The sequence below is a fragment of the Silurus aristotelis genome, assembly GCF_946808225.1.
Source record: "Silurus aristotelis genome assembly, chromosome: 29".
In the NCBI taxonomy this organism is placed as follows: Eukaryota; Metazoa; Chordata; class Actinopteri; order Siluriformes; family Siluridae; genus Silurus; species Silurus aristotelis.
In genome coordinates, this window is record NC_139602.1 from 2,553,636 (window position 1) to 2,657,508 (window position 103,873).

General features: G+C 40.8%; 3 protein-coding genes across 4 annotated transcripts; 1 reads left to right on the forward strand and 2 right to left on the reverse strand.

Annotated features, from left to right (window-relative positions):
- Positions 1 to 230: 230 nt before the first annotated feature.
- On the reverse strand, positions 231 to 7,941 carry LOC310722567 (peptidase M20 domain-containing protein 2-like). The gene is made up of 7 exons (XM_083535142.1): positions 7,199 to 7,941; positions 4,764 to 4,912; positions 4,290 to 4,432; positions 3,534 to 3,688; positions 1,300 to 1,420; positions 1,053 to 1,160; positions 231 to 524 (listed from the first exon to the last, which is right to left on the reverse strand). The coding sequence occupies exons 1-7, from the start codon at positions 7,598 to 7,600 to the stop codon at positions 358 to 360; spliced, it is 1,245 nt and encodes a 414-aa protein (XP_083391268.1). The 5' UTR covers positions 7,601 to 7,941; the 3' UTR covers positions 231 to 357.
- A 1,624-nt stretch (positions 7,942 to 9,565) lies between these two features.
- On the forward strand, positions 9,566 to 15,178 carry arpc5b (actin related protein 2/3 complex, subunit 5B). Its single transcript, XM_083535190.1, has 4 exons — positions 9,566 to 9,834; positions 10,610 to 10,683; positions 11,440 to 11,616; positions 13,384 to 15,178. Exons 1-4 carry the CDS (start codon positions 9,696 to 9,698, stop codon positions 13,444 to 13,446), a joined length of 453 nt encoding a protein of 150 aa, XP_083391316.1. The 5' UTR covers positions 9,566 to 9,695; the 3' UTR covers positions 13,447 to 15,178.
- Positions 15,179 to 15,224: 46 nt separating this feature from the next.
- Positions 15,225 to 100,190, reverse strand: hmcn1 (hemicentin 1). 2 transcript variants are annotated; one of them, XM_083534921.1, is made up of 107 exons: positions 99,711 to 100,190; positions 83,826 to 83,896; positions 79,232 to 79,390; positions 78,854 to 78,976; positions 77,607 to 77,778; positions 77,255 to 77,361; positions 74,266 to 74,386; positions 73,714 to 73,977; positions 73,467 to 73,611; positions 73,229 to 73,350; positions 71,196 to 71,465; positions 67,170 to 67,311; positions 66,957 to 67,084; positions 66,644 to 66,757; positions 66,196 to 66,354; positions 65,907 to 66,101; positions 64,557 to 64,652; positions 62,523 to 62,650; positions 62,298 to 62,442; positions 60,822 to 60,934; positions 59,714 to 59,873; positions 58,769 to 58,943; positions 57,558 to 57,685; positions 55,354 to 55,626; positions 55,092 to 55,187; positions 54,815 to 55,009; positions 54,605 to 54,735; positions 54,143 to 54,290; positions 53,914 to 54,040; positions 53,659 to 53,813; positions 52,962 to 53,240; positions 51,731 to 52,012; positions 51,108 to 51,216; positions 49,899 to 50,068; positions 49,495 to 49,649; positions 48,757 to 48,880; positions 48,571 to 48,672; positions 48,287 to 48,463; positions 47,865 to 48,016; positions 47,645 to 47,768; positions 47,152 to 47,327; positions 46,741 to 46,837; positions 45,964 to 46,086; positions 45,597 to 45,752; positions 45,032 to 45,313; positions 44,439 to 44,606; positions 43,589 to 43,702; positions 43,420 to 43,506; positions 42,553 to 42,744; positions 42,209 to 42,382; positions 41,963 to 42,076; positions 41,735 to 41,880; positions 41,488 to 41,638; positions 40,878 to 41,066; positions 40,303 to 40,416; positions 40,014 to 40,201; positions 39,254 to 39,350; positions 39,001 to 39,162; positions 38,798 to 38,911; positions 37,597 to 37,799; positions 37,426 to 37,507; positions 37,180 to 37,311; positions 36,803 to 36,952; positions 36,564 to 36,723; positions 35,699 to 35,823; positions 35,415 to 35,598; positions 34,386 to 34,483; positions 34,024 to 34,302; positions 33,501 to 33,697; positions 32,116 to 32,197; positions 31,903 to 32,039; positions 31,629 to 31,770; positions 30,900 to 31,044; positions 30,676 to 30,803; positions 30,216 to 30,372; positions 29,980 to 30,101; positions 29,647 to 29,811; positions 29,254 to 29,361; positions 28,946 to 29,083; positions 28,674 to 28,808; positions 28,302 to 28,571; positions 27,176 to 27,366; positions 26,762 to 26,975; positions 26,195 to 26,329; positions 25,784 to 25,974; positions 25,591 to 25,672; positions 25,220 to 25,489; positions 24,955 to 25,125; positions 24,445 to 24,615; positions 24,072 to 24,242; positions 23,809 to 23,979; positions 23,554 to 23,724; positions 23,175 to 23,345; positions 22,875 to 23,021; positions 22,598 to 22,735; positions 21,951 to 22,072; positions 21,601 to 21,838; positions 21,392 to 21,454; positions 20,298 to 20,417; positions 20,030 to 20,164; positions 19,771 to 19,884; positions 18,867 to 18,992; positions 18,635 to 18,763; positions 17,489 to 17,842; positions 16,748 to 16,867; positions 16,502 to 16,628; positions 15,225 to 16,291 (listed from the first exon to the last, which is right to left on the reverse strand). In XM_083534921.1, the coding sequence occupies exons 1-107, from the start codon at positions 99,967 to 99,969 to the stop codon at positions 15,925 to 15,927; spliced, it is 16,887 nt and encodes a 5,628-aa protein (XP_083391047.1). In that variant the 5' UTR covers positions 99,970 to 100,190; the 3' UTR covers positions 15,225 to 15,924. The 2 variants fall into 2 exon arrangements, with proteins under 2 accessions (XP_083391047.1, XP_083391048.1); XM_083534922.1 differs by lacking the exon at positions 17,489 to 17,842.
- Between the last annotated feature and the right edge of the window lie 3,683 nt (positions 100,191 to 103,873).

The window sequence follows — 103,873 nt, forward strand, 5'->3', positions numbered from 1 at the left end:
CGTTACCTCGTGTAACCGATATCGTGGTTGGCAATGGATTCATGAATTACACAATAAATGTTATAATCTTTATATTATCTTGTCTGAGTTACGTTACAGGAAAACAAGTTTGTCATATTTGCAATTGGAAAGAGAACTAGATATTAAATACATAGTTATAGTATAAGTAATTATCATCAGAGTCACAATCTATGTGGTTCTTGATAAAAAATAAATAAATAAATAAAAAAACAATGATCAGGATAAACTCAAAATTCCAGATTTAAATATGCAAAAAAAAAAAAAAAAAAAGAGAGTCACTGATTATTAGACCTTTATAGACCTTTCAGTTGTCTGTATAATGGCGGTTGATGGTCTCTATTTTTCCATGTTTTTTATGATGCAATTTCTCTCCTCTCTAAACCTGGCCTTCCGAAACTCCACTTTGACTTTATCCAGCGTTCCAGGGATGAAGATCAGATCCAGCGCGGTCATGGCCAAAGCTTTGGCGGTACGCAGGGTATAAACCTGAGCTTCATCTGCACCTGCGAGAGCAATACAGTCACAACATTCTTGTGAAATGTGTGCACAGAATCTTTCCTTCACATGAACTGGGAGACCTGGTCCAGCATGATAATGCAACCTGTGGAATATCTTGAATGACCTGCCGTAGAGCTCAAAAAATGAATTTGAGTAAATGTACTTCGTTCCTGTGATTTTTTTTGGCTATTTTCCAGGTTTTACTGATTTGTGCCTCTGCTGAAGAAGTCATTAACACCCTCCTACTTGCATCTGCTGCCTGTGAGCAACTTGAAGTCAGTTTTACAGTAAGGGATCTACACTTTAATGATTTTCAGGTACTTTTTTTTTTTAAATCTCATACGAATTTCCACAGAATCTATTGAAACATCTTCCCAGAAGTTTGGAGGTTCTTATTAAAGCAAATAGGGAACAGCATGTTCAACCAATCACACGCTCAGGTGTCCACAAACTTGTCCATATAGTGTGGATGTGAAACTTTGCGTAGTGTATGAATAACATTATTACACAGAGCTCTTTGTCTTCAGACTCACCGGAAGCAGCTGTATACTCCGCTGTGTGATTCAGTGCCTCGGAGCCGATGTAGAAATAAGGGTGAATCCCTGGAACGGCGTGACTCACGTTCCCGAAATCTGTAGAGCCTGATAGAGGAACCACAAATCGTGATGAACTCGCGTGTTATGTAACCAATTAACGTGTGTATTGGCGTTCTTTTCCACCACAGCTGATCATGCAAAGGGAAGAAAACCCTTTTTTTCTGTTGTGTAGTTATTACTTTACCTGAAAAACCCTCTGTGGTAAACTTCATTCCGAGAGCTTTCCCGTTCTGCTCATACAGGTCTTCCAGGGTGCCGTTCCTCAGGACTTCATAAAACTCGTTCTTATCGAACAGGAGCTCGACCTGCAAGACAAGAGCGGTTTTTCATTTCATGACCGTCCGATCCTGATGCTTTATACACTGTAATTAGACATGCACGATATGGACAAAAGTTTGTGGACACAAGACTAAGATTGGGATGTGCTTCTTATTAAACATCCAATTCCACATTAGCTCCTATAATAATCTCCACTCTTCTGGGAAAATGTTCCACTAGATTTTGTGGAGATTTGTGCTCACTTGGTGACATTAGTAAAGTCGGGTACTGATGTAGGTTCCAAATTTATCCCAAAAATGTTGAATAGGGTTTTATACAGTGAGGAAAATAAGTATTTGAACACGCTGCTATTTTGCAAGTTCTCCCACTTAGAAATCATCGTAGGTGCATGTCCACTGTGAGAGACATAATCTTAAAAAAAAAAATAATCCAGAAATCACAATATATGATTTTTTAACTATTTATTTGTATGATACAGCTGCAAATAAGTATTTGAACACCTGTCTATCAGCTAGAATTCTGACCCTCAAAGACCTGTTAGTCTGCCTTTAAAATGTCCACCTCCACTACATTTATTATCCTAGATTAGATGCACCTGTTTGAGGTCGTTAGCAGCATAAAGACACCTGTCCACCCCATACAATCAGTAAGAATCCAACTACTAACATGGCCAAGACCAAAGAGCTGTCCAAAGACATTAGAGACAAAATTGTACACCTCCACAAGGCTGGAAAGGGCTACGGGGAAATTGCCAAGCAGCTTGGTGAAAAAAGGTCCACTGTTGGAGCAATCATTAGAAAATGGAAGAAGCTAAACATGACTGTCAATCGCCCTCGGACTGGGGCTCCATGCAAGATCTCACCTCGTGGGGTCTCAATGATCCTAAGGAAGGTGAGAAATGAGCCCAGAACTACACGGGAGAGGATGGTCAATGACCTGAAAAGAGCTGGGATCACCGTTTCCAAGGTTACTGTTGGTAATACACTAAGACGTCATGGTTTGAAATCATGCATGGCACGGAAGGTTCCCCTGCTTGAACCAGCACGTGTCCAGGCACGTCTTAAGTTTGCCAATGACCATTTGGATGATCCAGAGGAGTCATGGGAGAAGGTCATGTGGTCAGATGAGACCAAAGTAGAACTTTTGGGTCATAATTCCACTAAACATGTTTGGAGGAAGAAGATTGATGAGTACCATCCCAAGAACACCATCCCTACTGTGAAGCATGGGGGTGGTAGCATCATGCTTTGCGGGTGTTTTTCTGCACATGGGACAGGGCGACTGCACTGTATTAAGAGAGGATGACCGGGGCCATGTATTGCGAGATTTTGGGGAACAACCTCCTTCCCTCAGTTAGAGCATTGAAGATGGGTCGAGGCTGGGTCTTCCAACATGACAATGACCCGAAGCACACAGCCAGGATAACCAAGGAGTGGCTCTGTAAGAAGCATATCAAGGTTCTGGCGTGGCCTAGCCAGTCTCCAGACCTAAACCCAATAGAGAATCTTTGGAGGGAGCTCAAACTCCATGTTTCTCAGCAACAGGCCAGAAACCTGACTGATCTAGAGAAGATCTTTGTGGAGGAGTGGGCCAAAATCCCTCCTGCAGTGTGTTCAAACCTGGTGAAAAACTACAGGAAATGTTTGACCTCTGTAATTGCAAACAAAGGCTCCTGTACCAAATATTGACATTGACTTTCTCAGGTGTTCAAATACTTATTTGCAGCTGTATCATACAAATAAACAGTTAAAAAAATCATACATTGTGATTTTTCGGGTTTTTTTTTTTAGATTATGTCTCTCACAGTGGACATGCACCTACGATGACAATTTCAGACCCCTCCATGATTTCTAAGTGGGAGAACTTGCAAAATATCAGGGTGTTCAAATACTTATTTTCCTCACTGTGTGTGTGTGTGTGTGTGTGTGTGTGTGTGTGTGTGTGTGTATATATATATATATATATATATATATATATATGGAGATTGAAGCTCTGTAGCACTCAGGTATAACAATACTTTGGTCTCTACAGTGTATTCTATATATTTTTACATCAAACACATATGGTCAGGTCATTTTGACTCGAGATCCATTATTTCCCGGACAAGTGTGTGTGGGAGTGAGAACCATCGCAACGAACCTCACATCCCGTGGCCAGAGCGGCGGCGCGAAAACAGGCCTCGGCTTTGTCTCTGATGTCGGGCAGGTCTTGGTGCGACGAGGTGCGCAAGTAATACTCCAGCTCGGTGTAGTCCGGGATGATGTTGGGTTTCACACCTCCATGTTTTATGATACCTGAGTCACACAAGACACGCTGCTTCAGACACTCATCATGACATGGACTGTTGCGTATATAGATGTGTGCTGTATTAAAGATTTTTTTTTAACCAATTGGGATCTTTGCTGATCGTGTTGTATTTCATGATCTACAAACACTAAGGTCACTCCAATGTCACTGGTAATATGTAATATAACTTTCTTCTACCATTGAAGTTTCTCCGTGGGCATCCAAATATCAGAAATTTGAACAGCACCGTCTTAATTAGGTTTATTACAAACTGGATAGGAAATCCATAAACTGGATGTGGGAATGGAAAAATCAAGACTTAAATGTGTTTTCTGAACACTAACACAAAGCACGTACAAAAAAAAAAAAAAAAAAAGTTACCTCAAAGATTGAGGAACACAAAATGTATTAGACGCTTTAGGATGCGGTAGCATGGAATCTTATTGTCAGGTGTCCACAAACTTTTGCCGCTACAATATACACGTTAAAAAAACTCCCAAAAAATCAGCTACAAATAAAGCATGATGCCTGAGCTTCCAATATCCACTTCCCTTTATTAGGCGCGATGAGGAGGACGTACGTTGACGGCGTTTAATAACGCAAACTCACCGTGGATCCTCCAGTCAGGTCTGAGCTGTTGGCGTAGTGACGAGATGTTACTGTAGGCCAGGACGGCTGCATCTAGAGCATTTACTCCTTCCCAGGGATATGCTGATGCATGAGATGCACGCCCGTGGTACTTCACCAGCACGCTGCCAATTTAAAGGAATTAACAATAAATCAGCGCCTGCTGCTTTTACATCACGTCATAAACATCCTCAGGATCACCTAGTCGGGTTTGTTCTTTCTACATCCTGTCTTTCAAGTTAAAGAGGTGCGCCTCGATTGTTTGTGCATCCTCATAATAATATACTGTACATCCTGCAAACTCGCAAAATGGACGTGTTCGCAATAAATATTAATATTAATAAAAATTAATCAAATACCTTTACGTAATTTATCCATTCCCGTCGACGGTATACATTGAGAATTCACGGGGTACCAAAATCAAAAAGCCAAATAAAGACGATGTTTAGAATTTACCCCTGTATAGCCATGGCTGGTAGATAGGCAGCATTCTTCTGAGTGGGATGAGCCATAAACACCACGTGGAGACCCTCGAAAGCTCCTTCTCGCAGCAAATCCACTTTCCCGCCCCCATCCTCTTCTGCTGGAGTGCCCAACACGGTTATCTAAAAAAATAAATCGTTAGCAATCGCTTAATCTATTTGGGACAAAAAACAATGTAATGTGCACTGAAAAGCAAGTTGAGAGTTCAAGCAAGAGCAAAAGGATCTACAAAACTACCACAGTCTGTATACACCGTACAAAGCTTAGATACACGAACTAGAGGTCAACCAATTCATCGGTTTTGCTGATTAATTGTCACCGATAGTTAATTGCTGGAACTATCTGCAAAAATCCATCCCGATAGTTTTTCCGGGTTGCGTTATACAGTGCGAGAGCACCCTCTAGAGGTGAATCACTGACCCTACGTGCTGTTTATTTGAAGTGTCTTTTTGTGGATTTTTTTTTATCATCTTAGATGTAACTGTTTTTATTTATTTGGAGTGTTTTTTTGTTTCAATTTAAATGCATGTATTTACCTTAATATTTTGTAATATATTCATACATTTCCACAACACATTTTTATGATTGTAAGAAAGTGGAAAAATAAATGTGGGAAAAGTACTTTATTTTTGTCATTGTTATGTACTATTTTACATGGAGTGTTTGGGTTTATCCAGTATCCATTTTAAAAACTATTGGATGATGGTTAGGTTATCCGCGAGTACGATCCAACCAAGCCTTCTTTAAAATGCACTATCAGTTGACATCTAATATAAATATGCATGTAATTTTTTATATATTTCTCTTTAGTGGGTTAGAATAAATGCCTGTTTCTTTCTTTGCTATGGGGAAAAACATATCATAGATTTAAATAAATAGCTTGTAAATTGGAATCTTTATTTCAAATTTCCACAAAGTGGAATAAATGATAGAAATAAGTTTGATTATTTTTCCCCATAAATCCCTACTAAGCAAATATTCTTCAGAGATGTTGCTCCATTAGATTTAGTGAGATTTCATTCAGCTACAAGGATGTTAGGAAAGTCAGGTACTTGGGAAGTTTGGGAAAAGACCACATACAACTCGGAAAGTCAGGCGTCCCAACACTTTTGTCCATAAAGTGTATTTAAGTTGAAATACAAAAATAATGTCTCTTGTCGCCCTCTAGTAGCTTTCTGAAGCACAATTTATAAAACTGGAATTTTTCCAGTCACTTTTTTGCTTTTACCTTCACATCAAAAGCGCTTGAAAGTTACAGTAACAGAGTCAGGTGATGTGCTGTAAACTGTTATAACACACCATTTACTGGCAGTTTTTATGTGGTGCAATGCTCATTTTCATGCTTTGTACTAAAAATATTAACTGGAAGTTGTTCTGTAAATCAAGGCAGCCAACACTTACCAGCAATTTTCATGTAAATATATGCTAAAACAGTCTCATAACTTGATTCTGGAAGCACTCACAGTGTGACTATACCAGTGGTGGGCTGTTAATTTCATACTCAGGCCTTTAGTGGTGTCCAACCTGATTTAATACACCTCTTAATACCATCATTATGACAGCATGGCATCAATATTACAGACAAAGTACAGTAAAACAGAGCACAGCATCGCAGACAGGAATCTCATACCGAGAGTGAATGGCTTTACTAAATTAGGAAACCCAGTGAACACAATTCACAAGTCTCCTTTCACTGAAACCACAGCTGCCCTGCCCGCATACAACCTCATAAAATGACCCCGGGCTTTTTTTCCCCCTGCATTATAGTTTTCCGAGGGGATTTGTAACTAAGGCAAATTGTGTGTTTTGGTGCAAATTCTACAGGTAAGCAAACGCAAAAGGATTCACGGTTCTTGAAAAAGCTTAACAACTGTTTTGGCCAAACTTTCTGCGAGATGTCCAGCTTTTTTCTTGAAATGTCCTTGCAAGTTGATTTCTTCTCCTCTGTCGGCCATTGTGGAAAAAAAAAAAAACGTCTATCAAATCCACACGGATATATTTGAGCGTGTGCAGTTTGCTACAGATGAGGGTTGGAGCTCGGACTATTACGCTCTTTGACCATCCAATCAAAGGACGTGCAAAAAGTCTGACGTTATCGGATGCCTTCTAGGCGGCTTCGGAGTGGCCAAATCGCAGTCTGATTGGTTCAAGACTGCTGAAATCTGATTGGGTAGGTTCTCTAACCAAAAATTACACTCCTTGAAGATCTGAGAGAAACGCAATGAAATTAAGGGAATAATTAAACACATATTCAAAGACAAGTCAGTGATACTGATAGTCAACCAAAGAAGGTTTTGAAGGCACTGACCGCCCTCCACTGTAATATACATGCGGATCATTTGAACCAGAACAGTGCAGTGTGTATGGTTTGAATGATAAATGCTGTATAACACGCTTAATTGGCGCACCTTAGTTGGAACAGGACACGCCCCCTCGCTCTCCAGCGCCGCCTTCAGGCCGAGTGCTGCAGCTGCTCCGCTCTCTGCTATCAGGTTGTGACCGCAAGCGTGACCTAAAGCAGGCAGAGCATCATACTCACACAGGAAGCCCACATTCACACCAGAGCCACCGTCTACCCCATCTACACCTCCCCACGTGGCGCGAAAAGCCGTTTCTAGTTTATAGTGTTCCTCCACGGTCCATCCTTTCTCCTGCTTGAAAAAGTGGACCAGAGTTTCATGGGCATGTCTTTCCCCATAAGCCAGCTCGGGGTGACTCCATATCGCGTCTCCAAGCCGATGCAGCTTCTCCTTGCCCTCGTCAATGGAAGAGCAAACATGCTGCTTTAGCGCTTGGAGTTTCTCGGCCATTTTGCAACACAAGACGCTTGCTTATTAATAAGCCTCAAAGTCCAAACACTAATTCCGAGTTTGCTTTGAAATCACAACCTGTAATTCCCATCAGAGAAGTGGAAAAAACAAAAACCACTTCAACTCGGAATTTTAACTCGGAGTCTTTAGTTAGCGAGTGACGTCAAAACAAGATGGCGGCGCACACTGGGCCCGGCAATAAAGTTCACAACTAATTCTGCCTTCGAATTAAATCACACTCCGGCACATGATCTGCTTACATTTTACCCACACAGACCTACAAATAACATTATTCCTTTATTATTTCATTTATGTACTGGTTTAATGTACCATCTCGCCCTGCTAACTCCCGGTTCCGACCTCGAACACGCCGAGGTGGGAAATGACGTCATTGTCAAGCGCCTGGAACCCAGTGTGCTCGCAGCGCCCACGTGATCCTATAAACCTTTCAATACTGTACACCGTTACATAGAGGATCTTTTTATAATGACATATAATGTAAAAAAAAAAAATTGTTTAAATTAAAAATAGTCAAACATACTGCTTTGAAAATCAGCCAATAAATATAAGCTACTTAATTTTACAGATTATTATTATTATTATTATTATTATTATTATATTTTAAAGCTACAGGCCATATCATGATAGTCTTTACGTCAACACTTTAACATACATTGTGCAATTGAATCCGCACTGCAACTAATTCAAACCGATTTCACCTCACAAAATGACAATAAGTCGAAGCCTACAGATTTTAATCGCCTACTTTGGTGCATAGAAACAAAAGGAACATGAATGTGTTGATACCATCATTTTTATGCTATAAAAAGGTGGACTGATTCAGGGAGAACACCAATGAAGGCCTGGGTGTGAATTGCACGGCCTGCCACTGGTATATTCACACTGCGAGTGCTTCCAGGTTTGATAACAAAAATGTGCAAAAAAAAAAAGGCATTTAGTGCACCTAATATCGATTCGCTTCCAAGGCTTTCCATTAATATTGATATGAAATGCTAAAACGCTTTCAAAGTGACTGACTAAAGCCCTTCTCCCCTGATCAAGAATGAGTCCTGGTGGTTCCCATATTTTACAGCTGATGAAGGCCACTGTGCTGATTGTGACCTTCGATGCTGCAGGAATGTTTCTGCACCTTTTTACCTCGATACAATCCTGTCTCGGGGGGGTCTACAGACAATTCTCTGGACTTCATGGCTTGCTTTGTGCTCTGACATGCACTGTTAACTGTGGGACCTTCTATAGACAGGTGTGATCCTTTCCAAATAATGTCCAATCAGAATTTACCACACGTGGACTCTAATCAAGTTGCAGAAACATCTGATGCATTCATTCATTCATTCATTTTCTCCCGCTTATCCGTAATTCGGGTCGCGGGGGCAGCAGTCTAAGCAGGCCCCCGCCTTCGACTGCTGCCCAATCCTCACAGCACCGTCGCTTACGGTCCCTCCTGCAGGTGGTGAGCCCACGGGAAGGCGGCCCCACGTCACTCCGACGTCACGGACCTTGATATTTTCCTCGTAAGGGCCCCCTGGAGCATAGAGGGTTAAGGGCCTTGCTCAAGGGCCCAAGAGTGGCAGCTTGGCGATACCAGGGCTTGAACCCCAGACCTTCCGATCGGCAACCCAGCGCCTTAAACGCTGGAGCCACCACTCCCCCCCTCACCCCTTACAGGTGCTGTAAACATCTGATGCAACCGAACTTAATTTTGAGTGTCATGGCAAAAGCTTTCTTTTCACATTACATTTGAGTAATATACTCTGTATTCCTATTTAATACTCGTTTTGTCTCATATTGTCTGTGTTGTATGTCTAAGCGAATATTATTTATGTCTGTACTTTTGAAAGGGCACCAAACATCTGGTTCCAAATTCCTTGTGTGTGTCAACACACAAACAATAAAACCGTTGCAGTTCGCAGCTCGGTCGCTAGGTGGCTCCCGAATGAGGAAGTGAATGAGCGCAACGCAGCAGCGGATTGAGGAAGCGAGCGCCAGTCCAGCTGTTTTGACGCCTGGGTGTAGCGGGTGAACGTGGATAGAAGGAGAGAGAAGAGAAGGAAAAAATCGTGGATTAGGCATCATGTCGAAGAACACCGTGTCCGACCGATTTCGCAAAGTAGATGTGGATGAATACGACGAGAACAAGTTTGTAGACGAGGAGGATGGAGCAGAGAACCAGCTGGGTCCGGATGAAGCAGAAGTGGACTCCCTGATCAGACAATATCCTTCCTAAGAGCTCTGCATGGTGCTTTTATTGCATTTTATTTGATTCTCAATCGATCCTGGTTATCTGCGTACACTTATTTACTTCATTTCAGGATAGAAATATATATTCTAAGGTTGCAGGATTCATGCATGGGAATCCTTAGAATGGCTTTGGTATTGCAATGCATTTCTGATTTCCAGATTATGTAATACAACCTGGAGAAAAAAATGCAGATAGACAATCACGTTATGTTGTCTATGATATTATACACCAGAAATGTGAATGTGCTTTTGACCACATTGATCCTTCTGATAATGTGTCCATTTCGAAACAACTTCCTATATACAAGGAGTGCACTTAAATATGATGTATGTGCTGAGGTTTATTTAGGGTTTGGAGGTTGGATTTGGCTCCACACCTTCGTCCGTAATCCAGCGTCTCGTCCTCTTAGAGGAGTCTGGTGGATGTCTGGACATGTCTTCCAACCACATTCCTGAGATTGAAGGGTTTTTTTTTTATCATGAGAGCTGCATGCTTTGTAATGGAAGGCCACACCGAGAGGTTTGGAGCTTGAGTTCATATCGAGTGTATGTCGTTGTGCAGCTCTTTCGAGTTGAGGAAGTCGATTTCTTCTCCATATATGACCACTGTGGGTGAGAGTGTAGCTCACTTCCTGTTTCTAGATGACTGCTGTTTGGACTTCATGCAGACTAAATGCAATTGTTTTTCGATGTCATTCTTTTATAATAAATCGCTTTTTTTTTTTACGCCTTAACTCCTGGTCTGTAAAGGGAACCTCACGGAAGCTTTGAAGGCCGTGCTGAAAAACCCGCCGATCAATACCAAGAATCAGAACGTCAAGGTGAGCACTGATTGGTCGGTTGGTTTGGCAGTGAATAACAGTACATGCAGCAAAGATTATGGACACATGACCTTGACATCACTTACTTTTGAAGGTCCCATTCCACATTTAGTACCCGTTTGCTTTCATAACGTCCGCTCTTCCAGGAAGATTTGATAGAGATTTGTACTCATTCAGATACAAAGGTGTTTGTAAATTTAGGTATTGCTGTAGGCCTGGAGTGATGTTCCAATTCCAATTGTTTTGAGGTTAGAGCTCTATACCAGGCCATTCAAAATCTGGGGTCCAAGCGCAGGGTCAGCCATGATACAGCACCCCTGGAGTCAAGAAGGTGAACAGCCTTGCTCAATAACCCTACAGTGGGTGCTTAGTAAACCCCCTGACCTTACGCATAATAACCCAAAACCTTAACCATGGAGTATAGCGCATTTTAACAGCCATTCGGTCATGTAAGGAAGTGACGTCTATAGTCCTTGGACATCTTTGGGTATCGTAATTCGTAATGTTCCATCTGGACCCTGTGTGTATAAGACTGTAGGAAGGACATTACTCATATTACACATACAGATGGAAATGTCAGGTGTCCCAATACTTTTGTCCATATTGCATATCTATATAGGATTGCGCTATATAGATATTCTATCATTGCTGTCTGTTGTATTAAACACACATCTCTGGTTACAATACAAATAAAAGTTATAGAAAAGGGTTGTTGTTGGAACAAAGAGCCACGGCTTGATTCATGAATTCCTCCAGGACCGTGCTGAAGGCCTGGTTCTAAAAGTGCTCAGCGCCTTCAAGGCGAGTGACATCGAGAAAGGAGTGCAGTCTCTGGATAAGAACGGCGTAGACCTGCTGATGAAGTACATCTACAAGGGCTTCGAGCAGCCGTCAGAAAACAGCAGCGCCATCCTGCTCCAGTGGCACGAAAAGGTACTGCAGTGCTAATCTGGTCTCGAGTCTCAGCCCAGCACAGTTTTTCCTGCTATATAGCACTGCGAGCTGGCGTGAAATTGTAGATATTTGTATCTATGCGCTCTAATCAGCTTTCTGTTATTTGATTGTACCACAGACGTAAAGAGGATTTTATTTTTCAGCAATGCTTAATTTTTTTTTTATTTAGGGCGTGGTTAAAGCCAGTCGCTAACAACGTGTGTGTGTTTTTGATGTTGCGATATAGGTCTTGGTCTTAAAATGTCTTAAATTTGACTTGGTGAAACACTTTTTTTTATAAATAACTTTTTTTTTAATATCCCTTGGGGGTTGGTCCGTATATTGTCACGTGCGTCAACCAGCATACTATATTACTATTATTCCCATTATATGATTTAATTATTAATTTAATTACATATATAATGGCAATGCAACTCACAATTATGCAATTAGGGGAAAAAAATGCGACTGAACTGCACTTTATTCTTTAAATAATTCAACATTTATTCTTATTATACGTTAATCTATAATTAGATAATTTAAATATTCATTATTATTATTATTATTATTATTATTATTATATCATTTTGAAAGTTTAACATACAACCCCTATTAAGGAAGGGATGTACGGTAAATATATCGTTTACGATAATATCGTAATTGTTTTAACGATGCCGGTAAAATCGAGAACATCGCAAAACCCAAACACCACACCTAGCAGCGTGCACGCCTACATCACGTGATGAAGTCCAGTTAGGTTACAGCAGTGCGCGTGCGCATTTAGAGTGCGTTCAGAGTGAATCACTGCATGATTTAAAATACATTAAGAATTATAAAAATTTACATATTGGTCTAAAAAATGTGTACATTTCTACCATTTCATAAAGTTAATCAATATCACACAAAAAGTGCCATTTTCACCGAAAAAATAATCATGATTACACAAGTGATACAGATTTTACACAACAGTTGAAATAAACAATATGGTAATATTAGTAGACTTTACGTTTACTCCACATTGCCTGCTTTAGCTGTTTCGCCACCAAAAATAATTCCAAACAAACTTACAGTGATATTTTGCGTCTCTGAGCAGCATGATTGTGTTTGGTTCCTGAATGAATCACCGGTTTAAATGACTCGGTTCAATCGCAATGATTCACTTATTTAGAAACAGTGATGTGCTGCCACCTATTGGCGTTTTTTTTATTTCACATTTAAAATACAGACAGCCCCGAATTACGGTGGTTCGATTTACGATTTTTCGATCTTGCGATGACGATATCGATACGACAAAATTGTAAACATTTTAAAATTTTCGGCTGACATTTTCATTTTCATACAATGCGTTGCGATGAGGCCATGGTGTACACAGGATGTACACAGGATTTGCATTTCACGCAACATTGATGCACCAAAAAAAATAAATTACAGAATCTCCCAGACATTGTTCAATATTTAAAAGTGTGCCACTTACGGATCGTGGAAATTGAAATCTGTCGCAAGGGGGTTGGATTTATTCACGCATGTTAAAAATATCGATGAAAAGCTTCAAATTATTATTTACAGCATTATCATGATCATCTGTATGTTTTCTTATTGGGAGAAAACCGGTAGTTCTATGTGTAATCAGACTTTGAGCACCCCCATATAACCAAAATGGTATGCGCCAAGTTTAATAACATCTCAGCAAATAACTGCGAGATTGGTAGTCGAATCAGGATTCCACTATTCAGGGTATTTCAGATGTTTTTCTTTTTCTTCCCTTAGGCTCTCTCTGCAGGAGGTGTGGGCTGCATCGTCAGAGTACTGACCGCACGGAAAACCGTTTAAACCCCGACCTTTCAATTCCACGCCACAGGAGGGCGACACCTGCCTGTGCATTCAGAACAAAGGCGACATTTTTTACAGGGTGCTGCAAATGACACACGTCTCACATATTCGCTTCGCGATCTTTTCTTTATCGCTCACATAGACAGCTATGTCCATACACACTTCACTCAGGAAGGCATCAAGTCTTACTTTCTCAAGCAGCGTATTATGATTTGCTATTGTTTTTTTTTTTTAATATTACCTATACATTTTTAATGGTTAAGGTGTTATATGGTTACAGTAGCACCAGGCTTTTATCTGTTGTAGCTGTTTAATGTTGTATTCATTTTTTAGACAACCAAAGAGCATTGGGTGCTCGCAACACACACGGATACGTTATATATAACATATAAATGTATGACACGTCTGAACCATGTGACACTTCCTTCTCTGGACAGGGAATGACCACGTTCTTGTATAACGTATTATTATGCCATATTACATTTTCAGAATCTGTAGCGCTGGTATGCATCTACCGGCACTTTAGCGGGATCGCTTTTTGACTCATCATGGGTTATGCAAATCTTATGGAAACATTAATGCTACGGACCTCCTGTGAGTCGGAATGGCAATGGATAAAAAAAAAAAAAAAGGAACATGTTATTTTAATTATTTCTTTTGTTATTAGCTTTTTTTTCATATCAGCTGAAAAATATACCCAGCTGTGCAAAACTATTCTTAAGCTCAAACCTTTTTCGATATCTCATATACTTTATTGTTGTTTTCTCTTGTTCGACAGCCTTAGAAATTTCAAAAAGCCGGTACAATTAGTCCCAGAGTTACGATGTTACGATCTTACCTTAAAAATGGCTAAATAGCTTTAGCTTAGCCTTAGTATGTTATTTGTTCATTTAAATTCGTGCGGACGAACGGCGGTTCGCGATCTTAAGGGCGGAGCCCACGCGCATTCAGTATGCTGTGGTATCAGAAGCGTTTCGAGACTAGTTTTGTAACACGCCAGCAGATGGCAGCACAAGGCTGCTATTCTGACCACGTGCGCACCCTGTCACAGAGCAACAACATGATCTCACTTCAGATTTGGTCCTGCAGACTTCGCTCTTTTCCTGTAGATGAACATCCAGCTCAAAAGGTCACCGTTTTGACACCATTGCAGAGATCCGGTGCGACTCTCAAAAAGAGTTTTGAAAAGAAGACTTTGAGGACACATTACATTACATTTGAAGATGAAAGTTTGTATGTAGATAAGTAAAGTACTTTCTTGTAAACAGAGCGAGTCTCAAAACCTTTCGACTTCGTACGCTGCTACACTTGCCTGCCGAACACAATTTTGTCGTATCGTTATCGTACGATCGGAAAATCCTAAGTCGAACCATCATAACTCGGTGGACTACCTGTACATATTGATACGCCAGAAAAGGCAGGTTTTAAGGTTCGTTTCAGGGGCACAGACCTTCAAAGAAAGATCATGGCGTGTCGTGATAGGTTAAAAAATAGGGATTTAATGGAATGTCTCATCATTACTCGTAAGCACTTACTGGCAATCTGTGATCCAACCTCGATCACCGTTTAAAACAGTGTGGATCTGTCTCCCTCTTGTGGCCAAGTGCAAAACATACTACAAACCAAACTGGTGTACAAACTGCCTTATTGAGTATTCCTTTTTTTGTTGTTGTTTTTTTCTTACATTTGTGCTTTTGAAAATTAATTAATAAAAACATTTATACGTATGACCAACCGAACTTTGTTTTTTTTTTTTACAGCGGTACACCACACATCAGTTGTTGTTTGTACATTTATTGTTTGCGGCAATACGGAAATCAAATGCTTATATACAGATAATAAAAAAAATAATAGATATACATCTTTATTATGCACTTATGAAACTTGTGTATAAACCTGTAATTAAAAGAAGAGGGTTCCAATGTTTTTTTCCTGTACATAGATACGAATAAAAAATAGATACGAAAAGGCTTTATAGGTGGAACGCAGTGCTTACCTGAGACATAGATTCTAGTTTTTGGAGTTCTTCTTGGTACGACACATCAAAAATGCAGCGCACACAAAACGCAATAAACACTTCCTTAAATTCTTGTTTTCAAGCACTTTCCAATAAGTTAATAGGTAGACATAGACGTACTGTATACTTGTCCTTTTTCTCATTTGTCCTTGTACGAAATTTGGCTTGTCGTAACACACGGGACCGAAATCAGAGGCTTCATCCGATCTACACCTTTCAGGCTTCACCATGGAAACCAGCCACAGGTAAAGCGGTCGGTCTTTGGAGTACCCCAGGGGTTAATGCTAAGTTTTCTTCAGCTTGGCTGCTCAATCTATGAGGCCTGATGTGAAGTCTGAAAAACGTTCTTCAAGTGGTGGATCTATAACTGAATACACAGGAATACACACATACACACACACACACACACACACATATTTAAGCACGCTCACACTCGTGCCCGTTCGTGTCGTAAAGTGCTGTCAGTAGGGATAGGCGGAGACGGCGATGTAGACTATGAAGGTGGTCTGGTACTCGATGGCCCCGTCAGTGGAGTACGATAACGCTCGGACCTTCATGCGGTAGGTGTGCGGCTCACGGAGCGGGCGTGTTGTGAACAGCACGCCTTTCAGGTTCTCGTCACGCAGGGCAAAGGGAAGCGTGGTGTCCTCGTCCACCATCAAGAAGCTGGTGCGCGGGTGGACCACACCGTCCTGGGTGTAGGCCACCAGTCGGATCAGGTCCTGGTTGGCGGCGATACCGAAGGGCAGCGAGAGCAGCTTGTACTCGAGAGCGTAGGGGCTCAGGGCACACTCGAGGTCGTTGGAAGGGCAGTTCTTCAGGCAAAAGCTGAGCGGAAAGGGGGAAAAGTGAGCTTCTCGGCTAAGATTTCTAATTTCTTAATTAGGACTAATAATCTTGATTAGAGGTCAACTGTTATTGGTTTATCGGCCCATCCAACTACTATATCCCTTCCAAAATGTATTAAACATTTCCTTACCATATGATATTGACCTTAAGTTCGAATCAATGCCATTCATGAGGATTAACATGTCTTACCCAGAATCCGGCTCTCGCTGGTAGTTAGGTGGACATGGTGTGTCAATGCACTGGTAGCTCCCTCTCATGTTGAAGCACATTCGGTTCGCTCCACACCGAATATTCTGTTCCAAGCACTCATCAATATCTATTCACAGACAGGGCAGGACACATTGGCAGCTTTTAATTAAGCGCCATGTTACCTCATTTTTTCCAAAAAAAGATTACAACGACATCATAGTAGTAGTGACTCTCTTTTTCCTTTACCTTGACATGTTTTGCCGTTGGTCATGAGGCGATAGCCACCGGGACATAAACATTTGTGGCTTCCTGGTGTGTTGACACACTCGTGCTGGCACATGTCCCTTTGTTCACACTCATTGATATCTACACATAAAAAACATACTTAATAATATGATATATTTATCATATTATTTATATAATATATATATATATATTATTTATAAATATATACATATATATTATAGTATATATTTATATACTTTCAGACTTTTTCTAAATAAAAAAATTCCGAAAACATTGGAACATCCTCTCTGGGCAAAAGTTTAGAAATGTAATTTTTGAAAACCATGGACCCCACGTCATCCGGACTAAAGATGAGAGGGACCATCTAGCTTGTTATCTGTGCTCAGTTAAAAAAGCTGCATCTCTGATGGTATAGTGGTGCATTAGTGCCAGTGGAATGGGCAGCTTGCACCTTTGGAAAGGATCCATCAATTCTGAATGGTATATACAGGTTTTAGAGCAACAAATACTTCCATCTAGAAAATGTCTTTCCCAGGGAAGGCCTTGCATATTTGAGCAAGACAAAGTCAGAATTTAACCCGATCACCAAATAATCAAATATCCAGGCCTCTTTTCCCTTTTTATTAATTGGGGTGAGTTCAAAATGCTAGAAATGTATTTCTGATTGCGGTACATGCAAATGAGACTGATAGCACATTTGCCCAGACATTCCAGACATAGAGTAGCATTCAAAACAATTACCTATGCATTTATCTGCTTCTAAAATAAAGCCAGGAGGGCATGTCTTAGTGGCCCTACGTGAGCGTGAAAGACGAGCGCTGAGCCTGTAGTCCCCACTGTCCATAGCGTAGGAGTGGTAGGTCTGAGACGTCAGACTGTGATAGCGACGCTGGGAGGAGCTTCGCTCCGGGTAAGATTGTGAGGCGCGGAAACCATACGAAAGGCTTTCGAATCTGGGTAAGCGCTCCAGCCCGGCGCAGGACTTCCCGTCCCCGAGCAAGTAGCGGCCAGGAGGGCAAGTGCACGTGTAGCTACCGGGGCTGTTCACGCACCGGAAGGCGCAGGGCATCGGCACGCGTTCGCACTCGTTTATGTCTGCTCTCATAGCAAGGCGCAGCAAAGACAGAGAGATATATAAAGAGAGGAAGATAAATAGACAGATAGAGTGAAAGAAAAACAAGGAAATGAAATGCAAACAGGGCAACATAAAGGTGAGTGGAAAGCAGTGAAAAAAAATACAAAGAGGAGAGAGGGGAAAAATGAAAAAGGGCATTAATAACCAACCCAGGACAAGTTCGACAATAAGGGTGGTTCAAGATGAAACATCTTTCTTAATAAATTATTGCTAATTATGCTAGTTTTTGAAATTACTGTTAAAACATGCTATATTTCTTGTATAAAATGTCAGACTCCTGTGTCATTGCTAAGATTTGACCTCAAGCTCTTTAGCTAATCCGTCATCAGCCATGCTGGTTTATAATGTATTATTATTCATAATAAATCGCATTCCATATACACTAGAGCAAAGCAGAGCATTCAAGGGGAAAAGATTCCAAGCAGGAGGGCTAGAGGTGAGAGAAAAAAAGAACAGAGACAGGAAAGAAGCTTGCTGTGAGAGCAAACTTACCTGCCTGACCCTGATTTCCTTTACACTGCGTTCATCCTGAATTAGGAAATTGCAAACCCTGGTACAGTACTCTCATCCAATCATGATCGATTTGAAGCAATGCGTTAATGTGAGCAAACGGGGAGGGTGTGTTTATTAGAAAGTGAAATGCATCTGGGTAAGAAAATAAGATTTGGGGGATGCATATGGACAGAAGGCAGCAGCAGAGCAGCCAGGTGATGCTTTATTCTTAGGGGTTTATGGTCAGGAGATTTACATACCAATGCAGGGCAGACCCACACCCTGAGACCGGTAGCCCCTGGGGCAAGTGCAGTGATAGCTGCCTCTGGTGTTCTCGCAAATCTGGTTGTATCTGCACTTGTGGGTGCCGTCTCGACACTCGTCGATGTCTGTGTGGAGAACATGGCACATGAGCTGGCTCCATAAATCTCCAGGAGATAATCATGAACATTTAGGTGCAGGCGAAAAGGCCTTTTTGGACTATGCACTAACCTATGCATGTGCCGTTGACTTCTTTGGTCATGCCTGTAGGACAGAGGTCGATGCAGGTGTAGCCGCCGCGGGTATTCTTGCACTGCTGGTCTGAACGGCACACTCGTTGCCTGCACTCGTTAATGTCTGAGGAATAAACAAACAATCAGTTCTTTAGATTGCAATGTAGTCAGATCAGGAGGGAAGGATGGACTGCGGTCTGATGTTCTAACCACATTCAACAACAATGAATTCCATCACATAGAACTACTTCAGCCAACAGGTACTCACTATGGAGCTCAGTATCAGGCCGTACATGTCACACCTGGCGTGCTACTTGAATCAGTCCACAATCATACCCATCATCATATGCCAAGGCTATAGAAAGCATCAACATTACACAGAAACGCAGCATAACATTGCACTGTATCACAGACAGGTATCTCATACAGCAAGCAATGAATGGCATTAACCCAATAAATGCAATTCAACAAGTCTCCTTTCACTGTAGCCACAGCTGCACTTCCTGCATACATCATCTCTAGTGTACATCATCTCATTTTTCTGTGCATTACGGCTTTCCTGGGGATTTCAAATAAATGGCAAATTGTAGGTTTTTATGCAGATTCTACAGGAAGGAAAAGTTTTTAAATTATTTTCAACTGTTTTGCCCGATCTTTCTTCACAATGCCCTGCTTCTAATAAAGAAAATATTCAAGAAAGGTTCATTGTTAAATCGAATGAGTATTGTTTTTTTGGACTAGCATAGTTCCAGGTACCCGTATCTTTTGCAAATACCGAGCATCACTTTGAGAATTCTGGCATGGAATATATCCAGGTGATTTTCACTGTGTCTGGAGGTTCTCCCGAGGTTTACCATAAATCAGTTACACATGCGAATACCCTTTTCTAGTGTGTGACTGACCGATGCAGCGGCGGTTCCTGAGTTGGTAGCCTGGCTCGCAGGCACACCGGAAGCTTCCAATGGTGTTGAGACAATGCTGGTGGCATGGGTTGGACTCCTGGCACTCATTTATATCTGTCAAAAACGAGAGAATTCTGAGTAGGCATATCTCCAACAAATCAATCAAAACCTATAAGGGATACATTTGAAAGCATTTATTTTCCTTTATATTGATAACAAGAACATGTAATTATCTGAGAATTATAATAAAAGAAAAAACCTGAACAACTCAAGCTATCTGCTGTCCTCCTGAAACCCCGCCCACAACGCGTCACACAGCGATAGGAGCCAATAGTGTTTTCACAGTCTTGCCCGTCGTGGCAAATGTGTCCCTCCAGCGAGCATTCATCGATATCTGAATCACAGATGTTGGTTTTTAATGAATAGTTGCAACATATGAAAGAAACCTGGCTATAGGGAAGATTTAGAACTGAGCAGATTATGCATATGTATAAAATGCTCTGTGTTTGTATGTGGAAAGCTCATACCCTGGCATGTCCTGCCATCAGCAGATATTGTGAGTCCTCTAGGGCAGGAGCAGTAGTAGGTGCCTATAGCATTATGACAGGTATGGGAGCATGGACTGCCTCCTTCACACTCGTTCTCATCTTTATCACAGCACAAAGAAATAGATTATGCTCTCTCTTGGTCACAAGCAGCACAGTAAGAAGCTTTATATTCTTATTATGCATTTTTTATTCAAACTGAAAATGTAAGATAGATCTCCAGTTCCAAAACCCATATTTTATTCACAGTAGAACAGAAAACAGAGGGAGCATCTTTTTGGTATGAGCCCTCAGTCCAAATAGCTGCATCTCTGATGGTATGGGAGTGCATATTTTCCTGTCAAATGGGCAGCTTGACCTTTTGGAAAGGCTCCATCAATGTGGAACAGTATACAAACTACAGGTTTTAGAGCAACAAATGATTACACCCAGAAAACGTCTTTTTCAGGAAAGGCCTTGCATGTGTGAGCCAAACAATGCTAACTGCATCTATTACAATAGCATGACTTCTTAGTAGAAGAGTCCAGGTGCTAAACTGGCCTGCCTGCAGTCTAGACCTTTCACCATTTCAAAACATTTGCCACATCATGAAAAAAAAAACACAACAAAGAATACCCAGAACTGTTGAGCAGCTAGAATCTTGTATCACGCATATAGGAAAACAGTCCTCACACAAAACTTTAGTATCTGGTCTCCTCAGTTCCCAGATGTAGGAAGAGAAGACATGCTACACTGGGGTAAACACGGCCCTGTCCCAACCTTTTTTGAGACCTGCTACAGCCATCAAATTCAAAATGACCTTTTTTTCCTTTAAATACTATATATTCTCAGTTTAAACATTTTATATGTTTTCTATGTTCTATTTTAAATAAAATATGGGTTTATAAGATTTGCAATTCATTGCATTCTGTTTTTATTTTACACAGTTCCCCAACGTTTTTGGAAATGGGGTTGTGTATTCAAACCCGGAGTCACATCCAGTATCTTCTCTGTTCTTGTTAAAAAGGAAATCTTTAATTTTGCCAGAATAATAAATCTCTTCTTTGAATAAATTACTGTCTATGTGTAAAATGTACCAGCACAGAAGGGTCCAGCCGGGTCCAGCACAAAGCCACTAGGACACTGGTTGCTACGATCACCTGCAATCAAAGAGTATGGCATTCAATAAATGTACAGACACTCACCGCCCAGTGTACAGGTGTATGTTATAAAGTGGCCGTTGAGTGTATACTGTACATTAAGTACAAAGTAATGCAGCTGCATTAAATATACATGTACACCTCACCCTTGGAAATGCTGGCATAGATTGTGAACTCCAGCATCTCCTCCAGAGGGCGGTATTGAGCGCTGATGGAAGATGCATGCAAGGTCTGCACAAGGAAAGGCATCTTTCCTTTGGAGGGCTCGTATAAAATCGTGTGGTTCCAGGAATAGGGCACGCTCACTTTGTCTACACTGAACATACGTGTGGATAGAGCATATATCTGCCCAGGACCTGTCTGAATATAATCCTCTGTATAGTCCTGGTGTGGGAAAAACAGAATTACATAAGTCCCAAAAATGTTTTGGGTGACTGGCATTCATAAACAAAGTATAGTATATTATTTTAAAAAAATTGTTGTGTGGAGCTTCTACCTTGAGGCCAATATTTGCGTTGGAGGGTAGTTGGAGGATGTGTCCATTCACTACGATGTCCAGCAGCAGCGCACCATCTGTGTCCAAGCCCCGTGCTACATGGGTCATCCTGAGGATCTCCCCTTAAACAAGTGCACAAGCATAAATATCTAAAGAAATCTCCAGAGAAACACATTCTTTGCAACAAATTACAAATAATATCTTTTGATCTATAAATCAAACTGTTTTTGTTCAGCTGACTCAAGGTGAATCTACGAGTGCCTTTTGGATACATATCTAATGTAAGGCATTGACAAAAAGACAGGAGGTGGTGCTGGAGGAGGCAGAGTTAAAAATGCTACAATTTTCATGGAGCGTTTTAGAAAGAACAGGATTAGAATTTAGTTTATTAGAGGGACCAGGATGTATTGGAGACAAGGTGAGAGAGGCACAGTTGATATGGTTTGTTCATGCGTAGAGCAGGGACTTGGGGTATATCGGTAGATAAATGTTGAAGTTGAAGCCTCCGGATAGAAGGAAAAAAGGAAGGCCAAGGAAAACATGCAGATGGTTTAAAAGAGGCAAATGTAGAGGACAGAGTTGTATGGAGACGGATGATCCACTGTGGGAAAACCTTACAAGAGCAGCTGTTTGAAATTTGTCTTTACCTGTTGCAAACTCCACTTGAGTCTCTCGCCGGAAGATGCCATCTGTAAGGGTGTGGCCGTTGACGGCCTCGCCGATCTCTTGCGCCGTGGTCCAGTAGATGGGATTTAAAAGAGAGATCAGTTTCCTCATACCAGGACCTGGGTAATAAAAGACAGTTTATCAGATCTAAACAAAAAAATTGATACTCGATACAAACCGCTCAAGAAGACACAAGTGGCATGAGGCATTGTGAGGTCCTCAGATTCTTATTATGCGTATTTATTTTCTTTGACTGACCCAGGCTCCTAGGTATGTTGATGATAGAAGCTTGGACCACTCTCCCCCCTGTCGGACTGTTGAATATCGTCGCGTTGAGGAATGCGATGCCAAACTCCATGCCGTTAATAGTGCCGATAATGCTCCCTCTGGCCTTCTGAGGACCACCTGAGCAACAAAGTAGCATGTATTCCAATGCCATAATGAGGTGTATGTACATGTAAAAACTGATGTCTCACTGATTATGGAAAAAAACTCTAAAAAGTTCTTCAATTTGTAGAAATACAAATGCAACTGGTAAACTAAAAACTTTTAATTTACCTGGACATGGATGGATGCTGCACCTGGACAGTTGGGTGGAGTCTCCTGGGCAAGGGCGGCCCTTGTTGGTAGGAACTGGATTGTTACAAATACGAACCCGTGTGCGTTCCCCTATACCACAGGAGGCTGAACACTCACCCCATGGCTGCCATGGACTCCAGTTACCATCCACTAACATGACCACAAAAAGTTAACAATTATAATAATGGAACATTCTTATATTGTATCACCAAACTACCACCGCTGGTTCCTTGAACAAGGCCCTCGCTCTGGATAAGAGGTTAAATGATAGTCAATTGCTCTGTAACAGACAGTCTAATGCTAACCTCCATATCAACCGCCACCGCTACTTTACTTTCTGAGTGTATAATAGTTTTACCAGGGCAGCTCGACGTGCTGCATTTCTGGATCTCTGTATCAGTTCCAGCACATGCTCTTCCCCCACTGGCTGGTCGGGGATTGTCACATGTTCTGTAACGTCGCATTTGTCCTCCATTGCAAGTCCGGCTGCAGCTGCCCCAGGTGCTCCAGGGGCCCCAGTTACCGTGAACTGTTGGATGTACAGAGGTACCTTTATGTAGTGTTCTATTGATATACACAAACTATGCATATTTTAATTTAAGTGAACTCTCACTAGGGCATGGTTCATTGTTGCAAAAGTCAACGTGGACATCGTTTCCTTCACACTGTCTTCCTCCATGTTTGGGGGCAGGGCTCGCACAGAGGCGTGTCCTTTGTCTGGTTCCACCTCCGCAGGAAACGCTACAGGCTCCCCAGCTCACCCAAGACGACCATTTTCCGTCCACTGCAAACCATTGCAAGGTGCACAATTCTTATAAGTGCACCAGAATTTATGTCTAAAATATTACAATTGTCCCTCTGTAGCTCTGTTCTTACCTGGGCAGTTCCTCTCTGTGCACACTTGAGTTTGTGTGTCTACTCCAATGCATGTCGGTCCACCAAATGATGGTGGGGGGTTGTTGCACAGCCGGATTCTCGTTTGCATGCCTTTACCACATGTTTCACTGCAAGGGCTCCACTGTAGCCAGGACGCCCAGTTCCCAGCCACTATTAAACAGACACAGACAACAAATTAATGTATTCAACACAACAACGCTAACACAAGGCTACCCAGGCCTCAAACCACATTTATATGGTATTGAAAGGGTATAAACCATTTGTCTAGGGAGAAATTCAGCCGAAACTAATTCATCTTTTCCTTAAAACTAGTGAAGTGTAGAAGAAGAAAGATGCACCAAATTTCACTTACCTGGACAGGGTCTGATGCTGCACATGATGACCTCTATGGCTCTGCCCTCACAAGCCCTGCCTCCATGTTGTGCTGGAGGCTTGCTGCAAGTCCGTACCCTTGTCCTGTTGCCTTGACCACAGGAACGAGAACAATCCTCCCACGCGGTCCACTCTGACCACTGACCATCCACTATACACACATACACACACCATGTAAACTCATCAATGTTTTCCAGGACCTGGTTTTATTAAGTATTCTAGTACTAAATCTTAAGTCACAGCAGGGATCGAGTCAAAAACAATATTTCAATCTGTACTTGATTTGTATTTCTTTGCATTAAAAAAGACATATAAACTGGCCTCTTTCTACCTCATGCACTTTAAAGGAGCATGGTCGCAGAAAAAACCAGACTGTGGCCAGACATAAAATCCGATAGCAGCATGTCCTGAAGTCATTATTTACGATACAGAAACTAGACACATAAGTCTAATTGATTCTTGAGATGCGAACTGACACAAAAAGACTAACCTGGACAGGGTTTGCCATGGCAGCTGCGGGTCTCAGAATCGGAGCCCGAGCAGGGCCGGCCACCGTTAGCAGGTTGAGGGTTGTTGCACCATCTTAGCCTCCTTTGAACTCCCAACCCACAAGGCACACTGCAGGCACCCCACTCCATCCACTCAGAGAAACCCCCATGAACTGCCATGTGTAAGAAGTATATCCGAATGTCGAAATGCAATAGAAAAATGGATTTCTAACATCACAATTATAAATATACAATCAGCTATCTTACCACGCACTGTGAGGGCCATGTGCACCAGTGCCGAGCCCATCCGGTTGCGGGCAACACACTCGTAATCAGCCGTGTCCTCTTTCTGAGCACTGCTGAGCCGCAGGGAGCCGTTGGATAGTGTCACAATGCGGTCGTTGGCCAGCACGGGCCGCCCATTGCGGGCCCACTCGATGACTGGTGTGGGCTCCCCCTGTGCCTGGCAGTTTAGCACTATGATGGAGCCTGAATCCACCACTGTATCCACTGGCTCCACAGTAAAGACTGGAGAACCTGAAGTAAACAGCCATTAGAATAATAAAACAAAACATTTTATTGTCATTTACTGCAAATGTGTGCTCTGAAGTGTGGGGTCACTTTGCATGTGTATTTACTCTGTAAGGTGAGTGTGACGGTACGTTCCACAACTCCAGCATCATTTGTAGCTACACACACATAGCTCCCTGCATCCTCACTCTGAGAAAAGAAAAAAAACTCAAATTTATCAATTTTATTTCAATAAAAATTTGTTTATTCTAAATACACAGGGTGCAAAAGATGTTAACGAAAAGTGCCAAGTTACAGTACCACAGTGCCGTAGAGTGCAAGAGAACCGTTATCTAGCTGGCGGATGCGGCTGCTGACGCGGACATTAATGCCTTTCTTGCTCCACTGGATGGTGGGCGGAGGGTCTCCTCGTACCTCGCAGTTCAGAATGGCGTTCCCACCTAGAGGCTCGATATGGTTCGAATGGACGTCTCCATCTATTATAGGAGGCTCTGGATAAATAAAGTATTTTCTTGAGCAAGTCTTGAAACATTTAGATTTTTTGAACAATTTCAAATGTATACCACGAAAACTGCTGTTGTTTCCATTTCCATCTATGAAAATTACAAGATTTTGTAAAGACTGAATGTTTTATGAAGCATATATTGGGCACTACATCTTGTCTAATATGTTTATAGACAAAGAAAGTGACTAAGCACAGTTTTCAGGCACCTTTGACATAGACAAAACCCAAAGATTTGATAGATCCAACTCGGTTCTCTGCAACACAGGAGTAGGTTCCGGCATTGTCCTTGCTCACACGCTCAATCACCAGCTCGCTTAGGCCACTTGCATGGTTGTAATGAGCTAGAAGCAGAAAAAAGCACTATGCTCAATACTTCAGCGAGCTAATCGTGTAATGTTATTACTGTATTAATATTTTACTAAAGTTCAGCATTAGAAAAAACAAATATTACCATTATTATTCATGCATATATTTTCGTATACAGTAAATACAAAAATAGTATAGAGGTAGTTTCCAAGTTATGATGGTTGGAATTTAGCTAAATTATGTCCTGTAGTCTGTTAAATTATTACCAAAAATGACAGTATATGACACCATCCTGATCACCATTCTTTAAAACTCCTGGGTAAGCTCTCGACTTACGATGTTTTCAAGTTATGATGAAGAAATCAGAAAGCATATAACTAACTGGACTAAAAAAAAATTACTATTTTGTTCACCACAGTAATAAATATATCACGTTTGATGAAAGAGGAATATGTGTTTTTTCTCACCAGAAATGATATTATTGTTGAAAGCCCAAGTGATTTTGGGTGGGGGAATGCCTGTGGCTCCACAAGCCAGTAAGAGGCGCTCTCCCTTGTTAAGAGCCATATCTGCAAGGATCTCAGTGAATGCTGGGTGTGTGTGCACATACAGATCGATCGTCTGACTGTGCTGGCCCACAGTGTTGGTGGCCACACACGTGTAACTGCCGGAATCCTTAGGCTGTAGACCAAAAGAAAGCAAGTCAATCACGTCTTAACTAGATGTATTAACAGCCTGAGTGCTTTGAGGAGGTTTATGGGTGTGCCGAGGGAAGACATGCAGGTGGTTGTTTTGAAAAAAGGTTGAGATGGATGATCCGCTGGGGCGACCCTTTATGGAAGCAGCCGAAAGTGTGTTAAAAAGTGCTTGAATTCTCTGACCTGAGCGTTTTCCAGAACCAGTTCTCCAGAGGATAGGATGGTGTAAGCTCCTGTCATGCCAGTCAGAGCAATGCCATCTTTCTCCCAGCTCAGTGTAGGGTGAGGCACTCCTTCAGCTGCACAGGACAACAGTGCCCGAGATTTCTCCACCACTAACAGCTCTGGCTCAATTTTGCGGATTGTGGGAGGTACTGGGAGGGAAGGTGGACATGTTAGTTCTTTTTATTTGAAATAAAAAAAATTATTTATATTTTAAATTAAATTTTGTATTTATTTTAACGGCACTTATTTTGATACCACACAATTAATGCAGCGCATATTTCTTGCTTGACTATTTGTATATAAAATTAAAATAAATAAATATAAAATAGGCAAAATTAAAACCTTCAACGTAACATTTATTCACAACGTCCTTTCATTTCTCAGGTATTTAAAAATAAATAAACTTGTTTTACTGATAAAACCGTCCGTGTGGAAATGTAGCAAAAGTTCCGTCTGGTGTCCTAATTATTTACGTGATTTACAACACCATAATCACTTTAAAACATTTGCTGAGTTTGGTTTCACTAATAATAAACATATATTTGCATAAAGCATCCCTGTTTGTTCATGCGTATGTTTATTAGACTATTAAAAACTTGTAAAGTATTAATTTAAGGGGCATTTAAAACAGATTAAAATGTGCGATTAAGCTGCAATTAATTTTAGTTAACTTATGACAATCATGTGAATAATATATATATGCAAGGTAGTATCAAAAAAGGTTTGAGAGCAGCAAGTTTGAACACCCTGTCACTGAGCTCTTTTCACAGCATAAAACATGATCTCACTTCCCCACCCACCCTACTCGGCAGATTTGGGCGAAAGTGAAGATCCAGCTCAAAGATCTCCGTTTTGACACAATTGCGGAGATCCAGCGTGAATCGCAGAGGGTGCTTTTCAGAAGTGGCAGAAATGTTTGGAGCGCTGTGGGACTATTTTGAATCTTAAATTTAGTACTTTCTTGTAAACAGAGCTAGCCTCAAAACCTTTTGATACCACCTCGTATATACTGTATACACATTTGTCCTCTCTTTTGCCTCCTCACTCTCTCAGGCTTTTTAGTCTATCTCTCAGTGCGACTCACTCAGGACAGTGACGCTCATCTCCAGACTGAGGCTTCCAGCCACGTTGGCTGCTGTGCAGGTGTATTTGCCCGTGTCTCTTGGCTGGGCGAAAACGATATGCAGAGAACCAGAGCTAAGGACTCGCTGATGTACAGACTCAGGAAGCGCCTTCCCGTCTTTGTACCAGCTGACCGACGGGGTTGGGTATCCCTCGGTCTCGCACAGCAGAGTCACGGATCCGTCCACAGCCACCGTGTAGGACTTAGTGCTAGATCGGATTACAGGAGGTACTATGAAAAGAAAGGGTATATGATGATATAATGATTTAAATCATAACTACAGTAATAAAACCATTGGATGTTTTAAAAAGATTATTAGTCAGCCCAGTTTACCTTGCACCCTAAGCTTGGTCTTGCCCAGTGCTGTGCCTGCTGGATTCTGGGCCACACACATGTAGGTACCAGTGTCTTCCACTTTGGCATGTGAGATCTGCAGACCGCCGTTGGGCAGAATGGTGAAAACGCTTCCTATTAATGAATTGTGAGGGGAAAAAAATATATATACGATGAATGCAAGTGAACGAAAAGCTTCCCTGACAAGCTCAATTTTATTAAGCAGGTCAGACATGATTATCTGTCCAAGTATAAGAAGAACCATCTCTAACCGGTGGTGACGATGTTGATGCCTTCTTTTTGCCAGGTGATCGTGGGTCGTGGTGTGCCCAAGGCACGACACGGCAGGGTCACGTGGTTGTTCAGGATCACGTCCAGGGTTGATGGGTGAGCTTGGATCACTGGTGGCTCTATTAGAAAAAAATATATTAAATGAGTAATGCACTTAGTACAGTAGCTAGGTAAAAACTATTTAAGGAAACAGTACATTTATATATAAATATATAAAAGCTAGGGTAATAAGGCAACTTCATGAGGCTTTAAATAGAAATCCTACTCAATAACAATAGTTTCTGATTACCCTGCACGATGACCTGGACGTGGCGATGAGCCGATCCAGCAGCGTTCTTCGCAACACATGAGTAACGCCCAGAGTGACTCAGTTCTGCAGCCACTATCTCCAAAGCACCTAACAAAAAATAGATGGTGTTTATTTGAATGTGGAAAAGGGCAATTTGCCATCTTCTGCATACACAAGCTGGAAGAAGCCAATGATTGATTAGTGTTGATGTGAGGTAAAAAGGAAGCCATTCCACCTACCTAGAGAGCTTGCTAAAATTAGCTTACTAAGCTCCTGGCCATGCATGGTTGTGGTATTGTCAAGATATGAAATCAGTCGTGATCTTCAGATGGTATTTGCACCACTTAATTTAACTGATTGATTGATTTACTTCTGAACAAAGTAAAATCTCACCATAGGGTAGTATCTGATAGCCTTCTTTGTCTATATTCAGTTGCTTCCCGTCTTTGCTCCAGTGTAGAACAGGAGTGGGGAATCCAGATGCAGTGCAGCTGATCACCACCGGGGACAGTCTACTCACTGACAACTCTGTAGCCTCATCGGCGATTGAAGGTGGCACTGCAGAAGATAACACGCTAGCTTTGGACAATATCAAAGTCATTTTTCTACAGCATTAGCTCTGACATGGACTTGTAATAAAAGAATAAAAAATCTTGTGAAGTCTTTTAAAGTCTTGCTGTTTCACAGCGACAAGCGCCATTTCATTAAAATACGGTGGGTGCTCACCATGTACCATGAGCTGGACAGCTCGGCTGTCCTGTCCAGCTTCGTTGGACACCACGCACTCATACAGAGCTGCGTCATTGATTGTTGGTGCTATTATGACCAGAGATCCCGAAGACAGCTGCCTATCATCACAATCAATACACGATATCAATGATAATTTAGTGTACATATCACATTTATACTGTACATATCAAGTATCCAAGAGGCAATAAAAGAGGAAGAAAACCTGGCTGAACCTGTACATATTCTGGTTTTGGTCTGTGTTGAGAAGGCGACCATCTTTGGTCCATGTGACTGTGGGTTTGGGGATGCCTGTGGCCTCACAGGACAGAGTGGTCTGGATGTTTACAGTCACTGTGACATTAGTTGGACCCTCAGCAACTGAGGGGAGCACTGAGGAAGATCAAAAGAAGATAAAATTGTAGGATTGATGATCTGTTGGATCTAATAAACTGCTTCTCTACAGCAAACAAACCCACCGCCAAAACCCATTCATACTCTCAGAAACACATACGGAAACGATTATAGTATTAACGTGCCCAAACCCATAAAACACCAGCTTTTATTTGCTTTCTAAAAGATTGCTGAAAGAATTTTGACAACGTTCCTAACCGAAAATAATCTGTGCAGAGAACATGTCGACACTAAATATTGTTTCTTCGGTATTATTTACAGAGTGAAGTGTAACACACTCACCATACACTTGCAGATCTACTCTCTTGCGCTGGGTCCCTGCCTGGTTAGTGGCCATGCACAAGTAATGACCCGTGTCGGACAACTGAGCCGAGTGAATACGGAGAGAGCCATCCTCAGCTAAATTATACCTGATTAAGTAAGAATGCAAACCATTAATCCAGCTGGACTGAGTAAAGTGAACTCAATATGTGGAATGAGTGATATGGAACGAATCTGCTGCAAACCTGGGATTGTTGTCTGCAAGAACGGTGCCGTGTTTCCTCCAGGTGACACGCGGAGCAGGAACCCCGCTAACAACACACTCTAAAACCACCGGCATGTTCACATGAACAGAAACAGCCGGAGGACCTTCCTTTATGGTGGGCGCAACTGCAGATAAAAAAACACCCACACATTGCATTTATGGCATTTGGCAGACGCCCTTATCCAGGGTGACATTTATCTTATTCATACAACTCAGCAGCTATAGGTTTAAGGGCCTTGCTTAGGGGCCCAGGAGTAGCTGGTTTGGTGTGGCTGGGATTCGAACTCACTTATATGAAAAAATAATTTAAAACCAATAGATAGAAAAGCACCAGTAACCAATAGAGATTGGATTCTGCCTGGTTTTGCCATACAATTCCACTAGAGGGCACTCAACAAATCCTTAGAATTTACCAAATCGGATCTAGCTGTTTTGCTACATGCTACGAGTCCGACAGATCTGCTGAATCCCACAGTTCACATGGTTTAACAAGGACTCACTGTTGCCACAGTTACTTGCTAACAACCACTAAGAACAACTTAATGGAGTATTTTACACTTTATATTTATATTATGTTGTTGTTAGTAGCAAGATAACCAAGGACTTAAGCGATCCCAGTAAATAAAGAGAAGGATTCATGAATCCCGAGTCATATAAAGGTACGGGTTATTTAACCCAGATGAATCTGGATTCATCATGGATTATTCACCGTTCACACTGAGGTTAAAATGTCGTCTTGTTTCCCCAGCGACATTGCTAGCTATGCATGTGTAGCGACCAGTGTCTCCCAGCTCGGCGTTATTGATCTGCATGTAGCGGCCGCTCGATAGCACCCGCACCCGTGGAGATGCCTGAGAAAAAAAAACATAACTAGAATAAATATAAATACATATTCAAGTCTGCTGTATTGTACATAATTCTGTTTCGTTCAAGCCATTATAGTTTGCCTGATCTGAATCTAGATATTGCACTGATCTTTGTACCTTCAATGGAGCTCCATCTTTGAGCCAGGACAGAGTGGGTGGTGGTACAGCATCTGATCGGCATTCCAGCGTTACCTGCCTGTTTTGAAGCACTGATATGTCCTGGTCGCCGCTCTCGCCAGCAATGTTGGGTGGAACTGTGGAGACACTAATTATATTGCAGAGACAGTATATAATTTCAAGACCTGCCAAATGCCATAATAATGAGCGTACCGTGGACTCGAACCAGGAACTCTTTGTCATCGTCTCCAGCGGGGCTGGTTGCCAGACAACTGTACCTTCCAGTGTCCTCAACCTGCACATGTTTGTGGTAACAGATTGAAGTTAACATTATAATTATACAACACCAATACCAAAAATGTTGTAAATAAATGTTAATAAAACTGAGGCCATATACCATTTTAAGGAAAGCATAAGGCAATTTTGGATTTGATGGTGCAACAGGTCTCAAAAAAGTTGGGACAGAGTCATATTTACACCTGTGTAGCATCAAGTTCTTCTGTTTATATACATCTGGAAACTGAGGAGACCAGTTGCTGAAGTTTTGTGTGAGGAAAGTTGTCCCATATGTGTCTGACACGGAATTCAAGTTCCTCAACAGTTCTGGCTGTTCTTTGCTGTATTTTTTGTTACATGAAACTGGAACTGTCCTACACAGTTCCTGTTTTTTTGTGTACTAAAATCTAAAATATGACAGGGATTTCATCCATGAGTTCTCGGATTTTCTTACTTTTATTATGCTGGCCACTGATAATCTTTAACATCCATGTAACCTGTAAATTGTAACGTTTAAAAATGCCATAGAAATAAAAAGAAGTTGGAGCTTTTTTTAATGTTAAAAGTAGATGCAGTATGCAGTTAGCATTGTCTTACTTAAATATACAAGGCCCTGAAAAAGTCATTTTCTGGATGGAGGCATTCGTTGCTCTAAAACCTGTATATACCATTCAGCATTGATGGATCCTTTCCAAATGTGCAAGCTGCTGGTCCATTTCTGGATCATGTTCACGCATGCCTTCTACTTTGCATGATAAAGATTTAACCTGCATTTGTTGGTGACATGGCAAACTATGTTCACAGATTTCTGTGAGGTGTTAATGCCCATGTTCCTTACAAATTCCCTGAGATTTCTCTAGAGTCTTTGGAACTTGCGATGATATTATGTCCCAATAATTGATGAGGGATTCAACTGTTTTGCAATTTTATGTTGAACATTATTCTGAAATTGTCTCACAATTTGTAGACTTTTTTTGAAGGAAGGGTTGTAAAAAACACTGCTGAATGCTAGCTTATAATTGTTCAGAAGATCTTAACACCTCAATAAATGTATTTCTGGCTGCATGGTTTATGAAAGGTATAAATATTTATGTATAAATTATGTATATAGGTTTTATGTAAGGATAAGTTTTGGGAAGGATTCTCTAGTGTCATTGTCATGGTTAGAGGTAAACTGGATGTTTCTGGTACATTCTGTATAACATAAGTATCAATTGGCTGCTTCAGTTTTATATTCCGTTTTATACTGGATCTTTTTTTGACCTTCTTTTATGAAAGAAAGAAAAAACTGATGAACCCCGATTGAGCCGTTAATGACCGACCTGTGCAGAGGCGATCCGTAACACTTCTCCTCCACGGAGGATGTTCAGGCTGTCTAGCTGAGGTAGTGGCCGTCCATCTTTTACCCAGGTAAGCGTGGGTGCAGGGATTCCCTCTGCTTTACAAACAAGCTCTAGGGCATGGTTGACCACCACAGAAACCTCTGTTGAGAATCCTGAGCCATTGATAAGGGGTGGGTCTGATAAAGGGGCAAAGGAACATCGTCATGGCCCTGCATTTCAGATGACCTCAATAGGCCTTAAGAGTCTTTACAACCGTACTGAATACAAAAGCATGTCGGAATGCAGAATATATCAAACCTTAATGCAGATGGGCTACGATACCATATCAAACTCTACTTCTTTTAGTCATGGACATAAATCTGAAGCTACAGCGGACACAGATTTACAGAAACTGGACAGCTGAAAGTCTTTTTTAATTGTCAATTATTCATTTTGGTGCCTACTATCACATCAGATTCCTGTACTTGCTTATTTTCCTTCTTATTCTCTCTCCGTTCCTCACCCAGCACTTTGAGGTTGAAGTGGCGACGGGCTTCTCCGGCCTGGTTTCGAGCGATGCAAGTGTAAAGCCCCGTGTGGTCCACCTGGATCTGGGAGATCTGCAAAGTGCTGTTATGGTTCAGCAGGGTGACGTGGGAATCCGTGGTCAAACCAGCTCCCTCCTTCATCCAGGACAAGGAGGGGTTTGGGGTCCCATCGGAAACACACACCAAGGCAACCATGCTCCCTTTCACCAACGTCACATCATCAGTATTGCCTGCTCCATTCAGACTGGGGGGAACTAAACATTCAACAACCAGAGAGCATTACAAAGGAAGACGCAGATGCCAGTACACAAAAAAATCTTTTTTAATTCTATCTCACCGTAGACCTGTAGGTTGTAGTTTCTGCTATCCACTCCAGCTCGGTTGGATGCCACGCAAGTGTACGTTCCTCCGTCTGACACCTGAACACGTGCAATGCTGCCAAACACCAGGAGTAGTTGGTTACAATCAAACACAAGTGTCACTGTTTTAGAGAAATATGTAAAATTTTATCTTTGTTTTATGTGGGAAACATAGTTTAAATCGGAGATTCCTCACAAATATATTAAGTATATATCACTTATATCAAGTTTGTTTAGTATCCGCCTCGCACATTGACCGCAGTGTCATTGTGGCTAATTGAACGGAAACACCGTTTTATTCTGCGCATGTGTGAAATCGCTGCCACTTCCTGTCATCATCAACATTTCTATGATAGTCTATTGATATGAATTCTTTTGTGTTTTATGTACAGCTAAAAGAATTTCTCTTAAAAGGAGAAAATCTTGACAATTCCGCATATCAAGTGAGTGAATGAATGAATAAATGATGGAAGGGAGGAATTCATTTATGAATAAATACATTGAATCAATAAATAAATAACCGTTTTGTGTGTTTCTGAAATGCAAAATAAGTAAAACGGTTAAGTAGAACATCTTTAGAACATTTTATTTTCAAAATTTTTTTTATTTAATAAAATCTTTTTCAGCATTTTTTTAAATTTAATCAATTAAATTTGTGCCTGTTTAAACAATTACTCAGTTAAAATCAATATAATAAAAAAAGTGTATTGGATTAATTTTATTTATTCTTTTTTCTTTTTATATTTTTTTATTTAAACAAAGCAGGGATTTTTATTAAAAATTGTTTAAAAAAATGCAAACAGTTAATGTTTAAAAATTGTTTTATTATAATTAATAATTATAATAATAATAATAATAATAATAATAATAAAATGACAAGCAGTCTACCAGACATAGATTGCAAGAAAATGCTTTCCAACACCTGTGATATGTTTTTCCAACTTCTAAAATCACTTTAATCTTACATTTCTGTTCAGGTTCTGATTGGATAATGTGAAAGTGTTTACCGGAGGACTTGTCCAGCAGACAGCGGGCGCATGTGCGAGGACACGGATAGGGGCAGGCCGTTTTTCAGCCAGTTGAGCTGTGGTGGAGGAGATCCACTGGCCACACACTCAATGTTCACTGAGCTGTCCACAATTGTCGTCAACACCTCAGGTGCATCCTTGTTATTTTGGATCACTGGAGGGACTGAGAAGATGAAGCAGGTTTTAAAATAAAAAGGGTCTCACTATTGATTAATTAATTTGTCTAATTATTTACGTTATTGAGGACAGAAAGTTTAACTCACCATAGACATTAAGGTTAAAGATTCTATCCTCCTCGCCGGCCATGTTAGTGGCCACACATGTGTATTTGCCACTGTCTGTTGTGTGGGTGGCGGTTAGTGTGAGTGTACTGCCATCGGGGCTGATTCTGAAGAGAGATAATGAAGAGAGACATGCAATATTGTGCTTAAATTAAATAATGTATTTGTGATGAATAAAAAGATCTATCTATCTATCTATCTATCTATCTATCTATCTATCTATCTATCTATCTATCTATCTATCTATCTATCTATCTATCTATCTATCTATCTATCTATCTATCTATCTATCCATCCATCCATCCATCCATCCATCCATCCATCCATCCATCCATCCATCCATCCATCCATCCATCTATTAAACAGTGAAATTAAGACACACTGAAGTACATACAGTATTGTTGTAAAAAAGTTTGTGCGATATCTTTTAACATGTCCTTTCAAGATATTATGTCAAATATGATATAATGCCTTATTATCTCATTATTTCTAGATATTACAATATTAATTGACCACCATTCTGGAACTGAATCCCACTAAAGCAACATCTGGCTTCCTCACAGCCTGAGAAACAGCATAAAGAAAGATGATCATTAATACTACAAGGAAATATTATTTCAATTACTGATGGACTGTGGGGTGTAAAATAATGTAACGCAATGAGATATTAAGATTTACATTTATGCCATTCGTCAGACGCCCTTCTTCAGAGCGACTTAAAACTAAGCAGTTGAGGGTTTAAGGGCCTTGCTCAAGGGCCCAGCAGTGGCAGCTTGGTAGTGCTGGGATTTGAACTTGAAGTCACATCGCACTTGAAGGCTTCTACAGACACTCGTCTCACACACACCTGATATTCGCGAGGCCGGTCCGGCTCAGAGCTTTTCCGTCCTTCAGCCACTGAATTGTAGGTGCTGGAGTACCTTTAGCATGGCACAACAGCTGAATGCTATCATTCAGCAGAACACTCGTCTCACCGGGCATCTCAGATCCAATGATGCTGGGTGGCACTAGAAGAAAAAATGGAACGAATGGAATTTGAGAGCTAAAGTACGCATTTGGTTAAGCTGTAATCGGCTGTATATTTACCCTGTATAGTGAGATGGTAGGTCTTTTGAGCTTGGCCTTCAATGTTCGAGGCCAGGCAGGTGTAGGTGCCGCTATCGGAGAGCTGCGAGCGAGCGATCTGCAGCTTACCCCCTCCTGAAAGGATGTGCATCTCCAGCGACTCGGAATTCTCTAGAAATCAAAAACAACAGCATTGGGGAAGCCATTACTGAGGTCTGACTCTAGATGCTAATTTTAACACCTGTAGAAACAGCTTAAATGCACTTTACAAGCCATTATGTGGTTTTAAAAACTGAAACCAAGAATTTTGTATATAAGCTCTAGTATCTCAGAGTATGATCTCCGGATCTCCAAAATAGCTTCATTGCCATAACTCCATCGAATCCAGCTGTTCTCACCGATGACTCTGCCATTCTTTAGCCAGGTGAGGCTGGGATGCGGGATACCTGTGGCATCACAGGCAAAGCTTACTGGGTTACTGATGGTCTCCACCACATTCTCCTCGGCAGGGCCATCTATACTTGGAGGCACTGATCACACAAAGACTTTATTAGCATCCACAATTGCTTCTGTTTTTACACATACATGAACCAGTAAGCAAGTTTATCATATAATATGATGTAAAAACAAATCCCTTATCTAACCATAGATGTTAACATGGAAGTTCTTGTCCACCTGGCCTGCTACGTTGCTGGCCTTACAGACGTATAAGCCAGTATCAGACACCTGAAACTCAGAGAAGATATATGACTGTAAAAACAATTGCATATATGGCAGTGGTTCTTGAGTACACAGTAAAAAACGACTCCGCACACCTCTGTTGGTTTAATTTCCAGAGTTTGTCCATTAGCGAGGATGCGCAGGTTAGTGGTCTCGGAGACGAGACGTCCATTCTTGTACCAGGTGATTGTAGGAGGGGGGACAGCGTTAGACTGGCACTCCAGAGTGACCGAGTTGCCCACTCGCACGCTGATCGCTACAGGTGAGTCTCCGCTGCTGTCCTTGATGCTGGGAGGAACTGTAGCAGAGAAGAAAAATTTCACACACATTTTGGATGATGGGATTCAGGCAGTGGGAGGCCATCAGGGCCAGATGGTCTTCTATGCTGGTCTAAACTCTGATCATCTCAGTTTGCGCTACTTCAAGTCGTGTATAGTTATGTTAGAGCTTCTATCCAATCAGGTTGAAGCCATCACATCACGTGTTTCTGTTGTCAAAGAAATCTGCAGTGAGCCTTTCAAAATTAAAAGTGGGGCATGAAATCAACGTGTCCTAAAGCTTTTGCTTTAACCAATAAAATTTGGAGCTGGCGACACCGGGGCCATCTAGCAGGCGTCCAATCACATCCGGATTTTCACATCCTTTAATCAGATGGTCAGAGAGCGCACTAGTCAGAGCTCGCAAACCACATCTGTAGCAAACTGCACAAGCTCAAATATATCAATGTGAATTTTAAAGCTGCTTTTTTCGTTGAGTTTTTTTCAAAAGCTGGACCATCGTGTGGAAAAGGTCGGCCACAAAAACATTAGCATTTTCTTTAACGTAGAATTTGCACCAAGACACACAATTTGCTCCCATTTCAAATCCCCAGGTAAACCGTAATACAAAGAAAAAATGGACAGAAAACCCGGGGGTCATGTTACGAGGTGAATATCGATGCTTCTGCTAGAGATTATGTATGAGGGAGGTGCAGCTGTGGCTCCAGTGAAAGGAGACTTGTTCAATTGTGTTCATTGGGTTATTTGCTTTTGTAATGACTTTCATTTACACTGTATGAGATTCCTGTCTGTTCTACTGCGTTTTCTCTAGAACATTGATGGTTTCTATAGCCTTGGTTTTATAGTGATGATATTAAGAGGTGGATTGATTCAGGTAGGACACCACTGGAACACTGGATTCAGGGGACATGTTTCTATCAATGCAAGCTTCTAAACTGAGCTCCAGGATACAAAAGGATATGAGATCTGGCCAAACGTTCCTTGCATATACAGTACATAGGGATGCATGTATACTAACCAAAAACTGTGAGGTAGATGATCTTTTGTGCCTCTCCTGCTGCGTTAATGGCTACGCAACTGTACTTTCCACCATCGGACATTTTAGCCTTAAGGATCTGTAATGTACGGCCACCTGAAAGATGAAAAAAATGACATCACACACACACAATATCAATGTTTACTGTATAAGCATATATTTAGTTTTTGGGTATACATTTATACCTGGCATAATGAGAGCATTGCTGTTAGCCTGTACAGGCTTCCTGTCTTTTAGCCAGCTCAGGGTAGGAGGAGGGAATCCTGTGGCCTCACAGCTCAGAGAGACGAAGTTGTTTACTACCACAGTTGCGTTCTCCATATTTACACCCACTATAGAAGGCGAAACTACAGCACACAGCAAATTGAATCAGACCTCTGGAAAGCTTGAACAAACAAAAAATGTAACCGTAATACACAGAATTGCCAAAAAACTCACCGTGGACATTCAGGCTGAAGTATTTCTCGGAACTTCCAGCGACGTTTTCGGCCACACACACATAGCGGCCTGTATCGGTCACGTGCGCGTTCGAAATCTGTAACCCAAAAACACGGTATGTCCACCTATACCCTTTTTGATGTAGAGTAAATGATTCCTAATTATCCTTTAACACCCGGTCATAGTCTGAATTTGCTCTTCGAATTCCTTCCACCTCACAAGATGTTCCACTAGATTTTAAAGTATGTTCATCAGCCACAAGGGTGTTCGGAAGGAATGGCGCTCTATAGCAGACCAAGATCTTCCTCTCCAAAGCATTCCAATCGCATCTTCATGGAGCTCGCTTTGTGCACAGCATTTTTTATATTTTTTGGCATATCTACAGATTTCTTTTAAGAAGATTGACAAATTAAATTTGAATTTGTTTAATAGGGTTCACATTTGCAGCATTTGGCGGATGGCCAAATTACAGCCAAACAGTTGAGAGTTAATGTCCTTGCTCAAGGGCCCAGCAGGGGGAGTTTTGTGCTGCTGGGATTAGAACTTTTAATTGGAAGGTCACATGTTTTAACCACTAAGCTACCACTATAGGGTTTAAGCTCTATGGCAGAAGATCTTCTACTCCAAACCATATGAAGCATATCTTCATGGAGCTCGCTATGTGCACAGGGGCACTGTGATGCTGGAACAAGTTCGGTTTCATTCTACTGCCTTCAAAGACGTCCTGTACAATTGTGTATATCCCTTTAGTGCGTCTCACCTGCAGCGTCCTGCCGCCTGACAGCAGAGTGTGTGTTCTATCCAGGATTAAAACCAGGCCATCTTTAAACCAGCTGATTTTAGGAGCAGGGCTTCCATCCGCATGGCACTCCAACAGCGTGGACTTATTCACCAACACCGTCACGTCCTCAGGAACGTCTCGGTCAGCTCCACGGATAGAAGGAGGCACTGCATGCAGAAACACACACAAACCCCTCAGTCAGATGCCAACAGCCAACAGTTGGAGAGGTTCCATATGTTGCTACATCCTTTTTCTCAGAATTACGTACACAAGACTCTAACATCATACTGGACTGAGTCTTCTCCGGCCTCGTTCACAGCCACGCACGTGTATCTTCCAGAGTCCTCGGTTTGAGCTCGGGGGATCTGTAGCACTCTACCGCCTGTGCATGAAACGTAATAAAAACACAATATGAATGTTTTAGAGCAACTGAAGAACAAGAGAATGTTTTAGGAGCATACCGATACAAGGATGTAGCGGAAAGTTTCGAGAATAGTTCTGCAACACGCCAACAGATGGCAGCACAAGGCTGCACGCACAGTCACAGGAAACAGATGTTTGACATGATTCGGCAATGAGGTGTTTTGAGTGGCAAGCAAGTTTAGGAGCAGAAAAACATCACTGGAAGATGACGAGACGTAGAAATTGTAATTGTGTAAAATGTAGAAAGCACATGAAACAGTCCAGAAGATCCTCACATGTGATTTGCTCATGTGATTTATTCAGGTCAGAAAAGATACTGTGCGTTTGAAGATGACAGGGTTAGGGGCGATGCTCGAGCCCCCCACAGATACAGACTTTCCGTGGCGGGACTTCACCTTAAGCTGTGTAGCGCGTACTTACCAGGTAAGATGAGCACTCGGCTGCTGGACGTGAACGGATGTCCGTCTTTGTACCAAGTGAGAGTGGGAGGCGGCACAGCGTTGGTCTCGCAGTACAGCGAGATGGGATTATTCAGAATGACATCCTTCACCTCACCAGCAGAGGTAATACCAGCACCAGAGTCGCCATTTCTCTGGAAACTAGGAGGAACTGAGAGAAAAAAACGTTCATATACTGTAGACTAGGCCATGTCTAGATTTTAAGTATATATTTGCGGGAACCTATCTAACAGCAAGTTGTGGGACGGAATGTTCAGGAACGTAAGAATAACATTTTTATGTTTTCACTAACAAATTTCATACAATTTTTTAAAACACATTATTGTATAAAGAGGCACTGTGAACACATTCCAATTTTTTTTTTTTTACATAGTACAAATGAAGTAAATAAAATATACGATATAAATAAGAAGTAAATAAGATTAAGATTTTAATATTTTTTTCATTAGAGGTGACCATATTGTTAGCCACTAGAGGGAGCCATAAAGGTATTTTATATTACAGGAATTAATATGGGAAAAAAAAATTTCCCATGGTGTTAGACATAGAAAAGTGTGTGGAACCCTGTTCACCTTGTATATTTACATCAAAGTCCTTTTCATCCTCGCCTGCAATGTTGGTGGCGACGCAGGTGTAGCGGCCCGTATCAGACACCTGCGCCTGCTTTATCTGGACTATTCGCCCGTTAGGCGTTACTGTAATGCGCTCATCCGTCTTAAGGATCTGAAGAACAAAGGAAAGACATTTGATTGCCAAACTATAACATGAGATTAATGATTGAAATTTGTGTGTGTGTGTGTGTGTGTGTGTGTGTTTGACCTGGCTATCCTTGTACCAGTGTAGAGTGGGGACTGGGATTGCCTGAGCTTCACACTCAAGTGTCAGTGTGTTGTTAACTTTAATTTTTATCTCTTTGGATCCGAAGCCATCTCCATGTATGCTGTCCTTATTAATAACGGGGGGAACTTTGGAGAGGAGAAACACACTGTTTAGCAAACATGGTGCTCACTAGCGTGTGAAAACACCTTAACCAAAGTTTATACTCACTATAAACTTTGACCTCGTAGTTTTTCAGGGTCTCTCCTGCTTCGTTGGTGGCCACACATGTGTATCTCCCAGCATCCTCTTCTTGCGCATTCAGAATTTGAAGAGTACGCCCACCTGTGGGGAAAATCAACTCCATTCATTCATTTTGTATTCAATACAAAACTAAACTAAAGTTGCTACGATATATGGTTTAAAAGCATTCCCGACGTATTAGTTACGCTTCAGAGATACAGCTACAGCTGGTACCTGGCAATACCCGGACGTTACGGTTGGACTCAAAAGGTGTCCCGTCTTTGAGCCAGGTGATGATGGCGGGCGGGTAGGACTGAGCCTCACACACCAGAGATGTAGGACTGTTCAGCGTCACAGTCACCTCCTCAGAGGATCCCTCTGGCCCTGAGCCAGTGATGGTGGGTGTAACTGGGAAACATGTATATATACATATATATATTTGGGGGACCAGGAAAAACTATTCTCAGGGTAAAATCTTGACATATAAACAGTAAATAAACACATTTCTAAACTTAACACAAGTTACATTGGAAAAAAGGATGCTAAAAGATGATTTCATTGAAGAACGCGATGCGTACCGAGGACATTGAGATTAAAGTGTGCGCTTCTGTCTCCAGCACTGTTGGACGCCAGGCAGCTGTACCTGCCCGTGTCAATCACCTGGGCGTCGTTTATATGAAGGAAGCGCCCGTGGGACATCACCTGCAGTCGCCCCTCGCCCAACACCGGCTGCCCGTCCTTCAACCAGGTGATCTCAGGCACTGGGTTCCCTAAAAGGCACCAAAGATGAAAAGTCAGAATTGTAGTGTAATAGAAAAAAATATTAAAATAAAAAAGACGACTGAATCATAAAAATGTGCTAAAGGGAAATAAATAGTTTCATGAATAAATATAATTATATAATTAATAAATTCAAATAAAAAAATATAGTATAGCACTCCCAGTGCAGCACGCAGCCTCACATGTAACATACCGTTTGAAGTCTAATATTTCCACCTTTTTTTGGTTTATAAGTTGAGTTCCTCAATTATGGCAACCATATTTTTGGTCTTAAGTCAAGTCTAAAAATAGCTCGATATTGACTTTATGTTTACATTTAACAACATATTATCGAGAGCTACTTACATTTTATATCATTCATACAACTGTGCAGCTATAAGGTTAAGGGCCTTGCTCAGGGGCCCAGAAGTGGCAGATTGGTGTGGCTGGGATTAAAACTCACAATCTTCAGATCCAAAGTCTAATGCCTTAACCACTAAGCTACCACCTCCTTCAAAATAATAATGAATCAAAAGGCTTAAAACATAATATTGTACTTAAAAGCTGTATTTTCTTTGTAATCCTCCCATTGATTAATTACCTATAATGTATAATTTATTAGATTACTTACCAATAGGTTAATTGTATATTTATTAAACACACCACTAATTTGGTCGATGACCTACCGGTGACCTCGCAGACCAGAGTGATGTTTTGCCCTTCCTTTACCCTCACATCCTGTATCCCCCCTTCGTTTACAATGCTTGGAGGAACTGATGAGAAAGAAGCACCCAAATTTAAAAAGAAAAAATATAAAGTGAGTATTTTTTTCTTTTAACTTGTTACTTCTGTTACCTAGTACATCCAGGTCAAAGTTCTTCCTGTCTTCTCCTGCGGTATTGGATACGATGCAGGTGTACCTTCCGGCATCGTCCGCTGCGGCATGCATCAAACGCAGACTCCGCCCACCTATAATGATCGCATATAAAATATATATAGTATAAATGTAAAATATATAAAGAAGATATTTCTAGATTTAGAGAGATGTGATCAGACTCCCTATTTTTTTTAGCTTTATCATGATCTCATATACTTTCTCATATCTTCTCTTACTTCCTTTTATTTTCCCATATTTTCTCTTATTTTATATTTATAGTTTTTTTGTTTTTTTTTATCTAATGCACGATTTGCATTTCCCTGAAAGTTGTATTCTGCATATAAATATGTGTGACGGAGAAAAATCTTAAATCATTTTAATTAACAGGGACAAAGAATGCCATTCTCAACTTCTACCTAAAACGATGAATCTGTTTTATTCAATGTCTCAGCAATCCACATTAATCACGTTCATGTCTCGTTCACGTCTCGTCTGTAATAGACGAGCCACGAAGCGTCTGAGTGAAGCTTGCTGAGGTTTTCAAACTCCATTTATATCGTCTATACAAAGTATACCTGGATCTCTCTCGTGTTGGATCATTTTCCAAACATAAATCCTGCACCACTGTTTATCTTTTTCAATCCTCCTTTTAATACTGTTGACTTTTGACTGTGGCCACCTTTAATCTCATAATCCCATTTTAAGTTGTGCTTTTCTAGATTTATAGTACCTGGCTAGCAACCTATAGCAAGCTAGGTCACAGACTCCAGGAATTCTGGACTCATCCCATTGAAAACATTTTAGAAGAAGTAGCAGCTGATAAAGTACCTGAGATGACCCGAACCGAACCAGACAGGATGATTGAAAGGCCGTCTTTCAACCAGGTGATGACCGGTAGGGGGATTCCGGAGGCCTCGCACGTGAGAACCACTGGATTTCTCACCACAACGGTCACGTTTTCAGTCTTGTGTGTGTTTCCGATAATGCTTGCTGGAACTATAAACAAAAGCATACAACCACACATACAAATAACATATATATATATGCATTTTCACGTACTTTGATTGGATGGTCGGAGAGCGCACTAATCAGAGCTCTCGACCCGCATCTGTAGCAAACTGCACAAGCTCAAATATATTTGTAGGGATTTAATAGCTGTTGTTTCATTCCACAACAACCGAAAGAAATCGATTTTGGTCGCAGATACACTTACGAGGACATTTACAAGATGAGCTTTTCGCGAAAATCGTTTACACTTTTGCGTTTTTTTCCCAGTACATTTTGCACAAAAACACACAATTTGCCTTCATTTCAAATCCCCAGGAAAACCGTAATGCACAGAAAAATGAAAAGCATTATAAAGTGAAGTCTGTGCTTTAAGTGAATTGCTTCTGCTCTGTGTTCTCACAATCATTTCTTACCATGAACAGTGACATCATGTTTGCTCTCATCCTGGCCAGCCACATTGACAGCGATGCAGGTGTATCGACCAGTATGGACCACCTGAGCGTCTCTGATACCGAGGAGTCGGCCGTCGCTGAGGATCTGAACCCCAGAGCCGGTTCCCAGAGGTCTGCCATCTTTCAGCCAGGTAATGGCAGGCCTGGGCACACCGTCTGCCTCGCACTGCAGGGTGACGTCTCCTCCCCGTACCACAGTCACGTCACCTTTCTCATTGCCCGATGAGCTAATGGAGGGACGAACTGATGGGAGGACAAGAAAGGTTTCAACTCTTATATATGTCAAATAAAATTTTTAATTACCCTGAATTACCACAATTTACAACCGTGAGTTTCACTCCATTTTGCCCACTGAGAAAAAAAAAAAAATTAATTACTCTCCGCAAGCAAATTTGAATAAAAAATATGGATTTCAAATGAATTTGGTCTTTGTGTTACGCCCCCTGGCCTAGAATCTTTTCATCTTTTACTATTCTGAATATGAAGAAAAAAACATGACTGGTTTGAGCTTTTGTAAACGGGGTACCGTAGACTTGCAGGCTGTACTCTTTGACAGCTGTGCCAGTGGCACTGGAGGCCTGGCACGTGTAGGATGCAGCATCGGCCCTTTCTGCGCCTGTGATCTGCAGCTGACGGCCCCCAGACAATACACGTACACGTGAGTCCACCTTCAGCTCCGAGCCTGCATTAACATATATATACTCACACACATTATAAAAAAATAAAAGTGCTGTATTTCTGTGCAAGGGGACTATTTTGAAGGTGATAGTGTGTAAACGTAGATAAATTAAGTATTTTCTAGTAAACAGAGCTAGTCTCAAAACTTTTTCATACCACTTCGTAAACATATATATAAATCACTTATGAAAAAAAGTTGATGATGATGACCTTACCATTCTTCCTCCACGTAAGACTGGGAGGTGGGATTCCACTGGACTCGCAGACTAAAGTAATAAGGCCACCCACAGTCACCGTCAGAGAGGACACTTCATCAGAGCCACGGATACTCGGTGGAACTGAGTGAAAGAGTACCATGGCGTCAATCGGGCTGCACTACAAGAACCCATTCATTTATACTTCAATTAAATAAATATTAGCTATGATATAGTTGAAATTACGTCATTCTAAATATTTCTGAATATACCGTCAGTATGTCTCCACTTCTCAAAACAAATTCTGAGCTTATAATGCGATATAAAAGAAAGGCACATTATTTATGCTAAACAAATGTATAATATAAATACCATAAAAATATTGAAAAAAACCCACAATTATAGATCATTATGCACCTATTTTTTACATTATTATTAGAGGTTGACTGATAGCTAGGTTTGAATGTACTTGCTAATAACCGATTACATTTTTTTTTAATGGATACAGGATAAAAAACAAACAAACATAACACTCTATGTAAAATAGTACTGACTTAAAAGAAATTATAATAAAAAACAAAAAACAAACAGGCAGTGATTCACCTCTAGAGGCCGCTCTGTATAACTCAACCCGGAAAAACTATCGGTATGGATTTTTGCAATCATCTTTTGGTGCAAAATAATGGGGAAATCGGTTGACCTCTAATTATAACCCACTATGCACCACACCTAAACAAACCCCCAATAAACCCATCAACATCTCAGCAGTGTTTATATCACTGTAATGCTCTGCCTTACCCCACACATTCAGATTGTAGTTCTTCTCCGTTTTCCCAGCCACGTTCGTGGCCTCGCACGTGTACCTGCCTGTGTCCTGTATCTGAGTGCTCGCAATCTGCAATCACAAAGTAGGTTATTACACAAATATGTCGGAGCTATAGCGCTCTTTGACCATCCAATCAAAGGACGTGAGAAAGCCGATGTTATTGGATGCCTGCTAGATGACCCTGGAGTCAGCAACTTGTAATCTGATTGGTTAAAGCAAAAGCTTCAAGCAACCTGGATTTTACATTACACGTAATCTGAAATCTGATTGGATAAAAAATTTAACCTATTAAATGAAGAGAATAGAATATCGGGAATAATTTAATACACATTCATAGACAATAATATATTAAATTCAATGAATCAGGGAAGCTCGTTTCCCACCTGCAGCACACTGCCATCCTCAGACACGCTCAGTCCTGGCTTTCTGTAGAGCGGCCGTCCGTCTTTACGCCAGCTGAGAGTGGGCGGAGGAATGGCGTCGCTCTGGCAACGCAGCTCCACCGAACGGCCAATCAGGACTGTGCTGTTCACTTCTTCACCCATGATGTTGGGCGGGACTAAAGCAAAAACATAAGCACACGTATCATGAACGTGGTACCGCTTTTTCCACGATCTCTTATTTCTATAGTTGTCTTAGAAAGTTCATCGAATGAGAAAGAAAATCGTGTATGAAACCTGCTTCGGCTTATTAAAATTCAATGTAAAAACGGATGATAATGCATTTCATTGGCCCTGTACTCAGCACAATGACCATAAAGTGTGTGTATATATATATATATATATATATATATATATATATATATATATATATATATATATATATATATAGATATATATATATATAGATATATAAAGATGAAAAAAATTTGCCCACCATAGACATGCAGATTGTACTCTCTTTGCTGCTCTCCACCTGCATTCACTGCCACACAGGTATAGTGACCAGCATCGCTCACCTGAGCACTCCTGAAAGACAGTACCCTGCCTCCGGCCAGGATCTGCACATACACACACACATGCCCAAAGCCAAAAAGTCAAAGAGTTAAACAATGTACTGTACGGTCCAGTCTCACACTTTTTTGAGGACATTATACCTGGATGCCATTAGAGGAGCTGGAGACGGGGCTGCCTTCTTTGAGCCAAGTAAGACTGGGTGAGGGCAGACCTGAGGCTTCGCACTCCAGCCTGATTGGATCATTCACCACCACTGTCACCATTCCACCTTTACTGGAGATGGATGGTGGCACTGCAAGTACAAAAGAGAAACATAACAACCCTTTATACATGAAACAGCAAAAAAACAGGTTTGGGTTAAAGATATAATAATAAGAAAGACCATCTTTCCCAATGTGTGGTTAAAATCGCCCAACACATCACTGGTCCCAGTTTTGATCTGTTCAACCTTCTTCCATCAAGAAGGACATATAGGAACATATGAAGGCTCAGGGCCTTCATGATAGCTAAAAAAACTTCATCCATACCCAGAAATGACAGAAATATAGAAAATAATACGCACCATAAACCTGTAGGCTGAGTGTGAGCTCTGCCGTCCCGGCTACACTGACAGCCACACACTTGTAGAGTCCGGCATCCGCCACCTGAGCGCGGTCGATCTCCAGAACTTGGCCTCGGTTCAGGATGCTCACTCCTGCTGCACTGGTCAGAGGCCGACTGTCCTTATACCACGTCATAGCTGCGTTTAGAAGTTATTTTTTAAAATCAGGATTTTCAACTAATAAACATTAGTTTAAAATAAATGAATAAATAATAAATAAAATGCAATTGTAATAAAGAAGTGACCTGGTACAGGACTTCCTGTCGCTTTACAGTGCAGCTGGATTTGATATCCAGCCAGAATAGTTTGATTGACAGTCTCTCCAGCTGAATGGATGACCGGAGGCTCTGAGGAGCAGAAAAATGATCAGCACATACCAAAAAAATTATTTGAAATGTTTATGGACAGGTTTTTTTTAATGCAGTGGGTACCGTGAACGCTGAGGCGAACGTTCTGCTGCGCCTCTCCTGCAGCGTTGGTTGCCACACAGGTGTATTTGCCTGCATCCTCGGTCCTGGCTTCCTTAATGTGTAGAACTCTACCTCCAGATTCCAGCTTTTTTCAGAGACAAAGGAACGATGATCATTGGTGGACAGTAGGGGGAGTAAATGAAATTCGTTACTGTACTTAAGTAGCTTTTTCGTGTATCTCTGAAGTATTTCTATTTGGGGAGACTTTCACGTAACTGGTTAAACATACAGCAAGACACCAGTCAGGGTCTTGAACTTGTTTTGCCACTTGTTATCAACAACATACAGTTCAGCAACAGTTCAACAGCAAGCAGAACATTTTGTGAGGAATAAATAATGGAACAAACTCCAGACTTGAAATCGCCACAACACCCATGGCCTTATTTGAATAATTTAATTAAAGTAGTGTAAAAGAAGGTTTTGGGCTTGTGATAATGTTAATAGACATCAATCAGTGCTTGACTTATTAATATCATTAATGTGCTGAGAGGAAAAAGAGTCTTTTCACATAAACTGAGTTGATTAAGTAAAGAATCTTGTGAGAAATGAATCATATTACTTTAGATAGTTAAGTACATTTGAAGGCATTTGACATTTTAAGGGACACTTTTACTGGAGTACTATTTTACAAAGTGGATCTCTACTCAGTTTACCTTGAGATGATCTACTGGATGAATTTGAAAGAAATCAATGCTATACCTTAAGTAAAAACTGAGTTGTGTCGATAGGACGGCCATCTTTGAGCCAGGTAATGCTGGGAGCTGGAAAGCCATTGACCACACACTGAAGGCTCAGTGGATTGTGAAGAACCACCGATCGTTCAGCAGGTCCGGTAGAACGGATTGATGGAGGAACTAAAAAAAAATTATTTAAATCGTATAAATTGCACTAGTTACAAAGGTTTTAGATGTGTATCAGATCATTATTGTGTATTTTTTTTAGGTGAATATCGTATTAAATGGACATGATGTACCTCTTCTTGCTCTTTTCCATTTGACAGCAGTGGCCAAAACATCAATATTCAAATTAGCACATAGATTACATGTCAACGAACTGAATTTCCTGGTTAGGATTTTTGCTCGGTTCCTCTAATCTTCTCTTACCGTGTACGGTGACTTTAAAATCTCGTTCCTGTTCTCCTGCTTCGTTTGAGGCGACACACTGGAACAGAGCAGTGTCTGAGACCTGGGCACGGGAGATGACCAGACGATGACCGTTCGCCAAAATTCTCACGCCTTCTGCCTGTCTGATCAGCTCTCTGTCCTTTAGCCACCTACGATGAGGATCATTGTACATGCAAGAATAAACCAAAGACAAAAGGAGAACCGTGATCTGTTTTATGGTACTGTACAGTATATCAGAAAGTGCATTATCAGGTCAGGAAAATGATTGTTTATAGATATATAAAGATATCGTTGATTGGAACTTTTGTTGTCCTTTAAAGCTAAATAAAATTTCAATCAAATCTTCTTCATTTTTTGTCATGTGGAACAGTATATTTGGTGACATTCATTTGCAAGTTACTATTCACCTTCACTCACAGCCTTTCCAGACTCATTTACCCAAAATCTGAGCTACAAGAAAGACCATGGTCATAAATACAATCCTCCATGCTACATGCACCCAACATGATAAAGGCGCCATGCATTACTACATCTAACTGCATTCATCGAATCAAAACAATGAATTTGATTTGTAAGTGTGACTATACTAGACTTGTGGAAAAACATTCTGTAATCTGTAACCAAAATTTGACCTTTTGTCTGGAGGAAACCAGGCACCACTCATCACTTAACCCAAAAAAGTGAAGCATGGTGGTGGAAGTATTATGCTGTGAAAGAGTTTTTCTGCAGCAGGGACTAAGCAAATGGTTGAGGGAAAGCTGAGTTGAGCAAAGATAAACATATATCTTAATAAAAACCCATTCTAGGGTGCTCAGGACCTCAGTCTGGGTCGAAGGTTTACCTTATACATCACAACACAGGCATGGCTTATGAACAACTCTGTGAATGTACAAGTGTGGCCCAGTCAGAGCTCTGTCTGTCTTGATCCATATTGAACATCTCCAAAAAGACATGAGAGAAATTGCCCTGAAGAATGGCAGAAAATCCCTCAATCCAGGTGTGCTAAGCTTGTTTTCTTCGTGATAAATGTATAGACATTTCTAGAATTCTGTTTTGTCATTATGGAGTTATGAGTGTAAATTAATGAGAGAAAAATAATTCGTAGTATTAGTAGATTGTAGTATCGAACTACAACATAACATTATATGCATATAAATAACTTGGGTATGGGCGTGTATGTGCGCTTACGTGATGGTTGGTGGAGGCGTGCCTGTGGCATGGCACTCAAGTTCGAGCACGTTATCAACAATGACAGTAGCATCTGTAATCTTATCAGCCTCGTTTACAGTGGGTGGCACTGAGAAACATAGAAAACAGAGTTCACCCATCACGATTTTTTTTTTTTTAACTATGAAAAAAAAACCAATTACAAATATTGGTCGACCGATATATCGTCGTAGCCGATATATTGGCCGATATTTTTTATCATTTTTTTTACTTTTTAATGATCAATATTAGGCGACAAATCTTTCCGTTTGCCGCTATTTTTCATAATGGATTATTAAACCATATCGTGCATTAGCGCTACTTCTTTGAGACAAGCCATGTGATAACATTTTGCTAGGTTATGTGACATACACACATGCGATATACATGAATTCAAATAAAAATTTAAACCTGTTACCCTCACAATCAATAAATAATCCTGTGAATTCACATTCAATATAATGATATGATGCAAGAAAAGAATGTGTGCAGGTCGATAGATCCGAATGAGCTTCTGGATAAATATTACAGCGTACTAGAATCTCTGGATATGCTTCGATTCTGAACAGTGCTTTCGCTGGACGTGAACGAAAACGTAAATTTACCTAAAACGCCGACATCGTACTTGATCTCCATCTCCCCTGCAATGCTGGTCGCCACACAGACATACAGGCCAGAATCGGAGGGCACAGCATTGATGATCTCCATTTTGCGGCCCTGCTCTATCAGCCGCAGGTTTTCCCCGGTTTTCACAGGAGATCCGTCTTTTAGCCAAGTAAGCGAGGGTGGAGGATGACCAGCTACTTCACACTCCAGAACCAGGGTTTTACTGACCACAACTTTCTTCTCCACAGGTCCATCTACACCTCCATTAATGGATGGAGGAACTGAAAGGGGGAAAAAATGTTTCAATGGGTTACACTGTGGTCCAAAAGAAACATTTTTGGCAAAATGTATTACATCTTCAAGTCAAGAAACAATCAAAGAGTGATATATATGTATATACGGTATATTTAATGCAAAAAAATATGATTCTATGCAATTCAATGGTAATGCAATAATAAAACCAGACGTTCTTTTCCTGCTCTGTCTACAGGAAGATGCAGTTCTACCTCTGCCATGTTAATCCTTATTTTATATGACTCTCAAGACACGCCTCAATCAATGGACATATCAAATATCGGTAGCAAATAATTGCTTTCGAAATAATAAAAGCATAGCACGTCGACTAATAATTATATATAAATAAATCGCTTTCGAAATAATAAAAGCATACCACGTCAACTAATAATTATATATAAATAAATCGCTTTTTACCGAAAAGAATATGGTGAAAATTATGCATTGTGACACAAATGCCAACTTGTATGCGATGCACACTTTTTATGCTGATGCACTGATGTGAATCGCTGAATCTTACGACCCATAATGTGTGTCTGTATATATATATGCGGGTTCTCATTTGGAACATAAAGTTGCAGTTTATCTGAAAATCCGTGGGAATTCCTAAACGGGCCCGAATGTCCAGGAACGTAAGGAATAACATTTGAAACTATGTATTTGCTCAAACACTGTATACTATTAAGTGTATTAGTGACATGTCTAGATAAATTCACTAAGGTACCATTGGGGTGGCGGAGTACACGCAAATTTGTGGATTTTCGGACTTCACAGGGGGTCTTAGAACGTAACCCCCTGCAAGTTCCGGTTGACCACTGTATATATTAAAATGTGTTTGTGAAAGAAAACAACCGGCTTTTATAGAAATTTTAGATGCGTTGATCGTTAGCATTGATTATTAGTATTTTTCAGAGAAACAGGAAAGAAAAAGCGCACCATAGACATCCAGCTCGTATGCCTTTTCGGCCGTTCCGGCCACACTGGTCACTCTGCAGGTGTACTGCCCGGCATCAGACACCTGTACTCGAGAGATTTTCAGGAAGTGTCCACGGTCTACATACTGCGCCTGCCTGCTGGACAGAATCGCCTCGCCGTTCTTATACCAAGTGATTGCTGGAAGGGGCACGCCTCGAGCCTCACACTCCAGAGTAACTGGGTTGTGCAGAAGAGCCGTCACTTCTGAGGTCACGTTCCCTCCTTTAATACTCGGGGGCACTAAGAGGATAAGAGAAGATCAGCAATATAAACATGGGCTATTTAACACATATGATTCAGACGATGAGATGATGCTAAAAGTATTTTGTTGGTGCTGCTGGGATTTTAACTCAAAACCTTCTGATCAGAAGTTCAGAGGTGGAAAGAGTAATCAAATTTTTTACTCAAGTAAACGTACTGTTACTTCATTTAAATTCTACTTAAGTACAAGATAACATTGGATTCCATTGCAGTTTTAAAAAATTGCGAAATTGGCCATGCTCTCTGGACGCCGGAGATGGTACATTCGCTTTGCTGATTCAATCACCAATGATACTCAATTTTGGTGTCCATTAGCTCATGTATGTGATAGCAGTAATGATAAACCATTTGTTGAGGGTCGAATACATTACTCTCCCTCTCTGAGATAAACACACACCGTAAACGCTGAGGTTGAAGTCTCTGGACTGCTTTCCCGCAGAGTTGGTGACGCTGCACTGGTAGCGTGCCTGGTCCCCTAATCGGGAGCTCTTTATTTTTAAAACCTGGCCACGATCCAACACCTCAAAATTGGGGTCTCCCAGAAACAACAGCCTAAAACAAAGTAGGGAAAAGTCAGAGAAAACAAAAGAGCGCCGGGTTTCAGATTGTGGGCTTTCGAGACTTGACAGGAAATCTGATCGGAGCAACTCACTTCCTGTCTTTGTACCACTGGATTGTGGGAAAGGGCACACCTTTGACCTTGCACACCAAGCTGATCTCCTGATTCAGAACGGCATAGAGGTCACGTGACCCGCCGCTTCCAATGATGCTAGGAGGAACTGGCAACGAAAACATGTCACATAGAAAGCTTTCGATAATGAAATTTTATATTGTGATATTCAGTGTCATGCCAACATTTACTGCTGTATTTCGGTATTCACCCAGGACGTCGAGGTGGAAGTCCTTCTCGGTACTTCCTGCGACGTTGATGGCTTTGCAGCTGTAGCCGCCTGCGTCTGTTGCGGCGGATTTGAGCAATCGCAGCGTCTTTCCTCTCTGCAGGATCTGCACATTACTGCTGGCAACCACCTAATATACCATAATGCAAATCTATGAAGAACATGTACATCAATATTTATTATATTAATGCTGGTGCCCCAGATATACACTATAAGGGGCAAATGTTTGTAAGCACCTAACTATAAGATTTTAATGTGCATTTTGAACATCCCATTCAAAAAAAGCCTCCATAGGGTATTTACTTGAAATCTACTAAACACCTAGATCTTGTTTTCCTTTATTCCATACTTCCGTGTGTTCCGGCTTATATTATAAATTATTATTATCGTACAAGGTTCTCTTATAAAACCAAAAGAACGAGCGAATGGTTGTAGGTCACACACCGGTACGCCGTCTTTAAACCAGGTGATGACTGGTGGAGGAGTTCCCGTGACGTCACAGACCAAACTGGTGGGCTGGTTCATCACCACTGAGACATTTGATGGCAGGCTACCATCTCTTACATCAGGAGGCACTGAAAAGGATGAAGAAAAAATTGGCGTAATAGGAATAAAAACTGTATCGTTCATCATCTAGTGACTAGATAGTTTTACCGTTGACTTTCAGTTGGTACTTCTTCTCGGTACTCCCAGCATCATTTGCAGCAGTGCACGTGTATTCTCCATTGTCCAGCGGCGACACCGAAGCCAGGATGAGCAGAGTTCCGTCCTCCAAGATGGACACACCGGGCTCATTCCCAGTCAGCTCCTCGCCGTTCCTAAACCACTTAATTACTGGCTGAGGAAGACCTACATGATCAGAGAATGTGATGTAAGGGAGTATTCGATATACTTAGTTCTTTTCAATGAGTTGTGTAGGATGCTAGATTACCTTTAGCTTGGCAAGGGAATGCAATGCGCTGATTTGCCACTCTTTCCTGCAGGGGACTGTTGAAAGGGGGTTCAGAGACCTCAACTACAGGGGGAACTACAGGACCAAACGATAGTTAGGTACATGGTGGTTAAAGTATAAAAATCTTTCTGCTCTGCCAGATCATTTGACTTGTTTCTAGTCTGAATCTTCTTAAATCATGCATTTATTTCTTATATTGAGACGCTTATTTTTTTGCAGTGTGTCACCCTCAATGCCTCACCTTGGACCTGCAACTGAATCCCAGCCTCATCCTGTCCTACAAGGTTGCTGGCTACGCAAGTGTAAACTCCCTCATCGGACAGCGCCACCTGTCGGACAGTCAGAGTTCCGTCTGAGGAGAGACTGTAACGAGTCCCGTCTGCCACCAGGGCTGTGCCATTCTTCTTCCAGCTCACAGAAGGTTGGGGGACTCCCTGCGCCACGCAAGGCAGGTCAATGGAATGGGCCACCTGAACCTTCATGACACGTGGCCCCAGCAGGATATGTGGAGGAACTGAGGACAAAATCAATCAGGTGAATTCATCCAAGGTTGTGAGTTTAATTAGCTGTTTAAGCTCACACATTGGTTTTGAGTAGAGCATTGAAAACCAAAGCGTTTCTCCTTTGATTGCTACAATAGTGATGTCCTTCAGTGGACACTCGGGTAGGAGACACTCATCCGCGACTTCTGATTGGAAGGTTTTTAGCAGGGCCGTTTCAGCCTTTTTGGTTGTAAGTATGTAAACATGTACTATATAATAAACTTTAGCAGAAAAACAGGTAGATAATTCTAATGAGCATGGGCGAGGGCAGCGCCAGAGTAGGAAGCTCTCACTAGGGCGTCCCCAGATTGTTGTGTCCTAGGCAACCACCAAGTTTGCTAATGCATAGAAAAAGTGCTGGTTGTGAGTTCAAGTCCAAGTAACACCAATGCTGCTGGGCCCTTGAGCAATGCCCTTAACCCTCAACTGCTTAGTCATATCAATAAAATAATTTGCTTTGAATAAGGGACGTCTGCCAAATGCAATAAATGTAACTGTAAATTCTTAGCACTTGCGGTTGAGGGTCTGCACATTGTTTTATAGCTTTGCCTTCTGTGGTTTTAATGTCTGGCCTTTTCTGTTTTCCTAAATTACTATAATCTCAACCATTCCACACTAAATGAAACACATTCTCAGTCATCATTTGCACAGTGTCACTTGAAACCTACATGCGCACACAAGCAGATGCTTACTAGGGCAAAAAGATAAAAAATTCCATCAAGAAAAAATACTGCTATAGTCAATATATAAAACTACAGCACTACACACCTGTGAAAACCAAGCAGAGGCTTTAAAATGGACAACAGCAGGTCTCCATTTGGTGTAATAAACTACACACCTCGGAGCTCAGCAGGGTTTGATTCTGACTGGCGGTTTTATGAGTCGCACCAGTCAGCTGTTACCTGGAGCTGACCGGTTCATTCTGTTGTAACAAGAGGAACTGCTAATGCCAGGGGACTCGTTTATCACCTGGGCGTACACGTGCTTCCATGTGCTAAGCGAATAAGATGCACGTATACGCTGGATGGAAAACGTGGACAGGTGCTTAATGAAAATGCAGAGGTTGGTAATGGCAAGCAAAGCCAGAAATGAAATACAATCATGGCAGCTACTTTTATTCCTTCTTGGGCACACGCCAGCATTTTTTGGGACAAATACTGTATAACATGAGTGAAGTAGCCAATAAAAAGTCTATTTGATATTTGGAGCAATTTAATATACCATCTATTGAAAATACACTTCCTGCCCCAGCTATAATGAATAATGCACCCATCACCATGCTTCAAAAATACAAGTTTTTTTATTCCAAGTGATTCATCTCCATTCTAAATCTTGTGATCTCTAGGGACAACTCCAATCTTCCCTTTGGTCACTGAAGGCATGGCTTCCTTTACACATTGCTGATTTGACACGTTTCTATTGATTTCTCTTTCATCAGGAGAATTTGTCTATTTCTATCCTCACGGGTCAATCGTTCTGTCCCTTCTCATCTCAAGACCTGATTATCGCAACACATTCTGGCAGATCAACCTCTTCAGCTAATAAAATAAAACAGCTACAGGACTTGTTTTCAACCCATCTACCACTGGTCAAATGGTCCCACTATTTCTTATTGGGCCTGTAGTATCCACCGCAGTCTCACATGAAAAAAAAAACAGTTTCCCCTCCAGAGGCCACTCTTGTTATGACAGCGGTTTCAAAACCAGAAAAATCGGTAAAAAATCGGTAAAGTCATTTTTGCCATTGGTCATTTTCGCCATAAAGCGGGTTACTTTAATTAACTTTCTGTGCCGTTTAATGGGTAAAATAGATGAATTTTTCTTAACTAGTGAGAATGTCCTGGTCCTGTCTACTGTAAGTATCGTGACACTCAATTCACAGAAAATTCAAACCTGGGCCTTACCGTAGACACTGAGTTTGATAGCTTGGCTAAAGTTGCCAGCGATGTTGGTGGCCACACAGAGGTATGTGCCGCTGTCTGTCACACGGGTCTCTGTGATCTTCATTGAGCCTGAGGGCAGCTGAGTGTGTCTGTCAGACAAGCCGGAGGGGCACGGGAGGGGGGGTTAATGCTAGCACTAAATGCACAGATTAGGCCGAACACATAATTGTAAACACATGTACAATCAGAGCCATGTCAAGCTTGCATACCCTCCCTACAAATCTACCCACAATAAAAGCCTATAACAGGGGTCCCCAGGGGTGTAGCAGAAAATGACAAGGAGTAACTACAGTATTATTGTATTAATTATGGTTTTAAATGTATTTATTATGCCTCCTAATGCTAAATTTGTTTATTTTGTTCTGCACCATATCGACAAATTAGCATAATTTTCTTATAGATTGCTATTGAAATCAAAACCTTTACTCACTATTCTTATGCATGTGCATTTGGTTGGTGGGTGAATCTAACAAATAATTAGGCTATGTTAATAACTACAGGTCGACCAGTAGTGGATTTTACTGATACCGATAGGTAGGTTTGATCGTACTTGCCGATAACCGACAAATGAATCAACAAACATAAGGGATTTATGCAAAATAGTACTGAAAAAAAAAATTCTGAATCATGAAAATGTGCTAAATGAAATAAACATAAATATATTAATTAATAAATATAATTAGATATCTAATCAATTACATATAAAAAAAATATATAGCTCTCTCCGTGCAGCACGCAGTCTCGCCTGTGTAAAAACAAACAGCACGTGGCATCAGTGAGTTGCCTCTAGAGGCCGGTCTCGTAAAGACAAGCCGGAAAAACTATCAGTATGGATTTTTGCAGATAGCCAACAGTTTCAGCAATCGGTGTCTCAACCTCTATTAATAACTATAACTTAAAAACATTCAGGGTCAGTTTTTACATAACCTGAAATGGCAGACTATATCTATCTATCTATCTATCTATCTATCTATCTATCTATCTATCTATCTATCTATCTATCTATCTATCTATCTATCTATCTATCTATCTATCTATCTATCTATCTATCTATCTATCTATCTATCTATCTATATATGCGTGTGTGTGTGTGTGTGTGTGTGTGTGTGTGTGTGTGTGTGTGTGTGTGTGTGTGGGCTTGTTTGTGTGTGGGCATGTATGTTCATGTTTACCTGGTTGAATAAGGGGAGATAAGCTGCTTGTCTTTGGCCCAGGTGATGATGGGAAGTGGGACACTCTGCACATCACAGGGGAGAGTAACATCCTCACCCACCATCACGGACATGTCTAATGGATCCCTTGATCCCGACTGATCTCCAGATACACCAGCACTAAGCCTGGGTTTCACTACACACACAAGCACACACACAACCAAAGACAAAGAAAAACTCAGACCTCCCTATGAAAAAGAATTCATGGCAGAGTCTATTATAGATAAAGCAAAAGACCAGGTTAAAGCTCTAACCGTTCCAAAATTATTGGCGCCCTTGGTATGGGTAAATAAACAATAACTGGGGCTAATTAGCTCATTCTGGCACCGAGAGATTTTTTTTTCCCATGACAGAAATCTAACGTTTGTAAATTTACAATTTCCTATTTAAAAAAAAAAGTAAACATTATTGCCACACCGAGAAATGTTTAAAAAGCTTTAATTGACATTGAGATGCCGAAAAAACTTATATGCAAGAAATTGTCACAATAGTGGATATATTAATTTTTATCTGGGCTTTATGGCAGAGTGGCGAGAAGCCTCTCCTCGGTGCAAAACCCATGGAAGCCCGCTGAAGGACTCTCAGTCTGTGTGGAACAAGATTCTGTGGTCTGATAAAAACTAATTTTACACTGTTTGGAGGAAACCAGACACCTGCCAAAAGCAGTCTAAAAGTGAAGCATGGTGGTGGTAGTATTATGCTGTGAGGGTGTTTTTCTTCAGCAGGGACATGGTTAATTGAAAGCTGAATGAAGCAAAGATATAAAGACATCTATTTTACCAATCATATCTCAGTGCCAGAGTGTGCAAATTCGCCCCAGATATCATTTATTTACCCATACCGAGGGTGCCAATAATATATATACACATATGAGAAGACACATATGAGACATTTGGATGCTCTAACCATAGACCGTAAGCTGGACCTTCCTGGAGCTGTATCCAGCTGCATTGGTGGCTGTGCACACAAACTCTCCAGATTCGTTTCCCCCGGGTGACTCGATAACCAGACTCCCGTCCTCCTCCAGAGAGAACGATCCGCTCGCGAGATCCAGCAGCTCCCCATGCTGTAACAACAAATAGTAGAGTCCAAAAGGATTTGAAAAGAAACCACGAGAATAATTTGTTGCACATTTGTCGTCCAAATCCTGATCCTAATCTACACATTACACAAAGAATCCGTTTGACAGTCAGGTGTTTATTCTAAAAGCAGTGAAACGATCTCTTGGACGATCCTCTACGTTTCGGATATACAGGCTATGCAGTACGTGGCATTTTCTGCTCAAAGCCCTTTGATTATCTGGATAAAGTGGGACATTTCAAGATTAATCTCCATCTCCAGGCCATAGCATTCCTGGCATCTGATTTGTATCGTGATAATAAATGCGGTATAAAGAGGAAGGATGCCAGAACAAATCACTGCATCATATATAAGATTATTAATCCTATTATTTTGCTGTTTGTTTTAAGCTTGAAATAGTTTAAAGATGGAATTAAGGAAGCGAAATCTTTCATGTGTGACTTATTACCATCTCATAAAAAGAAATACACTTCAAGTCTATGTGGAGATTTGTGTGATTTCATTCGGACACAATGGTGTTAGTAAAACGAGGTACATGAAGTAGGTGAGGAGGCCTGGGATGTTATTCCCATTGATCCCAAAGGTGTTCAGTAGGGTTTGAGCTCTACAGCAGATCAAAATCAGATCTTCCACAGACATCCAACCCATGTAAAGCATATCTTCATGTAGCTGGCTTTGTGCACAGAGGTATTTACATTTACATTTAATGCATTTGGCAGACTTTTCTTGAGACTTATTATCTTATTTATACTACTTAATAAACTGAGGGTAAAAAGCCTTGATTAAAGGGCCAAATGTGGCAGCTTAGTGGAGCAGGGATTTGAGCTCATGACCTTTCGATCAGAAGTCCAACACTTTACAACACTCCAACACTTTTTGAACCTTCAAAAAAAAAGAAAGAAAGAAAGATAACAGAAAGAAAGAAAGGCTATACCTTAGCCCAGGTGATGTCTGGCTTGGGCACTCCACGGGCACGACATGGCAAAGAAATGGGTGTTCCCTCGATGGTACTGAACACTTGAGGGCCATGTTGTATAGTGGGCATCACTGGAGTGAAAACACACACACACACACACACACACACACACACACACACACACACACACACACACACACACACACACACACACACAAATGGTTTAACTTTTGGTTTATCTTTAAGCTTTATTCTGATTTTTCACTATACAATCAGACAATGGTGTGGCAGCAGCACAATGTGTACAGTCAAGCAAATCCAGCTCAGGAGTTCTCCATCAGTTCCTCAGGTTTTGGTGTGGAGAAAAAAAAACCTGCAGTAAACAGCAATTCTACTGGTCAGAACTCAGTTTATTTGAGAGGTCAGACAAGGACAACTGGACTGCATAGCAATGACTGTAAGGCTACTGTAATTTAAATAACCACAAATAACATGAAAGAAAGAAAGAAAGAAAGAAAGAAAGAAAGAAAGAAAGAAAGAAAGAAAGAAAGAAAGAAAGAAAGAAAGAAAGAAAGAAAGAAAGAAAGATAATGATAGTAAACACAGAAGACAGAAGAACAAAAAGAAGGAATTAAATAGAAAGAAAGAAACATTTAAAACATTTAGAAACAAACAAACAAACAAACAAACAAACAAACAGAAAATACATTAAATAAAAGTAGACAGAAAGGAAATAAAAAGAAGAAAGAGAAGAAGAAAAAACAGAAAGAAAGAAAACAAAGAAAAAAAAACAAAGGAGAAAAATAAAGAAAGAAACAAACTAACTAACAAAAAACCAAATAAAAAGGAAGAAAGAAAGAAAGAAAGATAGAAAGAAAGAAAGAAAGAAAGAAAGAAAGAAAGAAAGAAAGAAAGAAAGAAAGAAAGAAAGAAAGAAAGAAAGAAAGAAAGAAAGAAAGAACGGAAAAAATTAAAAGAAGGAAAGTAAAAAATAAAAAATAAAAACCCAAAGAAAAAGTAAGTGAGAAAAACTAAACATAATAAAGAAAGATAGTAAAAAGAAAGTAAGAAAGAAATAGGCTACAAAAAACTGAAGACCACCATCGGTTTCTAGTCTAAACCCTAATCTCAGGATCGCTAATGTATGAAGAAACATTGCTTAGTTGTATAAAATCTTTTTGCTATGACATGACGCTCTTGAATGAAGCTTGAAGAGCATGAACCTGATGGTGGTGGAACTCATTAGGAACTGTAATAGCAATCAAGGATTGGAGGACTGCTATGGTGTCTGCACAAAAGTGGCCAGAAGATTGCTATGTGATTCTCAAGGCCTTAAGCTGGGACCAGAGTGTACGATCAGCCACGATACAGTGCCCCTGGAGCACAGAGGGTAAAGGGCCTTGCTCAGGGGCCCCAAGAGTGGCAACTTGAACCCCTGACCTTCTGATCAGTAACCCGGAGACACTATGATCTCAATACTAATGTATATCTTACCATAAACGCTCACGGTGGTGGTGTGATTGCTATTTCCTGCTACGTTTTCCACCACGCATGTATACTGCCCCTCATCCTGCACGCCGACTCTCTCGATTTGCAGACTGCCATCACGCCGGATGTTTAGGTACGGCCCTGACGTCACCTGTCCCTCACACACACACATTGCAGATGTAAAGAACATCCAGCAGCATAAAGAACTCAAAGAAAAGTCTCGAGTCTCACCAGGATGCTGTCATGGAGCCAACGTCTCACAGGAAGCGGGTTTCCAGCCAGGAGCACACACGGCAGCGTGACCTGCTGTTCCTCGATCACGCTGACCTCTGCAGGACTCGGAGCTATCACGGGGATGACTACATACACACACACACACACACACACACACACACACACACACACACACACACACACACACACACACACAGATGTTTGCAAGACAGCTCTATAAGGTTCGTACAAATCTCTCCGTAATGTACTGACAGATGTTCTATACTGATGTTTTATTAGCTAGAAATACAACGTGCTAATCACTTGTTTTGTGCAAAAACACACTTTATACTGTAGGTGCTCAATAATTCACTGTGAGAACGTGTAGCTTATGAGTATGACATAAATACAGAATATGTTCCCTGTTCTAAAGTATACATTTGTTGATTTCTAATAAGAGAAGATAAATATTGCAGTGATGAATTCCAGTTTTTGTGAATTGACATGAGAAAATAATGAGAATTGGAATAAATATCAGTGTTTGACTCATTAATACCATTCCATTAATAGATCAATGTGCTGATAATAACACGCGAGTCTTTTTGCATAAGACTTTGGATATTTAAGTACATTTAAAGGCAAAAACTACAGTACTTTTGCTCAAGTGGGACACTTTTTACTTTTACTGGAGCAAGAATTTAGTGTATCTTTACTTTATCTCATCTACATGGGTTGTGTACTTGTCCACCACTGGAGCTGAGCTTTCGCAAGTGATTGCAATAAAAAAAAATAATGCACGTTCTTCATTTTTTTTTTTCCCCTGTATGAGCCAGCTTTAGCTTTGAAGTCCGGTAGGCCTGTGGGACGAGACCTCATCTCCCGGAAAGATGAAAAAAAGCCTGCACTTGGAGCCGTCGCTGTTTCTTCAGCTCTTTGATCACTAAAAATATAGATATTTTCTACATTCCAGTCATTCTTGGAGTCTACAGCTGAGCTGGAACCTTTAAAGTAAAGTTCTCCTCTTGGTCACATATACAGTGAATTTAGGAGATCCATATACACCCACAACCTTACACACACACACACACACACACACACACAGAACATGAATGTTCCTGTGCATGGTCACATCTGGTCATTCACTTCTGCACGAAGCAGCATTCCTTTGACTACTCTACACACACATGCGCACACACACCTACTCGCACAGCTAGTTGCATATCATAACTGAACAGGACTAAAATAACCTTTTAACTTTTTCAATTTTCCAGCATTCAAAGTTCATTACCCAACATGGCCTCGGAATATCAGCACTGCCAAACCGAAAGTTCTCTGAGACTTCATCTCACAATAAGTGCTTAAAAACGCACATTCAGGTTCCAAAGGAAGCCCCACAGGTCCAACCGTCCAAAAAAAATCGGTCAGTAGAGTGAAGTCTAGCTGGGAGTGTAGGGAGAACTGCATGGAAAGTCTGATATATAACATTTAAATGTAGTTTTCCAGCCAGGAAATTCATCAGGCATTAGGCTTGATGGATTGCATTTCATCAAACCGGATTTAGAGTAAAAATACTGTATAGAGTAAATATTTCTGAATTAATGAATCAAAGAAAGAGGGGGAAGATGAGGACGGGTTCGATTTCAAATCTGATTCCTGTCAAGGTTTCTTCCTCGTACCGTCTCATGGAGGTTTTCCTCACTAACTCACCAATTAACTTTTGTTAGATACTGACCACTGCAGACCAAGAACAGCCCACAAGAGATGCAGTTTTGGAGATGCTCTGACCCACGCTCTGATGCTTTTTGCTAATTTTTCCTGCTTTTGACACATCAAATTTGAGGACAAAATATTCACTTGCCGCCCAATATATCCCACCCACTAACAGGTGATATGATAATCAGTGGCATTCAATTCGCTGGTCATAATGTTCTGCCTGATCGGTTTACATTCAAATTGTGTAATCTTTATCTCCGCTTTGGGAGGATGTCCATCATTAAAACTCTCTATACAAATAAAACCGAACTGAATCAAATGATAGATTAGATCCCATACCCAGTCCTGTGACAGTGACTTGGACTTTGGCCTGGATTTTGCCAAACTGGTTCTGAGCTTCACACACATACGTGGTCTCGTCTTCAATCCAGAGGTCTGGAAAAAAATAAATTTATCAGGAAGCTGCAGCAGAAAATCGAGTTTGAACCAAAGGCTAAAAAAAATATATATAGAAATAAATATAAGAAATATAAGAATAAAAAAATTTGAAGCAAAGATTCAAGGTTTTGGGCTTTGATTAAGATATTCACTCAACTCAATAATACATTTTTTTGTTTTGTTTTTTAAACTTTAGTCTGATCTGATATATTGGATAAAAATATAATTTATGTAGGATATATAAAAAATTTTTTTATATATATATTATCTTTCAGCTTCTCCCATCAGGGGTCGCCACAGCAGATCATCTGTCTCCATACCTCCCGTGTCCTGTACATCTGCCTCTTTCACCCAAACTACCTGCATGTCTTCCCTCACCACATCCATAAACCTCCTCTGTGGCCCTCTTTTCCTCCCTCCTGGTAGCTCCATTCTCAGCATTCTCCTACCGATATACCCCAAGTCCCTCCTCTACACATGTACAAACCATCTCAATCAGGCCTTTCTCACCTTTATGTTTTTCAAATATTAATATTTTTTAAGCAGGCTTAAGCATAAAGCTTTTCAAACCAACAAAAAAAGTCTACTTTTGGTGCAAACGTTTGTCGAGGCTCCGCCTCCTCTATTCTTTGATTTTCTTTTTTTTAATTACCTATTTAAGGCAACGTCATCAAGATGTTCAAAGTTCAAGACGAAACCCTGTGTGCATTTAGCAGACGCCCTTATCCAGAGCGACTTACAAAAGTGCTTTGAGTCTCTAGCAATAAATAAATCTACACTGGTACGCAAGATTACAAATCTTAATATAAGCATAAGACATACAGCCTACAGGGGCAAAGACCTATGCTGCCCCTGTAATTATTGGATAATGAACAGGTGGGGTGTTTTAGGAAGAGATGTACATTTACATTTATACCTTTATCCACAGCTATTGGGTTAAGGGCCTTGCTCAGGGGCCCAGTTTGGTGTGGCTAAGATTTGAACTCACAACCTTTGGATCCAAAGACTAATGCATTAACCACTAAGCTACCACCTCACCATTAGGGGAGTGAATCGCTCAGGGGCTAAGACACAACTTCTGAAAGTCATGGGTTTAACCACCATCAAGCTGCTGGGCCCTTGAGCCGGGCCCTTAACCCCCTTTGAGTGCTCTGGATAAGTGTGTCTGCCAAATGCTGCAATGTGTATGCTAGGAAGCCTGTATATGCGATGGAGAAAGGGCTAAAAATAATAGCTTGGTAGGATATTCACTAGTTATCTGCAGTTCTCCATCCCTCTTTTGAGTGACAGTGCTGTGGCCACGGTGCCGGGAGAAAAGGGCAGCGTTGTCCTCTCTTCTCCAGGTGATGCGGGGCTCAGGGTGGCCCTGGACATGACATGACAAGGTGACATTAGAGCCTATGTCTGCTGCCACGTCGGCGGGCTGCCGTGTGAACTGTGGAATGGCTATAAAGACAGAGAGAGGGAAAGGAGGAAAAAGAGAATGATTAAAGGTGGAATTTAATTGCTTTTCAATTACGAATTTTCTGTGTTTGCTTACAGCCCACGTCCAGTCTGATCTTGGCCTGAGCCGTGCCTGCCAGGTTCACCGCCACACACGCGTAATCTCCAGCGTCGGCCGATTCGACCCGTTGAATCCTCAGAGTGCCGCTAATCGGATCCACGCTCACGAACATTGACATCTTTACCTGCCTGTCACCTGCAAGTTTGTTAGGGGGGGGGGGTTGGGAGACTGTTTGAACCTACAATACAATTCATTTCCTAATAAAGACAATATGGACGAAAGTGTTGGGGACACCGATCTTTTCCAGCCGTATGTGGTTCTTCACCAAACTGTTACCACAAAGTTCGAGGCTCACAATTGGATAGGATAAGGGTCCCCAAACTATTAGCAAAATTTAGTAGAAAATCTTACTAGAAGAACAGAGCTTATTATAACATCAAATGGTGACAACATGGAATCTTACGTGGACAACATGGAATCCTACCTTTGTACCACAGGACCTCTGGCTGTGGAATTCCCATTACTGTACACTCCATGATAGCAGTCTGTCCCAAGCCAACCAGCAGCCTGGGCTTCAGGATTGTCACCTGGGGAGACTCTTGGAATTCGGGAACAGGATAAGAGTTAAACAGGAAAAGGTTCATGGAAATGTGTTCTTTTTGCACACTTGAATGGAGTGAAAAAATAACAATCCGAATATAGTAAACCCCACATACCCCACCCATCCACTTCGATCACTGACCACAACCCTGACCAATACTGAAGAGGATGAAACCTCTGTGGTACATGTTACTGACCGATGTAGCTAAGCAGCGCGGTCTTCGAATCCATCCCTGCTGCATTGCTGGCCAGGCAGCCGTATACCCCTGCATCCTTCTGCACACTGCCCCTGATGATTAGTGTCCCATCTGGGATCATCCTGTGCCTGGAAAAACAATGCAATGTTAGCACCCAGAAAGTCTGAAGAAACGGCAACATTTTTGCACAACATTGTATGAGACCTTACTTACCTACTGGAGCCTGTAATGAACATGTCGTTATGGGTCCACACCATTGTAGGAGTGGGATAGCCTTTCGCTGAGCACTTGAGCCGCACCTCATCTCCCGTACTAAAAGTCTGGTTCGACGGGTTCACCGTTACTATCGGCCGGGCTGGCAAAGAAAAACAGGTGGATTTGAGTTCTTAATGTACAACATGCCCCAATACAATATACATATATATACATATATATATTATTTCTCTTCTCCACTGGATCCCAGAATCACAAGTATTGATTCCAGACTCTCCCGATTCTGATTTCACGATGTGTAACTCCACGAGGGTCTGCTTTCATTGTTACTTTTTATTTCCAAATGCCAAGTTCTACAGAGGCCCTTGACTTTTTTTCTTTTGCCAGTTTCTGATTTACAGACTCTCTTTCCCTTTGTTCTGCTTTCCAGACCTGAGCAGAGGCACGGATTTGCACCTCGCCAAAGATCTGGGTGACATCAACGGTATATTCTCCAACATGAGGAAAAGGATTAAAGGGTTTAATTACTGCAGAAGAACGTAAACTTTTTCTGAAGGACCTACAGTCACTCAGTTTTCAATGGGGAAGCTCAACATGCTCTACACGTAAGAACTAAAATAAGGTCTTGTTACAGTTACAACTTTGAAATGGATTCCTTTCCTTAGAAAAGCACGTCCAGGAATGATTTATTCGCCAGAAATCACACTGATTTTAACCACATTTCATTCTAAACTGACATGTAATGCGTCTGTAATTCATTTATATTTCCATTAAATGTTGGGAAGCATTTGTTTCTGTTATCGCTTCACCTCAACTACAAGTGTACTTTCATTCACTTGGTTACAGTCAAAATATCATATTATTCTAATTGGCTGAAAAAAATTTAAGACTCAAAAGATGATGCACACTTTTAGAAAAAATTAAATGGGTTTATAAAGTTAATTAAATGCCCATAAATAAAAAAAGAATTATTTAAACGTATTGGAAATGATTCATCTCTGTCACTGCTATGAACTGACCCCCACCCAGAATATGACTATTATCAAAGGTTTTAGGAGTCAGATGTCCACAGTGGTCCTTAGGTTACCACCACAAGAACAAACTCAGCAAAATATCGTCTTATTATTGTTATCAATTAAATAAAAAATCATAGTCATAGTTTTATTGTTTCCTTCTGCTCAAGGATTGAAAACAAATAGAAGTTTTAGAAATTTGGGACCTTCTGGTATTATATCAGGTATGATTTAAATTCCAGAAAAGGAAAAGAAAATACTTTCAATTCATTATCTTTAATTTCTGCTAACAATAAAACAAAAAACTAGTTTTTCATTTCAGTTAATTTTGAAACACTAATTCAATTCGAATTAGAACGTCTAGGATTCCATTCTACCATTCTTTAATACAGGGGTCCGCAAACCACGTTTGGAACGGCCCTCTAATCAATGCCAGAGACATATTTTGATAATTAAATGTAAAATATATGTTTTACCTCATAACACATCTGTATTTGAAAACAAAGGTTGGCTTTTATACAAAAATTTATATTAGTTATAATTAGAAGTCAAAGCACTGGAACTATGGGCAAAAATCTATACCGATAGTTTTTCCGGCTTACGGTCCCCTCTCATTGAGAGAGCGGCCTCTAAAGGCAAATCACTGACCCTACATGCTGGTTTTTTACACGTGCGACTGCTGTATCGCGCTATATTTACTATTTATAATAGTATTTAATTATACAATTATATTGATTCATTGATATATTCATAGTTTTTTTTAACACATTTTCATGATTCAGTACTTTTTTTTTTTTTTTTTTTTTTTTTATTAATTTCAGTACTATTTTACATGTGCTTGTTTTTTCAAACATTTTTTTTTTTTAAATATAGGTTGATTAATCGATTATCGGCAAGTACAGGTAGGAACCAACCTAGCTATCAGTATTGGTAAAATCGGTCGACCTCTAGTTTTTAATAATGCTAAAATGAACATTTAATGCTCTTTTAATAGGCGATATATATCTAAAAACGTAATTCTCATTTGTCTGTACTGTGCATAACAAAGCAATAAACTGAAGTAGCATAGGAGGCAATATAAATACATTTAAAATCATCATGAAATCTCCACAATAATAGTAGTCACTTTGTCATTTCCTGTTACAGACCAACCTCCATTAAAAAAGTAAATATGATGTGGCCTTAAAAGAAAAATTTTTTTGACTGACTTGTTGCAACCGAAACAGCAATTTTCGATCTTGTCTTTGGTGTCGGACTGAGCCCACTGCTAATTCTGAGTCTAAACATGTGGCTGTTGAGCATTCGGGTTTAGCCTGGTCGGATGTCACCTAACATTCATTTTTGGCTTGGCTATAAAGCCGTAATTATCCCGAGTCTTAGTCACTAAAGCGCACTCTAATAGACACAGTTTTCCCTCAGGCAAGATATTTAACAGCTCAGCCAGCTCTCATCCCGCTCAAAAGTCGCCTTCTCATCCAGCCTATGGCAGCCTTACACACATTTTCATGCCTTTAATGTCTCCCTCAGACCTGTGCCTTACATCCAATAGCATTTGACTGTCTTTAATAACAAGTAATAATAAACCTGTGACTGGCTTCGTATGGTTCCGAAAGTCAGGAAATCCATGCTGTAATCAAGGGTAAGGAGCTAGATCGGAACAGACACCAGAGAAAAGTGTGTATACAAAGTTGGGGCAGTTGTCGTTGACCTGTCCGGGCCTCACTATGTCAGCAGTCCCACTTCAAAGAGGTCATAATGACTAGGACAGCACAGGGGTCTCAACAGGTGGTGATTACCTACTACACACACACACAGCGTGTGTGACAGCTGTTTGAAAGGCTGAGACTGACAGTCAAGTGATCTCCAGTTGAAAAACTTGACAAGAAATGAAAAAGTAATAGATAGTGGAAATAAGTTTAGGGTAAAGTGGCTTCGACATTTATACAATTATAAGTTATACAATTATAAAATTATATTGTATAATAATCCTATCATTACTATTTAATTTTTTTTTAATCTGGAGTATACATCATATAGTAAAAAAGTATTCACAAATCCAAAGGACACCTGACTTTTCCAAGCGTTTGTGGTTCTTCCCTAAACTTTTACCACAAACTTAGTGGCATACAATCGTATACAATGAGCTATAGACCTCAAACCCTATTGAACACCTTTGGGATGACTTGAAAGGGCACCCTGGGCCTTCTCAATCTTGACAAAATCTAGTGGAACATCTTCCCAGAAGAGTTGAAGTTATTATAACAGGAAATAGGGACTAAAGGTGTGAATTGGATGTTTAAAAAGGGGCACATAGCAATCTTCTGGTCAGGTGTTCACAATATTTTATTTTGTGTACACTGATTAAATCCTGTGAAGCGAAATCGAGAGGACACAAAAGATGACTCATGTAAAGAGGAGAAAGGGGGCAGGGGTTCCAGGGTGTCCGGTTAATAATGAAGCCTTCTAAAAACCTCTGCGACTGATTCATGTCTCGATTGGTATATCTAGCTGAAATACATAGCTGATATTTTGTATTTTTGATTCAGAATAAAAAAAAATAAAAAATAAAAAATTCTGGCCAAAATGCATAAATGTGGGGCTGCAACAACCTTTTTGTTTGACAAGAACAGGAAATTAAATCTTCCCAAAGGTAGTATTGGAAATAAGTTCTTAAGATTTTGAGTTTAACACAGAGACTTAGCTCTCCCTGTACAAACCATGTGACACTGCATGGACGGAAAGAAACAGCATTTGTCAGAGCGATCCGGTGCAGCTGTAAGTCATTTTCACACATCCAAGCTATTAGGGTGAAATACTGGAGCAGGGCTTTTCTGAAAACGAATCTGGTGCTTGAGACAATTTGTGCCAGAAATCCTAGTTCCAGGAGCGTAAATCATACTGTGGCTTGTGAGGAAATCTGAGGACTCGTGTTCGAAATGGCTAGTTATGGAAAGCTCTGCCCCTTCTGGACATTTAGAATAACTTAGAATGGATGGGGAGCCTATGCACTTACATTGTACGCTGAGATAGACACGAGAAGCCGAGACTCCGCCCTCGTTAGCGGCGACGCAACTGTACCAGCCGGCATCATCCGGTGTTACACGCAGGATCTCCAGAGAAAGGTTGGAAGTGAGACGAGAACGCCTGTCCAGTCGGACGTCCATGTTGGCACGTTGCCAGGTCAGGTTGAAACGTACGGTGCTAGCAACCACACAGGTCAGCAAGGCGATGGAGCCTGGCGACACTGTTACATTGGAAGGTACAGCGATATCCGGTGGAGGCTCTAAACCCAGACAAACACAAATACAAATACACAAAGAATCAGCAAACACTTCAGAGATTTCCTCAGCTGTCCAACAAATTTTTCTTCAACAGTGTGACTCTTGACAGTTTTGCAAAGCCTATCTGATCTATGGCGGAAAAGGAAACTGCAAGGGATTAGAATTTGAGAAGGGATTATTCGACAGAGACACATTAATTTGAAGGGAGGAAAAGAGTTTGGCTGTCACTGTTTATGCATCATGGAGCTATAAGTGGCCTCATGACAATTGCATTAGCAATGCAAATTTGTAAGATAAAGGTACTTTTGTCACATGTACATTACAGCACAGTGAAAATTTCTTCTTCACATATCCAAGCGATATTAGGAAGCTGGGATCAGCAATAATATAGCACCCATGGACAGTGCTATATTAGGGGTTAAGAGCCTTGCTCAAGAGCCCAAGATAAGCAGGGTTTGGCAACTGTGGGGCTTGAACCTTTCAAGCAGTAACACAGAGCCTTAACCACTTTTGTCAAAGTCTCTCTCTAAGAATAAGTACGATCCCTTTAATCCCAAGGCATGATAACCTCTAGAGAGATTGAATTATCTAAGAGAACACACTCCCCAGCCTTTAACTCAGACTCAGCAAGAACTGTTTTCGTTTAAGTGAACATGAAATAATACTGCATATCCAATTTCACCCGGGGAATGCTGAGCTCCTCTCATGTTGGGTTTTTGGGGCAATTTCACACTTGGCATGAATACTCAAGGATTCATTCTCATGCAGGGAAGAGCTGCCTCATTACATCTGCTTCGAGTGATTGTTTTTGCTCATGCACTTTTGGAGTGTTGACGTGAGCAGCTTTCACACATGCTATATACGTTTTTCACAACAGATTTGTTTTTTTAAATTGACCAGAGAGAATGCAGATTTCACACTTTATCAAACACTCCAACAAATCTGAACATCCATAATGGGGCTTTTTAATTTGTCAAAAGTACATTACAGCACAGTAAAAGTTTTTCTTAGCATATATCATATAGGTCAGAATGCATAAAATGGAACCCCTTGAGTACAGAGGGTTGAGGGCCTTGCTTAAGTGCCCAACACTGGCACCTTGGTTATACTGAGGCTTGAACTACCAACCTTCCGATCAGTAACCCAGAGCTACCACTTCCCATTAGGGCTTTGTTTAAAGCCCAAAGGAGTGGCAGCATGGCAATAGTAGGGCTTGAACCCCTAACCCTCCGATCAGTAACCCAGAGCTACCACTTCCCGTTAGGGCCTTGCTTAAGGGCCCAAAAGTGGCAGATTGGCAGTACAGGGGCTTGAACCCCCCGACCTTTCAATCAGTAAACCATATCCTTAACCACTGAGTTACTACTTCACATAAGGGGCTTGTTTAAGAGCCCAAGAGTGGCAGTCTGGCGATATTGGGTCTTGAACCCCTGACCTTCTGAACAGTAACCCAGAGCCTTAACCACTGAGCTTCCATTTCCAATGAGGGCCTTGGTCAATGGCCCAAGAGTGGCAGCTTAGTAGGGTTTGAACCACCGACCTTCTGAGCAGTAACCCAAAACTACCATTTTTCTCATTAGGGCCTTGTTTAAGGGGCCAACATGGGTAGCTTGGCAATACTGTGGCTTAAACCCCTACCCTTACAACTGGTAACCTAGAGCCTTAACCACTCAAGGACAGCTTGGTCAATACTAAGTTTTGAACCACCAAACTAGCTACCACCTCACACTTCTACCTCCTACCCAATTTGACTCAAGATTCTTACCAGAAACATCCAGAAAGGTCCGGGCTTGCCCAGTTCCAGCACTGCTGATGGCGATACAGTCATAGAAGCCCTCATCTTTAAGAGACACCTTAGCTATCTCCCATGACACGTTGGATGACTCGCTGTTTCAGGTAAACCAAAAGCAGAAAAACGGGGGACAAAAAAACGTATTTTTAATACACCATTTAGCTCCTGTAAAGGGGGAGAATTCTATATTTATGGTATCTGAAGAATGCACCTGAAGATCTGGTCGACTCCCAGGCGATCACCATCTCGACTGAAGCGCAGGGTGAAGGGGATCAGACTGTCCACATGGCACGTAAGTTCACCCTTTTGCAAGTAGTAACCTGGAGTGGTGAAGGGCATGCTCACTTTTGGGGCACCTGGGAGAAAAAAACATCGAAAAAAAAATCTTATTAGCTTCAAATCAGATTTCCATGTGATTTATTTCATGCTGCATGTTCTATGGAGAACCTGTGTCTGACCTGGAATGATGTTAGAGAACGAAACGCTAGAGACTCTCTGAAAGAGAAAGCCGTCACGGTCGTAGCCAGTCACTCTGAGGAAGAAGGCTTCATTAGGGGGCATAAAGTCAGTGATGTTCCAGATGCCATAGGGCTTGCGTTCAGGATAGTAGTGAATAGGTAAGGTCTTTATCACAGCACCAGTGATGCTCAGGAGCTCCAGCTTATTGGCACGTGCGGGACGGGACAGGCCTGTCGTGTTTAACAGGATGAAGGTCGGGATGCCTGCGTGTGGAAATGTGTGTAAGAACGAAAGTGAGATCATTATCTAATGGTATGAGGATTGAAGATAAAACACATTGCATTCTAAGAACATGATCTTAAGTTTTTCTGTTCAAAAAAAGTTTTTTGGGTTTAGGGTTATTGATTCTTTAAAATGTTAGGCGGAATTGTTTTACGACTACCTGGGGTCGTTCCTTAGTCTTGGACACTAGATTTTCTACGAATGTGTTTTGCCATAAATACATTATTAAACCTCTATAATGTAGACAAAACCCTGGAACCACTTCAAACCTTGTACAGGCCTGCTGGAGGTTCTTTTGAAGTCTAACGTGTGCGTCCTGGAAAATCCGGCCCGGAAGTCGATGGTGCTCAAGCCCGTGATACGGACTGAGTGTCGACCCTCGCTAATCGTCTGGGTTCAAAATGGAGCAAAAAAAACAACAACAAAAAACAAGTAAAACTTTTTAAATTGTTGTTTTATGTACAAATCGGATTAATGCATTAGAAGGTTATAGTATGGAAATTAAGGTGCATAACAGTCCAGAAAAGTCTTAATTACTCATAAGTCATATATATGAGGCCTGAATGATGTGGTCATTATGGTACCATATCTTCACTATGCACAATGAGACAGCTCTTTAAGACGATTTGGACATCCATTTCCACAGCACTCTTTCGGTCTCATCTCTCTCTCTCTTTGACAACCCGAGGAAAAATCTAAATCACCCGAGGCAAGGAATCGCCATCTCTCTCTCTCTCTCTCTCTATCTCTCTCTCTCTCTACGTGACTGCATTACCGTCAAGGGCTTCCTGAACGTTGTTTTCCAGCCCCACCACGCACAACTATGGCAACCGGTCCTAAGGGCTGCTCGCATACTTTTGAAATTACAACCTTCCGAAAGCATTATCGCGGGGCCATAACAAAATGGCATACGAAGCCAAGAAGTAGTCATCGGCCAGGTCAAGTGGTCCTATAGGGTTACTCCTGTGGGAAGTAGAGGAGAATACAGGAGAATTAAGAAGAATGGAGACGTGAAAAGAAAAGGGGGAAAAAAACTTAAGATGTGCCGTTTTTAGGTTAAAAAACTTTATAAACAGCACAAAAGCAAAAGAGGGGTTGCCAGATCATGGGGACCCAATTAAAAGAAAAAAATATATATAAAATGAAACTGACATCCTGTTACTGAGCAGGAATATTATTCGATCCAAATTCATCCTGAAACAGTGGATTTGACTGCCATACAGTAATACAGTGCTGTGAAAAACTATTTCCTGATTTTTTTTTTTTTTTTTACAATTATTTATAATTGTTTTTTTGCATATTAGTCACAATCAAATTATTCATTTCACACAACTTAACTATATTCCCCATATTCAATGATTCAGATAATTGGGTACAGTTTTTTTAAATGATGATTTTCTTTATTTAGGAGGAAAAAAACTGTCCAAACCTGTCTGGCCCTATGTGAAAAAGTAATTGCCCCCTATACATAATAACTGGTTGTGCCACCATTGGCGTCGGGTCCATGTCGCTGTGGAGGAATTTTGACCCACTCGTCTTTGCAGAATTGTTTTAATTCAGTCACATTACAGGATTTTCGAGAATGAACCACAACATCTCGATCCAGACTTTAAAAAAGGCCACTTAATTTTTAATTTTTGAGCCATTCAGAAATGGACTTGCTGGTGGGTTTCGGAACATTATCCTGCTGCATATCCCAAGTGCTCTTGAGCATAAAATATGTTACATATACAAAACCTTTAAAAGACCAATCATACCGATTAGCATCGATAGTCAAGAAACAGAAGCCTCTACAAGGAAAACTAGCGCAGCGCCAAACTGAGTATCCAGGGAGGGATAAAAACAAAGGAGGAGGGCAAAAAAATAAACATATGGAGTCATGGGCGGACAGAGGGAGAAAACATACGATAGGGTATAAAAAGGAGTATGAAAGACGGCCTGCAGTTACACGAAAGGTCTCCAGGACAAAGTTTAGAGGCGACTATGTCTAGTTCTAAGTGCAGCTATCAGGGCCCTCGGAAAACATTCCGCAATTTGTTATAAAAAGGAGGCGAGAGCAACGTTCTCTCTGTTACTGCAAGTCAAACAAAACTCCCTCGCTTTGGCAGAGTTCTTTATCACTCGATTCCCAGAAGAAATTGCTCTAAAAAGACATCAATAAGTCATTTAGATTTTGTTATTTTATACTTTAGAACTGAACAGTGTCAGCTTGGTGGTGCTGGGATTTAAACTCACAACCTTTCGAAACAGAAGTCAAACATCTTTACGCCTGAGCCACTACCACTTCCCCTTACACATGATCATAAAATAGTATGGGGAACATCCCATTCCACATTTAGTCTCCATTAGCGCTTACAATAAGCTCCACTCTTCTGGGAAGATGTTCCACTAGATTTTGAGGAGATTTGTAAGATTTCATTCAGATACTGATGTAGGTGAGGGGTTTCATTTTTTCTTTTTCCTATTCTTTTTTTCGTTCGCTTTCATTTCTATTCTTTCTTTCTCCTTTTAGGTATTTTGGTTCTTATTTCTTTCAATTTCCTTCCTTCCTTCCTTCCTTCCTTCCTTCCTTCCTTCCTTCCTTCCTTTCTTCCTTCCTTCCTTCCTTCCTTCCTTCCTTCCCTCTTCTCTTCTCTTTCTTTGTCTTTTTATTAATTTCATTCTTAGTTCTTTCTGTTCTTTCATTCTTTCCCTTTTTCATTATTCTTCCTATACTTTTTTGCTTTCTGTTTCTTTTGACTTTCTTTTTCCTGTTTTTATTTTCACTCTATATTTTTCCTTCCTTCCTTCCTTCCTTCCTTCCTTCCTTCCTTCCTTCCTTCCTTCCTTCCTTCCCTCCCTCCTTTCTTCCTCCCTTTTCTCACTCTGCTTCTTTCTTTCTTTCTTTCTTTCTTTCTTTCTTTCTTTCTTTCTTTCTTTCTTTCTTTCTTTCTTTCTTTCTTTCTTTCTTTCTTTCTTTCTTTCTTTCTTTCATTCCCTTTTTCATTATTTATTCAAATAATTTTTAATTCTTTGTTTTTCTCTTTCTCTTTATTTTTTCCTCTTTTTTCCCCCATTTTTTACTTTCTCTTACTTTGTGTTATTTATTTTCTTGATTTGTATTCTTTCTTTCTGTTTATTCTTCTGATTCTTATTTATTTCTATATTTTTCTTCCTTGCTTCCTTTCTTTCTTTTTTCTTTTATTCCTTCTTTCTCCCTCATACCTGATAAAGCGAAGATCTGCATGCTTTACCCTCAGATGGAGCACCTGTTCTTACCTTTATGGTCCACATGCCTGGCTCTGGATCTTTAAGGTTGATGACCTTGGCTGAGTTGGGGATGTGAAGCAACTCGGTCAGTCCATCTTTGTTGCCGATCAGTTTCCCTGTGAAGAAACGTCGCATGATTCTGGTGTCATAATGAATTTGGAATCTAAGTGTCTCACACTGGTCTACATTTTTAAAGTCAATAGATCAGAATTTGTGTAATACCCTCAGGTATCCTAAACATTCCAGAAAATTCCACAAAGTTCCACCTTAGGCAAACCGAGGTAAATTGTGGAGACAGAAATCTACAAAGATCACGTACAACTCTTGTTTCGTTACTAGCAAACGAGGATGTTGTTCCTACCCTGAGGGTTGCGTATCTCGATGTTCGGTGCTGGACCGCTCAGAGCGACGGTGACCTCCTTCAAACTGGGGTCAAAGGGGATACCCCAGGTGTTGCTGATTGGACCGTAGTGATCAGTGGAGAGCAGGTGGACTTTAGAGGACTGCACTGCCTCCTCCACCCATTTAAGGACCTTCGCAGAGAAAAGATACATCACACAAAAAACATTTAAAGAAACAGTGGTGGAAAAAACAGCCAGTGTAGGATGGGATCCCCAATCTGCTATGATCTTAGAAGGGTTTTAAGCGGTAATTAAATAAATAATAACTACAGGATGCACATCTGGTCTGAGCATCGAGTCTGGACGAGCGTAGAGAGTTTCAACAGAGCCCCATTACAAGCGTTACACACAAACAGATTCGAAAACATCCACTGCAGAAATCTGGAAGCGTTTGGAATCGCACTGTTTGGAAACAAAGCAAGCGGAACATCTGCATGCTAGCTTCTTGTTGTTACGATTTGTGAGAATAACCTAACAGGACGTCTAGAGTAACTCAAAGAACTGCTCTTTACACCTGTGCTGAGCTAAAAAGCATCTCAAGCTACAACAGAAACATTAACAAGTCATGTAGAATAGTTGATGAATGAGAAAGAGGAAGAAAAACCAGTGAAATAAATTATCATTAGTTCAAAAAAAAGAAAGAATAAAAAAAGAAAACAAGAAAAAAAAAAAAAAAAAAAGGAAAAAGGAATTAAAGAACAGATAGACAGATCATAAAGATCTAAAGCAAATGAATAACGAGACAGAAAGAAAGAAAGAAAGAAAGAAAGAAAGAAAGAAAGAAAGAAAGAAAGAAAGAAAGAAAGAAAGAAAGAAAGAAAGAAGGAAGGAAGGAGGAAGGAAGGAAGGAAGGAAGGAAGGAAGGAAGGAAGAAAGGAAGGAAGGAAGGAAAGAAAGAAAGAAAAAAAGAAAGAAAGAAAGAAAGAAAGAAAGAAAGAAAGAAAGAAAGAAAGAAAGGAAGAAAGGAAGGAAGAAGGAAGGAAGAAAGAAGGAAAGGAAAGAAAGAAAGAAAGAAAGAAAGAAAGAAAGAAAGAAAGAAAGAAAGAAAGAAAGAAAGAAAGAAAGAAAGAAAGAAAGAAAGAAAGAAAGAAAGAAAGAAAGGAAAATTTTAAATAAATAAGAATCAGAAGAATAACAAGAAGGAGAAAAAATGACAAAAAACGAAAGAGAGAAAAGAAAAGAATAAAGGATGAAAGAATGCTCTCACCTCATTGACCTGTTTCTTGTCCAGATGGAACACCTGCCCTGAGCTGGTGGAGGCAATTTCTTCATACACCTTGTAACCAATGTGTGATCTGTCATCACAGTCCCCAGTCAACACAAACACCACCTGTACACACACACACACACACACACACACACACACACACACACACACACACACACACATTAGAGAAGCTAGTGTAAGCTGATGCCAGGTGTTAAGTGTGGAGGGATCAGTGTGTGTGTGTGTGTGTGTGTGTGTGTGTGTGTGTGTGTGTGTGTGTGTGTGTGTGTGCGGATGTGTGTGCGGATGTGTGTGTGTGTGTGTGTGTGTGCGGATGTGTGTGCGGATGTGTGTGTGCGTGCATGCGTGTGTGTGTACCTGAGACTGTTTCTGCTGGATGAGCTGCAGGACCTCGTGGGTCAGTCTGTAGTCTTTCGAGCGAGCGTCTGTGAAAACGTAAATGAAGGAACCTGGCAGAGAAATTTCCAGCGCAATCTTTATGGCTCCGATGCTCATCTCAGGACAATCTCCGCCCCCCTGTTCATCATCAGCACTCATTAATCACACATTATACACACATCAATCATACACACAGCACACACTGATCATGCACACATCACACACTGATCATGCACACCCAACACACACATCACTCATACACACAGCACACACTGATCATGCACACACAACACACTAATCACACACACATTACACACTGATCAGACACACATCAATCATACACACATCACACACTGATCATGCACACACAACACACTAATCACGCACACATTACACATTGATCACACACATCACACACTGATCACACACATCACACACACATTACACACTGATCACACACACACACACACACACACACACACACATCACTCTCACACATAACACACTGATCATGCACACATCACACACTGATCATGCACACATTACACACTGATCACACACATCACTCACACACACATCACACACATCACTCACACACAACACAATGATCATGCACACATCACACACACAACACACTAATCACACACTGATCATGCACATCACACACACATAACAGACTAATTACACACATCACACACACATATCAGACACTGATCATGCACACATAACACACACATCACTCATACACACATCACACACTGATCATGCACACATAACACACACTCTAGACACTGATCACACACATCACACACACATCACACACACACTAGACACTGATCACACACATGAAAAACTGAAGGAAATAAATATAATATAGATATAGGAATATATCTGGAATAATAGGAATAAAGATGACAGACTATATGAAAGAAAAAAAAAAGAAAAAAAGGAAGAAAGAAAAAAAGAAAGAAAGAAAAAAAGAAAGAAAGAAACAAACCTAAAATAAATTTAATAAAGTGAGAGAAAGAAAGAAAAATGATGTAAAACGTATAAAAGGAGTCTCCAGTCTCAGAGGTGAAGCAGTAACTTTATATTACTTTATAGTTTCCCAGGAACATAAGAAGCTGCAAATCTTTCTTATGAACCTCAGAAGAGAGAAACAAGAGAAAAGAAAGAGAGAAAAAATGAGAGAAGTGAGAGAGAGAGAATAATGCTGTTCTTTGTTTACTGGAAGATCATCCTAAGTCTGAAACACATCTGGAAAAAAAGGGAATCTTCTCTAAGCAGGCCTGCAGCACTGACGGAGCTCCACACCTACACTGTAAACGCTGCTCTGATGGCCTGAGCATGTGGACGATGTCAGGAGATGATAAATTATCCAACAAGTTTCATCACAAAAGTTTTTTTGGATCTGCTGCATTTGCTCGAATTTCTCCCACTTGGTCGCCTTCTCAGGAAACATGCGCAGACGCCCAGGTGATTGCGACACGACGTGCAAACATCTGCTCCGGACGCCAGCTCGAGTATGTCCTGATACCAAACGCGATCGGTGTCTCACGCCACGTCCCAGACATCTTCTCTTTCAAACCGTACCCTTTCCAAAAAACCCTCGATCTGAAGGAAGGCCACTCTTACGACACACCAAGGACGGAGTTTTGTGGTGCAACGCACAGCAGCTCGAGTGGAAACCACGGCTTTGGCTTCATCTTCAGGAGATCATCCTCAATCTGCCGAGCGATGTTTTTTTGTTTCTTTGTTTCTTTGTTTACAAATGTTTTAAAAATTCCTAAAATCATTAACAGAAAAACTCAAAGAAAAAACACGGAAGAAAGGGTTCAAATCACAGATGGTGTGAAAGACTGAAGATTGAAAGATGTAAGAATAGAAAGAAAGAAAGACGATAAAAGATCATATCAAAGAAAGAAAGAGAGAAAGAAAGAAAACATGAAAGAATTTCTATTTATCCATCCATTATATTGATGGGATTCAATGTTTGAGACCACACCCACATCCACACATACACAGGGAGAAGGCTCTGTTTGAGGGTGTGTTGAGGGTGTAAGATGGGTGGATGATGGTGTGTAAATGTGTGTGAGGCTGCCCGAGGGTGGATAATGGTGTGTAAGAGTGTGTAAGAGTGGATTATGGTGTGTAAGAGTGTGTGAGGGTGGATGATGGTGTGTAAGTGTGTGTGAGGGTGGATGATGGGGTGTAAGAGTGTGTGAGGGTGGATGATGGTGTGTAAGCATGTGTGAGGGTGGATGATGGTGTGTAAGAGTGTGTGAGGGTGGATGATGGTGTGTAAGCATGTGTGAGGGTGGATGATGGTGTGTAAGCGTGTGTGAGGGTGGATGATGGTGTGTAAGAGTGTGTGAGGGTGGATGATGGGTTGTAAGAGTGTGTGAGGGTGGATGATGGGGTGTAAGAGTGTGTGAGGGTGGATGATGGTGTGTAAGAGTGTGTAAGGGTGGATGATGGTGTGTAAGAGTGTGTGAGGATGGATGATGGTGTGTAAGAGTGTGTGAGGGTGGATGATGGTGTGTAAGAGTGTGTGAGGGTGGATGACGGGTTGTAAGAGTGTGTGAGGGTGGATGATGGTGTGTAAGTGTGTGTGAGGGTGGATGATGGGGTGTAAGCATGTGTGAGGGTGGATGATGGTGTGTAAGAGTGTGTGAGGGTGGATGATGGGGTGTAAGAGTGTGTGAGGGTGGATGATGGGGTGTAAGAGTGTGTGAGGGTGGATGATGGTGTGTAAGAGTGTGTAAGGGTGGATGATGGTGTGTAAGAGTGTGTGAGGGTGAATGATGGTGTGTAAATGTGTGTGAGGCTGCCCGAGGGTGGATAATGGTGTGTAAGAGTGTGTAAGAGTGGATTATGGTGTGTAAGAGTGTGTGAGGGTGGATGATGGTGTGTAAGTGTGTGTGAGGGTGGATGATGGGGTGTAAGAGTGTGTGACGATGGATGATGGTGTGTAAGAGTGTGTGAGGGTGGATGATGGTGTGTAAGCATGTGTGAGGGTGGATGATGGTGTGTAAGAGTGTGTGAGGGTGGATGATGGTGTGTAAATGTGTGTGAGGCTGCCCGAGGGTGGATAATGGTGTGTAAGAGTGTGTAAGAGTGGATTATGGTGTGTAAGAGTGTGTGAGGGTGGATGATGGTGTGTAAGTGTGTGTGAGGGTGGATGATGGGGTGTAAGCATGTGTGAGGGTGGATGATGGTGTGTAAGAGTGTGTGAGGGTGGATGATGGTGTGTAAGCATGTGTGAGGGTGGATGATGGTGTGTAAGCGTGTGTGAGGGTGGATGATGGTGTGTAAGAGTGTGTGAGGGTGGATGATGGGTTGTAAGAGTGTGTGAGGGTGGATGATGGGGTGTAAGAGTGTGTGAGGGTGGATGATGGTGTGTAAGAGTGTGTAAGGGTGGATGATGGTGTGTAAGAGTGTGTGAGGATGGATGATGGTGTGTAAGAGTGTGTGAGGGTGGATGATGGTGTGTAAGAGTGTGTGAGGGTGGATGACGGGTTGTAAGAGTGTGTGAGGGTGGATGATGGTGTGTAAGAGTGTGTGAGGGTGGATGATGGTGTGTAAGAGTGTGTGAGGGTGGATGATGGTGTGTAAGAGTGTGTGAGGGTGGATGATGGTGTGTAAGAGTGTGTGAGGGTGGATGATGGTGTGTAAGAGTGTGTAAGGGTGGATGATGGTGTGTAAGAGTGTGTGAGGGTGGATGATGGGGTGTAAGAGTGTGTGAGGGTGGATGATGGGGTGTAAGAGTGTGTGAGGGTGGATGATGGTGTGTAAGAGTGTGTAAGGGTGGATGATGGTGTGTAAGAGTGTGTGAGGGTGAATGATGGTGTGTAAATGTGTGTGAGGCTGCCCGAGGGTGGATAATGGTGTGTAAGAGTGTGTAAGAGTGGATTATGGTGTGTAAGAGTGTGTGAGGGTGGATGATGGTGTGTAAGTGTGTGTGAGGGTGGATGATGGGGTGTAAGAGTGTGTGACGATGGATGATGGTGTGTAAGAGTGTGTGAGGGTGGATGATGGTGTGTAAGCATGTGTGAGGGTGGATGATGGTGTGTAAGAGTGTGTGAGGGTGGATGATGGTGTGTAAGAGTGTGTGAGGGTGGATGATGGTGTGTAAGAGTGTGTGAGGGTGGATGATGGTGTGTAAGAGTGTGTGAGGGTGGATGACGGGTTGTAAGAGTGTGTGAGGGTGTATGATGGGGTGTAAGAGTGTGTGAGGGTGGATGATGGTGTGTAAGAGTGTGTAAGGGTGGATGATGGTGTGTAAGAGTGTGTGAGGATGGATGATGGTGTGTAAGAGTGTGTGAGGGTGGATGATGGGTTGTAAGAGTGTGTGAGGGTGGATGATGGGGTGTAAGAGTGTGTGAGGGTGGATGATGGGGTGTAAGAGTGTGTGAGGGTGGATGATGGTGTGTAAGAGTGTGTAAGGGTGGATGATGGGGTGTAAGAGTGTGTGTGTGTGTGTGTGTGTGTGTGTGTGTGTGTGTGTGTGTGTGTGTGTGTGTGTGTGTGTGTGTGTGTGTTGATGTTGTACAGGACCGGCAGGTGGACTCACCTGTACATAAAGCTCCTGCAGCTCAGTCTGGAACTTCTTAGGATCGGTCGTTATGGTAACCGGTCCAATCTCTACAACAAACAGTACAGTTGTGTGAGCAGGAATGTGGGGATCTGGACAGCAGGACAATGAGAGCAGTGGGTTTTCGGTCTGAATCGTGGATCTGCACGCCAGGAACAATATTAGTGGTGCAGTGTGATGGTGGATGTCCATCCTCAGAGCCTGGAGCTCTAAAGCTCTCTGACAGGAACTCAGCTCTCGTTTCTCACTGTGCAGAATAAACCTCCAACACACAACACAGGATTTAATACTTTAATAAATCTAGATGAGGGAGGGAGGGAGGGAGGGAGGAAAGTAGGAAAGAAAGAAAGAAAGAAAGAAAGAAAGAAAGAAAGAAAGAAAGAAAGAAAGAAAGAAAGAAAGAAAGAAAGAAAGAAAGAAAAAGGAGCCAAAATGAAAACTAGATGGAAAAAGAAAGAAAGAAAGAAAGAAAGAAAGAAAGAAAGAAAGAAAGAAAGAAAGAAAGAAAGAAAGAAAGAAAAAAAGAAAGAAAATAGGGAACAAACAAGAATACACTTACTGTATAAAAAAAGAAAGAAAGAAATACAATATAAAAACTCCAAAAAAAGAAAGAAAGATAAAAGAAAGAAAGAACAAAAAATAACTAATAAATGAGCAAATAAAAGAAAGAAAAAAGAGAACAAACAAAAATGAATGAATGAATGAACACAAAAAGAAAAAAAGGGAAAAAAGAAAATGAATAAACAAGTATAAAAAGAAAGAAAGAAAGAAAGAAAGAAAGAAAGAAAGAAAGAAAGAAAGAAAGAAAGAAAGAAAGAAAGAAAGAAAGAAAGAAAGAAAGAAAAAGAAAGAAAGAAAACAAACAAACAAACAAATGAAGAAATGAAAAAGATGTTATGAAAGCCTAAAAATGAAAAAAGACAGAGCTCATGCCATCCCTCCCTCATCCCTCCCTCATCCCTCTCTCCCTCATCTGTAATTGGATAAAAATGAATAAATCTGCAATACCAGTTTATTGTTTCTCTCCTTTTTTGTGGGGGAGGGATTTGGGATTTGACTTTTATTTAACGCAGGCCCTGTAGAATAGAGAAAAGAGACGGCTGGATGAGTGGGAACGCCCGTTTTATCTTCTCATCCATCATCGTTTTTATGTTCGCTCGCAGACAGACGTGTCGAGGACGTGCCGGATCTGCAGCGTTTCTGTTCGCCTGGTTCTTTAAAACCGCTGTACTTTTATTCTTTTTGCTTTTTTGCACTGAGAGAAAACGATCTTTGTAAAAGGTTATCGTTAAAGTTTACGCCATCAAAGCCCTCGTTAGACACTAACGCAGTAAAGCGTCTGGCTCAAGGTTCAATTCGAAAAATGTTTTATGCTGGAAAAACTTTCCATAGCCGTATCTTCTGATTAAACTTTTATCTTAGCAGGCGCTGTCTGACTCTGGCCTCTGGAAGCAGATAGAAACCCATAGGATTTGTGGACATCCCACATGTCCACATCTAGTCTCCATTTGCTCTTATAATGCTTTGAGATGATGTTCTATTAGATTCTGTGGAGATTGGTGCTCATTCAGCAACAAGGGTGTTGGCAAAGTGATGGAGGTGAGGTAAGGAGGCCTGGGCTGGCCTTCTGATTCATCCAATAAGCAGGAGATCTTCTACTTCATCCCATATCTTCATGAAGCTGGATTTGTGCACAGGGACATTGTGATGATGGAGCAGGTTTTGGTCTCCTATATAAAGTAATGGTTGCGATTCCAGCTTTGTAGGAAAGAAGTATATATAACAGGAAAAGTCCTGGTGTCCTTTTTTTTAATAAAAAAAATTTTTATTAAAAGCTTAAAACATTCCCTTCGACAATTCCAGATGTTTACGTGATGCAGAAATTGAGAATAGAGAGAATTAAGAGCGTTAAAAGTGAAGAAAAACGTGACTGGTTTGAAGTTTAGCCACCTAATAAACAGCATTTTTCATGCTTTGCAGTCTGACGTAATCTCGACACCAGTTCTGCTCCTTTCTGGATCATTTGAGTGTTTAAGTGCTAGCAGAATGGGCTTGAACACACTACAGACTAGGACACCTGAGTTTAGGGTTTTTATCCAAATTGTTACCACAATGCTGAAGGCAAACAATTCTACAGGACGTCTCTGGATGCGGTGGGATTCAATTTCCCCTTCACTTGAACATAAACCCAAAGAGACAGAAGCTTGTGCAGAAAGAGGAAGATCTGCTTCACATGGGTTTGGAGTAGAAGATCTCCTGCGATAGAGATCAAATCCTATTAAACACTTGTGGAATGAATTGACAGACAGACAGACAGACAGACAGACAGACAGACAGACAGACAGACAGACAGACAGACAGACAGACAGAGAACAAACAAGTAATAATTTTAAATGAATAAACAAATGAAAGAAAGAAAGAAAGAAAGAAAGAAAGAAAGAAAGAAAGAAAGAAAGAAAGAAAGAAAGAAAGAAAGAAAGAAAGAAAGAAAGAAAGAAAGAAGAGTAAATGCATGAATGAATGAATAAACAAAAGAAAGAAAGAAAGAAAGAAAGAAAGAAAGAAAGAAAGAAAGAAAGAAAGAAAGAAAGAAAGAAAGAAAGAAAGAAAGAAAGAAAGAAGAGTAAATGCATAAATGAATGAACAAGAGAAAGAAAGAAGAATAAATGCACGAATGAATGAATAAATAAAAGAAAGAAAGAAAGAAAGAAAGAAAGAAAGAAAGAAAGAAAGAAAGAAAGAAAGAAAGAAAGAAAGAAAAAAGAAAGAAAGAAAGAAAGAAAGATGAAGGCATCGATGAACGAAAGAAAGAAAGAAAGAAAGAAAGAAAGAAAGAAAGAAAGAAAGAAAGAAAAAAGAAGTGAATGCATGGATGAATGAATGAATGAATGAATGAATGAATGAATGAATGAATGAATGAACGAACAAAAGAAAGAAAAAAGAGTGAATGCATGGATGAACGAAAGAAAGAAAGAAAGAAAGAAAGAAAGAAAGAAAGAAAGAAAGAAAGAAAGAAAGAAAGAAAGAAAGAAAGAAAGAAAGAAAGAAAGAAAGAAAGAAAGAAAGAAAGATCTCCTGCTATGGATCTCGAACCCTATTGAACACCTCTGGAATGAATTGGAACATTTCTCGCCTGCACCAGTACCTGAATAGATCCACACCCTCGTGTATATGAACGAGCAGCAAACTCCACAAAATCTAGTGGAACTTCTGCCCAGAAGAGTGGAGGTTCTTAAAACAGTACATGTAAAATGGGATGTTCAAAAAGCACAATCCTATAGTCAGGTGTCCACAAACTTTTGTCCATAAAGTATAACTTTATGAAAATGAAGATACAACTCTCTCATCTGTTCACTGATGGACACTGTTCATGGTGATTGCATTCCTAAGCCATTATAGCAGACTTATGGATCATTATAGCAACCTCATGGATCTTCAGTCTGATCATGTTGAGGCATCTTTAACTGCAGCTCCCAATGGCAGCGGTTTCTAGTTACCCTGGAGAATGTTCTAGCATTTTTCTAATAGTGTGTGTGTGTGTGTGTGTGTGTGTGTGTGTGTGTGTGTGTGTGTGTGTGCAGGGGGGGGGGGGGGTTGGGGGTGGTGCTGGTGTCAGTGTAAGACACATGAAAACTCCAAATAATAAAAAAAATTGTTAAAGAGGAAGAGAGGTTCTAGTCTTCTGTTCTTCACCCCTGTATTTCCTCCCGTCATTTTCTTCATTTCTTTCTTACTTCATTATTTCCTTAATTTCTTATTTCCTTTTTCATCATTTCCATCATTCTTTATTTCCCTCCTTCATTATATCCCTCATTTCTTATATCCTTTCTTTATTAGTTCCTTCATTTCTTATATCCTTTCTTTATTAGTTCCTTCATTTCTTATATCCTTTCTTTGTTATTTCCTTTATTAATTATTTCCCTTTTCCCTTCCTTATGTTTACTCATTCTTCATTATTTTCTTCCTTATTTCTTTTTTTTTTTTTTATTATCTCTTCCTTAATTACTCCCCACATCATTTCCTTCTTTTCTTTATTCCTTCCTTTCAGTATTTCCTTTCTTCAATGTTAAACATTTTTACTCTGCCAATTTATACTTAAAATAATATTTTTTTTGCATGGTTTTCTTTGTATTTTCATACGAATGTCATTCTCTAAAAAAATACGGAATAAATATTTAAAAGGATTGCGACGTTATTTGAAAAAAGGCCCTCAGTATTTACTGCAATAAATCTGTCAGGGGTTGCCAAATCTTTTCCATGAATGGCTATAACTTGGCTGGCAGTATAATCCTTTATATAATTTCCTATTCGAATACTTGGCTGAGTAAAAACGTTAAAACACAACACACACACACACACACACACACACACACACACACACACACACACACACACACACACACTATCCTGTGGTTAATTGAATTGGTTCAAGATTTTGCAGCAGAGCTCACAAACAAGGAGCCTTTGTTGAAGCACCAGAAGAGAAGAAGAAATTCCTTTCAGCTCCAACAACCCCACCACCACCATCTGACTGTTAGTAATGGCACCCCTTTTTCGAGCACGTACACATCCTTTATCTTGGAAAGGGGATCAATAATCTGCTGGTGGTGGGAGTCAAAAAATTGTAGTGTATCCCAATAAAAACAAACAAAAATGACATTCAAATCATAAGCTGTGTTCGAACCTCCTGCAGCGAAAGCCCCGATAGACCCACAATGCACTGCGCCAGTGGAAAAGGGAGACCCGGTGTGGTTCTGGTTTAGATCAGTTAAACCCAGTGACGTATTGAGACCTGAGGGTACTATTTCGCTAAACATGATTTCTTTATCGCTATACTGGTGTGTGTGTGCGCATGTCAGTAACAAGGAAGCTGAATGAAGCTAACCAGACAAAAAAGATTGAGAAGAAAAAATATATACAAAGTAAAAAAAAAATGATTGTTATAAAGAACAGGATTTCAGCATCCTCGCGGAGCGTCTGGTAAATATTAAAGCCCGAGGTCGAATCCTGTCCTGCGTCAAATACAATTATGTTGAATACATCCATTTCTGTACCATTAACAACGACTAGGCTTTTTTTTTTTTGAGCCGTGACTCGAATGCAGATTGCAGATGTCCGATCCGGAATCGGACACAAAAAACGGCTATTAAAGTAACTCCCACTTCCGAGTCGTTTTCCTCGATTTAGATTCAACCAATCAAGATTAGAATCCTACACAGAAAGGTGGTCACATGACCGAAATAAATCCATAATAGGATAATCGGTCATCCAAAGAAACGGCCGTTTGTAATCAGACACAAAATTAGCCGATTGTAATCAGACACGAATGTTGTTCCGTTTCATGGATTATAAAAGTAATTCCCACTTCCGAGTCATTTCCTCAATCCTACACAGAAAGGTGGTCCCATGACGGAAATAAATCTATAATCGGATAAATCAATCAGCCAGAGAACATCATATACGCAGTGAAGCATGGTGGTGGAAGCGTCATGTTATAGGGCAAGAGAAAGAAAGAAAAAAAGTGATAAGAAGGGAAAAAAAATGGAATTTGAATCACAGACAAATTGAATTGAAGGAAAAAGTTGAGGGTCTCCGCTACAGTCTCAGAGTGTTTACAATTTCATTTTCCAGTAGTGAAGTATTTAATCATGGAAATAAAAAAATAACGCTATTTGAAACCTTGACTCCACCATGCAGGGAACACTATGATATTCCCTCATTGAGAGGGTGCGACTCGTTAGTCCAGGTGGGCCGCGCTCCAATTAAAGCACAGCATGTGTGAGAATAAAGAGGGTGCCTGTGCTTTCCTGTCAGATAGACGAGTGCGCGATTAATACGTCCTTCTGTCCAGCATTACAATTAGAAGTGTGTGTTATGTGCGAGCCGTGCTGTTTTACAGCTGTTTGCTGCTGCGTGTGTATGTTTTAACGAGAACATAATTCCAAACTGCTGAAGGAGTCTTCCAACACGTCCGAGCTCAGGAAGAATTGGCTTTCGGCTCGAGTTGAACACGAGTTCTCGCTTCGGGAAGTTGGAACGGAGCTGCCGTTTGGGCAGGAGGGATAAAGGAGAGATGAAGGGAAGGAAGAAGGGGGAAGAAAGAGAGAGGTGAGGTAAGTCTTGGCAGCTTGTGAACGTGTAAAAACAGGGACGTGGGTTTTCCAGCGTCCAACAAGACGAAGCATTTCGAGGGCAGGAACAGTTTTCAGTAGAACACGATACAACAAGTCTCCTTTCACTGGAGCCACAGACAGACAGAAAGAAAAACAGACAGATAGATTTAAAGAAGGAAAGAAAGATAAAGTAAGAAAGAAATGGAGGGCAGGAAGGATGGCAGGAAGGAAGGAAAAGAAAGATTGAGGAATTACATTTTCCCTTTACTTGAATTAGGAAGAAAAGAAAGAAAGACAGGAAAAAAGAAAGAAAAACAGACAGACAGATGTAAAAAAAAAAAACCAAAGAGCATAGAAAGAAAGCAACATGGATTTTATACTACAAGCCTTTGCAGGTGCTGATCGCTGATCCAGAAGGCTCAATGTAGATTCCTTTGACCCCGTGATGTAAAGGCTGAAATCTAATTGGACGAAAACTCTAACCTAAACGTACACATGGTTGCACCTGAGAGAAAAACTCTAAAATAAAGTGAATGAACTATTGGGAATAATTGGTTTAGGTCCAGCAGAAAAGGTTCTTGACTGCCCTCCTGGTATTTTCCTGCATTCTTCTGAGAAATATCTAGAGTAGAGTTATACAGCTAGCTAAAACGTCCCTGTGCTAATACATTAATCGCCTTAATAGCAGTATAACGCTAATTTACGCAAAGATCAGAAGTGATTGTGTGAAATCTCGAAAGAAAACGGCGTCATGGCCTCACCCAGGACAGATGTTTTCACGTTTGCAGAGACGGATAATCGCTAAAAGGTGTCACGAGAGGTCACAATTTTCCCGGCGTCTTCGAGAAGTGATGACAATAAGGGCACGATGTGCTCGAGGACTCGTCAGGTGAAATGTAATGACAGGCAGTTAGTGATGATGCAGGGTTTCTGGAGAAACACAGCACCTGGATTAGTGTGTGGAAAACAGCGTCGCTACGGTTACGCCGGGGGGAGTCCAGAGTTTACACGCATGGATGCAATGTACGTTTGTTTTACAGCTGGAGTGTGCGTTCAGTGTTACATGTGATGTGTCTGAAATAAGAAAAGTCATTTTGGAGTAAATGAAGTTTGGAGATGTGAACAAACGAAAGCATTTGATATGGAAATAACAGGAGTAAAAGAGATAGAAGGAAAAAGAGAAAGAGAAAGAAAGTACAGAAGTACAGAAGAAAGATCGATAGAAGAGGAAATCCATAGATGACACATGATGAGTCATGATCTCACAGCTGAAGTGATTGATGTTGAAGAGCTCAGGAACGTGTTGACAGCGAGACTGGAAATCTGCGACGCACAACATAACAATTCTCCTGTTTCATATGAAAACCAGAACTAATCAATTCCATACAAAACACTGACACAAATATACATAAACAACACAAACAATCGCACTGATTTGTTTCTGATGTGTCTGACACACACACACACACACACACACACACACACACACACACACACACACACAAACAAACACGCACACACATGTAGACATATACACAAACACACACACACTAACTCACATGCACACACACACACACAAGACAGAAAGCAAGATAGATAGACAGACAGACAGACAGACAGACAGACAGACAGACAGACAGACAGACAGACAGACAGACAGATAGATAGATAGACAGACAGACAGACAGACAGACAGACAGACAGACAGACAGACAGACAGACAGACAGACAGATAATGTCAGTTTATGAATGACACATCCTGAGTCATGATCTCACATGCATACACACACACACACACACACACACACACACACATCTGTAAGCTGGGAGCTGACTGTCCTTTTTACAGCCATTCAGGAAATGTTTCAAAGCACAAGGGATGAAATGAAGAAATGAAAGAAAGCCAGGGTTCAAAAGGATAAAAAAAATTAGAAAAATTGAATCAGTAGAAACATCTTTAAAAAAGCAGGCCACTGGGATGCTCTTTCACCTTCTTCTTCCAGTCCTGAAAAAATACCCTGCAGATGTTGTCATTTATCATTCGCAACAGCACTTAAAAGACCTGTTGAATCGTCTACTTATGTAAGCACTAAAACACTGAAAATATTCCGAGCTTGGACGAAAAAAAAAGAAAAGAAAAAAAAAAAAACGCGCTGCATGTCACTCATCGCACGCTTAGATTTGGCGGTTGGGCTTTCAGCAAAGAAAAAAGGGAGAAAAAAGCAAGTGTAATCACAGCAAATAAAATGCAATTAAACATAAAACATGATTGCGTATAATATCCTTGGCTTTAATAGCAGTCTAGACGTTAATCTTTTTAACTGGGCCATAAAACTGTGAGCTGAAAAAGCAGGTTGTGAAAATGTTTCATGAACTCCAAGCACCATCCACACCACTGCTACCACTACTTCTACCACTACCTCCACCACTACCTCTACCTCCACCACTACCACTACCACTACCTCCACAACTACCACTACCTCTACCTCTACCACTACCTCCACCACTACCTCTACCTCCACCACTACTTCCACCACAACATCTACCACTACCTCTACCACTACCTCCACTACTACCCCTACCACAACCTCTACCACTACTACTACCACTACCACTACCTCTACCACTACCACTACCTCCACCACTACCTCTACCTCCACCACTACCTCTACCTCCACCACTACTTCCACCACAACATCTACCACTACCTCTACCACTACCTCCACTACTACCTCTACCACAACCTCTTCCACTACCTCTACCACTACTACTACCACTACCTCCACTACTACCTCTACCTCTACCACTACCTCCACCACTACCACTACCTCCACCTCTACCTCTACCACTACCTCCACCACCTCTACAACTACCCACTACCTCTACCTCTACTACTACCTCTACCACTACCACTACCTCTACCACTACCCTTCCTCCACTACCACTTCGACTGCCTCCACCCACACTACTACTATCTCCACGACTACCTCCAACACTACCTCTAATATTACCTCCACTACTACCTCTACCAGTACCTCCACTACCACCTCCACCACTACCTCTACCACTACTACTACCTCCACTACCTCCGAAGTACAGGGGTGCAATGGTTTTCAAATGTTTTAGTGTGGATAAGCAACTTTTGGGAAACAATCGAAAACTAAAGTGTGGAAGTGAAGCAACAATAAAAATCAAATCAAATAAAATTTTATTTGTCACATGATATACGCTAGTGTTACGAATTTAAGCTCATTAGCTAACGATAGCAAATAATGAAAAGACTCAAACTTCAATCAAATAAAGTCTATAATGTAAAAATATACGTTCTATTTGCTTACGGGTTTATTCACCTGTTTGTATTTTGTGGTTAGCTAGGCCACTTTCCATTTAGCTAGCTGAACTTGTTTGCCCCTGGATTACAGTACACACTCATTCACAATCCTCACCACTAAACAATGATTGTGAAAATTGGAATGGCTATTCTGACTAGCTTTTTACTTGCTTTTTACTGACTAGCTTTTCACAAAGGGTTTTCGAATCAAAGGACATTGAAAACCACACAAACAATAATGATAAAACAATTATGGCTAAAGTGCTCGCTTAGCGTTGTCCATAAAAACAGTTATGGGCAGCCATTTTGAGTATGAAGTTACTATAGCTTTAAAAACAAAGACTGATTTAGATTACAAGGTTCAAGCAAAATGACATCAGTCTTTTTCTTATTCCGGGAATATTGTGTACCGATACACACACCGTGAAAAGCTACGTCTACACAGTTGGCAAGGTTTTGCTTGTGCAACACCTGAGGCGCTGACATAAGCACATGTGCTGCTCTCAAATTAGGGGCCATTATGATATTCTTTGTTCGTCATTACAGAGATGAGACAAGGAGAATTATACCGTGTTTGGACACACTCCTGACTGAAAAGGAAAAAAAGAGCCTCAACCTGAAGGAATTCCTGCCTAATGGCATCATTATGGGCCCGGGTGAATCCTCTGTCCTTGTAATCTAGCTCGAGCGGGGGATTCAAAGAAGACTCCAGCCACTAGTGGTGTCGAGAAGATGGTGAAAAAGGGGAATCCACCTTAGATGTGTTTGTAGATGTTGTGTTTTGAAGGTTAATTGGTTACCTTGTTGTGTGAGCTATGTAGAAACTGAAGATGAGATGGGACAAGGATCATGAAATATGAAGTGATTAGTCGTTTATGAACGATTAGTTCGTATTGAACGAGTCTTTAATGTGACTCAGAAGAATGAGTGTCTCAAAAGAGTGATGGTGTAAAAAAATGGTGTAGTTTACCTCTCGACTCTTCTAGTCGTTCGTCCTTTTGTCACGTGACTCCTAAAGAATCTATGCAATGCATTACACAGGAAACACAATTGAGAAGAATCTCATGAGTCCTCTAGTCCGAGTCGTACATTCTTTTGACACATGACTCTCATAGACGGCAAACAGTAAACAGAATTGAGCCGTTCATCTCATGAGTCCTCTGGTCCTAATCGTTTGTTCTTTTGTCACGTGACTCACATATACACTATATAATTATATATACATATATAGAACTATAGTCAAAGTTTGTGTTTTTGCATGTGAGGTAAAATTTGATTGTATTTCCGGTCAAAGGAACCAAATGGCTCAAAAAAAGATTCGAGATTCGAAGAACCAAGTCACTAAAATTATACGATCTTCCTTATCACTAATCAACAGCTCAAAATAAAGACATGGCGTGCAAGCGAACGATGAAGACGTGATTTTCTCCGAGAATGAAATGACATGACAGAAAAAAATAAGGAATGGATACAGAAGGAGCTTCCTTCCGCCCAATAGAACAACACGAGACATGTGGACGTGCGACTTTGCTTTGGAAAAGAATACTATCTCTGACTTCCGAAACAACAAACGCAGTTCCCGGTTGTCATCTGGCCAACGTCTGACAAGCGAGTCCATCGGGCGCCTGGTAGAAAAAAATCCCGCAGAAGAAAAAAATCTTTCACAATAAGGGAACTGAATGCATTTGAAGGCTGCATCTCATCCATTGGCTTGAACCTTCAGGACATTCCTGGTGCGTTCTCTGTTTTGTCTAAGTGTGTGTGTTGAGGAAAAGGCCATTAAATGTGTGTACGCATGTGTTAAGGCACAGACGCCCACTGCTGCTCCCCCATACTGTGCCTTTAAAAAAGCCTTTACAGCAGTTGTTTGTATGTACGCATAAGCAAACATGCTGGAACAGGGAATGTGCTTCACAGGGGGTACATTTACAGGCCAGGGATAGGGAGAGAGAGAAAAAAAAGAGAGGGAGAAAGAGAGAGAAAAGTGCAGTCAGTGTAAGCCTGCGGCCACATGCTGTGCGCTGGAGATTTTAAAACCATTCTCGGGACACGTGAGGCCAACTAATAACATTATTTCCCTCACAACCTCATGCCTGAAGGACCCCCCCTTATTTTCTCTTCCAGGTCAGGGTCATTAGATGTTGTCTTTCATTTTTTTTTTTAATCGGTGCGAATACCTTGAATTCTGGGTTTCTTTTTCTATCACAACAGAAATGGAAAAGTCGGTTTTCCCTTTGGATTAATCTACTGAACGCTGAATTCCGATTGGACGCAGGATTATATTAATGCACTTGATTGGTCTCCATGAACCAAGCATTCAATTCTCCTCAACAAGACATTTAGGCTACGTCTACACTAATCCGGATAAATTTGAAAACGCAGTTTTCGTCTAAAAACCTTTGTTTCTGAAAGTTGCTCCTCCATACTAAAACATTTGAAAATGCTTACGTAGCTGTATCACACAAGTGCAAATCGTAAGATGCTTCGGTCTGCGTCATTTCCTCATGCCGTTTATTTACTTTCTGGCTTTTTTGAAATGTCGTGCCACGATTATAAATGCGTCACCGCTTTCGAAAAGCCTCAGTTTTTCGCAATGCTTTCAAATGAAAACTTATTAGTGTGGACATGGCCTTGGTTAACATTTTTGAAAGGAGTCTCAAACAAGAATTCAAACTGCATCTGTGTTTTTTTCAGTAACGTCACAAGCTGCGTTTTATTTGTTCTTATTAACTTCAAGGGGAAAAAACTAAGAGTCATGCAAAGGGACGAAGGCTGTTCTGACGTAAGTGACGATGTTCCACAGCATCGGTGCAGTTTCTAGCCTTTTTGGCATCCTTGGCGAGATTCCTATTGTCGCCCCCCCCATGGCTCCACCCTTCCACTACAATGCTCCACCCCCACACTATACAAATCATTCACAACTTTGACCTTCTCATGCCACACTCTACATCTCCTGTTCTCTTCCTATCAGGAGTGGTTACTACCACCGGCAAAATAACGGAAAAAACACTATTACTACTATTAAGTAACAGTAGCATTAATAATAATACTCTCAGTGGGGCAAGGGTGGCGGCGAGACCCCCAGCTGGTTGCGCCCTAGAAGACCCCCCAGTTTGCCTATGCCTAGAAACCGTGCTACATGGCATTAAAGGTGCCTGTAGACGGATATAAGGTTGGACATATTCATGGCTCATTTTAAATGAGCCATAAAAGGCAAACTGATGTGGTTTAGCATTGATAACATTCCTGGGGCTTACCATTATTGGGGTTTAGGGTTAGCAAAGGCATTATCCTGCCAATTTTTCTAGAAGCTTCACCCACAAAATGTAGGATACCTTGTTGATTATTTCCAACAGAGACATGCCCTCTTGACTGTTACATTAGGTCAACAAACTCTTATATTCTCAGTGTGTTGAAGGTCTATACCATGTTGTGTATTGATACCGGGATTGTTTTGCCTCCTCCTCTTTGTCCTTTTCTATCAGAGGAACGTCTATCCACACCAGAACCCCCTCAAATATTCTCCAAACAGCATTACCCCGTCTTCCGGCCATGGGCCAGTTTGCTAAGTAAATACATTAGGCTAAGGTCACTGATTCAAAGCCAGCCAAAACAAACAGGTTTCACATCCTAATCACGGCATGGGACAGGGACCAGAGGGCTTCAGCAACAGCCATTTCTCTTAAACCAAAGCGCTAAAATGCGCTTTGTTCTTGGTCCGAATTATGCGTACGGACCTACGTAGAACACCCGCTGACATCTGTATGAACCCGTTATATGTCCATTTTGAGCAACATAGAATGTCATGCAATATCCAAACAAATTCGACTTCGCTTTATTTTCTTTGGCGACTAGCGCTCGGCTCGATACGAGCAATCGGCATGAAGAGCGCAACATGTTTTCGGTATGATGCGGCACATCTGGAAAACTGGTTACAAAGCGGCCTCCTCTCCGAGGGTCATATCTTTTACTTTTGGGTTGCAAATCTCTCTGGTTTCGTTAAAGTGGATACAAAGTAACCGGATACCGTGTGCATCTTAAAAGTGATTCCTCCGAGCGGATGGAAAATCTATTTGGCGCGCACCATTGCGACGCTTGTCATGTCAAACCCCAATCTGATCCCTGCATAAGATATCAAATATTTCTTCTTCCAAAACAAAAACCCAGGATTTCTATGGTAATGGCTTTCTGGTCATGTATCCCATGTATTGGTATCGATTACATGCTATGGATAACGAAAGGGGTATAAAGAAATTTCCTAAATTTTTATCAAATACCACAGTGACATCACCAAAAATAGAACCTCCATTGAGGACAAGAACATACCCACCAAAAAGGCTACAAAGAGACCCCTACAGCAACATTCCAGAAAGTCAAGGAACATCTTTATGTGACAACAAACTTTGGACTATAGAGTATACAGACAGGGTGAATAGACAGACGCCTTTTCTCGCAAACAGATCCAAGCGCAACCAATTCACTAAAAAACGTGCAAAAATGTGTTCTGGTCTGCGGAAAACCAATTTCAATATGTTTGCCGCAATAAAGATCACTATACTTTGTATTGTGATGCATGGTGGTGGCAGCTTTTAACAAGGTCAAATAAATAAGGAATGATAATCAGTTGAATGTCACCCAAAATCCCCAAAAAGTGTCCAAAGCATAGCCCAAATGCATGTTTTTGGAGGACCTAGCCAAAATCCAGACCTTCTGTATCAGGAAACGCCCTCACAATTACAAAGATGTTCTCAAATGTTTTCGCAGGAAAGACTAGGAACACGTTGCCAAATCAATGGCATAATGTGTTACTTTACTACTGATACATTGTGTACCTGAGGTACCATTGACAAGCAATGCTGTCCCTTCATCCCGGATCTGCATGATTCACACCCAACCTCTTAATGAAGTCTTGCTCTTCAATTGGAGATCACTCTGTGAAGCTAAGGATGCTTCCACATGAACATCCTTAAGAACCATGAAGTTACTGAGCAACTCAAGAAAGATGAAGATGGATTTGGTCTGTAATTATCAAAAGATTACTACAATGGCTCAAGATTGAAATTTGCATGCAAAGTTCTGAATTTAGGCACCTGTCACTGAACTGTACACCTCAACATCAAACTATAATGAATGGACATTTGGTGCCACCCAAATGAGGTCCCTTTTGAGTCTGGTTCCTCTCAAGGTTTCCTCCTCATGACGTCTCAGGGAGTTTTTTCTCCCCACAGTTGCCAAAGGCTTGCTCATTAGCAATAAACTTATATGCACCAAACAAATACATTCATATTTTATAACCTATTTGTCCCTAAAGATCTGCTTTGGGACGATTTCCATTGTTAAAAATCAAACTGAATTGAATGGGTGCAAGAAAATCATTAGTTTAGGTGAATGCACATTTAGACAACCAGGTTATTACCATCAAAATGGTTATTTTTGTCCCCCCAAAAAAGTTTATTGATTGTTCGTAATTATTTAAAAATATATTTTGTAATACTGATAAACGAAAAACGGTCAGACATGATAGATTTTTTTATAAAAATCTAAGATTACGAGATTAAAGTCGTAGCTAATAGAGAATTTCTGTTTATAGTAATAGCACTATATTTTGTTTATAGTACATATCCTTCTGTAAATTTCAGTTTATAGTAATAGCCATCTGAATATTATATTCATAGTACATGCACATCTGTAAATTACTCCTATAATACTGTTTAATTTCATTGATGTAAATCATGTAAACACTGTATATCCTGCACTTGCTGTTATTGCACTCTGGTTAGACCCAAACTGCATTTTGTTGCCTTGTACATGTGTAATGACAATAAAGTTGAATCTAATCTAATCTGATCTAATCTAATAAAGTGGAAATATTTGGGGAATAAGGTTGAAATTATGAGAACAAAGTCATTTGTCTTTTTTTATACGACCGTATTCTACACAAACACAAATTCACAAACTAAATCACACCTCTGAAACCTGTTCACACCCCAAAAGACCCCCTAAGCATCACCCCTTGGTTATGTGGTTCCATAATTCTTAAAAAAAAAAAAGAGAGAGAGAGAAAAAAGTAGGAATGAAATGGTGAAGAAACATCTGGATACCACTAAAACCCAATGCTCCTGGTGATCCCACAATTAAGCTCAAGTGTTAATTCAGAGTGTGTTTTGTGCGCTTGTCAGCAAACTGCCACATCTGTCGCACCTCTGGCAGCGCGCGGAGACACGCAGTGGAGACAGGCGCGCCTGGTCTACTCGTGCTTGGGATGTGTGTATGAGGTCAAAGAAAGCATATGGTAAAAATATGAAGGTATGAAGGTATATGAGTGTGTGTGTGTGTGTGTGTGTGTGTGTGTGTGTGTGTGTGTGTGTGTGTGTGTGTGTGTGTTAGTGTGTGTTGGAGAGTGAGGAGGGGGATATTTACCAGGGTCGTGGAAAGGCACAAGAGCGAAGTTATAAAGCGGTCGCTTCGGGCGGCTCAGGGACGTCTCCAAGATCTTCGAGGCTCCTTCGATGACTTGCACCAGGTCGTCATACATGGACCCGGTGACATCAAAGACAAAGGCTAAGGTCGAGGCTCCTTGAGGAATTTGTTCTTCAGAGTCCTGGACTCCTGCACCAACTCCTGGAAGCACCACCAGGACTAGGACCAGGACGAGCACCGAAGCAAAGCAGCGACCCATTTCTGAGAACTTCTGAGAAGACCACCTTTTTTTTCCCTATTGCTTCTCGTTTCACCAACGAGGCATTCGGAGGATATGATGTTTCCCTACAATAAAATGTCTGAGATAATGAGATCGAAGCTCCAGAGGGTTTGTATGTCTCTCCTCCTCCACTTCTTCCTCCTCCTCCTCTTCTCCTTCCTCCGGAGCTTGGAATGAAACTGCGCTCCTCTGACCAGCTGCTCGGGAACAACAGGAGCCGCGGGCAAATTAACGAAGGAAAACTGAGCTCTGATTGGGCAGAGGGTGAAGGGGGCGGGGTTTCGAATACACACATATTCAACGTGTCTTCAATTTGTAAATAAATACAAAAATAAATTAAACAATATTTCAATAATATTTGTTCCTAAATGAATATAATATGAATTTTTTTAGGGGATTTTGGAAGTGAAAAAACTTTTGTGGACACCAGGCTGTGATTGGTGAACATCCCATTCCATTCCAGACTCTCACCAGCATCTCCTACGCTTTTGAGAAGTCCAGATCCACTAGATATGCTTAACATGTGTTGGAATGGAAGATCTCCTGCTCTAGAGCTCTGAATCCAACCCTATTGAACACCATTGAGATGATTTGGTTTAACTCTCCAGGCTCAACTTCAACTCCAACTCCAAAGTCAAGTGGAACATCTTCCCAGAAGAATGGAGGTTATAATAATAGCAAATAATACAAGGGAGCTACATGGTAGCTCATGGTTAAGGCTCTGGCTTATTGATTGAATGGTTGGGAATTCAAGCCCCAGTGGTGCCACAGTTTGGCCCTTGAGCAAGTTCCTTCACCAAAAGAACATTAAAATCAGGTCTCCACAAACCATGGTCCATATCGTGTACTAATTGCATCGGTTTATATAAAATGACAATTTTTAACAATATAAAGCACTGAGTATATATGATAGAAAACATTGTGAGATGCTCGACTTCTGGATTAAGGTTTTCCCCATCTACCCAAATTTAGCCAATAAGCGCCCTCTTCTGGTAATAAACTAAATTGCAGTATTAGTAATTTCAGTTACACATCTAGACGAACGTCCTGCTAAATGTTTTTGCTCTATTATTCTGTGTTGAATCTTAAATCATTTTAAAGTGGCACAGAATAATTTTTTTGATCTTTTGTTATTTTTTATTTCAATAAATAACAAGACAAATGGTCCCTCTCCTCTTTATTACGGAGGACTTATACTGTGTATTGAATATTGAATCATTTGAAAGTGGCACAGGATGATTTTTACATATTTTTTTTTACGTGAATTAAGTGGCTTTATTGTCATTTTTGCCATAAACAAGAAAGTACACAGCAAAACAAGTCAACGATCCTTCAATTTAATGTGAGAACACATTTTAATATATAAATAAATTGTGTACAATGTTTGGTGATGGTTTATTTGTAAAAAAAAAAAAAAATTTAGCATGCAAGGTGACATGAAAACAAAAAACACATCCAACTGAGAACATGAGTAAGGACAACCATAGAGGACAAATGTGAGACAATGATTTCTGGTGTACGGTGAAACCAAATACAAGTATTAATTAGCCATAACAAGAAACAAAAAGATGAAAGTGGTGTAAAGTATTTGAGCAAAATGTATTTTCTTACAGCACTCAAGTAATTTCTTGGCTATTGTCGTTCCTTTTTCTGAAACACACACATACACATGAAAATTCAAAGCGAATTACCTGAACTCGGTTTACTCTATGTGTAGATTTTCATGTTCTTTCTTTACTTGTGGGCGTTTTTTTTTTGTTTTTTTTGTTTTTTTGCATGGTTTCCTTCCACTCATGTATATTACCTGGTCAAAAGTTGAACATCTCACCCTATGAATTGTTCTTTTTGAACATCCCAGTCCTCATCCAGTCTTAATTTGCTCTTATAATAATTCTCACTGTTCTGGGAAGATGTTCCACCAGATTCTGTAGAGATTTGTGCAGATTTCATTCAGCCACATGGACGTTAATAAAGTCAGGTATTGATGTAGGTGAAGTGAGGAGACCTAGGATGAAATTTAAAAGAAAAGGCATTTAAAAAAAAAAAAGGATACAGCAGGAATTGTCTTTTTTTTTTTTTCCAGTTCAAGGACCCCTTAGGCGATAGACACATGGGGCATAGACCCCCTGATGCAAAATGTCTCAAACATAACCACTGATATTAATAGAAACCAATCATATTAAGCAAGTTATATTAAGTTCAGACAATAAGAACTATAATAATGTACATGCATCATTGTCTGTATATTTTCCTATATTTTTCAAATCTTTCAAAAAGATTGATGCATCATAAACATATATTTTGCAATTAAAACACAATTTATTATATTGTTCAGCTTTATGTTTAAAATAATTTTAATGAAATAATTATAATTTTTTATTATTAAATATTTGATCTTTGATGTTTTTACACCATGTTTTTTTTTTAACAAAAATATTAACGGACTCCCTGCAGTACCGCCACAGACCGCCTAGAGGTCGCGAATCCTCGGTTAAAAGACCCATAGGTTACAGAAATTAATGTTTTTTTCTTCTCCTGCAGTTGAAGCAAATGTACACCAGAGGGAGCCATTGCACTTGTAAAAATCCCCCTCTATGCCTCAGTGCGTCTGTGAATAAGTAATAGAGAGCTCAAGGGCATTTAGACGAGCAGGCTTGAAAATGTTTTGGTATATATTTAATCGAACCGTAACAGTGTAAACTTTGTGCACTCGAATGGTACAAATGCTTCTTATGGGTATAATGAAGCCAAACAATCCATAGTGTCCTTCCACACATTTCTATGAAGATTATTTGCATTGCAAATGGTCTGTTCTCAACTCGGGACACAGCTGATGGACCGAATTTTCAGCTCAGACGTTTTGTTTTTAGACGAGCTTCGACTGTGTTGATACAGGTGCGATCTTTATTTGCCAGAAGTGATGAAACAGCACAGAGATCAGCCGTTGGACAGGAGCGTTCGTTTGGCATTGAGGGACTTGGATCAAGGCCTGGAAGTGTGTGTGTGTGTGTGTGTGTGTGTGTGTGTGTGTGTGTGTGTGTGTGTGTGTGTGTGTGTGTGTGTGTGTGTGTGTGTGTGGAGTCTTGCAAGAGCTGCGTTCCTTAGTGAAAGATTTAACACAGTACCAGATAGATATAAGTACATCAGAAAAGATACACTGTATTGACAAAAGTTTGTGGACACTTGATCATAAGATTCATATATGCTTTTTAAACATCTACTAGACTTTGTGGAGATTGGTACTCATTCAGCCACAAGGGCTTTAGTAAAATAATGTTCTAATGTAGCTGAAGAATAGGCTGTGTTCCAAGACCTCTTAAAGGTGTTCAATAGAGTTTGAGCTCTATAGCAGGAGATCTTCCACTCGAACCCCGGTGGAACATATCTTCATTGAAATGGCTTCATGCAAGTCATTGTGATGCTGGAACAGGTTTGGAATGCATGCGATCCAAAGATGTCATACAATGGAAGTCTCCTAGATTAATGCTATCGCATCTAAAGACATCCTATGGCTGAAAAAAGACTGGTGTCCCAATACTTTTGACCATACGCTGTACATTCCATGAGATATAACTTTCCACCCGATATATTTTTATTCTAATAATCATTATTTTCACGCGCCGCTTTCATTTCTATGCACGCTTTCTTGATTGCGCATACCCGTATATAACCCCTGTACATTTTGCCATGCTAGTTTTGATTTGCTTACTTTCTCGCGGAACGGGGTTTAGCATGGAAAAAAACACAGGACTAAAGCCAAAAAAGCCAGAGATTATCCATATCGAGTGCCAAAACAAAAACAAAAAAAAAGGTTCTCCAAACTTTACGCAATAACATTGGAATATTCACTAGAAATGAGTAATCGAGTAATTGAGCAAATCCA

Coding starts and splice junctions, on each gene's coding strand:
- LOC310722567 (XM_083535142.1), bottom strand. CDS start 7,600: ATGGCCGAGAAACTCCAAGCGCTAAAGCAGCATGTTTGCTCTTCCATT. Junction 4,433..4,763: donor CCAGCCATGGCTATACAGGG/GTAAATTCTAAA, acceptor TTAAATTGGCAG/CGTGCTGGTGAAGTACCACG. Junction 1,161..1,299: donor TACCACAGAGGGTTTTTCAG/GTAAAGTAATAA, acceptor TTCCTCTATCAG/GCTCTACAGATTTCGGGAAC.
- arpc5b (XM_083535190.1), top strand. CDS start 9,696: ATGTCGAAGAACACCGTGTCCGACCGATTTCGCAAAGTAGATGTGGAT. Junction 9,835..10,609: donor AGTGGACTCCCTGATCAGAC/AATATCCTTCCT, acceptor TCCTGGTCTGTA/AAGGGAACCTCACGGAAGCT. Junction 10,684..11,439: donor CCAAGAATCAGAACGTCAAG/GTGAGCACTGAT, acceptor GAATTCCTCCAG/GACCGTGCTGAAGGCCTGGT.
- hmcn1 (XM_083534921.1), bottom strand. CDS start 99,969: ATGGGTCGCTGCTTTGCTTCGGTGCTCGTCCTGGTCCTAGTCCTGGTG. Junction 73,978..74,265: donor CTCCAGCAGGCCTGTACAAG/GTTTGAAGTGGT, acceptor TTCCACACGCAG/GCATCCCGACCTTCATCCTG. Junction 55,010..55,091: donor ATTCCCTTGCCAAGCTAAAG/GTAATCTAGCAT, acceptor CTGATCATGTAG/GTCTTCCTCAGCCAGTAATT.